This window comes from Dendropsophus ebraccatus, chromosome 6, assembly GCF_027789765.1.
Source record: "Dendropsophus ebraccatus isolate aDenEbr1 chromosome 6, aDenEbr1.pat, whole genome shotgun sequence".
Lineage (NCBI taxonomy): Eukaryota > Metazoa > Chordata > Amphibia > Anura > Hylidae > Dendropsophus > Dendropsophus ebraccatus.
In genome coordinates, this window is record NC_091459.1 from 115,964,982 (window position 1) to 116,109,160 (window position 144,179).

General features: G+C 43.8%; 2 protein-coding genes and 1 long non-coding RNA gene across 4 annotated transcripts in view; all 3 read left to right on the top strand.

The window, feature by feature from the left end:
* Nucleotides 1-21,984: 21,984 nt before the first annotated feature.
* On the top strand, nt 21,985-36,965 carry LOC138795026 (uncharacterized). Its single transcript, XR_011363556.1, has 3 exons — nt 21,985-22,074; nt 27,818-28,676; nt 35,713-36,965. It is a non-coding gene; the product is annotated as an uncharacterized lncRNA (long non-coding RNA).
* An 840-nt stretch (nt 36,966-37,805) lies between these two features.
* Nucleotides 37,806-102,291, top strand: TAF1B (TATA-box binding protein associated factor, RNA polymerase I subunit B). Its single transcript, XM_069973972.1, has 15 exons — nt 37,806-37,961; nt 43,859-43,957; nt 50,908-50,998; nt 52,116-52,213; nt 52,367-52,459; nt 52,544-52,688; nt 54,689-54,860; nt 56,187-56,286; nt 73,869-74,016; nt 81,366-81,543; nt 83,149-83,192; nt 84,290-84,380; nt 85,507-85,577; nt 87,168-87,393; nt 101,613-102,291. The coding sequence occupies exons 1-15, from the start codon at nt 37,944-37,946 to the stop codon at nt 101,806-101,808; spliced, it is 1,770 nt and encodes a 589-aa protein (XP_069830073.1). The 5' UTR covers nt 37,806-37,943; the 3' UTR covers nt 101,809-102,291.
* A 39,609-nt stretch (nt 102,292-141,900) lies between these two features.
* GRHL1 (grainyhead like transcription factor 1) overlaps nt 141,901-144,179 on the top strand; it is a 25,446-nt gene continuing 23,167 nt past the window's right edge. For both annotated transcript variants that reach the window (XM_069975721.1, XM_069975722.1), the window contains exon 1: nt 141,901-142,035. In XM_069975721.1, coding sequence (XP_069831822.1) covers nt 142,016-142,035 — 20 coding nt within the window. In that variant the 5' untranslated portion in view covers nt 141,901-142,015. The remainder of the gene's footprint in view (nt 142,036-144,179) is intronic.

Sequence of the window (144,179 nt, forward strand, 5' to 3'; positions counted from 1 at the left end):
CTCTGGCCAGGATTCCATAGACTTCAATACGATCGGCTAATTCATTAAATAACGGTCGTGGTTGCAAAACTGCAGCTAGGGCTGTTGTTTAATGAATTTTCACATTGTGTGAACATAGCCTAAATATGATCATAATGTGCAGCCTACATCTCCTAACATGATCTTACTCCTGCAGTCTGGATGTTGTAGTGTCACAAGGGATAGAGAGACATCTTATATCTTTTATAAATGATTTTCTTAGTACTGAAGGACAAGAAATAAGGTGAATGCAGAAGTTCTTCAGCCTGTCTTTGTATCTGAGAATGTCATCTCCGCAATGTAGTATTTTAACAGGCTCCCCGTAAAGCTTAGCGGGAGTCTTTGAGAGTTCCTCCTTCTGTACATCAATAATTTTCTCTCCTGCGTTATCTGACATTGAAGTGTGAGATTAAGATGAAAAGCAAATAATAATCACAATTTATAAGAGAACTATTGTTAGAAGTCTCTCAGTGGCGGCCAGGGCATTCAGCCTGGACATCTACAACACACAACTTTGATCATTCTCCGCTCTAAGTTTGCTTGAAGAATCTTTTCAAATATTTTCCAGAGAGATACAGGATAAGAGGACGGGGCACAATACCTGCTGGGTGAGCCGGCGGCACCTTATAAAGGGAAGTAACAAATAAGAAGAAGAGGGAAAGATTAAAGAATCTAAAGATAATTAACGAAAAATGAGATTAATTGTATTTTATTAGAATATAAAGGGCAATTAAACTCCTTATCCATCTGCCAGCCATCTACATAACTGCACAAAGGAATATCTATGACCAATGAGGAATTCCTTATATCCTTAGAATAGGATAATGCTATGTGCAAATAGGGTGGATTTTGCCATTGTTCCTTTTACAAATGATTATAATCTGAAAAAGGTTTTATATTCATTGTATGTATATACATTGTGTGAACGCTCTAATATATGCGGTCATTCACCCCAAGGAGATTCAAAGCACTATCTTAGAGACTGTGTAACAAGTGTTAGATAATTGCCAAATCCCTGTGTGACAATTATAGAGCCCTATTGCATGGGCCGTTATTATTCTCAACAAGATCCAATCGCGTGGATCAGTACTTGCTTAGAGAATCTGTTATGTGGCTCCACTATTGTGTGGGCACATTCATTGCATAGCTCCTATTACACAGGGCAATATACTGTATGACCGATAAACAAGAATTTTTTTTACCAAAACAAATCACATTTGTTGGCTGACTGCTCTCTACTACACAGGGCGCTATTAGGCTCTTTGGCTGATAATCGCCCCATGTAAAAGAGGCTATAGGGTGGTTTGGGCAGAGGCACCATTGGAAACTTGTGGACTTCATACAGCAAAATGATCGGTGCCCATCATACAACTATCACTCACTTGACATGTGTCAATCAACACTGAAAACTTTGTTGGGTCTAGTCAGCCATCTACTGGGTATAGAGACCTCCAGAGTCTTAAGGTCTCATTACACAAAGCGATTATCGGAAATATTTGGTCGAATATCGGCCATTACAGTCGGTAATAGAAGGCAACGATCAGCTGACAAAAATCTTGTTGGCTGATTGTTGTCTGTCGTTGTCTTTCAACATGTTGAAAGACAATTGACTAAGGTAGCAACGTTCTGCTGCCGTCGCTCCATTTTTGATCATGAGGAAGAGGAGGATCAGACATATGGTGGCTAAGCAGAGCATTCCCATGTATGTGGAGTTTGGTGAAACAGACAAATGGCCATTTGGTTTACAAATATTGTATGTATGATTACCACAATCCTTTAGTTCGATAGATTTTGCATTTGGACAGGGGTCATTGGCCACCGCTTCTTAAAATAGAGTTAAGAGTTCAAAAGGTGAGACTGGATATGCTATAAATGATAGGAATACCCAACATTACTGGTTCTGTAAGGCTTGTGCTATCAAAGCATATAGACGTTAGTCTTACATATCACATAATTGTAAAATTTATTTTAAAGGATGACGTTAATTGTCCTGAATATTTCCCAACAGTGAACTTCGGCCATTGGAGCCATTAGAAGATGCAATGTAAAAAGCAATGATCTCATCCTGCGCTCTTTGACCCCCTTCAGCATTATGTAGCTGTCCAGGAATTGCAAACATTTACACAGGCTGGTGTCATGAGGGTCTCACTATTGTGGAAATGCAATGACTAAGGACCTGGAATGTTTGTAGACTGCAATTACTGCTCTTCCTCTGAACTGAAGAGTCGCAGTTCACTACATTAGCACTGATGGGTCATTGATATCTGCTCTAATGTACAGTCATCGCCATTCACATTGGTATATAAGGATAAACAGACAATGAAGGATCAGATCCAGAAAACAAGAGGAGGAAATGTGTGGTCTTTTGTAAAATTAGCTACCTCAGTGATCAGCTCTCTGGTTGCCTGGTCTTGACTCTTGAACCCCGAAAGAACAGCTGTCTGGCTGCCTGGTCCAGATCCCTAAATCCCCAGTGATCATCTGTCTCATCTGGATCCCTGAACCCCCAGTGATCATCTGTCTTGTCCGAATCCCTGGACCCCCAGTGATCATCTGTCTCGTACAGATCCCTGGACCCCCAGTGATCATCTGTCTTGTCCGGATCCCTGGACCCCCAGTGATCATCTGTCTCGTACAGATCCCTGGACCCCCAGTGATCATCTGTCTCGTACAGATCCCTGGACCCCCAGTGATCATCTGTCTCGTCCAGATCCCTGGACCCCCAGTGATCATCTGTCTCGTCCAGATCCCTGGACCCCCAGTGATCATCTGTCTCGTCCGGATCCCTGGACCCCCAGTGATCATCTGTCTCGTCCGGATCCCTGGACCCCTTGTGATCATCTGTCTTGTTTGGATCCCTGAACCCCCAGTGATCAGCTGTCTGGTCTGGTCCCTATAACTCCCAGTGATCATCTGTCTCCTCCGGATCCCTGGGCCCCCAGTGATCATCTGTCTCTTCCAGATCCTTGGACCCCCAGTGATCAGCTGTTTGGTCTAGTCCCTATAACTCCCAGTGATTAGATATCTGGTCTGGATCCTGGAACACCCAGCAATTAACCTTAAGTCTCATGTTTGGAACCCTCCCTTTAAGGATGAAGCTGCCCTTGAGATCATGTGTTTCTATACAACACCCAGCACCTATTCCAATTAATTGCAACCATATAATTAAAGGTAAACAGCAGATTAGAAGTATCTACTAACTATTGCCCCCAGTGCACCAATCTGCCCCGGCCAGCCTAATAAATATCAGCAGAGTGTGCCTGTCAGGGCGGACTGGTGCACAGGGGGTGGGACTACCAGTGCACCAAAGTGACTTATTAGCATAAGAATTAAACTCCTAATATCATGGAAACGATCCTGGTGAAGGTATGAAACTGTCATCTTCAGCGCCCCGAGTGCTATAGGGACAGAATAGCAGGTTAGATACACGTACTTCACCACCTAAATATATCCTAATGTAAAATTAAAATAAACAGACACCAGACGAAAACCAGTCAAACTCCATTGAAGTCAATAGGATCCATTGGTGTCTTTTGTGCAACAGACTATCTGGCCCTGTTTTTTAATCTTGAACACAATCTGTGTTGGAGGCCCTGAACTGTGTTCCCAGTACAAATGTGAATTTTAGTAGATTTTTATTTTTTTTTATCGTTGGGCCATTCTTAGGACATATCATTATTATTTGATTGGTGCGGGTCCAACACCGAAACAGATAGATAACTCAATAGCTCCATAGCTTGAATAGTGGCCACACTGGGTTACTACAGCAGTCTTATGCCATCTGTCAGCAGTTTTATGTCACTTGAACTGCTGTAACCATGATATAATAGAGACATTTATAAACCTGTATGATACTAATAATACAGTTTACACCATAAAGCACAAGTTTCAGCAAAGTGTATGGCAGTCTTAGATCTAATCCTACCCAGCTTCCTTAGATTAACATGGTGGATTACCATAGGTCAGAAAAACAGGGCTGCAGAATCAGCCTGGTCTGCACAGTACAATGAGGACTAAACAGGAAAAAACCTTTTGTTCACCTCAAGAGTGACATACTGTAGGTTGGGAACTTCCACTATTGCACAACTAGACAAGCTAGAAATGACGGTGTAACATTATCTTTACTCTTCCAACCTACAGTGTAGCCGGGACGATAACCTTCACTAATGTCACCGGAGAACCGTCTAGAAAAAGCACAACCAGAATACAGTATATTGCTGCAAATTCTGAATCATAAATCCAAAATCATTGTAATGTCTCCAAGAACAAGACTACAAGTAAGGCTGGGTTCACAATGCGTTTTTGCAATCCGTTTTTCTCCTCCGTTTTTTGAAGAAAAAAAAAACGGATGAAAAACGGATTGCAAAAATGGATGCATTTGTGAGCATCCGTTTTGATCCGTTTTTCCATTGACTTCCATTATAAAAAAACGGATCAAAACAGATCCATTTTTTTTTGACGGACACAAAAACGTTGCTAACACTATTTTTTTTCTCCGTTAAAGAAAAACGTTCTCCGTTAAACGTATGCTAAAAACGCAGTGTGAACCCAGCCTAATAGACATCCATGACATCTGCAGAGTATACAGAAGTTCCATAGTAATAATATGTAGTTTATGGTAAACTAAAAAGCTGAAAACTATTATTATACAGAGATTGCTGCTCACAATATAATACAATTACTTCTGTAGAGCGAACATATAATATGTGTAGCCTGTGCAGCTGCCCTGGGGGGCTGTTGGTAAGGGACCCATACAAGTATATTACAATACTTCTTACTGCCTATTAGATTGCATATAAGAGACTGCACTAATTATTATGGGGCCTTATTGATGGATCTCAGGCCACTAAAGAAGCCAATGCAGCGGTAAGGGCCACAGTGTGGTGATCAACTATAAGCATTTAGCGCCTTGGGAATTAGCAAGGGGCCTACAAAATCTTATATTCTCTGCTATCTGCGGCTGCCTCTGCAAAAGCTGACCTGATATCTACTGGCATTATAAGAGCAATGAATATTTGTTATAATGTTTTCCCAAAGAAATGCGAGCAGGCTTATATCATGGTAAACCGTCCATGGGAGGAGGCTAACGTCCCCTCCCCATCCACCCCCACCCATAAGGTGAGAAGAGGTTGTGGCACATACGCCACGGAGCAGTTCTTCACAGTTCTTCTCTGCCCTTTTCAGGGCAGCACTTTTATGACTACTACTCTGACCTGTGTGACACCTCTGCTCCTGTCAGTGCTGCTGCACAGAACTCTACATACTGCTGAGCAGTGGAGCTCAGTTTAAGCAGGTCAGGCATAAGTTGTCATTCTTAAAGTGTCACTGTTGTTTAATTTTTGTTTGCAGAGATCAATAGTACAGGCGACTTTGTAAACTTTGTAATTGGGTTTATTAGCGAAAAATTAATTTTTATCATGAAAAAGCAGTTTGAAGCTCTCCCCCCTGTCTTCGTGGTTGTCTATGGAGAGGGGAGGGGTGGAGGGAGATAAGGCACCAAAACAGGACAACAAAGAGTTCATTTACAGCTACATCACCGGGCTATCTCCCCTGAAGTCAGCACTGACCTCTCTGACCCCTGATTAGCTACTTTCACACAGCTCCCACTGCGCAATCCTTTGTTCTCTGCTCTCTGCTGGCAACTAATCTCCCTCCTCCCCTCTCCCCTCTCCATAGGTTACACAGGGCTCGGCTGATGTAAACAAGACGTGATTTCCTGATAATAGACAGTGGATGAGAGAGAGGAGGAGGGGGGGACCTGGGGAAAGTCTTTTTAAATGCAGTTAATGGCATATTTGCCTATTAAACCCAATTACAACGTTTCATAAAATCGCCTGGACTATTGATTTCTGGGGGGAAAAAAAACACACAACTGTGACTCTTGGCCCCTCCAATGTAGGCCTGGTGGCAGGTGTGACCCTTATGCCACTGAATATGATAAAATAGGGTTCTTTGGGGCCAAGAGCATTTCTTTCTCATAGAATTACACATTGTTTAATAAAACCCCATCACCATTAAAACAAAGAAATCCCTAAAACCACACATTAAAACCCACAATGTTTACGCTGACGAACGTGTCATGAGAACCCGGGGTTTGGACGCACATGTGTGAATGAGACATCAGCAAGAACCTTGGTGAATACAAGCTAAATCTGGAGATTAGGTGATCATAATTAGAAGATATCAGAGCAATGAAAAGAGTCTTTGTCACTGTATGAGAAAATACGATTACGCATTGTATAAAAGAAAATACAGCAAACTAATGAACCTAGAATTGTTCATGTTTCTTTTTAATAGAGCTACTAGAGAACATAAAAGTATAAGAAAAAGGAGCCTAATAAGGCCACGCTCTTATAATGTACTGCTTTTATAGAAAAATGTGGAATAACATTTCCATTAACATTCCTATTGATTGGAATAAGGTTCCTCGGAAGGTGACTGGGTTGACATTAGCTGACATTAGTAAACATCTGTCCCTCTGGATTTCTGTGGGGGGTTTTTGTGGCCAGGATGGGCCCAATCTGTTATTCTAGTCAGTAAGAAATAACAAACCTCGACAGGGGCCTCATTGCAAAGAAAAAAATAAGATAAGATCCTTTTAGGCTTTTCAGTCCCTTCAAGCAGAAAAACAACTCCATTGTAAGGTCCCCTACTTTACAAAAAAAGGTAATGGAAAGTTCTTAAAAAAGTTAAAAAAAAAAAAAACATTTAAAGTAAAAAAAATATTCTGATTTATTAATTAAAAAATATAAATGCTTAAAAAAAATGATAAAGGGTAAAACTTTCAAATATCATGTTATTTTTCCCAAACGGATGGTCCTGGCCTTTCCCCGTATAAACAAGCTTTGACTTTGATCTAATGTAAATTGGCTGGATGATCTTACCGTTGGACAAGCATGGCAGCAAATAGCAATAAACTACTCTTTCTTCAAGGGCCAAATATGGCACCAACCCCACCAAATCATAAGCCAAACAGCAATACCATGTCCATGACGTAAAATAGCCAGGATAGATTGGCCCTGGTGTGGGTTGCCGCTGCCCAGAAGAGGCACCAAGGGTACAGGGCCAGGGTCATGGCGGCTTACAGATGTAGTCAGAGAAAGGCAAATTGGTCAGGATGGGCAGCACAGGTTCAAAGTAAACAGCCTTAAAGTGACCCTGTCCCCCCCTTTTTGCATTCTGACTCCTCTACACAGGTGTAATGGGTAAATTTTGCAGTTTTCATACCTTATTTTATATCATACGTCATGGCGCTTGTTCAGGTAAAAAGTGATCTTTTATCATCTGCTGATTGTGCTAAGTGGGCGGGGCTTCACGGCAACAGTGCCACTTAGCCCCTTCCACAAGCCCCCATTGGCCCCGGCCCTCCATAATGTCATTGGTACATAGGCCCAGCCCCCTCGACGCCCTAGACCTTCAGGCCAGCCTGTTCCAATGACCAGCGAGGGGGCGGGGCCCATGACGTCATGGAGGAGCAGGGCCAATGGCGGTGCTGTGGGTGGGGCTAAGTGGCGCTGTTGTCATGAAGCCCCGCCCACTTAGCACAATCTGCAGATAGGTGTGAAAACTGCTACATTTACCTTTTATACCTGTTGTGGACATGTCATTGGTAAAGTGCTCGAGGGGATGTACATCTCACCCAGGTTGATACATAGTGTGAGATGGTGAGTCCAGGAGGCATCTGTGCTCAGCAGTGTTATGCTGCTGAGCTATTATTTATTATTGCCGGGCCTGGACTTACATGGAATGGCAGGTAGGTTTTGGTAGTGGGACTTGCCATTCCCTCCCCCTCGATCCAGTGTGGGTTTTGGGATCAGGTGAGCTCTGATCCCAATCAGCCTGAGAAGGCAAAAGGTGTGCTCAGTGTACAGGTCTCTCTCTCTCAGCCAGGAGTGAACAGCCTGCATGCTGTTTGGTGAGAGCTGGGAAGACAGCCGCTGCTGGGGCCTGTTCACACCCCGAAATTCTGCCGACTGAAGTGTCAGAGAGGTAACCTGCTTTTGTTAGTTAGCGCCCAGACGGGCAAGACCTTTTGTTTTTGTTCTTAAAGCACAGTGTTGCTATATTTCTGTTATGGACTGTTTATGCTGAAAATAAACGCCAAGCTGTTGTTTTACAAGTCCAAGTCTGCTGTGAACTGTGTCCAAACACACCATCCCCCGGGAAGATCCTTACAATTGGTGCTGCGGAGCGGGCAAAACAGTTGCTAGGGGCAACGGTGTGCATCAACTTGGCTACAGCTGCGTATGTCCTGGGTGAAGGCTGCTGCTTCACTCCAAAAACAGTCAAGCAACATGGAGGAAATGATGAAGCAGCTAATGCAAGTGAGTCTGCAACAGCAACAGGCGTTGGTCGCACAACAACAGGCTCAGGCAGCCGCTAAGCAGGATCAGGAGGCTGCTAACCTGCGCCATGAGCAGGCTAATCGGCAGCAACAACAGGCTCAGGCAGATGCTAATCTGCGCCATGAACAGGCTCTGGCAGATGCTAATCTGCGCCACGAACAAGCGATGGCTCAACAACAGAGACTTATTGAGCACCTAATAGCAAAGCAAGAGGCGTCTGCAGGTGCTAATCCCCAGCTGGTGGCAGCAGCCGCGCCAGAGACTTTGTCTGTAAGAAGAGCTGTGCAGCGTGCGCTGCAAAAGATGACTGCTGATGACGATGTTGAGGCCTATTTAACTGTCTTTGAGCGTGTGGCTGAGCGAGAAAAGTTACCCTCCACTGAGTGGGCAGAGGTCATTGCTCCCTATTTAACAGGCGAACCTCAAAAGGCCTACTATGACCTCAGTGAGCAAGAGGTCAAGGACTATCCTCGGCTAAGAGCAGAGATACTCGCCCGACTAGGAGTTACGGCTGCTGTCCGTGCCCGGAGGGTCCGTAACTGGAGCTACAGTCTGGACAAGTCAGCGAGGTCCCAGATGTACGACCTGATCCATCTGGCAAGAAAGTGGTTGGAGCCAGACACCTCTACTCCTGCCCAGATCCTAGAGAGGGTCGTGATGGATCGCTACCTCCGCGCACTTCCGGCTGATCTGCAACGCTTGGTGGGACAAGGTGACCCTAAGAGTGCCGACGAACTTGTCAACCTTGTGGAGAGGTTCCAGGCGACCGAGGACTACCTCCGTGATGTTCCTGCAGCACCGTCACCTCCCCGGAGTGCCAGACCTGTGCCGTCAGCTGGTAAGAGACTTCCATCTATTGGGGGAGTGTGGAGGGGTGCTGATAGAGGGAAGAGCGCTCAGGAGGCGTCTCAGGGGCAAAAGACTGGTGGTGGTCCCCGGTGGCTAAGTGGCCCTAAAAAGGACTCCCTGCCAAGGAGACCAGGCCCTATCCAGTGCTGGAGATGCCATGAGACGGGACATATGTCTGCCCATTGCCCTCTTACCACTGAGCCCATGGAGTGTGACGCTAGCCGGCGTCAGTCGCTATTTGCGGAGCCGTCTTTTGTTGCAGTCACTGGACTAGAGACTGAACCACAAGTCTGCAACATTACTGTAAATGACTTTCCTGTTAAGGCGTTGCTGGACTCAGGAAGCCTTGTCACCCTGGTGCATGCCAGCCTGGTGGCTGGGGACTTTGTGCCAGCAAGACATATGAGTGTGGTATGCATACATGGTGATACAAAGGTTTACCCTATAGTACGGGCTAATGTCGGGACTGAACTAGGCGCTGTACAATATGAAGTGGGTGTGGTTAAAAATCTTATGCATAATGTGATATTGGGGCGTGATTTTCCTTTGTTCTGGGCTCTATGGGGAAAACAACAATCCCCTGAAAGGAGTGAGGAGACCCCTAAGTCTATTGCATTACCCACGGTAAATGATAAAAATGTACAGGATGAAAATGATGCTTTTCCTTTGCAGGTCCTGGCAGGTGAGGAAGAGGCTCCTCCCACTGACCAGAATGTTCCCGACTTAGAGGTGTCTAGAGATAATTTTGGTACTGCACAATTACAGGACCCCACTCTCAAAAATGCGAGAGAGCAGGTCACTGTTATGAATGGGGTACCTCAGGAACCAGAAGCTGAGAAAAAATTTCCACATTTTTCTATGACTAATGATCTCTTCTATAGAGTCACTAAGATTAATGATGAGGTGGTGGAACAGCTTCTGGTGCCTAAGTCGTACCGGCGTCAGGTACTCGACATGGCCCATAATCATGTCCTTGGGGGCCACTTGGGGACAGATAAAACACAGGAGAGAGTCCTCCAGAGGTTTTATTGGCCTGCGATTTATGCTGACATAAAAAAATACTGTGAGTCGTGCCCCACATGTCAGCTTAGCGCTCCAGTGTCGCATTTTCGCAGTCCTTTGGTCCCACTCCCCATCATAGAGGTACCTTTTGACCGGATCGCAATGGACTTGGTGGGTCCCATTGTCAAGTCGGCTAGGGGACACCAGTACATTCTAGTTGTGTTGGACTACGCGACCCGCTATCCTGAGGCTGTACCCCTAAGAAACACTACCTCTAAAACAATTGCACGGGAATTGTTTTATATGTTTTCCAGGGTGGGGATCCCCAAAGAAATCTTGACTGACCAAGGTACCCCATTTGTGTCAAAGGTAATGAAAGAGCTATGCAAACTGTTTAAAATCTCACACCTACGTACCTCTGTATATCATCCACAGACAGACGGGTTAGTGGAGAGGTTTAATAAAACCCTGAAACATATGTTAAAAAAAGTGGTGGAAAAGGATGGTCGTGATTGGGATCACTTACTACCTTACCTGATGTTTTCTATTAGGGAAGTACCCCAAGCGTCCACAGGGTTCTCTCCCTTCGAATTAGTCTATGGTCGTCACCCTAGGGGTTTGTTGGATATAGCGAAAGAGACATGGGAAAGTGAGTTCACCCCATACAAGAGTGTTATAGAGCATGTAGCACAAATGCAGGACCGTATAGCCACTGTAATGCCCCTAGTAAAGGAACACCTCCAGAGGGCGCAAGAGGGCCAAAGCAGAATTTACAATCGTTCTGCAAGAATCAGGACATTTGGCCCAGGTGACCGGGTACTCATACTTGTTCCCACGGTAGAAAGCAAATTCTTAGCAAAGTGGCAGGGTCCCTATGAAATTGTAGAGAAGATCAGTGAGGTCAACTACAAGGTACACCAACCAGGTAGAAGGAAGCCTTTCCAAGTTTATCACATAAACTTGATCAAGCCCTGGAAAGACAGGGAATCCTTGGTGGCGACAAAGCCTGTTGGTCATCTGTCACCACCAATCCCTCCGGTCAGGATTGGTGACACCCTATCAGTATCCCAGAAGCAGGAAGCTAAGGAGTTCCTGCAGAGAAATAAAGACAAGTTTTCTGACCTACCAGGGCGTACGCATCTCATTAGTCATCATATTGAAACTGAGCCTAGAAGCAGAGTAAACCTGAAGCCCTATAGGATACCAGAAGCACGGAGGGAGGCGGTATCATCCGAGGTAAAACGTATGCTTGACCTAGGAGTCATTGAGGTGTCTCAGAGCGAGTGGTCCAGCCCGATTGTGTTAATCCCAAAGCCCAATGGAACTTGGAGGTTCTGTAATGATTTTAGAAAGTTAAATGAGATCTCCAAGTTCGATGCCTACCCCATGCCCAGGGTGGATAAGTTGATAGAAAGAATGGGTAATGCCAGGTACATAACTACCCTCGATCTCACTAAGGGCTACTGGCAGATCCCACTCACTCCTAAGGCTAGAGAGAAGACTGCATTCTCCACCCCTGATGGGCTCTTTCAATACGTAGTGATGCCATTCGGGTTACATGGAGCCCCTGCCACTTTTCAGAGGTTGATGGACTTGATTCTGCGACCACATCGTGATTACTCCGCTGCCTACCTCGATGATGTGGTCATTTTTAGTCCGGATTGGGAAAGTCACCTCTGTAAGGTCAAGGCGGTGTTAGATGCCATAAGTGATGCGGGGTTAACCATCAATGCAGAGAAGTGTGCACTAGCCTTAGAGGAGGCCAAATACCTGGGCTACATTATTGGGAGGGGGTTAGTGAAACCACAACTAAATAAAATTGAGGCAATACAGAATTGGCCTCAACCCCTCACAAAGAAACAGGTCAGAGCTTTCCTGGGTATTATGGGCTATTACCGAAGGTTTGTGCCGAATTTTGCTTCAGTTGCAGCCCCGCTAACTGACCTGACAAAGGGAGGTAAGTCCGCAATGGTGACATGGACTCCAGAGGCTGAGAAGGCTTTTCAAAGCCTTAAGTCTGCCTTGTGCCAACAGCCTGTGCTAGTTACCCCTGACTTTAGGCGAGAGTTTCTAATACAGACAGACGCCTCTAACACAGGGTTAGGTGCCGTCCTCTCACAGGTCGTGAATGGCGAGGAGCACCCGGTGATGTACTTAAGCAGGAAACTATCCCCGGCCGAGAAAAACTACGCCATAGTTGAGCGAGAATGTCTGGCAGTGAAGTGGGCCCTAGAATCCCTGAAGTACTACTTACTAGGCAGGAGGTTTAAGTTAGTGACAGACCATGCCCCCCTAACATGGATGAAATTAAACAAGGAGAAAAATGCGAGGGTGACTAGGTGGTTTCTTTCCCTCCAAAACTTTAATTTCATGGTGGAACACCGGCCAGGGAAATTACAGGCAAATGCTGACGCCCTATCTAGGGTACACTGTCTGTGGGGACAAAATGCTCAGCCCTCCGGTCTGAAGAAGAGGGGGGGGATATGTGGACATGTCATTGGTAAAGTGCTCGAGGGGATGTACATCTCACCCAGGTTGATACATAGTGTGAGATGGTGAGTCCAGGAGGCATCTGTGCTCAGCAGTGTTATGCTGCTGAGCTATTATTTATTATTGCCGGGCCTGGACTTACATGGAATGGCAGGTAGGTTTTGGTAGTGGGACTTGCCATTCCCTCCCCCTCGATCCAGTGTGGGTTTTGGGATCAGGTGAGCTCTGATCCCAATCAGCCTGAGAAGGCAAAAGGTGTGCTCAGTGTACAGGTCTCTCTCTCTCAGCCAGGAGTGAACAGCCTGCATGCTGTTTGGTGAGAGCTGGGAAGACAGCCGCTGCTGGGGCCTGTTCACACCCCGAAATTCTGCCGACTGAAGTGTCAGAGAGGTAACCTGCTTTTGTTAGTTAGCGCCCAGACGGGCAAGACCTTTTGTTTTTGTTCTTAAAGCACAGTGTTGCTATATTTCTGTTATGGACTGTTTATGCTGAAAATAAACGCCAAGCTGTTGTTTTACAAGTCCAAGTCTGCTGTGAACTGTGTCCAAACACACCATCCCCCGGGAAGATCCTTACACTGTGTAAAGAAGTTGTAATGCAAAAAGGAGGTGACAGTGCCACTTTAAGAAACCAACTACTGTAGTTGTGGTAGCTGCTCGACCGGTGACGTGCTAAGGTGTTACTGGTGATGCCACTACTTTTGTGGTTGGTCTCAGTATTTTCGTGACGCCAGTGCTTGTCCAGCACACAGGTGTGATGTTGGTACCTGCTTTGTATTGTGGCTGGCTGTGTACCCCAAATGGTCTATGACCTGCGGCGTTGTGATGGGTCCCTTGGGCTCTTGTCACGGTAGTCCTGAGTGGCAATTGACCCAGACAGGAAAGATTGCCAGGAAACAGGCTGAGGTTGTTGGTTAGCATGGCCTGCTCCATACTATAGGAAATCATACCCAATAACACCCACTATGTACCCCATCAGCTCTAGCCAAGGATTTGTACCCCAAACCAATATATTTGTAAGGATTTTTTAAAAGGGGGTTTCTCATAAGATGTGAGGCCATATGGACTTCATGGAGGGCCACTCTGGTGGAGCCAGCATGTCCATACATCATTTATATAACTGGCCAGCATGTTATACTGTGTGTATATAACCCCTTTAATTGTGATCTATTTAGCCTTGGCTGGGGTCCTAGAGCTCCGGGGCCCAGAGCAGCCGCTTTATTGTATCAATAACATCCTAAGTTGTGTTAACGTAAAAGTGTAAAGCAGGAAATGACTCAGTTACGCGTCTGTCTGGCTGTCATCGCTCTATCACATTGCTGTGAGGTCGGTGAAGCCTCTGTCTATAGTGATGATGTGATATATGATAATATAGACTCTCATCACTTCTTCTATGCGGCACCTTTCTATGGTTGTCAGATACACAGTCAGAGCCCCAGGACCATCTCTGTTACAGCAGAATCCTAAGGCCAGGTAATAGAATGCAGTGAGATGGCACAGAGCGGGAGAGAGATCTCGCCTGCAGCTAAGAACTGAGCCAAAGACGTCTACATTTATCAGATTGCACATGCAAATCACCAACCACCACAAAGACGGATAGCACCAAGGGATGGAGGAACGGGCACGCCTGTAACACTTTGTACTTTTTTTCTCAGATCTGTGGTACATATGAGATATGACATAATTTATTGTATATTTCCTGTGATTTTCTGCAATATATGTACTTAGTCATCAAGAACATTATAGATGACATGGCTTAATAATTAAAGGGGCTGTCTCATGGAGACAGCTATAGAATAGATGCATGAGGATGTGATACACCCAATACCCCCTCTATATACAGTAGCTCTTGATCTGGCAAACGCAGCCATCCATACACAGAGCTCCATGTATATCCCCCAGTAAAATCAGCTGTTTGCAGTATTATGAAAAGCTAAACCCACTGTATGTGCTAAGTAAACCTTGGCCTTTGGAGCTGAATTTAACTTGCAGACCTCCTAAGTCTGTGATTGGGCCTAAATCCTACTTAGTATTTTGGGGATTTTTTCCCCCAAAAAGACCAAAAATAGCTAAAAATACAGCTGAAAAAATGGTCCAAAAAGGAAAAAACAGCTAAAACTTTTTGTGAGCTAAACCAAGCTGTTTCCAAAAGAACCTACTAAGGGAACATTTACATATGGATACCATGATCAGATGAGTGGACTTCCAAAGTTCACACCTAGGTTGCTATGTCCTCTCTATACGCCCTAATAAAATCATATAAGCTGTCACTTTCCTATTAAGATGATGTCCAGAAATACATAAATGAAGGAGACAGTCTATGCAGATGTGACGCTAGTTGTGAGGTATGGATACACCAACATTACACAGCTAAAGGCCCTTTTTCACGGGATGATCCGAGGAACGCTTGGTACCAATAATCAGCCTGTGTGAAAGGACCAATAATCAGCTGATGAGCGAGATCAATCATCAGGGGACTGGATCTTTTCAGCAGCCATTTTACTTATTGCTGTCGGACGCCTCTCAGCCTTTAGGCTGAGCAAACAGGCAGATGGCAGTCCAATATGAGTCCTGATCGGCTCCATCAACTGATCCCCTAGATTTTTTATTGGCTGATAAGAGCCAGATACATGTTCTTTTCTTCTAATCTGTCTTTATTGTTCAGATTTTTTGTCATTTCTTATGTGGCTTTCCATCTTGCCTGAGCTTTAACAGAATTTAGTGATATACTTTACGGCAAGTCCCGTGGACACGGGCAACAATAGGCAGGGCGTGTCCCATTGACATGAATAGGAAATCACTGAGCATACTCTGCGACCATTAAATAGATTATTTTATGGGGAGGGGGAGGCTGAGCTGTGAGCTTCATCTACTGGTGTCACCTTTCGCTGTCATGCTGTACAGATCACTTACCTTACCATCACAGCTTAGTATAAAGGCCATCTTGCAGTTTTCAGGATTAATTTTTAATATCGATAGTAAGATAGAAAAATAGAAACGGCAGCTGGAATTCAATGCTGAAACGTTGGGATTGCCTGACATTTTGTCATATTATTCCTTTAGTAGGCAAAAAACAGTAGCGATCTCAGGTTCCTTTCACATTGCGTTCAGTGGTCATATCTCCTGGCATATGTGCTGAATCTACAGGCATGGCATATATACTATCAGAGGCTACCGTTTAGTGACTAGGAACACTCATTGGAAACGCTCACATAAAGTGATGTGATCATAGGCTAACACAGACAGAGCTAAGTAGGGCCTCCCAGCATTTTATACTTTGGGATAAAAGCCGAGACCTTGGATGGAGTCGACAGCAGAGAGTTGTGACTGCCACCTAGCGCACATTGTAAGATAATGGTATTCTTCACTGCCTGAAATTACATGGCAGATCTTCACTTCTTTAAATGAAGACAAACAAGTTTTGCAGGCATGATCACAGGGTGAGTTTCACTCTTGATTTTATCCATTCTGAACAACTGATGCAACACCCAGAAACACAATGTGCTCTACTTTAGGGATATTGAGATACAATTGAGTCTTATGGGCCCCCTGGACAAGTTCCACCACCAATCCCTCTTCCCCTCCTCTATTGGTTAATGTGCAGGTCCCAGTGGTGTTCTGAGGGTCAAAGACGAACAAACCTTGAGCACACTTGGATTCGTCTGAACCCGAATGTGCATCATTTGATTACCGGTGGCTGCAGAAGTCAGATGCTGCCATAAGGCTACCTGGAAAACGTGTCTGTGTCATAGAGGGGCAGGGGGGTCCTCCCATTGGGGGGGAAGCCTGCCTCCAGTACTCCAGACCCGGCCGATGACCAGGAATAGACCAGTGCTGTGCGCGGAAATCAGCCATGGTTCAAAAAAAGGACAGCTGCACCAGCACCCCCGTATCGGTGCAGGTCTATTGATGTATGAATCTTAAAGCGATGTACCTGCTGGTACATTTGCTTTAAGTATATTGGTCTGGCCCTAGAAAACCATTTAAATTTGTCATGTGGCTCCATGGGAAAATTAAATGCCCACCCCTGGTCTATACAGATTAGAGTGCCACCCACCTAAAAAAAACAAACTTCAATAATAGTTATAAAACAACTAAAACTAGGATTTTTTTAAGCTACATGGTGAACACCATAAAAATAAAACATTACCAGAATTGCTGTTTTCTGCTTATTCTTTATGAAGTACAGAACCATATATTCTCCAACTATAACATGATAACATCAACTCATTCTGCAAAACACAAGCAATCACACTGCTCCACTGACGGAACAGTAAAAAAATGTAATGGCTCCCCATGGATTCCCATTTTGTAATGGAAGAGTTCTCTCGTTACTGTTTTTTATTGAGGAGATTTGGATGGTGTATGGAGACTAAAAGGCAAAGCTCCATGGGAAAAAGTATGCAAATTAGGTCAAAACCATTTTTTTTTTTAAACTGTCTCTCCAGTGTCACCTGTAGGCAACTACCCAATAATTCTGGCTTGTTGCGGCAGAGAGGGAGCAGGAATGATGAGTATAGGTATAGCAGTATGTTTCAGTTCCTGTGCTACACCTCTGATAAACAAAAAAAATTCAATTATCAAAAAAAAAAAAACGTGACAGCTTTTATACCAATTTTCCACTATTATTTTACATCTGACACCCGGAGTAAGCGAGTACAGAATGGTTTCTGACTATTTTCTCAGAGTTTACCTAGTAATGAGTCAGATGTTTAAACAACCCGCAGTCATCGCTATTCCTGACAACTCGCACTAATCTTATTTGGAGGCGTTTTAATGCAATTTGCAGGACACGATGTCATAGCCGCTTAACGCACGACCATTTTTCCAAATTGATCAGTTTGAAAAATTGTTGGCAATGACCTGATGAGCGTTTCCATCGTCACGGGGCTCGCTGCGTCACTGTTGCCTAGCAACGGCTCACGGTTTAAGAAACTACGGCCATTACAGATCGCACTGCGTCGTAGTCATCTATATTCTTATCATTGATCTATCTCTGCAATTACACTGGTCAAACATCATTACCATCAAGTGAATTGTGACTATTGTCAAGGGCGTCTTCCTATATAGTGGTGGTTCATAGTGGTTACTGCTTGTGGACAAAGCCCAGCCTATATTTGATGATTTTGTCAGTAATTTAACAATTTTGCACACAAAGTAGTGTCTGTATAGAATACCCATCATACCCTGACTCTATCGGCATAGGTTGTATAGGGCCAGGCTGTGGCCTCACCACAATGACAAAGAAAATTACATAGAAATGACCTAGGGCTGAGCGTCTTATTTTTCCAACATTATAGGGGTTATCCAATACTACAAAAACATGGCCACTTTCTTTCAGAGACAACACGACTCTTGTCTCTAGTTCAGGTGCGGTTTGCAATTAAGCTCCATTTACTTCAATGGAACTGAGCAGCAAAACCCCGCCCAAGCTGGAGACAAGAGTGGGGCTGTCTCTGGAAGAAAGTGGCCATGTTTTGTAGCTGGATAACCCCTTTAACACTATGTAATTGCTACTTTCTGATATGTTTTACATAGCAAAATAAAGCTGTTAACATGGTAAAACTTGCCTTAGGAGCTAAAGAGTTTCCAAAAAGTGCATAGATATTGATGTACAGTACAGACCAAAGTTTGGACACACCTTCTCATTCAAAGAGTATTCTGTATATTCATGACTATGAAAATTGTAGATTCACACTGAAGGCATCAAAACTATGAATGAACACACGTGGAATTATATACTTAACAAAAAAGTGTGAAACAACTGACAATATGTCTTATATTCTAGGTTCTTCAAAGTAGCCGCCCTTTGCTTTGATTCCTGCTTTGCACACTCTTGGCATTCTCTTGATGAGCTTCAAGCGGGAGTCACCAGAAATGGTTGTCACTTCCCAGGTGTGCCCTGCCCTTTTGCGTTTAGTTGGACCATCATTTATTTTTCAACAGGACAATGACCCCATACACACCTCCAGGCTGTGTAAGGGCTATTTAACCAAGAAGGGGAATGATGGGGTGCTACGAGATGGTTTGAGGTGAGCTGGACTGCAGAGTGAAGGCAAAAGGGCCAACAAGTGGTAAGCATCTCTGGCAACTCCTTCAAGACTGTTGGAAGACCATTTCTGGTGATGACCTCTTGAAGCTCATCAATAGAATGCCAAGAGTGTGCAAAGCAGGAATCACAGCAAAAGGCGGCTACTTTGAAGAACCTAGAGTATAAGACATATTTTCAGATGTTTCACACTTTTTTGTTAAGTATATAATTCCACATGTGTTAATTCATAGTTTTGATGCCTTCAGTGTGAATCTACAATTTTCATAGTCATGGAAATACAGAAAACTCTTTGAATGAGAAGGTGGGTCTCCAAACTTTTGGTCTGTATTGTACATATAGAAGGATGGAAAGAAGGAGAGAGAGAGATCGATTTTACAGTATTATGTCGGCAGCCATCTGGCCCATACACACAATGAACAATTTTCAGACCCCTATCCTTTGTATTGGACATGTTAGTAAGCATGCTCTGTGAACCCTGTGACCGGTGCAGTTGTCATTCCACAGGAGAGATGGGGGGGGGGGGGGGGGGGGGGCTGAGCTGCAGTTGTCTTGTTTATCTTCTGGTGTCTTCTATAATAATGTACAGACCACTTTCCAGCAGCCTCCTCCTTATTATGACAGACAGAAGAGGAAGTCTCAGCTTAATGTTGGGCCTAGTGGCCAGACTGAAAACTTAAAGCGTAACTGTCATTTCAGGGTCATTTTTTTTAAAACATTAAATATCAACAGTTAAAGCGATTTTAACCCCTTAAGGTCAAAGCCAATTTTCGTTTTTGCGCTTTTGCTTATTCCATTTTAAGTTTAAAAGTCAACAGCGCTTGCATTTTTTCACCTAGAGACGTATATGAGCGCTTATTTTTTGCTAAACCAATTGTACTTTGTAATGACAGGCATTATTTTTCCATAACATATGCTGCGAAACCGGAAAAAAATCATTTGCGCTGTCAAATTGAAAAAAAAAACTAATTTGTTTTGATTTCGGGGAGTTTTGCATTTACACCGTTCGTCCCATGGTAAAACTGACTTGTTATGCATGTTCCTCAAGTCGTTACGATTACTATGATATATAACATGTATAACTTTTATTGTATCTGATGGCCTGTAAAAAATTCAAACCGTTGTTAACAAATATACGTTCCTTAAAATCGCTCCATTCCCAGGCTTATAGCGCTTTTATCCTTTGTTCTATGGGGCTGTGTGAGGTGTCATTTTTTGCGCCATGATGCGTTCTTTCTATCGGTACCTTTTTTCTGGATTTGATGCGACCAAAAATGCGCAATTTTGCACTTTGGAATTTTTTTGCGCTGACGCCGTTTACCGTGCGAGATCAGGAATGTGATTAATTAATAGTTCGGGTGATTACGTGTGCGGCGATACTAAATATGTTTATTTCTTTGTTTATTTATTAATTTATATTTATAAAATGGGAAAAGGGGGGTGATTTGGACTTTTATTAGGGGAGGGGATTTTTTATTAATAAAAACACTTTTTTACTTTTTTTTTTTACATGGACTAGAAGCCCCCCTGGGGGACTTGTATATAGACAGCACTGATCTCTCATAGAGATCAATGCTGTGTATATACACAGCAAAGATCCATCAGATCGGTCATAGATTGCTATGGCCTGCTGCAGGCCATAGCAATCTATTGCCGAGCCGGGATCAGCGTCATTCCGACGCTGAGGCCCGGCACGGGCAGAAGAACGGATCTCCCCCCCGCGATCGCATCGCGGGGGGGAGATCCGACCCACTAGACACCAGGGATAGTGTGCATAAAGCACTTCAATGCAGCTGTCAGGTTTGACAGCTGCATTGAAGTGCTTAATTAGCCGGCGCGGCAACGGGACCCGCGCCGGCTAACAGAGGCACTGCCCGGCTGCACGTGTCAGCCGGGATCAGCGCCGTTCAGAGCGGGGTCCCGGCGGGACCCCGCTCTGAACACCCCCCGCGGCACCATGACATATCAGATACGTCATGGGTCGCTAAGGGGTTAAGAAACTCTGTAATAGGTTTTATAAACCAAAAGAGTTTCCTTCTGTACTGAAAAAGCAATCTCCCAGCCTCCCCCCTCACTTCAGAAGAAGCAGGATTTCTGTGTCCATTATGTGGCTATGGAGAGGGGAGGGGCTGTTAGGAGTGACTGAGCACGGAGCAGTCTTGCAAAGCACAACACCCTGCAATCTTCTCTCAGTAAGTTCATAGATAAGAACTGACCTTTCTGACCCCAGAATCCTGCGTTTTAGGTGCCCAGAGAGTCTACAAACAGCTGACCTTCATGTCACCTCTTCCTGCTCCCTCATCTCCCTCAGCCCCTCCCCCCTCCATAAGGATAGAATGGGAGAGCAGAGCCCGTCTTCACTGGCTTCTCTGTAATGAAGACGTGTTTGCCTGATAATGCACAGATAAGAAGTCAGGGGGGGGGGGGGCTGGGAAATTGCTTCTTGAGTACAGAAGGAGGCTTTTTTGGCTGATAAAACCTATTACAGAGTTTCTTAAAATCGCTTATACTACTGATTTCTGCAATAAAAAAAATATATGACAGTTATGCTTTAAGATTTTTTATTTATAATATAGATAGTAAAATAGATTATTAGAAAAAAACATTTTCAGATCAATTAAAAATGTTTAGTTTTAGAAAGTTATACAGATGTGTGATATATTTCTATTAAAAAAAATATCAAGTCTTCCCATATCAGCTGCTGTATGCCCTGCAAGAAGTGGCATATTCTTTCCACAGTGCCTTCTGCTGCCACCTTTGTCCGAGACTGGAACTGTCCACAGAAGAAGAGGTTTTCTATGGGGATTTACTACAGCTCCAGTTCCTGACATGGACAGAGGTGGCAGCAGAGAGCACTGTGTCAGACTGAAAAGAATTCACCACTTCCTGCAGGACATACAGCAGTTGATAAGTACTGGAAGACTGGAGATTTTTAAATAGAAGTAATTTACAAATCAATATAACTTTCTGACACTAGTTGATTTGAAGAAAAAAAAATCACCGGAGTACCTCTTTAAAGGGTTCAGCCATTGTTACGTGAATGTTACATTCATAGAAGTGTTCTATAACTACACGGGAATGTAGTGTGAGTGTCGGCAGGCTTATTTAGTGCCTGTGTCTATACCGCACTTCTAGAACAGTCTGGCAGAAGAGCCGTGTTCTGGGGCACGGTTAACAATTAATCTCTGCAGGGAGTGGTGTTAGATTGTAAGTTTACTTTCTCTTTGTCAACAGGGTGTTACCACAACAGTCATCTGCGACACAATAAGCGGTTAATAGACACGCTATAGAAGAGACGCACACGCCCTGCGCTTGGCGGCAGGTAAAGGTTTAGCCTTTTCACCACTGCAGAACGTTTTATTATGTGTAAAGGAATACATCTTCCTATATGTGTATAGCATTATTTATCAGATTTCTACTCTGAAGACTCTGGGGGACATTTATGAAAGGTACGCCAGAGGTGTACGCTAGGAAGAAGGTGCAGATTCGTCCCTTCTCCCTGGCATTTGCCTCCCGTACGCCCGATGGGCGGGCTGGCGGAGCTTGGGGTGTGTGATAAGGCGGGGAGGAGGCGTGGCCTCCTCCCGCTCCTCATTTATCATGATTTACCACTGCTTGCAAATTTACGCATGACGGAAATCTACAGCTGCTGGAAGCAGGTGTAGATTTGGTACGCGAGGCGCAGATGCATGCACCTGGCTGGCCGGATTCACTAAGAGGCGTATGCCTCTTAGCGAATCCTGCCTGGAAAAAGGGGGCAGGGCTTAATACAAGACAGGAGTACCTATCTGTATGTATAAGCATGTATCTATGTCAGTAGGTAATAATGAATAATTATACAAATTAATCATTAGGATGGCAGCTGTTTTTCCTGTTTGTTTTATGTAAGGCTTATGCAATTTTAAGACATTGTTTTTCTTCTAAAGCCGTCAGCTTCGGAATGGTAAAGTCTCATCTCTCAAGAAAATGTTTTTCTTTTATCGCTGGATCATTTGTGTGACCTCTTCTTCCATCATTGTCAGTCGTACATCACTCATTACACAGGGAGATGTGCAACTAATGAACAATGGTTTTTAACCAGCTTGAAGGATGTGACCAGCCAACAAACTTGTTCATTGGCTGATTGCTGGGCTTATTCAGCCCATAGTCAGTTAATCTAATAGGGCCCTAACTTTTCTAAGTGAGTTAAACCTCACTGCTCCTGTAATATCTCTGCAAAAGCCCTAGGCTAAACTGTGCCACAAGAAAATACTATAGTTTGCAAAAATTACAAAGACCCCAGATCATTTAAATCATGCACGATGTCGGCTGATCGTTGTTTTTCAACGTCTTCCAACATGTTGAAAGAATAACGAATGTTGAAAGAATAACGACTATGATAGCAACGATCTGCTGCCCTTGCTCCTTGTGACAGCTTGCCCCGCCATCTTCTATGGACTCCCTGGACAATCTAAAGATCCCCCCTGCACTTACCCGATTGCTGTTGGCGCATGTAATAGCACTGCCAGCGAGCAGGGAACAAGGAGCAAGTGTGCTAAACTCCGGAGGTGTTAGGGCGGAGGGATGGCCGGCCACTTGCAAGATGGCGAGGTGTGACACCACTTCTGTGGTGGTTGGCCGAGATGTAGCCATACCCTGAGATGTTGTGGGGCACACAGGTATGGTGGCACACCTGCTTTAATTTTAAAGGGCCGGTTACACCTTGTTCCTCTGTTGTCACTGACCTGCGGGGTTGCTACGGGGTCCCTTGGGTTGTTATCACGGTGGGCCCAAGTGGTGTAGTGACCCTCCTGGACTATCGGTACCGCCACCCACAGGAAGGGGAAATGTCCCAAGAATGTAGTGTACACTGTGTTGGTGTGGGGCGAAGACTCACAGAGTCTCTTTATCATAAATAAGTTCTTGTTTAAGTTCTGGTGTACAGCAGAGCATACAGCTGTAACATGACAGGATATGTTTCTCTTGATAAAACACTTGATAATATACTCAGTAATACACTTGATAATACAGGATCCAGTTCTGTGATAGGAGTATAGGGGAGAATACAGTCGTGCTGACTGAGTAGCGTGCTGAAAGATACAAAGAGTCAGGGGAGCAGAGAGGAGGATGCTGTTAGAGTCCCAACCCCCAAGTAGTACTGTGCTCTGCCGGGATGTTGGAGGATGTGGTAGAAGAATACTTTAGAAGAAGAAGAGAATACTTGTGCCTGTGTTTTGAACTTTGGGTCTTTGCACCACCTTATGCCCACCAGTGTCGGGTGACCGGTTCTATGAGGGTTCCACAAGCTCCAGACCGTCACCTGGGATGAGCAGAATGCTGAGGGTTCTCTGCTGACAACCGCGCTGCGAGATAGAGTTCCTAGGCTCTTAGCAACTTTGCTCTATCTGGATCAGTTCCTAGCTTTTTGCTGTCTGTGGATACTGTCCTGCACTGTGACTCTCCTAGTCCACGGCGTGGGTTGAGATGATCTCTGACTTGTCCTCTCTTATAGGAGTTTAACACTGCATAGTGTTGTGTAGAGTAAACTGAGGAGAAACTGTTAGCTCTGTCTTGTCTTGCTTCCTACCCATACGGGGACCTGACTAAGACTAACCCTTTAGGGTGAGGGGACCTATCAGAAGGCCCAAAAGGACCACCGTAGGGAGAGCTCTAGCTTGTGTCCTTCCCCTACAACGTCCAACAGAAAAGACCAACACTTCTTGTCACCCATGTGACTTCCTATCTCCAGCGTATCTAAGGGGCGCTGTGAGTGGGTGAAGAGTGCGTAAGAAGAAGTAAAGTGAGAGATCATAGGACAGAAGAAGAGACTCCTATAGGTTCACAGATTCATGTAACACACAAACAATAACCCTCTCCGTACTTCAGCTGTGCAGCATCTGTGTACATACATCTGTAATAGCGACTGGTGTATCCTTGGAGGAGTTTCAGTCTGCATTAGGGCCTGTCCTTTTTTTTTTTGCAGTACGGATCACGGCCCTGTACACAACTATGGATGTGTGAATGGGGCAATTGAAATACACTGATCCTAATTTCTGTCCGCAAATACGGACAGAATTGTAGACGTGTGAATAGGGCCTTAGAGAGAATGATTCCTTTAGGTATATTTAGAAATAATTAGGCATTTTTTGTCTGATATTATACAGTATATTGCAAACTTGGGGCTTGCATTAATATTAGTGAAGGATAACTATGATTTGATTTGGTCATAAACCAGCTTAGAAAATTGTTCATGATTAGAGATGAGTGAACCGGGTTCGAGTCGATCTGAACCCGAACTTTCGGTATTTGATTAGCTGGGGCTGCTGAACGTGGATAAAGCTTTAAGGTTGTCTGGAAAACGTGGATACAGCCAATGACTATATCCATGTTTTCCACATAGCCTTAGGGCTTTATCCAAGTTCAGCAGCCATCGCTAATCAAATGCCGAAAGTTCGAGTTCGGATCGACTCGAGCATGCTCCAGGTTCGCTCATCTCTATTCATGATAGAAAAGAGAAGGGCTGAGGACTAAGGGCAAGATTTATCAAACTGGTGTAAAGTAGAATTGTCTCAGTTGCCCCTAGCAACCAATCAGATTCCACCTTTCATTTTTCAAAGACTCTGTGAGGAATGAAAAGTGGAATCTAATTGGTTGCTAGGGGCAACTGAGCCAGTTTCACTTTACACCAGTCTGATAAATCTCCCTAAGTTAGTTTTTTTTTTTTGGTGGGGGAGGGGTTTGGGGTAAAACTTTAAATGGAACAGAGCATGCTACATTTCTGTAAACATACCGGAGAAGAGAAATTGAGCAAGATATGTAAAAATGTTTTACAGAAATGTAAGTAACATAAGTACAATATGTAATAATAAAAGTAGGTAATAGAACAATCTAGTTTTACGGAGAAGGCTTATGTGTTGATTCCTAATAATTGCATACAGTAAATGTTCTAGTTTCTCGGTAGACCAGTCTCCAGGCTCTATGAACCTGCTGCTAATAACTACTGGAGCTCTGTGCTATTACTTTCCCAGACTGGATTCTGTTCATTAAAAGTTTTCCCCTCACTGACCTCTACTGGTAAAACGCCCACGCACACAAAAAGCGCAAAACACTAATATGGAGCTTTTAAGTCAAACTTCCTTCTCAGACCTAACTTTTTCTTTTTCCTTTTCTTTAATCAAAAGTAAGGCTGTAACAGAGGCTGTATACAGGGGAAGCATAAACTCTTATTTTAAACAAGAGAAGATTTGAAGTTTGAACATTAAAGTTTAATACCTAATTTACCAAGCGTGCTGCTCCACTGGGATCTCAGGAGGTCTTCCTGCCTGTCACCTACAGATCATGACATCCTTACAATTGTCACACACTGATATCATAATGTATACGATGCATGGTGGCACCACCTCTGAACGAGAAGTTGGCAAGGAGACCACTAAGAAATCATGAGAATTATTGGAGGTACTTAGATATCGGTGGCCCTACATTTATTATTTGGGGAAAATGGCACAACACAAATCTGAGACATCCTGTTATTAAGGGGTATTCCTATCACCTAAACCTAAACTGGGCAGCAGTTAAAGAAGAACCAGGGCACCGGCCTCCCCATGCCGGTCTATTGATGTTAAAATCTTAAAGCGATGGACCAGGTGACAGCAGGACAGCCATACAGTGACCAGGTGACAGCAAAACAGCCATGTAGTGACCAGGTGACAGCAGGACATCCATATAGTGACCAAATGACGGCAGGACATGGTACACTCTGTTTGATCAAATAGTTTGCTAAGATCCTCACTTTTTAATATCTACAGAGCAGTTGTTTACCGTGTGTACGCTGGGAGGAGTATATATGGTAAGCCCTTGCACCTGTGGGTTGCTGTTGCACGTTCTGTTTTTTTGTTTTTTAGTGACAGCAGGACAGTCATGTAGTGACCAAGTGACAGCAGGACAGCCATATAGTGAGCAGGTGACAGCAGGACAGCCACATAGTGACCAGGTGGCAGCAGGACAGCCATACAGTGAGCAGGTGACAGCAGGACAGCCATATAGTGTCCAGCTGACAGCAGGACAGCCATACAGTGAGCAGGTGACAGCAGGACAGCCATATAGTGAGCAGGTGACAGCAGGACAGCCATATAGTGAGCAGGTGACAGCAGGACAGCCTTGTAGTGACCATGTGACAGCAGGACAGCCATATAGTGACCAGGTGACAGCAGGACATCCATATAGTGACCAGGTAATAGCGGGACAGCCATATAGTGACCAGGTGACAGCGGGACAGCCATATAGTGACCAGGTAATAGCAGGACAGCCATATAGTGACCAGATGACAACAGGACAGCCATGTAGTTACAAGGTGACAGCAGGACAGCCATATGGTGACCAGGTGACAGCAGGACAGCCATGTAATGAACAAGTGACAGCAAGACAGCCATAGTGACCAGGTGACAACAGGACAGTCATGTAGTGACCAGGTGACAGCAGGACAGCCATATAGTGACCAGGTGACAGCAGGACAGCCATTTAGTGACCAGGTGACAGCAGGACAGCCATATGGTGACCAGGTGACAGCAGGACAGCCATATAGTAACCAGGTGACAGCAGGACAGCCATGTAGTGACCAGGTGACAGGACAGCCATATAGTGACCAGGTAATAGCAGGACAGCCATGTAGTGACGTGACAGCAGGACAGCCATATGGTGACCAGGTGACAGCAGGACAGCCATATAGTGACCAGGTGACAGCAGGACAGCCATATAGTGACCAGGTGAGAGGACAGCCATATAGTGACCAGGTGAGAGGACAGCCATATAGTGACCAGGTAATAGCAGGACAGCCATGTAGTGACGTGACAGCAGGACAGCCATATAGTAACCAGGTGACAGTAATGTAGTGACTAGGTGACAGGACAGCCATATAGTGACCAGGTAATAGCAGGACAGCCATGTAGTGACGTGACAGCAGGATGGCCATATAGTGACCAGGTAATAGCGGGACCCCTAATTCACAATATGATCTGTATAGTGGACTCACAATAGCTGTGGGTTAAGGAATATGGTTCATCATAACTTCTTTGTTCTTTCCTTTCCAGAAACATCTGCATTGTGAAGGCCAAGAACCGCTGAATAACTTCTTCATAAGGAGCGTTAGCTCTGTAGGGTAGATGGCCACCTACCTGCACTCATCGCCCCCCTGCTATCCACACTGGGAGTTCTTTATGCATCTTCATATCCTTACACCTACTAGGTACTTCACCTTGGCAGATGATGTAGCTGAACACATCATAACAATTCTCATTTTCATCCATAGCCTTGCATAGCTAACTTCTAAAGGCAAGAACAGGCGTCTAGTTATTGCCTTGACCATTGCATCTTTTATAAGACACAACATTATCCATAAAACCAAAATGTACGTGCTCAACTACAAACAGCCTAAAAAGTACATAGTTATAAATATAAAAATATATATTAAAATGGTCCATTCTTGTGTTACAGCAGCTAAGGGGTTAAATTACAAGTAAGACAATCGGGCAAATTTGTGGTTCCATCTGATGAGGTCACAAGTGATGGTTCCCATGGAGATAAAGAACAGCGCTGATGCAATGTGGAGGGGGCGGATATTGAGTAGGAGGAATTGAACAACATTAAATCCATCTATCAGGGAGTTGTTATGTAGGAGTACGGTAACCTCCCACATCTGTCAGAAAGCCATGCTGAAGAAGTCATTCATCGCTCCGATCGCTTACACAACCGGCGCGCAAGATGGAATGGGTGTATACCACTTTAAGAAATAGACGTGACTTTGTCCACTAACTCTGATACTCTGATATACAATGCTATACAGCCCCAGAATCAATGCATTTCAAGACTGAAAAGCACCACGAAGATCTCAACTGACCAAAACTGTTGACATGGCTATATGTCATGTAAGAAGTTTCTTTTAGAAGACAGGTACACTTTAAGTATAATATATGGTAAAACCATATATTATATGTATATTATAAAATTATAAAAATGATATGTATAGTATGATATATGGTAAAACGGTCTCATGGCTTTCTCCAGGACTTCTCTTTAACAGGGTTGTTCACAAATATATATATTTTTTTTTTTTTCAAATCAACTGGTGACATAAAGTGGCAGAGATTTGTAATTTACTTCTATTGAAAAAAATTTAAAGTCTTCCAGTACTTATCAGCTGCTGTATGTTCTGCAGAAAGTGGTGTATCCTTTGAAGTCTGACACAGTGCTCTCTGCTGCCATCTCTGTCGATGTCAGGAACTGTCCAGAGCAGCAGCAAATCCCTATAGAAAACCTCTCCTGCTCTCCAGACTGGAAAGAATACCCACTTCCTGCAGGACATACAACAGCTGATAAGTACTGTAGAACTTGAGATTTTGTAATAGAAGTAAATTACAAATCTCTGGCACATTCTGGCTCCAGTTGATTTTAAAAAAATTTATATATATATATTTTTTTGGCGAACTACCCCTTTTAGTACACTATATATAGTAAAAGCATCTCATGACTTGTTCCAGGACTTCTTGCTTTTTACTTTAAAGGGGTGCTCCCGTCTGATCTTGTTATCACCTCTCCATAGTATAGGGGATAACAAGCTGATTATTGAGGGTCCAAACTGATTGAGGATGCAATTGCTCCAAATGAAATGACGCACCCAGTGTGTCTGTGTGGCCATCGTGGCTCGTGTTCTATTTGTTCTCTTTTATCCGCACTCTAAAGCGTTAGGTGGCCCTTATAAGAAATGAATGGAGCGCCGACTGCGTTGGCCTTGCAGTAAGTAATTTTAAGCCATTTTTTGAATAATTTTATCATTTAAAGGGGTAATTTCTCTCTCCGGCTTGCTGTAGGATATGGATTCTATAGTAAGCCTATGGAGCCCATCTCCTACAGTGAGCCAGGGAGAGAAGTGCTCAGCTCAGTGCTTCTTCCAGCAATCCATTCTTATAGTTTCAGGATACTATTACACGGAGCGATTTTTAACGATGAACGACTAACGAGAAACGATCGCAAACAAGATCGTTTATCGTTAACCTGAAATCGTTCACCATATTACACAGAGCGATAGTCGTTAGTTGCGATCATTACTACGATTGTTATTGTGATCGTTACTATGATCGTTTACTCCTTCTAATCCCAGCAAAACAATGAACAATGTGCAATTACACTGACGGAATGCGGAACTTGAGCGAATGAATGTGGAATTACAGCGAATGATAAGCGAACGATTAACGATAATTTTAGGTTCAGATCTAAATCAACGATCAACGACATACGAGCGATTTTTCGATTGTTGCCTGCAATTACACAGAACGATTATCGTTTAAACAGTAACGATTTAACGATTTTTCGCATGATAATCGTCCCGTGTAATAGGGTCCTTAGTTAATCTAGTAGCTCCAGCAGTAGTAAAAGGGCACATGAGCTCCATGTTTCACTATGCATAGCCAGATCCTTCGCAGAACAAATGCCACCAATGTCTCACACATCCCACTGACCTAAATGTTCTGTGCCTATTTGACTGGAAAAATACTACTGTGTGCAAATGTGATGAAAGCCTTGGCATAGATGTGACTAGTCTTTAAGGGAGGTCCCCTGCTTGGATCCTACCCTATGGGCCACGGTGAAGAAGCACTGCAAGGTGCATCTCCCACTGGGGAAGACTGATTGTGTCTATAGGTTACACAATGAACCCACAGCAGCTATAATGGCTCACTTATCTAAAAGATACCAATAAACCCTGACAAAACCATTGGGGTCCACCAGATTTACAATATATTTGATGACCCGGATATTCCTGCAGAACACAGAATTACTAATAGAAAAAAAGCATAATACAAAATGCAACGAATGCATATCTAGAAGACGCAATATAAGTTTTATCATCTTCTTGGTTTCTCACAGTGCATTTCATTAGCATTTACAGATAGCAGATTTATGCATTGCTTTTAACAACCTCTGAAGGGGAAATGTGTTAAGCTGCTTGCTTTTACTGAACCGGTTTGCTTAAAGGGATATGGCTACTGGGGCTTTTTTTCTCTCTTAATGGGAATCTGTCAGCACTATATCAAATATATATAAGAGCTCAATGTCAAGGAAGTGTTGCTAAGCTGCCACGTCTTCGTGTGGGAGGGAGGAGGCATGCATGCTGCAGCTCAGCACAGCCTCTATGACACTTAAGCTTGGGAAATACCCAATTTTATATATTTGCAACAGTCAGCTAAGAGACACATATCCTCAACTATATATGGATCCCATCTTTTGCTTTGATACAAATAAGACAGCGAGTCATGTATGTATTTTACTGAAAGTCTGAAATGCAATGTGGACAATGTGTGACGTTTAAGCGTCCATTCTTCTTGTTCAGTAAAAAACCTTCTGCCTGGCACGCTAAGAAATTAAAGGGACCCTTATACCTCAATGGGCAACGTATTGTGGATCTACACAACCCGCACAGAGCTGCAATACAAAGCACAGAGCAGTGCACAAGTCTTTATACTGGTAAATGTTGTTTGACCCCCCCCCAAACCGCTTGTACCGTCAGATAGCTGCTTTTAATCCAAGATCTGTCCTGGGATCCGTTCGGCAGGTGATGCAGTTATTGTCCTAAAAAAACTACTTTTACACTAGCTGCCCTGTGTCAAATTGCCGTGGCCTAGATTGTGTATGCATTAGGCTGGCACAATCTCTCTGTCCCTTCTCCCCGCCCTCCCCATCATTAGGAATGCCCCTGGCAGGTATTCTACTATTCATCACCTGTGTCAGCACGGCACATGGGCTGGATCGTTAAGGCACCTGTGCAATGTTTAGCATGTAGAAAATGTTCCAGTGGCATTCCTAATGATGAAGAAGGTGGGGAGGAGGGACGGAGGGGTGGTGCAAAGTTAGGGCACAGATACTCCCGTTGGGCACGGGGCTGCAAGTTTAAAAGTAGTTTTTTAGGACAATAACTGCATCACCGTCCGAATAGACCCCAGGACAGATCTTTGAATAAAAGCAGCTATCAGAAGGTACAAGCGGTTTGGGGGGGGGGGGGGGGTGTCAGATTGTGGGTACAGAGTCGCTTTAAAATGTCTTTACAATCGGGTATCCTGTTTGTTTTTAGTAGAATATATATAAGCTTAGACGGATGGCCGCCTATAAAGTATTTGACAGGTGTGGGATGGTCAGGATGAATAGTCAGCCACAGAAATCTGATTTTATCTCCAGGAAATAGCAGCCACAATTCTTCTCGGAATTGATTCCACACACCTACAGGCGGCCAAGAGAAATCTGTTTATTAGACAATATATTCAGGGTTACGGGACAATTATGTAGGAAGAGGAGTCAAGATGTGTTCTACATAAGATTCATTTTCAAAAATGTCACAAGCCGTAGTTTGTATGCAGCCAACAAGGAGCGCTATTAAACCTTTATTGCTCTATGATAAAAGACTATATATATATATATATATATATATATATATATATATATATATATATACATACATCACTACTTTTGCCACGATAGCAGTTATTCAAAGTTTAGTATCTAAAAGTCCCGACTTATCCCTATATCTTACGCTTCTTGGCTGGTGTTGCTCGGCCTTAGAAGGGCAGCCTCACACTGGACCCTGTCCCTAATCTACTGTTGTTCCCTAAACCTCCTACGCGTTTTGGCCACAAATTAATGGGCCACCTCAGGAGAGCTGAGCATCATGGGAAATGAGACAGAATTATGTACCACAATGAGTTTATTCACTTTACGACACTGACCCAAGTACCAAAAACAGAAAATGGCCTTGTCAGTACAGTAACCTATAACTGATGCTGGGAGTTCTAACGCCTGTTCCATAACTACAGACCATGCATAGAAGGTGTGAATGTGACCTTACTCTGTAATCTGGCTTGTGATCTGCAGTATGATCTTGCTATATTTCCTAGTCTATTAAGGGGAATATAATACCCAGTAGAGAACACCTAGGAGCATGGCTCTGTAAGGATCACGTATGTTCATTGTGTCTACCTGGGAACCCACCACTGATATTTTAAGCCAAACAATAGCCCTGGCAAATAGAAGTGTGACATTGATGGTGCACATAAGCAGTTTTTGCCAGGTGTAAGTAAATTTCCTTGTTTTTTGGTACTTGGGTCAGTGGCGTGAAGTGAATTAACTCATTGTGGTACATAATTCTGTCTCATTTCCCATGATGCTCAGCTCCCCTGAGGATGTCCATTAATTTTTGTTTGAAACACGTAGGGAGATCAGGGAATAACAGGGTGCAGTGTGGGGCTGCCATTGTAAGGCCGAGCAACACCAGCCAAGAAGGATAAGATATAGGGATAGAAGTTTAAGGACTTTTAGATCCCAAATTTTGAATCACTGGAATAAAGAGAAAAAAGGGATTTTTTTGTCTTTTATCATAGCGAAATAAAGGTTAAGTTTTAATAGTGTTCCATCTTGACTGCATACTAATATCGGCTAAGGAGTATATGTTTTTCTTTTTTGGTGACAGGATATCCCTGTAGGGAGATTGCACACATCATAGTTTCACATAAGATAATTACAAATAAGACTGGTGACCTGGTCTGCTTGCCACAACCCCATGTCTTATATCAGGAGAACATTCACTGGGGCAGAGAAGGGAAGGATGTGTCAGTCAGTGTGGTATAGGAAACCAGAGACCCAGGGGGACTATGTGGGATAACTACCATCGCTGGTGACCAGCTTTTCAGCCTCCATGACACTGATGTAAGGCATTAGAGAACCCCTCAAGACCTTTAACAGGCCTACTAGTACTTCTTGATTGACTGCTTGCTTCTTAGGTTCAAAAATAAAGTATAATAGAAGAAATACAGTATTTTTAACCATAATGTGATTTGGTATTGAGCTTAATGGAGCTCTGTTAGACAGTACTCTGATGCCCCCTGCAGGGAGTAAAGGTAACTGCATCAGCAGAGGAAAATCTCAAAAATCAAAAATGCACAGTATCAAAGTGCTGGTGCTTATAGCAAATGGTACAATGGATTAGCTGTATATATAAATAAATAAATACATCTTAAACAGAAGTTCAGGCAATGTCTTCTTATACAGCACAAGGTGTGAAGTTACAATAGCTGAATTAGATGATAATTAGGCCACAGTTTACTTTAGTAGTTGCTATTCAAAGGAGAATTATGGGCAAATGTAAAAAAAAAAAAAAAACATAGCGGACAGGGGGTGGTGGGAACATAATAAAGAAGTTATACTAACCCATCCCGGTTCCCCCGCAGCACAGCACCACTGCTCACTGTCACCCTCTGATCTCCTGAGTCTCCCAGGTTCCCGTTTTGTGACGACCCAGCAGGAACTGCCTGCTCATTTCTGAGCCAGGTTGTGACATCACAGGACTGGATGATACAAGAGACCGTCAGGTTACAGTGAGTGGTGGCACTGTGCTGCAGGGGCACCAGGATGGGTAAGTATCATTATTATGTTCCCTCCACCCCTTCCCTCCCTGTTTTTTTTTATTTACTTTAAGCTATTTTACCAGGTAAAGCCTCTAAACTTTTGAGCATTTTAGTGTTGCCAGTGGTGATGTATATCGGTTTTGTGTTGCTAGCAGAGATGTGAATATACCGTGTACATATTGGGAGGAATTTATCAAGCCTGGCGTACTCACACACTGGTCTTACATGAAGCCCAATCCCATGCCGGATTTACTGAGAGTAAAATTTTGCCATGATTTACGCCTGCTAGCAGGATTCTTGGTGATTTCAGAACTGGTGAAGCAATGCTAGATACTTCTTTCTTTTCTGTCAGTGTGCCCCTGCAAGTCACTTTACAAAAGGTTCCTCAGTCACAAGACAAATTTACACTTTAGTAGAAAGGGTATAGGTTACTGCACTTATATCATCAAGCAGAATCCCAGGCAGATGGAGTGGTGTGAAACACATCGGCATTGGTCTCTGAGCAGGAGAAACGTGTTCTGTAGTGTGAAGAAAGTCACTTCTCCGTGTGGCGTCTAATGACTTTTAGGAACGCCTTAATAGAGATGACCACAACTTAAGTCCGATCATTCGCCATTTAAATACAGGTGGCTAAAGAAGATGAATTCAGCCCTAGGGAGTCTGGAAAAACATGGATACAGCCTAGGGCTGCATCCATCTTCTTCAGCCACCGGTAATCAAATGGCAAACAATCCGACTCAAGCATGCTTGAATTGCGCTCATTTCTACTCCTTGCCTATAATGATTTCCTCAGGCCTCACCGGGAATTTACTGCTTTGGACTATTCATAGAGATATATCACCATTTTTAAAATTCCTAAAACCTCTCTATTGTTGGAAGAATCTACAGAATCAGTACAGGTCCTATTCAGCTTCTTCTCTAGTGCTCTCCCATCTAAGCCTGAAAAGACGGAGTGCAGATGCAGCGGTCGCCAGAAGGTTGGGATGTTTTAGAGACGTCTCACACGTTGTCAGCTTACGTGCATAAGCCATGGGGGTCAGGAACAGAAACCATCAGGACATGGCACATTTCCACAGCAATTCAAACTTCTAGCATCCACTGCATGTTCACGCAATCTCATTCCCTTGCATGAGTGAAGGGGTGGTGACCTGAAATTGCAGTGTAGCCCCAGTGATATCCTTTGTCCTCAAAACACGTTGCATGTAAATAAAAGCTTAAATTTGAATCTACACCAGTGCTGGAAGTTCTTTCCATTCAGATCAAGCACAGGATGTGGTGTCCCACCACGGGTGTTCTTTTCTTCTGTGCACCAGTCGCAAAAACTTCTTACACCTGGTTAAGTGGTGATAAAGTAGTATTCTCTGGTTTCACCACTAGGTGTCAGCATTACGTGTTACTATGTATTGCACACCTGAAGTTAGGTGTGCTTTTGCTACACTATAGGAGATGCTCTCTAATTCTGACCTCTCTCTTCTTTTATTTTACCTACAACGTTCCTGTAACCCATGCACCTACTCCTGTGACCACCACTGCCTCGTCAGCCACGTGGGAAACGTGCATTTGCTGGAAAAAAAAGTGGATCCAGACGACTACTACCGGCGCAACCTAGGAAGAAAGCACCTGTTGTTTACCAAGTTATTGCACTATGAACAATCTAACCAAAGTTATTTATAATATTTTATATCTATTTTATCTTGTTCTATTATAACCCATGCTCTGCCATAACCTTTCGTGCAAACCTTTTCCTCCAGGTCTTACGCCGTGGACGGCTTTTTTCAAGTGAGGGAGCATGTGGTGTTTCACCACGGGTGTTCTTTTCACAAAAAACTTCTTACTCCAGGTTAAGTGGTGATGAAGGTAGTATTTTCTAGTTTCACTACTAGGTGTCCGTATTGCGTGTTACTATGTAACACTGCTGAAGTTAGGAATGGGTTACTGTTTTATGTGTACCATATGCTTTTGCTACCCTATAGGAGATGCTCTCTAATTCTGACCTCTCTCTTCTTTTCTTTCCCTTGCACACATTCCTTTCCACCACTCACAGGGTAGATAACACATCCCCTGTAGGAAGTTACTTGGTGGGAGGAGGTGTAGCGTCAATTCTTACCCAGATTCTGCTGTAGCCAATCAAGGGCCTGGGTCCGCCAGTACCCTTGTCCGGAAATCAGTCTACTTAGGGAGTTGGTGGAGTTAACACACGTGTGGTCAGATGCAACTACAGACAACCAATTCTTTCAGTATTCGTACTATATCTACTATGCAGTGCTAAACACTACAAAGGGAGAAGAGTCTGGAACCATCCTAGCCCACACTGTAAACCAGTCTAAAAAGTGCAGGGCACTAGCCAGAAACATAAGAGGCACTAGCCTGGATAGAACAAAGCTACCAGAAGGTCTATGTATCCTATTTCTCAGTGCAGGTAACTGGGACGCCCCCGGTAACTTAGCTTTACCCAGGTAACCAATGCTGGGACTTGTGTCAACCTAGGAGAACGAGTCACTCAACACTGTAGGCCAGAAGGTGGTAAGACTAGAGTCTACACACAGGTACAAGTAAACTTCTCACTCTCAAGTATTCTCTCAACTTCCGGCAGAGTACATTGCTACATTGGGTTAGGACTCTCTTGACAAAATTCCTCTCCTCTACGCTACTTTACGTTCAACTCTTCAAGCACCGCTACAACTACCTCTACTCTACTTCTTTAAGCATCTCCACAGCCCAAACAAGTTCAATCACTAAATTCTGTGTAAAGATTTATCTACTGCTGCCAAGGTGTATTGTATTATTAAGAGACTGTGCAGTAAAGCAGTACTACCTTTCTATCACTGGGACTCAGTTATCCTTTCCTCCGCATCAACACCTATGCACAGTAGCTTTACACCTTGGTTTATTTTTTCCCTTTCTGTGTGGGGTGGTACCGATAGTCCGGGTGGGTCCATTGCCACTCAGGACTAACGTGACAAGAGCCCAAGGGACTCATCCTAACGCGGCAGGTCACCGACCATTTGGGGAACACAGCAAGCCACAATACAAAGCAGGTACCAACATCACACCTGTGTGCTGGACTAGCACTGGCGTCATGACAATCACCATCTCTGGCTGAGCTGTCACAACACCTTTACCTCTACCTGAGCTAGCCCACCACACGGGGAACACGAACGGTGTTCCAGAAGGGGTGTTTGCGCCAAACTAATCCCACCAACTTTTTCCCTATACCGCTACTGTGATAATCTTTCTGTATAATAGGGCCCTGACAAAAACCTAAAGGTTTAGTGTATGTAAACAGGGGCCGTGTTGTAATAATGACACTGTGATTAATTTATACAAATTGCCTCAAATATGGTTTATACGAATTATCAATATGGTTTCTGTGATCAATATCCTATTCTGTGGCCATAGACTACATCATAGACCCTGATACTACCTGATCCCCAGCCATAGGCTGTCAGGGTATGATGGGGGTTGTGGCTGTGCAATAGCTAGGCAGCTGGGGAAATACTAATATACAGGCTGTCAGGGTATGATGGCAGCTAGGGAGTCTCAGGTTAGGGTACACTGCTATATAGCAAGAATTACTATGACCCGCACCGACCACCGTACTCCAGCGTCACATGTCTATAGCTGCCGGGCGGAAGTGACGCGTAACTGAGGGCGACCACTGTGGAAGACACATGGCCGCTGAGCCCGCAGTTCGGTGATGCATATAGCAGACAGTACGCGCATATTCACAGGATAACGTTTCAGGAGTAGGCAGTTAAAGCCGCGGTGTACCATGGATGACGAGGACACGGTGAGTTCGGAGCAGTGACGTCATAGACGCGCGCCATGTCTTATGTCACGTGTTCGCATTGTTGCCGTGCAACTGTGTAGTTCACCACTACGGTAGCGACACATGTCAGTGCCAAGTAGTATCTGCAATTAGTTCTGGAGGGAGGAGTCCAGCTGCTTGTTTCTTGTATTAGCGCAGCTGTCATAGTCTGTAATAGTGGCTACACCCCCATTAACAGTATGAGGATAGAGTACTTCCACATGCAGGTTTAGAGTAACCCTATAAACAGTATGAGGGTAAAGCACCCCCACATACTGGGCTAGAGTCCCCCCTTTAACAGTATGAGGGTAGAGTACCTCCACATACTGGTCATATAACCAATGTCATCAAGGTGCCTTATATAGACTCGTATAGGAAGTATAAGAAGGTCTTCTAAAATAGGATTAAAACCAAATTGTGACCACCTCTTAAACATAAAAAACCTATAGTAAAATCAAGATAACTCACCCATGGCAGTGTGTTGACATTAACCCCTACGCACGTTTCGAGTGGCTACGCTTCCTACATACTGGTGTAGAGACCCCCTATAAACAGTATGAGGATAGAGTACCTCCACATACTGGTCTAGAGTAACCCTATAAACAGTATGAGTGTAAAGCACCCCCACATACTGGTCTAGAGTTCCTCCATATACAGTATGAGGGTAAAGCACCACCACATACTGGTCTAGAGTTCCTCCATATACAGTATGAGGGTAAAGCACCCCCACATACTGGTTTAGAGCCCCTCCTTTATAAAGAGTGTGAGCATAGTGTCCCAATAAAGAATGTAATGTATAGAGTATCTCTATAAACTGTGAATTGTAACACCTCCCCATGTAGATTGTGAAGGGTAGATGTCCCTGTATTGGTCTGGTGATTCCAACATGTCTGTCTAAGGACACACCTCCCAACTATTTGGACGTCCAAAGAGGGACACTTGTGGTTTAGTTTGGGAACTTTTTACAAACACTTCTATACTTTTTTTATTCAAGGATGCATCCACATATACAGGGTCTGCTGCAGATTGCTGCAATCACACATACAGGATCTGCTGCAGATTGCTGCAATCACATATACAGGATCTGCTGCAGATTGATGCAATCACACATCCAGGATCTGTTGCAGATTGATGCAATTACACATGCAGGATCTGCTGCAGATTGATGCGATCACACATGCAGGATCTGCTGCAGATTGATGTGATCACACATCCAGGATCTGCTGCAGATTGATGCGATCACACATACAGGATCTGCTGCAGATTGATGCAATTACACATGCAGGATCTGCTGCAGATTGATGCGATCACACATGCAGGATCTGTTGCAGATTGATGCAATTACACATGCAGGATCTGCTGCAGATTGATGCGATCACACATGCAGGATCTGCTGCAGATTGATGTGATCACACATCCAGGATCTGCTGCAGATTGATGCGATCACACATACAGGATCTGCTGCAGATTGATGCAATCACACATCCAGGATCTGCTGCAGATTGATGCGATCACACATCCAGGATCTGCTGCAGATTGATGCAATCACACATCCAGGATCTGCTGCAGATTGATGCAATCACACATCCAGGATCTGCTGCAGATTGATGCAATCACACACCCAGGATCTGCTGCAGATTGATGCAATCACACATAAAGGATCTGCTGCAAATTGATGCAATCACACATCCAGGATCTGCTGCAGATTAATGCAATCACACATACAGGATCTGCTGCAGACTGATGCTGCCACACATACAGGATCTGCTGCAGATTAATGCAATCACACATACAGGATCTGCTGCAGATTGATGCAATCACACATACAGGATTTGCTGCACATTGATGCAATAACACATACAGGATCTGCCGCAGATTGATGCAATCACACATACAGGATCTGCCGCAGATTGATGCAATCACACATCCAGAATCTGCCGCAGATTGATGCAATCACACATACAGGATCTGCCGCAGATTGATGCAATCACACATCCAGAATCTGCCGCAGATTGATGCAATCACACATACAGGATCTGCCGCAGATTAATGCAATCACACATACAGGATCTGCTGCAGAATGATGCCACAGATTCGTAACGGATCCGTAACACCTACTCTCTGTTATACAGTAAGAAACCAGACACTTTCTAGAGCAACATAGAAAGTTTATTAATGCCAATCTAATTTCTAGGTCAAAAAGAGGGACATGTAAGGTGCAAAGAGGGACGTGGGTCAAAAGTAGGGACTGTCCCTCCAAAAGCGGGACACTTGGGAGGTATGCTAAGGTGGTCAGCATATGTGCATTGTCAAGCGACTCCTACTTCACCCTAAACTTTCGTATGCTCTGAAATACAACTCAGTTCATCCTGTGTTAGGCCACGTTCACATGGTGTAAGACACCGGCCGTTCTGTGACCCGGAAAACATAAAGGGAGGACCTGTACTTCTCTTTCCTGTTGGATCCACTTTGGGTGTTGGCACAAAAACTACAGTGTCAGTTTTCCAAAACTACGTAATTCCAGCATTAAGTAGATGGACTATCAGCTCATTGAGAAACAGATTACATGCTGCCAGCACATATCTAAGGAGAAGGGAGGAGTGAGAAGAGAGATGAGATAGGGAGTGAGTTCAGAGAGCAAAGGCAGGGAGAAAGATTGACTGCAAAACTACCACAAAAGCTACAGATGCTATTACAAAGAGCAATAATCTGCTAATTCTGGCAGATACCGCTCTGTGTAATAAAGACAATCATCAACCAATGAGACGATCATTGGCTGATCATTGTCTTTTAGAACGTTTAAAGACTACTTGTAATAGTGCTGCGCGACTGATGACTGTAGAAAAAATAATGAACATGATACTTAACTCTCCACGCTCTCCCAGTATCCTCCCGATCACAGCAGCCGCAAATGAAGCTTCTGAAACTGTCTCTGAAGTGACAGGCCACTCAGCCAATCACTGGCCGTGGTGCTGTCCAAGCCAGCAGCCTGTCACTGCACAGACTGGTTCAGAAGCCTCAACGATGGCTGCAGAGAACAGGCAGGAGGACACCAGGGAGTATGGAGAGGTAAGTATATACTTTATTACTTTCTATATAAACAAGGGGTGCTCCCTTACTGCGCTAATCGGGCTGTGTAAGGGTGCGTTTACACAGACAGATTTATCTGACAGATTCTTGAAGCCAAAGCCAGGAATGGATTTGAAAAGAGGATAGATACCTGACTTTCCTTTATGACCTGTTACCTGTTTATAGTATGTTCCTGGCTTTGGCTTCAAAGATCTGTCAGATAAATCTCTCTGTGTAAACGCACCATAATACGGACCTTAGTGTAAGAAATGCAACTCACCTCATGGCTTGATTGACAGCTTAGACTGTTCACTATTGCTCTATAATGTCATTGATGTTGTTATTTCTTTGGTATGTATGGTGACATAGAAATGCAGGATCCCCTCTTCTGTGTGTGTAATGTATGGGTGATAGTTGTCAGCCTCCACCCATTAGGAACAGCTGAAAGTTAGACATGAATCTTGCAGAGGGGAAAACTGTTGAAAAAATATCATGTACAAGTTATATAATGGGCAGAAATGGTGCTCATCCTCATGTACACATATATGATGTCTTATTCTTCAGATTGGGCATGCAGAAATACAGGTAAGTACTGGGTGGTTACAGAAGGACGTGTGCGATTTGAACAATAATCGTTTAGTGTAATAGCAGACAACGATTAAACATTTAATAGATTTTGGGCCTATTTTTATCGTTGATCGTTCGCATGTAATAAGATGTCAATCGCAGTAGTGGCGAATGCAGTGGCGACAACAAGACTAACGCAATAAAGATCATAAGTACTAGTGACTGCCTATCCGCTCTCTCTAACACTATGACCTCTCTGTTTCTCAAACTTAATCTCTCTAAAACTGAACTTCTTGTATTTCCTCCCTCTAACAAACCTAAACCCGACATCTCCCTCTCAGTCTGTGGTACTAGCATCACTCCTGTGCATCAGGCTCGATGTCTGGGGGTTTTGTTGGACTCCAATCTATCCTTTACTCCCTATATCCAAGCTCTTACACGCTCCTGTCATCTCCATCTCAAAAACATCTCCAGAATCCGCCCATTTCTCACCACTGACACTGCTCAGACTCGCCCTGTCGCCCTGATCCACTCCCGTCTTGACTACTGTAACTCCCTACTAATCGGTCTTCCTCTGTCTAAGCTCTCCCCTCTCCAGTCTATCCTGAATGCAGCAGCCAGACTCATCTTCCTCTCCAGCCGCTATACCGATGTCTCTCCTCTGTGCCAGTCACTGCACTGGTTACCCATCAAATCCAGAATCCACTTCAAGCTCCTCACCCTCACCCATAAAGCTCTCCACAACTCTGCCCCTCCATACATCTCCTCCCTCATCTCCACCTACCATCCTTCCCGTGCTCTGCGCTCTGCAAATGATCTAACCTTAACATCTTCCATAATCAGAACCTCTCATTCCCGCCTCCAAGACTTCTCTCGTGCTGCACCAATTTTCTGGAACTCCCTACCCAAACACATCAGACTAATACCCAATACCCACAGTTTCAAGCGTGCCCTGAAGACTCATCTCTTCAGGCTCGCTTATAACGTTCCCTAAACTGTTTCCCCCTTCTGTTTCCCTTGCTCTATTTCTCTGACTGTTCCTGCACTTTATATGTTTACCTGCATCAGACATTGGCGTTGTTACTGGCTCATCCTGTAATTCTAATTATGTACAATGGCTGGACCATGGACAAATAAAGCACTTATGCCTGGTGTCTATGAAAATTAGTCTGTAAGCTCCAACGAGCAGGTCTCGTCTATACTCTGTATTTTGTATTTTTTGTTATTTTTATTAACTATGTACTTATTTATTCCAATTTAACTGCGTATTATGTACCTCTGTACTGTATGCATAGAAAAAAAAGTGCTGCGGAATCTGTTGGCGCTATACAAATAAATTTTTTATTATTATTATAAGTAACGATCATCGTTCCGTGTAATTGGGTGAACGATTTCAGATCTTGCGTCATAGTGGTCGTTTGAGTTTGTTTATCGTTAATCGTTGATTGTCAAAAAATCGCTTTGTGTAATAGTGGACCTGAGCATTAGATTCACTGGGGGTCCTATGATTTTCTTCATCATCCTGATACCTCACAGTGAACCAGGGCCTCTCCACACCCAATCTAAAGAATAGTTAGGATCTCTGCCTTCCAGAAACTCTCTACAACCTCTGTATACTTTGAATAAACTCCTCAACACTCTGCATGGTTCCTAAGTAGTGTTGAGCAGAGTTAATTTTCCAAACCCGAACACTCGGGTACGCGTTGGCGGCATCTAACTTCTCCAGATGCCTGGATTCAAACGGGTTTGGAGAACATTGCCAAACCTGAATAGTCCAGCAACTCCGCTCAACACTAGTCCTAATTGTTATGTGTCAGTGAGTGTCTCCTTTCCTGGTGCACTGGGCTCCGCTATGGATACACTGTATACTTATTATGATATTATCTTCAATGTCCCATTACATTGATATTACCAGTTAATCATTTTGTTTTCCTTGGCAGAGCCTGGTGTATATTGCATACTCTATTATATTTCTGATACTATCCTGATAGGAATTTCCACTTTACTTTTAGTAAAGTGACTGAATGTTAACCCCTTGTGCTAGGCTGGCTTTACATGATCACATAGGGTTTTAGTATTAGCTATTGTTCCCTTTTGTTTCAAATTGTGAGTGGAAACCAAATGCCACTGTCGCGTCGGTGGGTCTGTCAGGTATCCTATGCTACTGATGTGATACAAAATGACAAACCTTCCTGTGTCATAAGAAATACAGTGTCATAACATATATCTTATCTCTTTCTTAGAGCTCTTATAAGGAACCATGCCCTCAGTGTTCAGAAGTGAACTGGGGGATCAGCGATGAATGTAAATACTACTGTAAAAGTTGCCATACCGTCATAGAGGTAAGTACTGCATATGTATTATGACTCAGACCCTTAAAGGGGACTATCCAGAATGGCCACTTTCTTTCAGAGACATCATCACTCTTGTCTCCAGTTCAGGTGTGGTTTGTAATTAAAGGAGAACTTCGACAAAATTTTCCAGGAACAAGGGGCAGGGAGGAACATAATAAATAAGCGCTGTTTACCTCACCCAGTGCCTCTGCAACACTGTGTCACAAATTCCTAGACGCGTGCCAAAACAAACTTTTCTCCCAGTAGTGACTAGCTCACCACTCGAGAGAAAAATACTTGTCCCGGTCGATGGATTCCTTGCCCAGCCAATTAGTGACTGCTGCAGCGTCCGCCCCAGTCACTGACTGGCTGAGCGGGCAATCCATCATCCGAGTCGGGACATTGCTGCAGAAAAGGATCTAGGAGCCAGATTGGATTCCCAGAGCGGTAAGGCAGCGATGCGGAGGCACAGGGAGATGTAAGTAGTGCTTATTTATTATCTTCCTCCCTGCCCCTTACTGCTAGAAAATTATCATATTCTCTGGACTTCTCCTTTAGGGCGGGTTCAGACTACGGAATTCTCACTGATAATTTCCGCCGAATTCCGTTGCCTGTACGCGCTCACGGCCGCACGCCTTTCTGCCGGCTCTATAGACACCATTGTATGGGCCAGCTGATTCTGCTATCCGCCGAAAGAATTGACGTGTCAATTCTTTTGGCGGAATGTGGAATCTGCTCGTGCATACAATGGTGTCTATGGCACGGGCAGAGAGGCGCGCGACTGTGAGCACGTACAGGCAACGGAATTCGGCGGAACCCACCCTTAAGCTCCATTCATTTCAACTGAACTGAATTGCAAAACCCCACCCAAACTATAGATGAGGGGTGCTGTCTTTGGAAGAAACTGGCCATGTTTTTCTAACTACACTTTAGCTCCAAGTCTAAATATGTATATGCTCGGAATATGACTTCAAACATAGTCACTTGCTGACTATGCATAGGCTAAGGACCAGTGCCTGTCTATGCACAGATATATCCGTATCACATTGTGATAGGTTGTCAACATACATATATAATGCAAATCATGCTGTGAAATCGCCCTCAGAGACAACCACAATGGTTACTGTTAGGGGTTTTGTGGTTGAATTCACAGGGTCCAGTTTTTACTGTCAGGAAGTCCTGATCTGGAGGCTTCAGGTAACAATCAGGATTTTCTGTCAGTAATCAGTATTTACTGAAAACAAATATATTGTAGCATGCGTAATTCTGGACTGTCCCATATACTTCTAGAGGGACTAATTCTGGACAAAACCAGGACAGGTTGTATAATTTCCTGACCTGTTTTCCGAGAAATCCTGATAGATTTTCCTAAAGTGTAAAGGGGCCTGAATAGGGGCCAATGGCTGGGTTCTGAGTAAATACAGAAAAAATACACCTATAAATTGCATTTTCATGATTGTGTAGTGTATGCAGTGCACTGATAGCAGTTAGGCTTGGTGCTATTCTGATTTTAGTGTTGAAAAGTTAGTGACCATTTATAAATCAATAGTACAAGCAACAATACAGGAATCTGTTATAAATCTTATCAGTGCAAAATTCTTCTTTCCCTGAGACTCATTTCCCAAACTCTTATTTTGAGATAGATCAGGTTACAGCTGTCCATAGAAGTCTATAGAGAAGGGAGGGAGGAGTGCCCACACTGACTTATTGTAAGTAACATAGTAACATAATAAACAAGGCTGAAAGAAGACAAGAGTCCATCAGGTTCAACCTAGGGAAACCCTACTGCGTTAATCCAGGGGAAGGCAAAACCCCCCACGAGGCAGACAACAACCGTCCCACCACAGGGAGAAAACCGACTCCAATGGCAACCAGAACAATCCCCAGACCAACACATCACCGGAAATCTAATGCCCATAACTTGTAATATTATATTTTTCAAGAAAAGCATCCAGGACTCCCTTGAACTTATTTAATGAATCGGCCATGACAACATCATGTGGCAGAGAGTTCCACAGTCTTACTGCTCGTACAGTAAAGAACCCGTGTCGATGCTGATGGTGAAATCTTCTTCTTTCCTCTAGACGTAGAGGATGCCCCCTTGTCATGGTTACAGTCCTAGGAGTAAAAACATCACTACACAGATCTCTGTACTGTCCATTCATATATTTGTACATTGTGATCAGATCGCCCCTAAGACGTCTTTTTTCTAGTGTAAATAACCAAAAGCTTGATAACCTGTCCTGGTACTGTAACACACCCATTCCCTTAATGACCTTTGTCGCCCTCCTCTGCACCCGCTCTAGTTCAGCTGTGTCGTTATATACCTTATCTTATATTCTTCTGTCTATAGTTGCTTAATGCTTCCCCACTACCTTCTTGTTTTAGAAGTCTGAATGCTTGTTTCTTATCATTTATTGCACCCCTTACAGCTGAAGTTAACCACATTGGATTTCTCCTATTTCTACTACTTTTATTCCCATATGGTATGTGTCGTTCACACGATTTACCCAGGATGCTCTTAAATATGTCCCATTTCTCTTGTGTACTTTTATTTCTGAAGGCATTGTCCCAGTCTATGTTCCCAAGGTCCTCTCTGAAATTTAATGTTTTTGTAGCCCCTCTACTAATCATTTTATTTAAGGATAATTGAAAACTTACTATGTTATGGTCACTATTACCTAGGTGACCCCTCACCTCTATTTTTGATATTCTGTCTGGCCTATTGGTTAAGATTAGGTCCAGGAGTGCCCCCCCTCTTGTTGGTTCCTGTACTAGTTGGGAAAGGTTTCTGCTTCCCAGTTTATATTTGGGTAGTTAAAGTCCCCCATAATAATGACTTCCCCCTGCTTCGCTGCCGTATCTATTTGTCTTATAAGAAGATTTTCTGATTCTTCCACTATACTTTGAGGTTTATAACTCACTCCTATAAGAATTTTATTATTCCTCGTCCCTCCCCTTATTTCTACCCAAAGAGATTCCACATTATCATCACTTATATCCTCCTGCAGAATGGGCTTAACCTCTTAAGGACATAGGACGTACCGGTACGTCCTATGTCCTCACTTGCACTTCAAAGCGGGGCCGCGCGGCGGCCCCGCTTTGAAGTGCCGCGATCCCGGGTGCCGCGAGTAGCCCGGGACCGCTGCTATTAGCGGGCACGGTCTGATCGCCGTGCCCGCTAATTAGCTAATCGGAGGCAGCTGTCAAAGTTGACAGCTGCCTCCGATTACCGGAGGCAACGTTTCCCTGGTGTCTAGTGGGAGCGATCTCCGTTACTGATGCCGGCCGGGGACGCGTCCAAGATGGCGCCGTCCTCGGCTCGGCACTCGTTCGTTTTCGGCTGCAGCAGCCGAAAGCAAACGAGTGCCGATCTCATGGATCTCTGCAGCATATCTATGCTGCAGAGATCTCAATGAGAGATCACAGTGTATATACTAGAAGTCCCCTAGGGGGGCTTCTAGTATATGTGTAAAAAAAAAAAGTGTTGTTAATAGTAAAAAGCCCCCTCTCCTAATAAAAGTCTGAATCACCCCCCTTTTCCCAGGTTTTAAATAAAAGTAAACAAATAAATAAATAAATAAACATGTTTGCTATCGCCGCGTGCGTAATCGCCCGAACTATTAATTAATCACATTCCTGATCTCGTACGGTAAACGGCGTCAGCGCAAAAAAATCCCAAAGTGCAAAATTGCGCATTTTTGGTCGCATCAAATCCAGAAAAAATTTAATAAAAAGCGATCAAAAAGACGTATATGGGCAATCAAGGTACCGATAGAAAGATCACATCATGGCGCAAAAAATGACACCTCGCACAGCCCCATAGACCAAAGGATAAAAGCGCTATAAGCCTGGGAATAGAGCGATTTTAAGGAACGTATATTGGTTAACAACGGTTTGAATTTTTTACAGGCCATCAGATACAATATAAGTTATACATGTTATATATCGTTTTAATCGTAACGACTTGAGGAACATGCATAACAAGTCAGTTTTACCCCAGGGTGAATGGCGTAAAAACACATTTCCCCCAAATAAAAGAAATGTGTTTTTTTTTTTCAATTTCACCACACTTTGAATTTTTTTCTGGTTTCGCAGTGTACTTTATGCAAAAATTCAGCCTGTAATTGCAAAGTACAATTAGTGACGCAAAAAATAAGGGGTCATGTGGGTTTCTAGGTGGAAAAATGCAAGTGCTATGACCTTTTAAACACAAGGAGGAAAAACCGAAAACGTAAAAACGAAAATGGGCCATGTCCTTAAAGGGTTAAAGAGAACCAATCATGGACGAAAGTTAAAAAAATTTTATTCCCTAATTAGATGCAAATCATAATTTTATTGACATTTGCAAATATAATTAATTATTTTTATTGTCACGTTTTTGAATTATTCCCTTTTTACTTTCCTGTCTCGAGCCGGCTCTTTTCAAAAGAGCCGGCGCGAGACAGGAAACTCCCATCATGCAGAGTGGCAGGAAAGGTTCCCTATACAGCGCAAGATCGCTGTGTATTATCTAAAGTTCCTGTTCTCTAATCTATTTATGAAGATACAAACTGCCTCTGCAGTCTGTATCTTTATACTTTACCTAATCCTCTTCTTCGGTGCAGCAAGGCCGGCGCCGCCATCTTGATTACGTCACTTGCGTTCCAGCGGTGGAACGCAAGGCCCATAATCAAGATGTTGGCGCCCTGCCTTGCAGCACTGAAGCAGAGGATAGGTAAAGTATAAAGCTACAGACTGCAAATGCAGTCTGTATCCTCATGAAGTCTATCTATGAAGATACAGACTGCTTTGCAGTCTGTATCTTTATACTTTACCAGATCCTCTGTTCCCTGGCTGTTCCGGCGGCGCCGCCATCTTGATGACGTCACGCTGGAACACACAGCTGGAACACAAGTGACGTCATCAAGATGGCGGCGCCCACCGGAACAGCCAGGGCACAGAGGATCAGGTAAAGTATAAAGATACAGACTGCAAATGCAGTCTGTATCTTCATGAATAGACTTAGGGAGAGATGTACTTTCATAATAGGGACAGTTATATTTAGGTGATTGGTTCTCTTTAAGGCAGGATTTAACATATAGGCAGACCCCTCCCCCTTTCTTATTTTTACGGTCATTTCTGAATAGACTATAACCCTGGATATTAACGGCCCAGTCATAACTCTCATCCAGCCATGTTTCGCTTATCCCCACTATATCATATTTCTCTTCCACCATTATGAGCTCTAATTCTTCAGCTTTATTAGTGAGGCTTCGAGCATTTGTATACATGCATTTAATATGTTTGTCCATATTCCCTTTCCTCTTGTCACTAGTGACTGTTCTATCCCCTCCCGCCGCTCCACCCCCAGATCCATAATCTAGGCCTAGCTCTCCATCTACTCTCCTTCACTTGCTGTATTGTAGTTGCCCTCCTCCCGGTCCCTAGTTTGAACACTCCTCCAACCTCTTAGCCATCCTCTCCCCCAACACGGCTGCACCCTCCCCATTGAGATGCAGCCCGTCCCTACTGTAGTGCCTGTAACTGACCGAGAAGTCTGCCCAGTTCTCCATGAACCCAAACCCCTCTATCCTACACCAGCTCTTGAGCCACTTATTTACCTCCCTAATCTCCCGCTGTCTCTCAGGTGTGGCTCGTGGTACAGGTAATATTTCGGAGAATATCACCTTGGAGGTCCTAGTTTTAAGACCTGAAATCGTTTTTAAGGACCCGCCACCTACCTCTAACTTTAGCATTGGTGCCAATGTGCACCATGACTGCTGGGTCATCGCCAGCCCCTCCCAGTAATCTGTCAGCCCGATCCGCGATGTGACGAACTCGAGCGCCAGGAAGGCTACACACTGTTTGACGATCCCGGTCTTTGTGACAGATTGCCCTGTCTGGCCCCCTAATAATTGAGTCCCCCACTACCAGTACCTGCCTGGCGTGCCCTGAACTCCTATTTCCCACCTTACTGGAGCAGACACCCCCCTGGCTTTCAGAGGCAGTGTCCTGCTGCAGCAATGCCACCTCTGAATCAACATCCCCCTCATCCGCCAATTTAGCAAACTTGTTGGGGTGTGCCAGATCAGGACTAGCCTCCCTTGCACTCTTCCCTCTACCCCGTTTTATAACTGTTACCCAACTAGCTACCTCTTCCTCCTGCACCTCCATGCTATCACTCTCTTCCCCATCTACCCCTTGGAGCGCATGCTCAGTGAGCAGCAGACCCCTTTCCAGTTTGCCAATGCATCTCAATCTTTGCAGCTGCTCATTTAGATCCAGGATCTGGGCTTCCAAACCAGCAACATGCACACATCTCCCACAATGGTATGCACCCTCGATCGGTTGATCAAGGATTGCATTAATTGCACAAGATGTACATTGAACCGCATTGTCAAACATGGAGCTCATTTTTATGGTGATATAAAGTATAAAGAAAAAAAAAAAACAACAATAGCAACAAACAATTTGTTCAAAGCAAGCAAATAAACAATTTGTTTTCCTCTAAAACTCCTCGAAGTCCCACACTTGAGACAAAAACACACTTCAGATCAAAAACTCGCATGCTCCAAAACTCGCTCACAATAGCAATATAAAAGAACTTAGGTTGCAGAGAGAGCTGCTTCTGGCTCCTGTGTTGGAAGTGTTATATCTTACTTCAGTGCTGTCTTCCCAGATTACATTGCTCAGTACTGCTTCATGATGTTCTTCATGCTGCTGCTGCTGCTTCTGTGTGCTGTAGAGACATAGGGGATCCCCTATTTTGTGTGTGTGCTCGTGCGCAGTGTTTGGGAGACATCATAGCAGCTAGTCTGCACCCATAACCTAAACAACTGAAAATGACTGGGGAAGCCTACAGATGGGATATCTGGTAAAATTGCCATATACAATTTATATAATGATCAGAACTAGTGTTCATGACATCTTATCTTGAAAGGTTACTTAAAACTACTTGTATGCTTTAATACTTGCAGAAAACCAAGGAAGTTCAAGATTTCTTTGCCATCCAAAATACAAAAGTCCAGAGTATTTCCAGGGGATTAAGGAAAAAGAAAGCTGGGGCTGGTAAGTATTGTTTTTTGATTTGTATAGAACTTGTTTCCATCACTTTTAAAGTGACTGACATTCATATAGTCATAAAACCAGAAGAATTGTCTTAGCAAATTCTGTATCTGTGCGAATGCTTGGCCACATACATATATCCCACATACATATATCCTCCCCCAAGCATCAGCCACATATCGATATCGCCCTGTGTAATAGGGCCAGTGGTCAGCCTATACATGAGTAAACACTCACTTTCTTCAGCTTATCCCGTAATTTTAACCTGATAAAAAAAAAAACCATTGTTCTTCTGAAATGCATCTCCCTGTGTAATGGGTGATAGGTACCCAATGAATGTTGGAAGCAGGGGTCCACATGACTGATGAGCAATCGCTCGTGGGGCCCTCCCTTGTAATAGGCATATTAAACAAACAATGGTCTATGAGATCAATTCTTCTTTATACAATAGGTTGGGCCATGTAATAGGGCCTTTACTGTGCCCATACACAGCCTAGACCCAAAAGATTGTCAATTTAGAACTGTAGGACTCTTTTGCTCCTAGTGTTTTGCTATCTTCATACAAATAGGTGAGTGAATTTTTTAAATGTCAGTGTCCCATGTGCTATTTGATTAAATACTAATTTTATATAGTGCCAACAAGTTCTGCAGCACTTTACAGCTGTGTTATTGATCTGTCTTCTTGGTATCAAGTTTTTAAAGCAAATGTACCATGAGTACCAAAAGATAGAACAGGGGGGTGGGGAAGCTGGTGCCGCAGTCTTTTTTTTTTTTAACCACATCGCGATTCCTGCATACGTTGCCGCTCTATTCCCAGGCACCAGCTGGGGCACTGGAGGCAGACCGGCCCGACCCCAGTGGGAGGAAACCCCTGCCCCTCTATGATGTGGCTCCATTGATTCTATCGCCTCCAGTGCTTCGCCCCTGGCCAGTGCCTGGGAATGGACCGTCGCTGTGCGCGGAAACAGGGCCACGGTTAAAAAAAAAAAGGACCGCAGCTTCCCCACGCCACTGCTGTTCTATCCATGTGAAAATCTCTTAAAGCGAATGTACTCATGGTACCTTCGCTTTAAGGACAAGTTTCTGTATATTTGCAGTAACACTCTTTTCCTTTGTGTAGAGGTGGGCTGGGACTGGTACGTCTGTGAAGGTTTCCAGTTTGTTTTGCTCAAGCAAGCCGAAGCGCTTGAAGCTTTGGGAATCAGTCCTGACATTAAGGTAATTCCCAGACTCCACAGCTTTGTACCTTTTTTTTTTTCTCCATATGTCCGTAGGTTACTACATACACTAGTTGCACTATTCTCCCCTTTTCCTTGAGATAAATAGATAAAGAGAGATAAAATTTTTATTTTTATTCTTTGTACGCAACAGGATCATGTTATGTGTAATCTGTGGAGGCTTTACCTTCAGAAAACAAAACAGGCGTACTGCAAAAGACCTGTGATTCAGAGACCCATGCAGGTGGTAAGTACAGCTGACCTCTGACCTCATGAATATAATGATATATCATTATAGCCACTTACTAATAATCCTTTTTTTCCCCCATAGGTTATTGACAGCAGTGGGGGCTCCTCAGAACTGGACAGCGAGTCTGATGCGTATGACACCCAGGCCACCTCTGAGTCCGATATGGAAGCACCTTCTGTGAGCAGCGCTGGTCTTCCTTCCTCAGGAGAATGCACACAGACTTCAGGTATATTTCCAGTTTTTATGGACTGGTCTACATAAAAAAATAAATAAATAAATAAATAAAATTATATATAATTTTTTTTATTGCCTTTATAGTCCCACTTATATTTCCACACTGATAAAGGCTATAGTCCTAGATAGTATAGACCAGGGGTACTCAACAACTTTTAGTGAAGGTCCACTTACCGGGGTCTATTGTCAGGTGAAGGTCCAAGCTGAACATCAATAGGAAACGTGTTTTGTTAACTTTTCACAAACATTATTGAACTTTTTACATACACTTGCTTATTAGCGGGAAAACTGGCATTTTTTTCTTTTTCACCAGCCCTTTGAAATTAGGTACAAAGGGGGTGATTGCCCCAGTAATATATAGCCCCCTGTGCACTCTCCCCCAGTAGTATATAGCCCCCCAGTGCGCTCTCCCCCTGTAGTATATAACCCCCTGTGCGCTCTCCCCCTGTAGTATATAGCCCCCTGTGTGCTCTCCCCCTGTAGTATATAGCCCCCCTGAGCGCTCTCCCCCTGTAGCATATACCCCCTGTGTGCTCTCCCCCTGTAGTATAAAGCCCCCCTGTAGTATATAGCCCCCTGTGCGCTCTCCCACTGTAGTATATAGCCCCCCTGAGCGCTCTCCCCCTGTAGCATATACCCCCTGTGTGCTCTCCCCCTGTAGTATAAAGCCCCCCTGTAGTATATAGCCCCCCTGTGCGCTCTCCCCCTGTAGTATATAGCCCCCCTTGCGCTCTCCCAATGTAGTATATAACCCCCCCTGTGCGCTCTCCCACTGTAGTATATAGCCCCCCCTGTGCGCTCTCCCACTGTAGTATATAGCCCCCCCGTGTGCTCTCCCCCTGTAGTATATAGCCCCCCGTGTGCTCACCCCTGTAGTATATAGCCCCCCCGAGCGCTCTCCCACTGTAGTATATAGCCCCCCCGAGCGCTCTCCCACTGTAGTATATAGCCCCCCCGAGCGCTCTCCCCCTGTAGTATATAGCCCCCCCGTGAGCTCTCCCCCTGTAGTATATAGGCCCCCATGCGCTCTTCCCCTTCCATACAGCATGTGACATTAAAAAAACAAACACTTATACTCACCCTGGTCTGGCGTCTCCTCTTCTCTTCCCTCTTGTGGCTGCACTGCAGCGGTCACAAGAGGCCGCTCTACCCTTGTCCTGGCGACGGCACAGTAACGTCATTCGAGGGCCGACACCAAAAGGGGAGTGCGGCCTCTTGTGACCGCTGTGGCCACAAGAGAGACTGACAGGGAGGGAGCCAATGACAGGGAGGGAGCGCTCGTTAGAAACGCTCATAATTACTGTGCAGGGAGCAGCGCCGCAGCAGGGTTCGGGACAGCTGGGCTCCTCGGTCCGGGTTAGGACCGCGGTCCACCAGTTGAGGGCCCCTTGTATAGACTATAGTTTTGTGACACTTTTTAGTACTCACTGGGACCTCAAGTGATGTTGAGATTGCAGAGTACAGCGCTCGCTTATCTCCGGTGTTCCCATAGACAATAATCCATGTACATATGCGAGTGCTGCTACATTCCATTAAGGGACTTGGGAACTTATTTTTGAAAGTGAGTATCTCGTGGTTGGACACTTCTCACATAGACGCTGATCAGACATGAGCTGGAACATCCCTTTAATTTGCCTTCAAACATAATTGGATATATGGCTGACAGTTATTTCTTCCAACTTCCTCATACACATAAACATTTAGGATGAGTGTTCCTGCATTCTCTGTGGGGAGGGAAAGGATAAGCCACAGCCAGACTACTCTGGTGGTGGTTTAGTTCTCTCTGAACAAAGGGGTTGTGCAGAGATTTTCTATCTTACCCGATCCCTATCTCCTTCTACATCATCTGTTGGGAGAGCGAAATAAACTTTATACTGACAGCCGAATTTGCGCAGCGGGATAGAAGTATAAGGTGTGTGAGGACCTTTACATTTAGCATATTCTTATTTTGGAGGCTTTACTGTTATTGATTTGTATCTTATTTGTCTTCAGATGCAGAAAGTGTAATCTCTGCAGTTTCTGTCCAGTCGGGGTCTGTAGATGGCGGTTCATACCTAAAGAAAAAAACCTGGGAGAGAAAGATGTCTATGCCAATGACCCTTGCGTTCTGCTACCTCTCATTACTGTGGGTTAGGGCATCAATCACACTTTCTGACCTCCTAAGGTAAGCGGCAAAACCGATTTTTGTTCAGTTTATTTTCTTATTTACATAAGTCTGAAAATATTTTGCCTGTGGCTTTGTTATTCTACACAACATATCATGTCACATCATTAGGGGTATTCTCATTTTTAGAACTTTCAGATTGGCACCGCTCAGCATCGCTGTGTCTCCCTCTGGGATTACACGTACCTCGTGTGTATGACCTCAGAAGGAGACACAGAAGCAGTCAGACCCCCCAGTGATCAGCTTATTATGCCCTTTGCTATGGATAAGAGATAACAAGCTGAGATGGGAATACACCTTCAGTTCTTCAGATGTAAAATGATTAAATGGGTTTTCCAATTGCTAAAAAGAGTTTTTGATTCCTCTTGAAACCTAATGTTAATCAACTTTGTAAATCGCTTACTATTGTGGAATTGGTCATGTTGTGCCATTTTCCCAGTGATGTCAGTCTCCATTCTTTATGGTCTTTCATTCATGGCATCGGGCGTGCATCACAGTGCAGTGTACTGGGTATACATCCCCTATTACATGAAGAGATGTGCGGCCAATGGCTGATGATTTTTCAGCTGACAAATGAATTTAAAGGGGTTGGCCACTTTATAGTAAAATTGTTCAGTATTAGTAAGTCTACTCACTGTACATACTGTCAGCAGCTCCCTGTGTACCTCATAGAGCTAAACTTTGATTCCTCTCCTTCAGGCTGTGCTGCTCTGCTCTATGGTGAATCTCTCCATAAGATGGCTGACATGGAGGAGCATGTGACCATGCCCCGCCCCCTGTGTCCTCGATAGGAATCAGCCATCTTATGGACAGAATCACTACAGAGCAGGGCAGCACAGTCTGGAGGAGGGAAGTCTGATTTTAGCTCTATGAGGTACACAGGGAGCTTCTGTCAGTATATACAGTGAACTATTTTACCATAAAGTGGCCAACCCCTTCAAAAATTTCTAAATGTTTGGTGCAGTGTTAGAATAGCTGTCTTTGTGCTGTGCCATGAATGAGAAATAAAGTTCCCATTGTGTTCGGGAAGCTATGTATGTAATGCTTGGATGTACTGGGTCCCCTAGAGATGCACGTTACATCTGGGCCCCAAATAGAATATTCAATTTTTTTCTGTTTTTAGAACAGAAAACAAAAACATTTTAAATCCCAGTTTCTATTTATTCAGATCAAATGGCTGTAGAGATACCTGTAACATGTACACAAAATAAGCAGCCTATGTATAGCATTGTGGAGTGTATAAAGGTTTGAGCGCCATAGTGTCTGTCATAATTCAGTGATGTTAAGACCATATTATGGATTTACATGTTATCATTAATTGGACAGGTTGGTTTTCTACCATCACATCCCATACTACAATCCTCAACAGTACTTTCCAGAGAAAATGAAACTGTATGGACGGGATATAAATATCTTTGAGATCCAGGTATGTGGCGTCAACCTTTAAATTATTTATGGGCTCTGATCGACCACTAAGGATTCTGTTTATGGAGTATATGGCCCTTTGATACCGCTTTGGCTTAAATGTACTATACTTAGCTCAGCCATCAGCCACATTTTTAAGTATTTTCTTATTCTAGAATGGATCTAAAATAAAAAGAATCAACTGTGCCAATGGCCTATTTATTAGTGTCTGTAGTTCCGATGCAAACCTATGAAAAACAACTACAAATACGTAATGTGTGAAGCCGGATCCAGCAGCAGTGTTACATCACTTTGTCTGCCTCTTCCTATTTTCGACCTACACACAACTGGATGTTCAGAGCATGCGTCAGGCACGTCTCCTAGCATAGTAGATTAAAAAAAAAAAGCCTAAAACATGAAACCTAACTATATTGACTTTTATAACAGGAAACTCAACTGATCCAGATAATACTATTAGAAATACTGCTATGAATAATGTTGCTCCTGTCAGCAACTTTTTGGTGAATTCTAATATTTTATGAGAGTAGATCTCTGTTGATTTGTCTTTTACATGAGTGACAAGCACTTTATGGAATATTCTTCTCTTTTATCCTAATGCTGTTTTATTTTATTCATTGACTGCACACATTTCTTGGAGGAACGCAAATGTCAGATATAGAAGTTAAAGTGGACCTGTCCTTATAACTTTCAAAGTCTAAATCAACAGTAGATGTGATATACAGCAAGTTTGCAATATACATTCATTATTTTTGCTGTTGTTATTATGCTGTAAAACAAAGCTGTACTTACCAGAAATCCAGGTCCAGTCTCCTGAAGGCAGATTTTCTGACTTGTGCTGGTTGAAAAAAAAAAAACAGACTAAACACAGGGATTCCGGCCAGTCACGGCTCAATGTGTCCATCAGCCACATGACTGCCTTCTCTCTGTTTTCTGACTGTTTTCTGTATTTTGAGAAAGAAAAGAGTAAGAAAACAGGAAGTGCCGTGTTCTCCTTGATAACTAAAAGATAAATAATGAATGTAAATTGCAAACTTGCTTTATATCACATCTACTGCTGATTTAGATTTTGAAAGTTATAACGACAGTGACACTTTAGGGGCCAATCAGTTTTCAATTCTTGGTTGTGTAAAAGAGCTGATCAGGGCTGGACTCTCCTCCCTTGATTGAGGGATGGAAGCAAAAAAAAAAACAGGAAAGCGTATAGGCAATTCCGGAAGACTTGGAAATATTGGAAAGGATAATTGTGCGGAGTGAAGTTTTTTTTTTTATTTTTGATATGTTCTCCCAGGCCGTGACATAGAGTATAGTGGGAGTGTTATGGATTCACCTCGAGTGCTGTCATACTGTCATATTGACTGTCTGTTCCAAATTAGAAAGTTTATAGTGCGCACTGAGAATCAAACACCCTGACACAGTAATGATTAGGGTATATTCACACGAACGGTCTCGCAGCGAGATTCTCGCTGCAAGTCCGGCAGGTCCTGGCAGTTCCCACAAACTATATACTCGCTGCGGTCTCGCTGCCTTAACCCCTTCTGCTCCCGGCCGGCTCCCCCGCTGTAAGCATACATTACCTCTCCTCGCTGCACAGGTCCGGCGTCCTGCTCTCCCATCTGGCCAATCAGTGGCTGAGGCTGGGCAACACACTGATTGGCCGGGCGGAAGAGCAGGACGCCGGACCCGTGCAGCGAGGAGAGGTAATGTATGCTTACAGCGAGGGAGCCGGCCGGGAGCAGAAGGGGTTAAGGGCGGCAGAATTACATAGTCGCTGCGGTTGTTCAGACCGCAGCGAGTATATAGTTTGTGGGAACTGCCAGGACCTGCCGGACTCGCAGCGAGAATCTCGCTGCGAGACCGTTCGTGTGAATATACCCTTAAGGTGGATCTCCTTTATTCAAAGATGGCAGCCAATTTATATAGTAATTATAATATATATTTTTTCACTTTAATTTGTACCTACAAAACATCTTTAAGATTAGTATAGTTAAATTGCACAGTTTACTTCACATATACGTCACATCTCTAATCAAATATAACACATATACTAGTAATATAAATGAGCTGTTCAATTAATACTGATATATTTGCTCTGTGTACAGTAGCTCTGAAGTGCCTTGTGAGTTGCAGCTGAATTGGACCTATGTTCTAATGGTCCTAAAGATCCTTTGTATACAGACCTGAGGTAGTCTATATGTATACACATCCCACAGATCGCTTCCAGACACAGTTTTGTCTGTACTATTTGTTTCATGGTTAAAGGGGTACTCCAGCGAAAAGCTTTTTCCCAGTAATTAAAACACAATGCAAAGTTATATAACTGTGTAATATGCTTCAATCACCTATCTGCCCCCCCTTCCCTATTTTCTTCTCCCTCAATCCCCCACAAGGAAGTGAAGTAAAGTAAACTCATTCTTACCCAATGACTGTTGACCCCAGGCTATGCTGTGAAGCCATTTTGTGACAATGACATCATCAAGAGGGAGGCGGGTCTAAGCCCTGTTTATCCAGCCTCCCTTTGTCAGATGACTCAGGTTGCTTAGCTCTGATTGGCTGAACAAGATGTAAGCCATCTAACAGTTTTACAGAGTCAGTTAGACAGGAGACAAAGTGAGACAATCATGGGAAAGCCCAAACCAGGAAGTAAAGAAAAAAAAAAGCCACCAACTGGAGTTTCAGGGACCTGCAAACAGCGGGAAAGACAGACTCCGGAGGATGGTAAATGTAAAAACTATGTTTATGATTGTTGTTTTTTTTTTTTTGTTTTTTTAATCAGTACTGGAGTACCCCTTTTAATAAGGTTTAAAAAAAAAAAAAGAGTCCGTCCAGTTCACCCTACAGAAACCGTAGTGTACAAAAACTGAAAGATTTGCGAACAATTACTAAACGATTAACCATGATTTTATGGTCAGCTCAAAAGATGTGATTGGCGACATACTGACGCGTTTTTGTTAGTTGTTTGATCGTTGCCTGCATATACACACCAAGATTATTGATTAAATTTGAACGATATAACGATTTTTTCGGCTGATAATCTTTCTGTGTAATATGGCCCTTACAGGCCTCTCTTTTGATTTGCAGTTACTTTTCGTGCGGAATTAAAAAGCATAAGACACAAACTGACCCATTTTGACCCATTAAACCTGTGAATACAGCACAAGCCCAGTCCTGTAGCAGCCTTATATGTCCTCTCCGCCAACATGAAAAGGACTTTTCATCTCCCCTCTGTAGTACCACTTCTCTGTACACACCCGCAGACTGGGGCTATTGCTTTTAACTTCCCCGAGGTCCCTCGCTTCTCTTTGGAGATTATTTGGCTTACATAAAACCTGGCGCTTTTATCCACACGTCTGATGTGCCTATATTTCTTTGGAGAAAGCAACGATTCTAGAAAGCATTCTGGTTTAGATTGTGAGCTGATGACATGCTGCTGTCATGGTATTGGTGCAACAGAACACACCTATGGGACTACTGTCTCATAGTCCTGGTATAGGACCGAAATGTGTGGGACAACTATCACAATTTGTGCGGAAAAGAAAACACAAACCAGACCACAAACCTTTATGAAATCCCCTTGAAATTGGTTGCACTCCCTCCCCCCCAAAAAAACAAACAAACAAACAAACAAACAAACAAACATCTATTGGTTGTGGACACCCCATAGATAATGAATTGAGCTCTACCTGATTGGACAATTTTACCATTATTTAGCCCATTAACACCTATTCTGTTTTGGATGGAGATGTGCAACAAATGTGTGTATGTATGTATATATATATATATATATATATATATATATATATATATATATATTCGATACTCTGGTGTTCCCAGGTTTTTGCCCACCCGGTGTACAATCTCCACTGTCTCCATGTCTCCATGTCTCCTGGTTCAGTTGATGAAAGGCTTAGAGATTGTGAAGCTATTCTTGAGTATGATCTAAGTGAAGTACAGATTTTAAAGGGCAATAAATCTGTGAAAAGAACCTTTTGAAGCCTTTCATGACAAATAAAAGTATATCCAGGTATTAAGCAACAAAAAGCCAATATAACCTCCTGAGCTATTTCCTACCTAATGGATGATAAATAAAGAGGAGCTGCTAACAAAAGAAACCTTTATGCCAGCCGATTCATCAACCAAAAACAGATGGTTGTAGACCTATATCTATGAAAGTGGATTTTGGTTGCAAATGCATTGTGTAACTTCGGACTTTGGATCTCATTGCAGGTGTGTGCATAGACAGCACAGCTCTGTTAAAGGGGTTAATAAGAACAGAGGATGTCCCCTATACTTAGAATCGGGATAACTAGCTTATCATAGGGGTCCAGCTGGCGGGGTCCATGCTGAACACAAGAATGGAGTTCAGTTGTCCCCCTAGTGAATAAACTGACATCATGCATGCTCGGCCTCTGATCTGTTCACTATAACTATGTGCACTGTCACTTAACCCTGTGGACAGTTGACCTTCTTTCATGTGATTTGAGGGGTATCACCCACTCATCAGCTAGTTTACCCTGTTGTGGGAACAGGGAGCAACCTTTATTACTCTAGATACCAGTGTCAATCGTGCCAGCAGTTAGACAGTCAGTGCACCCATAACATTTTCTCCCCGCCCCACAATCGGATAAAGTCCTCCATGACCGCCATAAAAAGACCACTGGAGTTTCACAGATATATATTGTATTGCATTGATCGGTAAGGGGACTAAAAACGTAAAAAAAAAAAATTATTAAAAAAAAAAAAAAAACATTTTCTCTGTGCATGTATAAATGTCTAGAATAATAAAATGTTTTTGATCCTTTGTGATGAATGTAGTATAATGCGGGGAGATCCCTCCTATGGCTGTTGGGCCCTGTTACATGGAGAAATAACGGCCGAATCAGGCTGATTCTGGCAATTATTGCTTTGTGTAGTAAATACAACGATCAGCCGAAGAAAATCATTGATTGCTGACGGCACATCGCTACGTGTAATAGTGATTCGCGTTTGTGCAGCCCTTGCATTTTACACTAAATGCAAGGGCGGAACGGGACATTGCTTACGATATCTGTGCAGCCCTTGCTGCCCAATAATCTGCCAGTGTAAAAGCTCTGTAAACAAGCGCCGATCTAGCAGATTGGCGCTCGTTTACTATTTACTCAAAAACCAACTCTGTCTCTAAATCGGATTCTTATTTTCATCAATATTTCCTCTTTACAATACGTCAACTTCAAGACCTGACTGATCCCTGGCTGCCTATATATCCCAACCCTGACAGACGCCATTGTCACCATATAATCCATGTTATGGCTGATGGGTATATAGTGCATTCGTTTGGCTTTGTTTGCTGACTAAGTGCACCGTCCATGTTGGTGCCATGGTTATGAACTCTTATCTGTGTGTGCTTTACCATAGTTCTTCCCAGCGGTCCGGGCAGATCGTGTCCCTGCTTATAAAGACGGCACTAAGCTATAAGATTATTATCCTTGTTAAATATTTACACCGGTATAAACAGAGGAATGCTTGAGAAAACATGCCAGGATGTTTGATGAAATGATACGCCAGCATAAAAGGATACCTGAAAGCCGTCCATATTCCTGAATCCCTGTCATTTGCACAGTAACCGGACACCCGTGCCCTGTGCCCACGTCCAGACACCGCAGCTCACATGACATTAGACCTCATGTTTGTTCTCCAGCTGTGGGAAATGTGTGTGACCAGGGATCTGTCAGCATCGGGAACACGGCCGCTGTTTGCTGGCCAACATATCGCCTCTAAATGAGTGATCCCGCCTACTCCATGTTTTAATGTATTTGCCTTTAAAACAAAGGATCAGGCGTATTATTTTTCTTCAAGTGAAAGTGGGAATTTCTTCAGTGTATGAGGCTCTTCTGGAATTATTGAGAAAGTTGAATACTCTTAAAGGGGCATTGTCGCTTCAAGAAACTTTTTACATGTTAAAAGTTTTAATCAGTTAGTGCACAGACCCCCACTGATCCCTAGATAAAGAAAGTCTATGGGACCCTCTTCTATATAGGAACATCACGTCTGACCCCTATCTCCACTGACGTCTCTGTCGGTGGAGTGTTGGGAGAGCCCCATACACTTTATATTGCACTGTGGTAGTATAAAGTGTTTCTGGACAAAACGGACTGATCTGTGGGGTCTTGACACACTGCATTCACGCCAGTGTGTAGTGCGGCACCAATCAGCTGATCGGCATGGGTTCTGGGTGTCTGCACCTAACCCATCACTGAATGATGAGATATCCTGTGTACGGTCCATTTTGCCTGGAAAACCTCTTTAAGGGATCAGGGACGCTGCAAAATCCTGTACAAAGATTCTTAACAGTTCCCCTGATATGGTACTGTACAGGCCCTGTCTGCTGCTGGTATGTACAGATATATTCCCCTAGGATCAGTGTATCCTTGTCCTATATATTCTGCATCCAGTGGAACTTACCACCAACCTAGTATATCAGTTTTGTCTGCGTTTCTTTATAGTGTCGCTGTTATTTGAAAAAACATTTGATGTGTCACAAAGACATTTCAAAAGTTTTAATAGTTTTGGGTGTTCTGACCCCCACTGACCTCTAAGCTAAGCTGGGAGAAGCATGCAGCTGAATGCTTCTCTCTTTGGTTTGCTACAGGAGGTTGATTCTGTAGTAAGCCTATTACTATGCCATGTGGGCAGTTTCTGTCTGCACAGCACTTAGGAACCAGAAAGAAGGGACTGCTGCAGGGACTGGACACTCGGGAGAACTGCAGCGGCAGGGGATCTGTCTGGGTAAGTATACTTTATTATTCTTAGGGCCCTATTCCACCGGACGATTATCGTTCAGATTATCATTAAATTGTTCGAATCTAAACGATAATCGTTCGGTTGAAATGCAGTTAACGATTAACGACCGAACGAGAAATCGTTGATTGCTTTATAAGACCTGGACCTATTTTTATCATTGCTCGTTTGCAAATCGTTCGCATTGAATAAGACGTCTTTCGGTCGTTCGCAGTAGATACGAACGTTATAGCGAAGAAATGGCAAAGAAAATACGATTGCAAATACGATCATAAGTAACGATTATCGTTCCATGGAAATGAGTGAATGTTTTCAGGTCTTTCAAAATAGCGGTCGATTGAGATTGAGAGGCAACAGTCCTTGGGAAATGGTCAGCAGAAAAAGAGCCTATGTCAATGGCTGGATGAAAAGGATATTCACTTACATGCTATATGTCCCTGCCAATAAGAGGCCAGCTACAGTAATAGAGGTATATAATGGAATTTCAATATAAACTATTTATGTAGCTCCTTTTTAGATTGTACACTGAACAGTTTTGTTCATTATATTACCGTTTACCCGCAATATCACCCAAATGATCTATAAATCTAACGTATCTAAAAAATCTGTTCACTTCTTATCTGCCAACCTGCAGTATAATCAGCAGAAGAGAAGTGGTGTGAAGGCCGGACAGTGTATCACCAGGGATGTCATCCAGGAGAATGCACCACTAGGAGGCCTCAGCTGTACTTTCTATCCATTGCTTGTACACATGGGTGGATAGCTGTCACTGAACAACCTGTATGATTTGTGGCTGAGGACATAAATTACATTAGTCCTCCCACACAGGAGTCGTAGAAACTTTTCCCTGAGCAAAAATACTTTCTGTACCTATGAATTGTTTGGTCCTATTCGATTATTAGTTGTTTGGTGGTACGTGTTGCCAACCGCATTCAGGTTTGTTTTTTAAGGTCAGCCCCCATGTAGACCCAGCCTTTAGATTATAGGATTGCCTTCTTTTTCCTGCAATAATCCTGTACCAGGAATTTGTAGGGGTGAGGTTTTGGCTGAAATAAGCCTTTCTCCAGGCCCGAGGTTTCTTAATTCTACACAGATATTGAGTGAATAAAGAGCTTTTGCAGACTTAGGGCTCTATTCCACCGGACAATTATCGTTCAGATTATTGTTTAATTGTTCGAATCTAAACGATAATCGTTCGGTTAAAATGCAGTTAACGATTAACGACCGAACGAGAAATCGTTGATCACTTTATAAGACCTGGACCTATTTTTATCGTTGCTCGTTCGCAAAACGTTCGCATTGAATAAGACGTCGTTCGGTCGTTCGCAGTAGATACGAACACAATAGCGAAGAAATAGCGAAGAAAAACGATCGCAAATACGATCATAACTAACGATTATTGTTCCATGGAAATGAGTGAACGTTTTCAGGTCTTTCGCAATAGCAGTCGTTTGAGATCGTTAACGATTATGCGAACGATAATCGTCCGGTGAAATAGGGCCCTTAGGACCTTCCACAGGGAGGTGGGTATAAGAGCGACTGCAAAGTGTTTGTGTGACTTCCTCTGAAGGACACAGTGCATGCAGACATTACAAAAAATTTTTACAGGATTGTGGTTCAAACTTTTTATGGAAATAATTTTTATCGTTTTATAACAAGTAAGGGCCCTATTACACGGAGCGATAATCAGCCAAATCTGGCCGATTATCGTTCAGTATAATAGAGACCTAAAATCATCAGCCACCAACTATGCATCACTATGTGTTTTACGTGCAAACTGCAGTAGGAGCCCTGAAGCGTGGATGGGTAATGTATACTGTTTGGGCAAGGACTGCAAGGACATCAGTAACGATGTCCATGCAGCCCTTGCTAAACGATTATCAGGCTGTTTAATAGGCCCAGTAAACAAGCTCCAATCTAGCAGATCGGGGCTCGTTTACAGTATTCATTGGGCCCCCATAGGACCCTAACACGAATAAAGAGTTACAAACAGCATCAACGTGTCAGTGTAAATATGACAGTATACAATAAACATAAAGACATGAGATAGGTCGGATATTGGTAAATAACAACACACAGATACACGCGGTTAACCAAAAGAGATAAGTGTATGGTGGTTTAAGCTAAACATATCACATGGATTCATCTATATAGGGGAGATATGTTCTATAAGGCAGTGGCCATCCTAATCATCCTTCTGAAATCTGCTATTTATCCATGGGGACCAAGTTAGAACAAAGGACTTAGTGGTACCCAGGCCATAGGAGATATATTTTTCTGTAAGATAAATGTTTACCAGCATAGGTAGGATGCTAGAGAAAGTAGGATGCTCAAGTTGTTTCCATTGTTTTGCAATAAGTAGATCCGGGCAGCCCATAGAAGATACCGGCAGTCTGCTGCCGCTGCTCCTATTGCACAGGGCGATGGCAGCAGACCACTGCTTTCGTGATCGTTGATTTTTTAACATGTTAAAAGACGACAATCAGCGGACATTGTGCATGTCGCCTGATTGTTGTCTTCTATGACACGAGACGATTGGCCGATATCGACCGAATACGGCCAATAATCGTTTTTTGTAATAGGGGCTTTAGTATTTAGTAGCTCTTTCAGAAACTGTGCGATTGGAGACCAGTAGCCAGTGATCCTCGGGCATTTCCAGAGAATGTGAAGCAACAAGCCAGTACTGCAGTTCCGCCAGCATAAAGGGGTTGTGAGAGAGGTATATTTTTGAGTTTTGCAGTGTATAGTCTCGTATAGAGTAGTCTCGTTTTTAATGCTGGTTTCACACATGGTAGTTTTTCATATAAGTGCTGCAATGGCCAAAACCAGAAGTGGGTTTAAAGTAATGGGTAAAATAAAGTAAGCCCTTGTATGCCTCCTACCTGCCCGATCCACTCCTGGCTTTGGCTCAAAAACTACTGTAGGAGTTTTTCCAAAAGTTCTGTTGAAATGAATGGAGCTTAATTGCAAACCGCATCTGAACTGGAGACGAGTTGTGTTGTCTCTAAAAGAAAGTGGCCATGTTTTTGAAGCACTGGATAACCCCTTTAAAGGATTTGCTCCTAATGTGTTAGGACAATTACAAGACACTTTCAGTTTAACGGACCATAATTCAGTGGTGCTACACAATATCAGGCAGGGTTTTAGTATTATCACTGGTTGGTTTACTTTATGGTTGGGATCTGTACGTACATGAACATAGAACAGTCATATTGGTGGGTCTGGATTTTCCAGTTCTTTCATGAACGACTTATTCTTGGACAGTTCATTGAACCATCAACACAGTCATTATTTTCCCAGAAGAGAACAGTCTGGTTTTACACATATTGTGAGCCAGACTTGTGGAACCAGCAGAGGTAGTTCTATCTGTAGTTGATATGGCATACACCCCTGGGCGATGAAAATATAATACCTGAGGAAAATGAATATAGGCTTATAAAAACATGGCAGCTTTCTTCCAGAAACAGCACCTCTCCTGTCTTTTAGTTAGGGTGTGGGTTTCGCAGCTCATTTCCATTGGAAATAAATGGAGCTGAATTGTAATTCTGCACACAGGGGTGGTGATGTGTTTTTTCTAATCCTGGATACCCTCTTGAATGAAAGCTTATCTTCACTTTCCTGCTGCTTAAACAACAAGTCATTGGGGTGGCTAATGGAGATCTGTCAGTTAAGGCTGGTGCGGTGACAAGAAGCTGCCAAGGCCTGCCACCAAGACTTTTGGTTCAAGCTGTTTTAAAGGGGAGTCTAACCTGCTGACAGCTCCCTTGTGGGCACGGGGCGCTGAAGATAAAGGTATTTCTCTTACTTTTAGCCTCAGAGCCGTTCCTGTGCTGTTGTGCCTGGTAAGCCGTTAGAAGTACTGGTGGCGTGGCTACCGCCCCTCCGAGCTTCGATTTGGCTGGCCTCCTCCATTGAAAATCATTGGTGGGGGGGCATGTTCAGCCAGTAGGTGGAGGTGGTTTACAGTCCCATTGCAGTTTTGGGGCACCTTGTAGAAGCCTGTATTTCTTGTCATTAAATGCACTGTTCTCCAGCAACTTGGTTGTTGCCAGAACTTTATCTTAAGGGTGCATTCACACCTACCGGATCAGCTGCGGATCCAGTGCCATTCATTCCTATAGAGCACATACTTGCAGCGGGATTGACATTCCGCTGTGAGTATGCGCTTTAACCCCCTGCCGCCTGCAGCCCCGCCGCCCGCCGCCGAGAGCATACATTTCCTGCTCTGGCGACGTGGCTGCATGTCAGGCTCCCGGTTCTGGTCCACAGCGGATCTCGCGTGAAATCTGCTGCACTTTGTTACAGCACAGTATACATTGTACTCTCTGTAGTGGTGTCTGTTGGGGCAGCATGTTATGATTTTATATCTACAATGTAACGTGCAGTTTTTTTATCAGAAAAACAAAGATCAGATCTTTATTAAATATATCAGACCCTTGAAGGAGGCTTTTTTTTTTTTTGAAGGCTTGTCCATCAGATCAGTGGAGGTCTGACATCCATCACCCTGCCCACGGCTCTTATTGCAGCTTAGCTCTTATTCACTTCAATGGGAACTGCGCGGCAGTAACCCAGCATGGGCATGACACAATGTTTCAGCAACGGAATCCTCCACTGCACAACTGGGTCCAAGGGGCGCAGGTCCAGGTAAAAACAGCAGGGCAAAATAGTGGTCAGACACTTGAGAAAGGGATCGGTGCGTTGTGACGTTTTTTAATAAATTTTTAGTACTTTATTTTGCCTTGCTTTTTTTTACCTGGACCTGCACCCGTTGGACCCAGTTGTAGAGTGGAGGATTCTGTGGCTGTTACTCTCCCGTTGTGGTTGCCTGGGAGGGGCTGCGGTTCATATACCTGTTGTGGTCGAGTGTTGTACCTTGTATTGGCACAACACCATCAGGTGAGAATCTCCTTTTTGTCTTTTTCCTGATGCCCTTCTGTCTGATTTCTACACTATAGAGCGATGTTCATTTTTTATATTACTACACAATGTTTGCCACCGCCTGTACTGTATATGGGCACCATGGCTCTCCAGCAGGGGTATTAGGTGTTGGATCCCCAGCAATCACATTTGATGACCATCAATGAAAAGAAGTCCCAGAAAACCATTTGTCTTTATAGCATCCAGCACAATACTAAAGGTTGCACTGTCTAACAAGACTTAGTAAGTATTTGGAATGTTTTTGAGACATGTTAAAAATGTAGAATAGCCTGTTTTTCTATTATTGTGATTGCAGTGATCTCTGCGGTATTCATTGTACCTTTAATTCCTTTCTCTAAAGACCAGCCCAGTTCTTAGGTGTTTTCCATTAAGACGTTCATCAGTTGCTAAGATGATTTCCTTTCTTGGTTTGACTCGCTAAGCACATAGGAATAACAGCAAGCAGCGGTTATTGTGTAGGGATCTTTCTATGTTTGTTTCATATCCGTAGTAGGGATCAGTGCTGGACTGTAAGATGGGTATGCTGCTTAGACCATTTTATGGCTGCCGTGGGCACTAGGGGCCCTCATCCCTGTAAGAAGGTACTGAGTAACTCCACCCACTGGACTCCTAAGCTCAGATAAATAAATGACAACTGGGTGTATTTAAAGGTTACTTTTTAAATCAGTAAGTTTGCTTTAGTGGTGACTGCTGCCTGCAGTCGTGCTTAGTGTCTTCTAGTCAGAGTTTTGGCTCACTCGGCTAGAGAATATAATCTGCCGGCAGTCACCAGCTGGCATCTCTCCCTTGACATAGATACACATGAGTTTCTGTGCCACGTTGTGAACATGCCCTTGGAAAGCCCACTGTCAGCATGGGCGAGGCTCTCGCTTTTCCATAGTAGCAGGAAGTAGGTGTTTGGAAAGCTCATTGTCCTCAGCTTTTACTTGGGAGTAATCTCTTGTGAAACAGAAACTCTAGCTTGTCCTTACCTGTCCTAGGTATGACCTAATCGAGAACACAAAACCCGGCTATATTTTGTGAGATTTCTATAAAAGATTTTTTCCCAGCATTCCAAGGGCTGTTTTCTACTTTCAACTCAACTCCCCTCTAAGTAAGAAAGGGGGGGGGGGGGCGTTATGTATAAAGAACATAGTAAAGTTTACTGTATAGTCCCACCAGCTTATTTATCTACAATCAATAAGATTGTCTGTTTGCTCTTCTTAAAGGGGAGGACAAAAAGCTTAAGAGTTTTTGTTCTTTCAATTAGAAAGCAGAAGTTGTTCATTGAAAAGTCTGACAATTCCCTGTAGATATTATGCAACCTGCTCAGATTGTCTCCTTGGGTCAAAGCAGCTGCAATGTGGAAGAGATGAATCAGACACAATACAGTACAGGAGATCCGATGTTATAAAAGGGGACGTCCATTTGATTAATTCTGATTCTAGTCTTACGCTTCCCATTCAGCTTGTAAGACTTGGTTCACACACTGTTGTCTGGGACTTATTTTGAGACATAAAAAGCTAAAAAGCAGCATTTATCTATCCTTTTCAATTGTATTGAATTCAATGGGAAAATGAATAGCAGTCCATGTGTGGTTAAATTATATGCCTTTAATTACTACTGATGGAAAAATAAGTGCAAGAGATTGCTTTGGTACCATTTTCATAAAAAATAAAAATCAGTTTTAGAAATGTATTTTTGGTAGTTTACATAAAAAAATGTTAATTTGCAAATTGCATAATAAAAAATTTGCTGATGGACAAAAAAAAAAGTCTGTCTCTAAAAATGTTGTAAATGTCAGGAAAAAAACCCCACCTCGATAGCATGTCATCCATATTGACAGACCGTGCATGGACGTATGAATTCCCCCCTAAAAATGAGTCTCAAAATACTTAGTATGCACATAACTTAACAGTATATTCATGTAATCCGCAGCATGTAAGCAGCAAGTGTCGCTGCATTAAAGGGGTTATCCTGTGAAAATCTTTTCCTTTCAAATCAAGTCTTCAAATCCCAAGTCTTCCCATACTTATCAGCTGCTGTATGTCCTGCAGGAATAGTTGTTTTCTTTTCAGTCTGACGCAGTGCTCTCTGCTATCATCTCTCTATATATAACTTTTTGAAACCAGTTGATTTAAAAAAAATAAATCACTGGATAACCCCTTTAATGTGTCAGATAAATCTCTGTGTAAAAGCACCATAAGTTACAAAACCTACATCCAAACTGGAGACAGAGTGGCGCTGTCTCTGGAACAAAGTGGCCATATTTTTGTATTGCTGGATAACCCCCTTTAAATCTTTACTCAGTGCAACTTCTAATATTGCTTTGTAATATAACTGTATTTAAAAGTACGGTGTGTGTGTGTGTGTGTGTGTGTGTGTGTGTGTGTGTGTGTGTGTGTGTGTGTGTGTGTGGTTTTTTTTGCGTATTAGAAAGTTTTATTAATTTTCAGTTCTACAGAAAAAGAAAAGGAAAAAACAGTGGACAACATGTCCATATAATTGGCACAAATGACACAGAGTAACTAAGAGACATCTTTTATATACTAATTGCGTTTGAATCCACACCGATAAAAGAGAAAGTAAAATAGTACCGTAAGGAGCCATCCTAGTGGGGCCCCTAAGGGCGACATTTACACTATATAGTATACACTACTCCAAATCATTCGGAAACAGAAATGAAGTTATTTACAAAAGGGGCGCTCTCTGTATCACAGCAGAAAGGACTGCACCATCATGGACCTCAATGGAGAAGAAAAAGAAACTCACTGAGACTCTTCAATGATGAGGAAACAAGAACTTTAAAAAGAATAGTAGAAAGAAAACATGGAGAGGGAATATGTTGAGAGACATTAGAGATTAGAGCACTGTTGCACAGGGCACTGTTAAACTTTATGGAGGAGGGGAGAGAGCAACATGGTGGCATCCAGTGTATAGGCTGTGGATGGCAGGAAAAGGCCAGGTGGTGATACACCCAGGGGGGAAAACATTGCGTTTCTATAAGAATCTGAGGATTTAAAAAGCAGCCACTAACTTCATGTAGCAGTGTATTTTTTTCACCGCCTCCGGGGTAATGGAGATAGGATCCTCCATATGGTGAATGTGGGTGACTTCTGCAGTCCTCCAAGGTGGGAGGGTCAGGGGATCTCCACTGTCGGGGCACAGCTGCTTTTATACCCAAAGAAGATGGTGCACAAGTGATATATATATATTTCTATAAGCAGGACTAAGCCTTTTGGAATAAAAAAAAAAAAAAAAAAAAAGAGTACTGCTTCTGGGGTATTGCAATAAAAACGTTTGATGTCTTTGGCACAATTTTTTTTTTTTTTTTGTGACAGGTATGCTTTAATATAAAAAATAAAAAAAAAGACTATGGCGGTGCGTAGGGCCCAAAACTTTTGTACCTTGGGAGCCATATAAAACTCAAAAATGGAGGATAGACATTAGGGGGGGATTTACGAAGGGTACGCCAGGCAGAAGGTGTAGATTCGCCCCCTTCTCACGTACGTCCCACTCGCTGGAAGCAGGTGCAGATTTGGTACAAGAGGCATACACCTCTTAGTGAATCCTGCCACGAAAAAGGGGACGGGGCCTAATATTTGTACGCCGGTCTACATAAATCCCCCCCTAAAGGTTTACAACTTATCCCCTGGTCATAGGATAAGGGGAGAAGTGTATGATGACAGTAGGTCCGACTGCTGCGACACCTCCCCTTCCCTTAGGATAATCCCCCAGTGCCCCCTGCTGAAGCGGAGAAGCATTAGTACATGCACTGCACCACTGTTCCCTTCTGTTGTCTGTGAGCGGACAGAGATCTCCCAGTACAGCCCTGATATATATTTGCTTGTTAAATGTAGCACACTGTTATTATACCATTTACACGCTACCTGTTTTCAGGTTAGGAGTTGTCTGTAATATTTTCAGTGTTGCAACCTGCAGTCTTGCGATGGTCACGTTCCAATACAATGTGATACAGAGACCATTTTACAAGGATTTCCTGACGGCCCATTCACTTCTATTGGAGTGTGACTCAAATGGGAAGAAATTGGGCAACGTGAATTCGGCCACCTGCCAATCATGTCATGTGACTTTGATATTTGTACAGAAGTTCTGTTTGCGCAATTGTGTGGCTAGGAAGCTGATTGTCCATCGAGTGCATCAGGTCTATTGGCTCCACCTGGTTGTTGACCTGCCCTCTCACTGCAGTGGTTTACATTGTTTCCAGTGGACCCATTAGTCGTAACTATCCGCCAATACTGGCAGACAGTCTCTCTAGTAAATGCAGCACAGCAGATATTTTGTTATTAACTGTACCCATCATTGAAAAGCTGCGGATTATACGGCGTGGATGGAGATTATACATATCAGCACTAGGTGTAACTTGTTTTCTGAGCTCCTAACATGACAGATACCTGAATCTGTGTTTTATAAGTTTCTTCTTAGAATAAGAACTGATTTGTCTTGAGAGTATTTCCCTAGAATAACATCATTGTAATCTGCAGCCTCTATGGCTCTTCTGGCTATTCTTCTCCTAGCATGGACATAGTGTGAAGCAAACATACTCATAGGCGTTACTGACTAAGTGCCCTATTACACGGGACGATTATCGTGCGAAAAATCGTTAAATCGTCCGAATGTAAGCAATAATCATTCTGTGTAATTGCAGGGAACGATCAAAAAATCGTTCATATGTCATTGATCGTTTATTTAGATCTGAACCTAAAATTATCGTTAATTGTTCGCTAATCGTTCGCTGTAATTCCACGTGCATTCGCTTAAGTTCCGCGTTTTTTCACTAATCGTTCAGTGTAATAGCACATTGTCCATTGTTTTTCTGGGATCAGAAGGAATAAACGATCATAGTAACGATCATAACAATTATCGTTCTGTGTAATATGGCGAACGACTTCAGGTTAACGATAAACAATCTAGTTTGCGATCGTTTATCGTTAGTCGTTAATCGTTAAAAATCGCTCAGTGTAATATGACCCTAAGGTTAGGTAATCCCTGTTTCCTATCTGGCGCCTCATAGGCTGAAATGGGGCATAGTATTGACCATGGCACGCCAAAGTTGCTCTTTGACATAGTTGCATAGGATGAAAAAGTGCTGCATGCAACATTTTTTTGTTCTGGCACAACCATGCTAGATGGAAACCATGGGATGGATAGATAGATGGGACCCACCACAGGCACACATATTAGGGCCCTATTACACGAGATGATTATTGTGCGAAAAATCGTTATATCGTTTGAATTTAAACGATAATCATTCTGTGTAATTGCAGGAAACAATTGTAAAATCGTTTGTATGTCGTTAATCGTTGATTTAGATCTGAACCTAAAATTATTGTTAATCGTTTGCTAATCGTTCACTGTAATTCCACATTCATTCGCTCAAGTTTCGCATTTGTTCACTAATCGTTCAGTGTAATTGCACATTGTTCATTATTTTGCTGGCATCAGAAGGAATAATCGATCATAGTAACGATAGCAATAAAAATCATAACTAACAACCATCGTTCTGTGTAATATGGTGAACGATTTCAGGTTAACAATAAACCATCTCGTTTGCAATAGTTTATCGTTAGTTGTTAATCAATAAAAATCGCTCCGTGTAATAGGACCCTTAGGCTTTTACACAATCTGTTTGCTCAGGTCCTGGACATCCAGGAAACTAGATCACGTGCAATGTATATCAAAGGAGGATACTGATGGTTTGTCTCCATACCCCTCCATGCACCACCACATTCTACATTCAGATAGAAGCGACAGGCCTTGCGAACAAGGGATTGTGGCTTCACCCAGTGTAAAAACAGCTGACAACTGGGTGTAAATTATATGTAACATAGATTTATGTTATTTTGAATTCTTTGATTCTTTTCTTTGCAGAACTTTCCAGAGCACCACAAGATCCTGGAGCTTTCCAAAGAGCTGGGGACCTTATTGGCTTTAGCTCCGTTTCCTCCTATCACAGAGACCTGCTACTACCATCCTAATGTTCTCTGTATGAAGTATCTGATGGAGGTTAATCTACCAGGTATCGGTTACTTTGTTTTCAAATGTTTTGTTTTCTAACTTAAAACATGACCTCCACTTCATATGTGACATAGTTGACATTTAGGAGTCTGGGAAAGCTAGGTGACAACTGTCGTTTGTTTTTTGTGTTTTTTTTTTTTTTTTTTTGCCAAAATCGATAGCCTAGGCGATTTTGAGAAACTTTCTAATTGGGTTTATTAGGCAAATATGCCATTATATGCATGCAAAAAGACATTTTCCCCAGGTCCCCCTCTCCCTCCTCTCTCTCATTCACTGTTCATTATCAGGAAATCTCGACTCTTTTACATCAGTTGAGCCCTGTGTAACCTATGGAGAGGGGAGGGGGGAGGAGGGAGATTAGTCGCCAGCAGAGAGCAGAGAACAAAGAATTGCACACCAGGACCTGTGTGAAAGCTGGTATTCAGAGGTCAGAGAGGTCAGTGCTGACTGTCAGAGTAGAGAGCCCGGTGATGTAGCTGTAAATTAACTCTTTGTTGTTCTGTTTTGGTGCCTCATCTCCCTCCACCCCTCCCCTCTCCATAAGAGAACCATGAAGACAAGGGGGAGAGCTTCAAACTGCATTTTCATGATAAAAATTCATTTTTCGGCTAATAAACCCAATTACAAAGTTTCTTCAAATGTCCTGTACTATGGATTTCTGCAAAAAAAAATTTAAACGACAGTGACACTTTAAAGAAGAGAATATTATGTATTATTAGTATTAGGGAGAAATGCTCTTAAATATATCTCCATGTGACCCGTAGACGATGCAGGGTTTAGGGGTATATACGGCAATCATGGTTACATCTACACCTGTATACGTAACCCTAAAGGTGGCCATACACCTTCAATAAATGACAGCCAAATGATCGTCCAGCCGTCAGTTCTCTCTCCAGTACACAGAAAGTATCGGATGTATGGGGACCATAAGAGAGGTTTCTTTTTAGCATATTACAGGAGCATTTGACTGCAGGTTTAATGAAGCAGCCACAAGGATTTATTTTCCTAACTATTATTTATACAAGTATTAGTGTAATTATGGCTACACACACTCGATCAGAGAAAATCCAATCCTTGCGTGGTAGAATAGTAAATAAAGAATGAAGCATAAGCCTAAAAAGTTATGTTTTATTGGATATACTTTAAAAATACGTGATAAACCAAAAACAATTATTTACAATATTTTACAACAATCACCAGAAATATCCAGCGATGGGTTTTATAGCATTCTTCACATGCATTATGTACTGATACTGCTCCCTTACATTACATAGTGTCCACATGCCCAGATCTACCTGGTGGGACATCATCCTAATGGTCGCCTGAACGATGGCACAGTGAGTACAGTACGATGCAGCACTTACGCTTCGTCACATACATCCTAATCATTGGTGTTTTAAACATGCCATATGTTGTGTGATGTGATGTGGTTTTCTTTAATACACATAAACTTCACAACCTTTAACCTTACTGCCCCTGATGACGTAACCGACATTGGTACTGAAACGCTTTGGTAAAGGTGGTTCTATACTCTCCTTGAATTAGTCTTAACTGGAGCATTATGTTTTTTGACTATTAGGCTGGGTTCACACTGCGTTTTTAGTATACGTTTAGCGGATCCGTTTTTTTTAACGGACAAAAAAAAAGTGTCAGCAACGTTTTTGTGTCCGTCAAAAAAAAAAACGGATCCCTTTTGATCCGTTTTTTTTATAATGGAAGTCAATGGAAAAATGGATCAAAACGGATGCACACAAATGCATCCACTTTTGCAATCCGTTTTTTTTTCTTCAAAAAACGGATGAAAAGAACGGATTGCAAAAACGCAGTGTGAACCCAGCCTTAGGAGTATTTCTTTGTATTGGCATAATTTGGCTGTCGTGTTTAAATATTGGAATTGAGATCTGTGGACATATACAGACTGTTCCTATACATGACAAGACAGACTGACCATAGCTGGATATTTCTGGAGATTGTTGTAAAATATTGTAAATAATTGTTTTTGCATTATCACATATTTTTAATGTATATCCAATAAAACATAACTTTCTAGGCTTATCCTTCATTCTTTATTTACTATTTATTATTTATTTAATAATTGTTCTTTTACCATATATAAAAGATAATCCATCCAAAATACTCTTACCCCAAACCCCACCCCTCACTTTCCCATCTGCCAAGGAGAGAAAAACAAATAAATAAGTAGCCCTTTCTAACACAATTTTCCCAGTTAACTATACTAGGAATTTAGGGGGCCATCCATGTCCTACCTACTAACAGCCTGGCATAAAATTGCATCCAAAGAACCTTCCTTTTTTCTCTTTAGAAGCCCTTTGTGGTGTCCCCCAGTATCCCTCACTTGGTGTTAAACAGCAGTTTCTACTTAATCAGAGATTTTATTAAATACCTGTAACCAGAATTCTTTCAAGTCTTCACAAAACCAGATCGTATGAGCGAATCCTGCCTCTCTTACGCCACATCCTGGATATTTATCCTCTTCCCATTTTTTTAATTTTAAACAAAAAAAAAGCTTGGACTGTAATACAACTAATGCGGAATATTGGAGTGGATTATCCAGTGATCCCCTGCAGAAGACACCTTCATCATATAACCCACCACTGTAGCCCATTGGTTTTCATCTATTTTAATGTGGTTTTTACATTTTAATTTACTTTTAATTCCAATATCTTGATCTTCCATGAAATGCATATAGATTATTGAAATACATCTGCCAAGTAGTTGTTGAGCAAAATCTAACATTCCCGCCACTCTCATCACGCTCTTTAATAATTTCCACGTCCTTACCAAGGATCTCACCATTACCCATTCTTTCCAATCACCCTCCTCCAATCTTCCTGATTCCAGCAACTGGAATATATCCATTGACCCATGATCTATACTAGATGATCGAACAGTGCTTATGCTCAGGTTTGTACGAACTCGAACCATCTGTATTTGACTCCCGCAGTCTTCCCGTTCCGTTGGGAAGGTGGAGACAGCCTGAGTCCCGCCTGGAAAACAGGAATACAACCTATGGCCCAGACTGTATTCCTGTTTTCCAGGTGGGACTCGGACTGTCTCCACCTTCCCTACGGAACAGGAAGACGAATACCGATGGTTCGAGTTCGTACGAACCTGAACATCAGCGCTGTGTGATCATCTCTAATCTATACTACTACTCAGCACCTTATAGAGGTCATTTTGTTTCCAATTGATAAACCAAAAACTACTTGGTAAATAATTATTCATATCTGGAACCCCCAATCCTCATAGCTGGAACGCATAATCCTTCCAATTTCACTCCTTTGTCCCCCCCCCCCCCCACATTAATGCATTTAGCGCAACATTCATTTATTTTTAAATACTCTCCTTTAATCCAAATAGGTGCAGCACTAAACAAGTACAACAATTTGGGCAAGCAGACAGTTTTTGTTGTTATCCTATCCACCTTTGATATCAATAATTTTTGCCAAATTTCTATTCTTTTCTCCATGGGTAACGGTTACGTTATTGTTCAGGTCATTAAATTGCTCAATGCTCCTTGAAACTTGGTAACAAAAGTCTTCCCCCTCTCACAGACTACATAAGGGAGGAAATGACAAGGCATGGTCTAGGTACATTAATACAGATTTGGACCAATTTATTTTCCCACTTCTTGCACCATCATCATAATTCTTGGAATGGCTATACTCAGGTTCTTCAAATATAGAAGCCGGCCATCAGCTTAAAGATATCCTCTCCCCACCACCCTTCAACCTGGGGATCTGCCAAAGCTTCTATTTCAAGGGCGAAGAGTAGAGGGGAGAGGAGACAACCCTGCCTTGTGCCACGACTTCTACTGTTCAGATTGACCATGACCAAGACATTATCATAAAGCCACAGAGATTTATGCTGCTGTAAATTCAGGTTATCTAAGTGTACCTAAACTTTTCTACAATTTATGACATATCAAGTTGTGATCAGTGGGGGTCCTGCTGCTGACCCCCACCTATTGCTAGAGTGGGGGGAGTATTAGTATTCACCTTTTCAATAGGCAGTGTCACTGTCAGGGTCCATTGGCAAGGGAAATACTTACGCCCAATTTTGTAGAGGGACACTATAATGTAGACATTTAAAGGAAAAATTCTCCAAAAATTTTAGTTCATGCAGAAAATGCATGTAGTATTTAAGGTAACATGGCAAAACTGTAAAAAAAAAAATCTTTAAAGTGACTCTGTACCCACTTTCCCCCCTCCCCAACTACTTATACCTACTTGTAGCTCATATAAAATCCATTCTTCTAGTATGTTTGTGGACGCTGGTAGAGTTTTCATTCGGGTGAAAAAAGAAGTTTACTTGTGGAGATGTTGTGTCTAAGAGGCGGGGCCGAGAGCCTTCGTGCCCATGTGAAGCGCCGCCTCTGTGGTCCCGGTCTGCGTCTCCCCCTCCTCTCGTTCCGCCCTTTGTCTGCCCTCACTAGTGAAGTTGCTTTCTTGCGCCTGCGCCGTGAAAACCCCCGGCGCCGTTTCCGTGATGTGAGAGGTCAGCGCCCCCTCGTTGCTTATGCTGTTTATGTCCCTTCTATCCTCAGCGTCCCAGCGCATGCGCAGTAGAGCGACGTAGCGCACGTATCCTGCGCGGGATACGTGCGCTACGGCGCTCTACTGTGAATGCGCTGCGACGCTGAGGATAGAAAGGACGTAAACAGCGTAAGCGGGGGGCGTGGTGGACAAAGACTGACATGGGAGGCGGGACAGGAACATGGGGAGGCGGATTACAAACACATTGGAGGTGGGCCACGCAGAAGCGCGTTGCCCACACAGGGTGTGGACACTGGGCGTGGACCTCTCACGTCACGGAAACGGCGCCAGGGGTCTCGACGCACGGCGCAGGCGCAAGAAAACAACTTCAGTAGTGAGGGCGGACAAAGGGCAGAACGAGAGGAAGGAGAGACGCAGACCGGGACCTCAGAGGCGGCGCTTCACCTGGGCATGAAGGCTCTCGGCCCCGCCTCTTAGACACAAGTAAACTTCTTTTTTCACCCGAACGAAAACTCTACCAGCGTCCACAAACATACTAGAAGAATGGACTTCACATGAGCTACAAGTAGGTATAAGTAGTTGGAGAGGGGGGAAAGTGGGTACAGAGTCGCTTTAAAGCAAAAGGTCCATGGCGATAAAAAAATGTTCAGTACGCCAGGAGGTGATGGAAACATAATAAAGAACCTATACTCACCGGCCCCCGTGCCCTCACAGCGCCACGTCCCACGTCAGTGACTGGAGTGTGACACTGATTGGCTGAGCATACTATCTCCCACCGACAATGACATCCGGCGGGATCCAGGAGCCCGGTGATGTGGCGCTGCGAGGACATGGGGATCGGTAAGTACTGGACTCTGTTTGCTGGACTTTTCCTTTAATACACTTGCAAGCAGAGCATTACTGGGGTAGGTGTAGGCCTGAATCCCCCATTATGTAATATTGCACAACATCCCATTTTTTAGAACCTAATTACATGTGATATTTGCCCTGCACCCAAGAACTGCACAGCAAAAGCCATTACTTTTTTCTGCAAGTTTAGGTGAGCTCATTGGAATTCATGTAGACTATAAAACCCATGGCACAACCACTACATGTGAATGCTCCCTAAAGGGGTTAGTCACTCCAGTTCAACTTCATTGCAAAGACTTTTTGCATGGTTTTCCGCATAGAGATCTATGGGAACTTCCGTCCTCCAAGCCCTTCAGGCAGGTCGGTTCTTCCCTCCGGCAAGGAATGGTTTGTGGTATTTCCTGTTTTTAGCACCTACTACTCAGTGCCAGTGAGAATGCATATTGCTGAGTGTGGAGATGTCTAGTAGAGACATAGTGGAGTATCTTGTTAGACTGGAAAGGTAAGAACTGAAGAGATTTTTCTTACTGTAAGGAGGCGATAAGTGATAGCCTGCATGCTCTGCTTGTGTACACCACACATAGGTCAGCTCGTGTCCCTAGGCTCCTTATATGACAAACAGGTTACCCAGCCTCTGACGTGTCGTAAATTATCACCTTGGTTCATTACCCCGAAGTGGCTAGCGTTCAATGGGGTTTCCATGGGTGTCTGACAAGTGTTGGCAACAAGACTGTTTCCTTGGAGAGCATATTAGCTTTGATACAAAAGTTTTTTTTTTTTTTAAAGATTAAATGTATTACATAGTGATTCAAAGAACTGATCTTTATTGCCTGTCTTCTAAGGTTCTGCCAGTCTGGTTTGGATCTGCCGAGCCTGCAGCACGCAACATGCATACGCATACAGCCATACAGTCTAGATTTTTCAGGACCCCCTAGGGCCGCATTCAACTTCTCCAGCCGCTGAGAGTCAAATGACGAGTGTTGAGGTTTGGATTCACCCGAATGTTCGGCAGGTTTACTCATCACTATTCCTTACATTCTGCCGTCTCCCCACATCTGCTTTGTGGTGAAGATCGGTATAATCTGAGACAGTGTGCTGCCTGACAATCCAATTGGAAAGGCTATGGTAGTTGGGTAGCTTATCCCTAGAACCAGACTGTCCAATATGACTGACAATTTGGAGAGAAGAGAAAGGCAAAATGGTATAGTTAGTAGTGAGTCCATACCATGTTTCCTCTTGGATTGTGGTAGTAATCATCAACTTACTTTAGTCAGGCTGGCACATCCTCCCTTCACGTGAAGAATACCCCCACTGCAGGCTCCAGTGCCAGTCTGGAGATTATATGTAGACCCTTTGGCATCCAGATTAGTTGCTGACATTGACCCCCTATACATAACAAGACATGTAAGTTTTTGATGGTCCAAATTAGAGTTACCCAGGGTTAGAAAAAAAAAATGCAGCTACTTTCTTGCAAAAACAGCGCCACTTCTGTCCTCAGGTTGTGTGGGTTATTACAATTGAGCTCCACTCACTTAAACAAAACTAAGCTGCAAAACCCACACCCAAACCGAGGACAAGAGTGGTGCTGTTTCTGGGAGAAAGTGGCCATATTTTTCTAATCCTGAAAACCCCCCTTTAAAATTTTAAATTCTGCCAAATTTGCACAATGGGCAATCTTCATAAATCTCCTCTCTCATGAGTCATGTCGCCAAGAACCTGGGGGAATCTGGGTCCTTATATACTAACAACAGGAGCAGCCCTGACACAATTGCCCTTGTAGAAGTACATGAATCCCCCAGTGCACACAGTCTAATCCCCCAGTGGAAATTACCAGACATTCTTGTTCCTGCAGTAAAACCTCAGGCAATATTAAAAACCAGAGGCTGTTCCTTAGTAATTAATGTACTGTGTATATGTGTATATATATATATATATATATATATATATATATATATATCTTCATATTTTTATTTCCATTGATCAGATGAGCTTCATAATTGGACGTGCTGCGTGGCAAACAAGGCCGGGCTGGACGATGTCGCAGTTTTAACTTATCATCCGAGATTAAAAGGAAAAAGACTGATCCCATATGACATACAAGCTGTGGCCATAATAGTTGTCACTCTCAAGTTCATATTTGTCCTGGATGATGACTTTGAATGGTAAGCCACAAACGCATCTCCGTGTTGGGAAAACTCAGCTTAAAGGAGTCGTCTGGGTGAGAAAGCCTATTTCTATAAGTGCATCTTGTATTCGTAGAGGGCAGATATTAAGTAGATGACGTGGATCTTCTGTACAGGGAGCGTGTCTGGAGGACCCAGCATGCCTTTCAGTTACAAGAATAGTCCATTGTATGAAATGGGTACCATGAAATACTTCATTTCCCCTGTGGTGGTGCTGCAGGGAAACTGAACGCTTGCTTCCTGTGCAGATTACAGCTGGTTGCTGATGGTGCCTGCAGCAGGATTCTATAGGTGTCTATATAACATGCTTATAAATTCTGTGATTTCTTCTACCTGTGCTGTTGCTGCAGTTCCTCTTCTTTTCTAGAGATAGTGTATTGGAATACCCAGCTTGTTGCAAATAAAAAGCTATCAAGTCATTTGTGCCTCAAGCCTTGGTATCATTACAAATGAGAATGGGAAGTCTAGTTGTCAAGGCAAATGTATGACACTTGAATCTTCTACTAGACTACTGTGCCCCCCTCTCCCTAGGCCGCATCTCCCCCTCGGAGCTTTTATCTGTCAAACAGTTGTTAAAGGGTACCTATTTCAGAAGCTGTATAAATACCTGCAGCAACTCTCTTGTCTCCAGTTTGGGTGCAGGTTTTGCAACTCTGTTCCATTGAAGTGAATGGAGCTTAATTTTTTTCATGTATTTCTAACGCTGGATTACTCTTAATAATGTGATTTTAGAGCCATCAGTGCTTTTGTTATTCCTCTAAGACTCCCCTCCATGGTACACAGCTGTATCTTATTCTCCAAATTTCAGAGGGGCTGGGCTGTTTGCCAGTAGTACACATACCTGGACATCCTTTCCCTTCTCTGGCCAATTACAGCACATTGTATCTGCTATACCATGAGGCGTTTGCTACAGTACCTGTAATAGATGATATGTGAAAAGAGATAGGGTTATTGACGCACTAGGTTGCAATGTGAGCCAGATGAAAGAAACAGCTGCAGGATACAAGGAAAAGGATTACTCTAAGCAGGGATTAGGGTTTAGGGCTAAGAGGGATTGGGTTTTGGACATTATTCTGCAGCACAGGGCGCATAAAGTAGTAGATACATTGGTATTTACACAAGGGACAGCTGACCAGAAGGTCAAAGATTAGAAGGAGGTTTTGATATACCTTTTGAGGAACATGGTGGATTATCTTCAGAAGGCAGACAGACTCAGCTTGCAGCTACAAAGCCTAGACTTTCTTGGACTCTGGTACTGCTTAAAGCACATGCTAAGCCCCACCCACACTTTCTGTGATTTATCCTGATCTAGCTGTTACTATGGACAGGTTTCCCCTGACAACAAGCAGTGGACAGCAGATTACAGAGAAGAAAGACAACTAGTGGCCATGATTTCAGGGGTAAAAAGTCATGCAATTGAGGAAAGTTGTTTGAAATGACAGTGTCCAATTCTCCAGAGATCCTCATGTTACACTTATAGATTTTGCTACTGATTTTGCTACTGAGATCAACAGCAAAACTTTCTACCCTGTGTGACCTTATCGAGTTCTCTGTTTCCTCTAATCTAATTTTCATGTTTTCCAGGCAGTTAGCAAAATATGCGGAAAAAAAAAATCAAGAAGGAAATGGTAAGAATCTGAGACCTGAGTGGATATATTCTGTCTGCATTGATCATGGGGTCCAGCTAGAAGTTCTGATCATTGACAATGGTGCTAACTGTGGTTAAATTCTAACTGGTTAAACTTTTGTGAAGCCGCCAGGATGTAGTATATGCCAGATAGTTTCATTCTTAGGATTAGGAACACACACACACTTGGGTTACTACTACACATAGTGTCACATAATGCTGCAAAAAGAGTGGGCGACCACACAATGCATATTTCTAAGCAGGAATTTCTACCCTTTCTGATCTCCATATACTCTTTAATAGGTCATATTAACTGGGATTGTCTATATTACAGGTGTCAAAATTGTGGCACCTCCAGCTGTTGGAAAACTACAATTCCCATCTTGCCTGGACAGCCAAAGCTAAAGTTTGGGCTGTCCAGGCATGATGGGAATTGTAGTTTTCCAACAGCTGGAGAGCTGCAAATTTGACACCCTTGGTCTAAATGTTTCCGACATGCAGATATAGATGACCACATGAACTGTCAGCTGGGGTATATACTAACTAGAGATTAGCAGAATGCTGGTGGGAGCAAAGCGCTTTGCTTTGTTACTACTGTAAATTCTCTCATCAGGCTGTAGGCTTTGAAGTCTTCGATGCTCCATGCCGCTCCTTCCTAGGTGCTGGGAAAAGATGGATCCAGTCCTGGGAAATTGGGAGAAGTTATCCAGGACTGGATCCTTTCCCAGCACCCAGGGAGGAGTGGCATGGAGCGGAGCACACTTCAAAGCCCGCAGCCTGATGAGCGGAATACAGATTGGAACGAAGCGCTTCATGGTGTCATCTATATCTGCGTGTGGGAAACATTCAGATCATATAGAACCATATTCTACAATCCACGGTCTCTGCTGTCATGAAACTACTAGCCTTTGTTTGGTTCAGTTGGTGAGTATCACACGTACCAGGCCTGTACATGAGTCATATGTACAGTAGACGCATTGGAGGCCATTGTCTCTGGATTACACGGAGAGTATTTACCTTGCTCTCTGTGAGGTCTCTCTGTCCTGTATAGAGAATACATGGAGTCTGTATTAATGCCCCCCTGCATACTCATTTCAGGTATCACAATATTTGATTTCCAAAAGTGGTACATGACCATGAAGCCGTGTATGGATGAAGCTAACCTGAAACTAGAGGAAGAAAAGGCCAGGTGTGTAGGATTTCTTTGCCGTGGGTGGAACACAAAGTACAATGACCAGTCAATTATACAGTTTATTTCCTTGTACGTATAGAGCATCATCATATTCCGCTGCGCTCTACACTTATTATGACCATTCTCATCAGTCCCTAGTGGAACCTGTATCTAGTTCTATTTTACCCAGTATAATAGCCTAAATGGCTATGTTCACACATAGGGGGAGATTTATCAAACATGGTGTAAAGTGAAACTGGCTCAGTTGCCCCTAGCAACCAATCAGATTCCACCTTTCATTCCTCACAGGCTCTTTGGAAAATGAAAGGTGGAATCTGATTGGTTGCAACTGAGCCAGTTTTACTTTACACCTTGTTTGATAAATCTCCCCCATAAGGTTTTGCTCCCTGGCATTGAAACTAGCACCCCCTGGACATGTGAAGGACTGGGGCTATGTTGCGATTTTGTCAAGAAACCAAAGTGTTGGAGCCTAGGTCTGCTGTGCCTCCAACACCTCTGCACTTCAACGTCACACAGTCTCCCTACTTGATTGACCCACAGCGTCTGTAATGGCTATTGTGGCACAAGTGTGCCTGACATTATGTGGAATAGCCTTATAGACTCACCACACATGTACCGAAATAAATGTTTCCACTGCACAGTCGGCTGTGTGGCAAACGCAGGGGAGAGAAGCGTTCCAGGTCAAGTGCACAGTGGATCCCAGGCCCCGCCTCTTTGACACTTTGGGCCCTAATAAAAGTTGATACTTCACACATTTACAGCTCAGACGGCATATATCAAAGTATCGTACATATAAAGTTACTAAATGCTATTTAACTGTGGTAAAACTGCCTTTCTCATAAGCTAAACAGCACGTACTGATCTAGAAATGAGCATTTGGAATACAATGATTGAAGCAAATCCCTTGTACAGAAAGAGAATTGTATCCATCATGGCTGAATAGCATGGCCTCCAGACTGAGGAGCGCTGATTTGCATACGTTTCTCCATGGACTATTCCCTGAAAATAAGACTCCATACACCAGCTGGGTCTCTCCACAGTATATGCTGCTTATTTCAGAACCCCCTGACTATGACTATTTACATGGGTCACTTCAGTTTGCCTGTGTTTTCCTTCTCCTCAGGTTTTCTTGGGAGAGTGACAGAATTATGGCTTACACTCGAAAAGAAAAAGCAAGGCTTCTGAAAAGGAAGCGTAAGTACAGATTGTTTATAGTCAATAAGGTTTATGAAGGGTAAAGCTAATACGAAGCACACTACTCGCTCTGGGCTGCATAAACATTTACTATTATAGGGTATATGCTGTTGTGTTCTTTTGTTCTGGTGGATTCTGATGGGGACGGTGAGAAGAGTTTCCAGAATAATATTCTGACAATTGTGTCAATAATAAAAGTCTTATTTTTGGATGTGCGGCACCTGGGATTTTTAAGTTCTGTTGGTGCTATCGGTGTCTATGGCACTGTGTCAGTTGCTGTGGCTCTGCCCCATTTATATGAATGAAGATTAGCTGTAGTATTGGTTTGGGCTTTTTGTAGGCCACTTGTACACTGTACTAATTATGGGGGGATCTTGGGGTGCTACCAACTACGTACATTGGGGTCCTATAAAAAAAAGTTAACTTTTTCAGTAGCAGTCAATGGCAGGTGGATACATGGACTTGCAGGAACTGGTAGCATATAGCCTAGATGTGATCTGAACTGACAGAACCACAGGCTGTATGCACAAAACCATGTTTCTTCTATGAAACATGGTCCATGTGTTGGCTGTATTTAGCAGACTGAACACATCCCTAAGAATGTGACTTACTTCCTCCATAGTGAAATGTAATATAGTACATTAATACAGTAATACCACCAGAGCAGAGCACTACCCTACCGAACTGACAAAGCTGTCTTTTTAGTAGGGTAGTGCTCTAGCCATTCGGGAGCTCACTGTATGATAATTCAGTATGATCCCTCTCATTCAGTCTGGGTCTCACATGCAACCTAATGTGTTCATGCAGCCTTAGGCCATGTTCACACGGCGTATAACACCGGCCAGGTCACAGAACGGCCGGTGTCAGAGAAGATCATCCCGGCCGGTACTGCAGTATGATCTTCAGATAATCTTTATTTCTGTTGAATTTGTCATGTGGGCGCACCCACGTGCGCCCACATCCCAATTCACCTTTGCACACAATGGAACATGCGGCCAGAGCTGCACTCTCCATTGTGTTAACTGACATGCCTGTGCGGCCGCTATTTAATGAATGTCAGTTTTTCGTTCGGCCGGTTGGAATCCTGGCCGGAGCGTATACTGTGTGTCTGGATTCCATTCATTCATTTACAATATGTCTTCTGCATAAATCATGACCTTTGTTGCAAATTGCAAGAACGGCCATGATTTATGCAAAAGATTTGCTGTGTGAACATAACCTTACATTGCCCTCCTACTGCTCCAATAGTACAAATCCCAGCAAGCCCTTTCCACGTCCACCATATAAGGATATATGTGGACTTTGCAACAGCTGCAGATTGGGGAACACAATTCTTAATAATGAAACAGCGCCACTCTTGTTTATGGACAGTGGCTGCTACTACAGCGCTGTGGGTAGACTTGTTTTTGTCTCTTGTATACAGTGATCAGTTCCAATGTTTGTTTTTGGTTTGCAAGTAATTTTTCACACATCCTGACCTTATATTAGGACATAGAGATAACTGTCACCTAAGCAAAACAAGAACGTGGGTACCTGTAATAATTTAGCCTGCCTTCTCATGAATAGCATCTTTTGTTTGTGTCCACACAGGGATGGCAAATAACCTGCAGAATCGGTTTGGCAGGCTGGCTGGTGCTGCACCTGATGCTGGGAATCAGCGCCCATCGAGTTTCTTATTCAACTGGGAAGAGCCGAACACAGGCAAGATCTGTTTTCACGGCCACAGCCTGGAGGGAGTTGCGCAAAAAAGCAAGAAACAGTCCTTGAGCCCGGGGAAGAATTACTGGTTGAACACCTTGAAAAAATGCAGCAGCACGTAAGACATTAATAGAATGAATACCTAGTAATTGTTATATTTGGCAGATAGTAATTCAGAAAACAACTGAAGGAATTGGCATTGGTACCTAGAGAATGAATGGTTCATCTGTGTTTTTATTTGGATTCGGCTGTAGGACTATAAGTCTCAGTGAGATATGTCATCATTGGACAGAGAGCTGAAACACCTAAACTAGACAGAAAGTTACATATCACCTAAGGGTGGACAATTTTTCATCGATAAATGATCTCAAACAACCGCTATGACAAACGATTTTTAATCGTTCACCCTATTACATAGGTAGATGATCGTTACTTACGTCCGTTCTTACGTTTGTCTTTTCCTGGCTAATAGACCAGGGAACGACCAAACAACATGTTATTACAACGAACGATGTACGAACAATTTGAGAACGATCAACAATGAAATTAGGTCCAGATTCTATCAAACAATCAACTATTTCTCATTGGTCGTTTAATTGTTGCTTGCTATTACACAAAACGACTATTGTTTAAATACGACGATAATTGTCTTGTGTAATGTGGCCCTAAGCCCTCTGTAATCTAAAATCTCATAACAACAGGATAGTGCGAGTGTAGTTACTCTTTGGTAGTGGCCCTTTACTAGTGGGCATGTAATAGATGCCAGCTTCTCTTTGAATCTTAAACTGGCTATCCATTTCACTGGCTGCTTGGAAAGCATGGATACAGCCATAGGCTGTATCCTTGTTGTTTCAGGACTTCCTTGGGTGCATCCAACTTCTTCAGTCACTGGTAATCAAATGCAGACTGTTCAGGTTCGGATCGGGCGGATTAACTTTACCTCAGGCCCTGGGCTGTTCACCAATCCTCGGCCCCCCATCCCACTGTAACTATGGCAGCACTAGCCTGGCATTCATAGCACAGGATATATAATGTCATGATGTCCTGATTTGTGCAAAATTGCCGTACAAAAACAGTGATTTTTTGTAAATCATGGCAGAACTGTAGCCAGGAGACAATACACCACTGAAAGTAGAAGTCTGTTTGGGTGGTCATGGGGCCCCCCGGGAGCTCAGAGCCCCGGGCTACCACCCAAAACTGACCTATTATAATCCGCTACTGGTTCGGATGAACCTGAAGCGGGCTCGGGATTCGCTCATCTTTGGTCACTACCTTTTACTACTTTTATAACAAATTTTGCATAAACAGTAGAAGCGAATATAACAAGTTTTGTAATATATATCTTAGCAGAAAAAAATGCCTCTCCACTTACCAGGCTGCTTTCTTCTCCTCAACTCATCATTCACCCAGGAAAAATAAAATACCAATAGTGTGTCTTGAGAGACTAAACATATCAGATGACTGAGAGACAGGGTTCAGCTGAGGAGTAGTTATCTGCAAAGATAGACATGGAGACTATGCAGAAAGTTCTAGTAAGTGTAATATCTCCTTAGTGCTGGATTCCTGGCTTACACTGCTCGGTACTGCTCTATAATGTCATCCATGCTCCTACTTCTTATTAAGGTGTGCAATAGAGATGTTGGGGACAGGATCTCAGTGTGTGTGTAGTATATAAGAGACATCATAGCAGCTAGTCTACACCCACTAGCTCAGGAATACTCCTCAAAACCCTAAACTAAAGTCATCTGTAAGCGGGATAAAAGATGCTGATTCCAAATCTGTAATTTGTAGCTTTCTCCTCCTTTGTACTTCCCCGTTGTAACCATACAAACTGGCCATGTTGATGCATAGAGAGGAGAGGACTACTTACCTCAGGAATATAATGGAGAGGACCACTTACACACCTTCATTTGTGGGATTATAGCAAAGGAATGCAAGAAAAATAAAAAATTACAGAAATATGAGATGAGATGTATACTCTACTAACATATAATCTACTGATAACTGCACTGCTAGTACATTCGCTTTTAAGTTTGCACATGAATCCAATGGCGTTGGTGCAAGGAAGCCAGTGCCGCTTTCCTTTTTTTTTAACTGCGGCCTGATTCTCACGTACGGCGCCATTCTATTCCCAGGCACCGGCCGGAGGTGAAGCACTAAAGGTGGGCCGGCCCGCCCCCAGTGTGAGGATTCTAATAGAGCTGCGTCATAGAGGGGCGGGGGGTTCCTTCCACTGGGGGTGGGGCCTGCCTGCCTCCAGGAAACCCCTGTCCCTCTATTATGCAGCTCCATTGATTCTAATAAAGCAGCGCCATAGAGGGGCGGGGGTTTCCTCCCACCAGGGGCAGGGCCTGCCTGCCTTCAGGAAACCCCTGTCCCTTTATTATACAGTTTCATTGATTCTAATAGAGCCACGTCATAGAGGGGCAGGGGTTTCCTCCCACCAGGGGCGGGCCGGCCCGCTTCCAGTGCTTTACCCCTGGCCGGTGCCTTGGAATAAAAAAGCGTCATATGCGGGAACCGGTCTGCGGTTCAAAAAAAGGACCGTGGCACCGGATTCCCCGTACCAGCACCATTCTATCCATGTAAGAAACTTAAAGCTAATGTACTAATAAATTACTGTAGATTTGCTTTAAGTTTAGCGGGTGTTTTGGAGTCCCTTTAAACTTGCTTTACACATTCACAATTACCCAAGACTTTAGCAATGCTGCACTTTATTAATAGCAATAAAAGCAGTAACGTGATTGCAGATAGGATTCTTATCACCGTTCCCCTCTTATGTTACACTCGCCTCCACCATTATCCAGAGACATGTGCAACGTATCATTACCGGGAATGAGTTTGTTTGCTGCCATTGTCGTGATTTAATGCATCAATTCTTCAAGAAAATGAAGATATTCATGCGTCCCCGCTGTTCTCAGGCTCCAGCGTGAAGGGGACTTTGGTCATGTATTGTACTCCAGAGCAGCTCCTTTCTGGGGCATCATTTTCACCCTTCCTGACACGAAACACCCCTGTGTATAGGTTACATTACAGTTTGAGCCCTATCTAAGAATGGCATTGAATTGCGGGATTAAAACGAGAATGCAGAGGCCTGGGTGCTGCCTGTCACAATGGACGCCCAGACACTGTTACAGGCTGCAGATTAATTTCCATCTTCAGGACAAGCCACAGACCAGATTATTTATTTTTTTTCTTACCTTTTCACAAAGGCAAAGTTTATGCCGTGTAAACGGGTAGCTAAGTTATGAAGAATAAACAAAGCCTCAGCCTCCGATGGTCGCCAAGACAAATAAGGAAAATAAAAAAAAGTATCAGTATTCCAGATTTTTTTTTTTTTCTGCTGCTTGTCATTTATGCTTAAAATATATACAGGGCTCCTTTTTTCCTGCTAACAAAAGGTGTTGTGTTCAGGTCGTGCACTTGTTCTCAGTTCCTGGCCCTCTAACAGACTTTTCACGCCCATTCCTGTTGGATTTGCAGGTAAGCTCAGTGTCAGGTGTATATGGATTATGGCGCGAGCCTTGAGAACAGCGAGGGATTTTTTTCTTTTTCTTTCTGCTTTGTATATTAATGCAAGAGCGAGACTGGAGCTTTGTGACACAAAATGCATTGTTTTTATATTATCACACATGCAGTAGTTTGTCTTTTCTTTAGTTATATTACATTGTTTAAGGTTCACACGAGCATCTTTTTATGAAACTAAAGGCCCTATTCCGCGAAACGATTAATCGTCCATATTTGGCCGATAATCATCCCGTTGAATAGAAGGCAACGATCAGCCGTCATCGTTCATGTCGGCTGATCGTTGCAGTCATTTGTTCAACATGTTGAAAAACAAACGACTCATATAGCAGCGATCTGCTGCCGTCGCTCCGTGGAATAGGATCGGCGGCAGCAGACCGCTGCTGTATGGTATGGGCTGCTTGGACGATCAGCGAACACCCGGGCAGCCCCCCCGCACCTCCCTGCTGATAGCGCTCGTTTGCTCCTCATAGTTGCCCCGTGGAATAGGGGCTTAAGTGATGGTGGTATTCAGGGAACTCAGGAGTAGTCACAATAGATGCAGTACAGTGGGTGTCGGGCCTATCCTGATTCTATCCTGATTCAGCAGAAAATTGCAGCAAGGGTCAGTACAGGAAAAGAGAATAAAGTCTTCTGGCTCTTAAAGGGGTTATCCAGCGAAAATCTTTTTCTTTCAGATTAACTGGTTTTGGAAAGTTATATAGATTTGTAATTTACTTCTATTTAAAAAAATCTCACGGGCTATTACACGTGCTGGCAGCGAGCGGGTAAGTGCCGGGGAAGCCCATTAAAAATAGCGGCAATCTGCTGCCGCCGCTCCTGTTCCATGCAGCGACGGCAGCATATTGCTGCTATCCTGGTTATTACCGTTTTAATATGTTGAAAGGCAACAATTAGCCGACATCAAAACGATTATTGGCAGTAACGGTTGGTATCGGCCGAATACGGCCAGTAATCAATGGGGGTCTCATTGAACAAAGTAGGGGGGAAAAAAAGAATAAAATCTGTCGTTCAATGGTTGAACAGTTGTATATGTGTTGAGCAAAGGTGGCTTGAAATGCTGATTCAGCTTTTTTGACTTTTGGTGCATCTATGGCTTGAAATGTTGTGCTGAAGACTAGTTTGACTGGACAGTTCACAACTTTAGACGGCCGAACAATAAGGTTTATCTCAGGACACTTTTTCTTCCACACTTGTTCAAACAACTTGTACTTTATATAGAATAAACCGGTTACCTGGAAATGTAGCCTAAACCAGACCTTCTGGACCCATGACCGATGGGTTATTATGACTGGAAGTCCTAAAAATTTCATGTTACAGTACTATTGATAATCCCATTGAGCTTTTAGTGCAGTACAGGGCAAAGAATTCTCCATGAAGTATAAAATGCTCCCACCAACAATGTTATATCCTTAATGGAAAAATAAATGACGTGGCAAAAATGAACAAAAATATAGCACACCTACAGTAAGTGAATTTTGTGCTAGTCCTGCAATTTCGGAAGCCTCTCAAGAATGTATGGCTAGTATAAACCGGCATATGCTCGCTGACTGATTTTGACATAAAAAATGTCAAGAAAGACATATGTTCTTCAAATAGGACTTGAACTGTGTCCATCATTGCATCCTATAGGAATACACTGTGGGACAGATTGGGCATTGGTCATGCTGGCTGATGTGGCGCAGTGACATTGAATGCTAGAAGCGCTGAGCTGATCGCTGTGCCCGGTTTCTGCTTGTCTGTAAGGTTGGAATTTTTGGGTGGTTGGCAACCCTGGGCCCCGCACCCTATGAGATGGTCTAACGTAAGCGCCTGGCTACCTAAACATATGACACTTCTCCACAATAACACTTATTTATTATGTCTATGTTACTCTTATTAGAGGTATACGCAGACTGTAGTTGCTCTTTTAGCTACTCCTTGTCTACAGTCTATTGACTGTAGGCTGTTATTGTTTCAGCAATGTGTTTCGAGCTTTACCGGTTTGTCTAAATTCTTCAGAGAGGTCATCACAGTTAGTCACTAGACAATACATGAGCAGCTACCTTTGCAAACCTTCATGTGTAATTCCCGCACTTATTTTTATGGTTTGTTAATCCCACTATAAGGGTAGCATGGTGTGTGCGTGGGTAGTGCTGTTTTCTTGTAGGGCTGGGAACCCAACTTTAAATCCAAAAAGGGGTAATCTCTGCATAGAGGTTATATATGAAGTGCAGTGAGAACAGGCATCCCAAACGGATCTCGTATAAACATTGATTTTAGGCAAAAAAAATAAAAGATTTTGCTGGAGATTTATCTAACGTGGAAAATTAAACTGGCTCAGTTTCCCCTAGCAACCAATCAGATTCCACCTCTTATTCCTCACAGATTCTTTAAAAAAATGAAAGGTGGAATCTGATTGGTTGCTAGGGGCAACTGAGCCAGTTTCACTTTACACCATGTTTGATAAATCTTCCCCTTTATTTTTAAAGGTGGTGTGGTTATAAGTATCAGCTTAAAGGGAACTTTGTAACTTGGAGTATTTACTATTAAAGTGTTTTTTTAAACAATTTATTTTTCCTTTTTTTTTTTTTTTTAACTCTCTCCTTCTCTAATAGGGAATGGAGAGGCACCAAACTTTGTTACATACAACATTACAAACTATAAAAAGGATCGAGAGGGAAAAGGAAGGGGGAATCCAAATGATGCTGCTATAAGTCCCTTAATAGATTAGTGTCCCAGGATGTAATTAGAGTCCATCAGAGCCAACTGTCCCACACAGTTTGGAAAAGGTCAGTCAGGATGAACGGAGTATAGAAGGAACAGCTTAATATCAAACAGAGCATTCCAGGGATCATTCCAGGATCTTTGTAATGTTCTTAGCAAAGTGTTCTAGTGGGAAATGTGTATGGAGTGGGGAGAGGTACATGCAGATCAAACACCATCCACTTATGCTGAAGAAAATATGGGCAAGTAAAGATGGTTAATTAGGGGGCCGCCAACTAGAGTGTACAGCAGGAACAGGAAGTCTGATACAGTATGTACATTAGACAGTAAGCGAATCAATTAAAATAATACAATTTGCATCAAAGGCAAGAAAATACACTGCTCAATTCCATGATGACAAGGCCTCGGTGATTATATCAGATTTATTGTATTTGTATACCATAGCACCACTTGTAACACATAACTATGCTCTAGTTTGTGAATCATTATAACGTCCGAGCGGCTTAGATTGGCAACGTCCTATTAAGGCGATAACCACAGTACAACTGAAATAAAACTGAAAGATAAAACCTATCTTGGTACATGCACCAGCAGGTCACTGATGCAATCCCGTCCTTATAAAGGAGATCCGGTTAATCCTGGTCATTACTCATCGGCTGTGTGTAGATGTAACCCACCAGCTACTGCCAAGTATGTAGGCTCTACAATTCTACAGACTCGCTTATTAATAGTTACTAGCTTTTCTTTCCCATGTTTTTTCTCCTTTGTGTGTCATTACACATCTACCGTGACACCGCTGGTTGGAGAAGTGTAAACACAGGGTTGTGTTACAGCGGCTTTGTTGTGCAGGTAAATTCTTCTGCATGAGCAAAAACCTTCGAGCACTTGGTGAAAGCCGATGCCTATAAGGATCCAGTCATGTGTATGGTGCACACCCACTGCTCTCTGACAGTTTAATCTCTACCGGTATAAGAGATCCTGGCTTTGCAGAAGAAGCATAACAAGGGGTTGTCTCAGGCAAACCAAATTTTCTCCATCATTGCTGGGTGGTGTGAAAATAATTAAGCTATACTCACCCCTCCCAATCCCTTGCAGTTGCTGTGCCGATTCTCTTGGTCCTCTGCTGGTGTCCGTTACTTCTAGGGTTCTGTGACATCCTGACCTCGCAGAAACTGACCTGCTAAGTCAGTCACTGGCCACCTTAGCCAGACAAAGGGGGGGGGGGGCAAAACATCACAGGAACCAGGAGGAAACGCAGACCAGCAGGGGGATAGGGAGAGGGGAGTATAACTTTTTTTTTTTTTTTTTACAAAAGGATAGGTGACTTGTGGGACTCCTATGATGTATTGTAGCACATACTTTTACTAGGAAGGCTTCGTTCACACTGCGTTGTTTTTTTTTATGTTTTTTTCATTTAAAAAAAAAATGGATGCATTTGTGTGCATCCATTTTGATTTGTTTTTCATTGACTTTCATCTTAAAAAAAAGAATGTTTTTTCTTTAACGGCCACAAGATCGACTACGTTTTTGTGTATGTTAAAAAAACGGATCCGTTTTAAACCTTTTTTTTTTTTTTTATAGTGGGAGTCAATGGAAAATAGGATCAAAATGGATGCATGCAAATGCATCAGTTTTTTTTAATCCGTTTTAATCCAGTTTTAATCCAAAAACGAATAAAGAAAAAAAACAGATTGCAAAAACGCAGTGTGAACCCATCCTTAGGGTATATGCACACTACGGAATTAAGCGAGGAATTTCAAGTGGAGTCTGCGCAAAACTCTGCCTGTCCTATTGACTCTTGCAATCCGCGAACCACCTAAAGAATTGACATGTCATTTCTTTGGGCGACTCATGGGTTGCACTTGAGAGATCACATGACTCCGCTTAAATTTCTCGCTCAATTCCGTAGTGTGCATATACCCTTACACGAGTTATGCTTTTCTAAAGGCTTTGTTATCATGCTAGCTTTTGCCGTTACAGGTTTATTATGGTTCGTCTCGAGATGTATATTCGGTGTATACATCTTATTCCAAGAACTATTGTGTGAGATTGTTAACTGAAATAGATGGTGGAAATATTTGCACCTATAGGAAAATATCTGAATGTGCGTCAAAGTTCTGTGTTTCTGAAGAGTTTAATTATATGTATAATGTTATGCAAATCTCGCCTGCACTGCCTGAGGGGGAAGCACACTGTCTATTTTAGTGTACACAATACAGTTATATTTACTATTGTATTAGGAAAATTAGTACTTTTCCTTCCCCAATGACCTTGGGCATTTTTTATTTTTTACTGAAATTTAACTTCAATCAGAGAAGATTATTTTGATTTAGGGTTTTTACTTCGGATAGGCCATGAGTATATACACAGTCAGTGTCCGACTCCCAAGACACTCACTCTTGTAACTATACCTGGTTTTGCAGCTCGAAGGACTCCCACTGATCATATATTGATGTCCAAATCTAAGCATAGACTAGAAGTATAAAATCATAAACAACCTCTTTAATATGTACATATGTGGACAAATAAGAGCCTTTTCTACAGGGCAATTGCTCATTCTGAACGTATATGCTTTTTCTTTTTATATTACAGGTTTTTAACTATAATTTTTCAGCTGTACATTTCCCCCTCTAATAGGGGATTTGTAGGCTACAAATTATGGAAGCAAAGAGCTGCATGGGTGATCCAGCGATCATTGGTGCAGCCCTGCCACATGATGATGTTGAGCTTTGTAATAGGCTCAGGGCCGTTTTCACGAGTAGGCACCTATGGTCCGGTGCCTGGGGCAGCACCAGGGAGCAGGGGGAAGGAAACAACCTTTTTTTTTTTTTTTTTAGTCTCCCACCTTCTGTTCAAACTTGACAGTAAATCTGGTGTCTTTTCGATAGGGGGTGGTGTTTAGAAGTCACAAAGTGGCAGTTTTGGTCAGGTCTGGCAGTGTTATCCAGTCACAGTATGGCGGTATTGGTCAGGTCTGGTGTGACTGTTATCCAGTCACAGTATGGTGGTATTGGTCAGGTCTGGTATGGCAGTGTTATCCAGTCACAGTATGGTGGTATTGGTCAGGTCTGGTGTGGCGGTGATATCCAGTCATAGTATGGCGGTATTGGTCAGGTCTGGTATGGCGGTGTTATTATTGGTCATACGCCTATTGGTTACCGTATGAGGGTCTGGTTTCGGCTGCATTTCGTGACATACAGTAAATGTGGGAACGCGGCCTAAGACTGTTTAGATATTAATATGATGTTCAGAAGCTAGAAAATCCTGATGCTAATTGGTGAGTGAAGATGGGGCGTCTTCAGATTTAGCGCTTAGGGCAGCAGCAGCTGGTAAGTACGGCCCTGAATAGGCTCCTTAAATCTACATGAGATTTTATTTACTGTGCACATTGGACCTTGGGCCTAAAGTCTTTTGATTAATCCAGAATAGCCTAGACCAATGGTCTTTAAAGGGGTACTCTGGCGGGGGGGCATTTTTTTTCCTGGGACCTGCATCGCGGCGCTCCGGTCCGCGATGCCCGGCCTCTTCCTGGTGTCTGACACGGGCCCAAGACGTCGGGATCCATTTCAAGTCCGCTCAGATCCCGCCTCTGTCACTGACTGGCTGAGCGGACCTGAGACGTATCTTTTTCCTCAGCCACCTCATCCCCGGTCCCAGGAAAAAAATGCCCCCCCCCCCCGGAGTACCCCTTTAACTATGGGGTGTCCTCCTGTTGCAAAACTAGAACTCCTGTAGTCTCTCATCTTTTAGGCCTTATTACCACATTCTGTAGATTTGTTCATAATTGCCGATCCGCAATTATGGACAAATTTAGGACCCATTGATTTCTATTGGGCTATTTACAATATCCCTAGTTTTACGGATCCGCAATCTGTTTTGTAAAAAAAAATAGAACACGTCCTAGGACGGGCAGTAATTGTGGACCAATTAGACAATAGTCTATTGCAGGGGTCCCCAAACTTTTCACACAGGGGGCCAGTTCACTGACCCTAAGACCGTCGGAGGGCCGGACTATAAAAAAAAAAATATAATCAAATGCAACCCCCCCCCCCCCCCCCAAAAAAAAAAGTAAAAGCATCCCTCTTTCTTTCCACCCCTCACCCAGCCCCCACTCAACCCCTCAACCAGCCACCCCTCAATCCCCCTTCATCCCCTCAACCAGCCCCCTTACTCCTCCTTCACACCGTCAACCAGCCCCTTCCCCCTCCTTCCCACTTTCAACTCCCCCCTCACTCCCCCTTCCCATGCTCTATCAGCCTCCCCACACACACACACACTTTACCTTCACCCCCTCAACCAGCACTCCAGGCCCCCCTGCAGGAATACTCACCACATCGGCTGCTATCTGTCTGTTTAATGTATCTGTTTTTAAATGGTTACTTTTACTTTGAATGTACACAAAGTGGTCATCTATGTTTTTGTGTACGCTAAAAAATCCATTTTGTGTACGCTAAAAAATCCATTTTGATCCATGTTTCTTTCTTTCTTCTTTTTTCATAAAACATATACGTTAAACAGACTGCAAAAACGCAGTGTGAACCCAGCCTTACATCCATAATGTCTGCAAAAAATACGAATCGTCTTTCTATTTTTTGTGGATTTGCAAAAATACAGAATGCCAATGCACTACAGAATAATTTTTTTTGCGGATTGCAGACACACTGTCCTGAAAAATTACTAAATGTGTGAAGGAGTCCTTAGCCAGTGTGGAGACGGAGCAAAAAGCCACATTTCCATGGACATCCCATTGTGTTTAGCAGAAAATGTAATGCTTCATTTCTCCTGTGGTGGTGCTGCAGGGAAACTGCTACCAGTTCCTCTACAGATCACTGATCAGCTGATCACTGGGAGTCCCATCAAGCAAAACACCCAGATATCCACTTATTTTTAGGGTAACCATTTTCAAACTGTTGTCTATGGTATCTGTAGATCCTGGCTATGTTAATCATTCTATCATCTCCTGACAGCTTGGAGGGGAAAGCACAAGGATTTTTTTTTTCTTGTTGTGTGTTACAGGTTGCTCCTAATTTAACAAAATTTTCTGAAGAGCAAAAAGATAACCTTGGAAAATGCTACATTATTTACAGGATATCTATCCTAAGCTGGAAACTCCTGGGGCCCTATTATACGGGACGATTATCCTGCGAAAATCGTTATATCGTTCGGATTTAAACGATAATCGTTCTGTGGAATTGCAGGCAACGATCGAAAAATCGTCCGTATGTCGTCAATCGTTGATTTTGATCTAAATCTAAAATTATCGTTAAATGTTTGCTAATCTTATGCTGTAATTCCACATTCGTTCGCTCAAGTTCCGCATTTGTTCACTAATCGTTCAGGAGTAAACGATCATAGTAACGATCGCAATAACGACCATCGTTCTGTGTAATATGGTGAACGATTTCAGGTTAACGATAAACAATCTCGTTTGCGATTGTTAGTCGTTAATCGTTAAAAATCACTCCATGTAATAGGACCCTTAACGTCAGGGCATTTGCAGGAGGTCTTGTGCATTGTCCAGCACGCTGGATATAGTCCATAGTATTTTTTCCTGGAATAGTTGGTGCTCTCAAACACGGAACTGCCTCCCTGTGTAATGCTTTATGGTTACACAACATTCGTACAGTCATTAGGGGTCATGGGCTGCCTATAGTTAGTTACGTGACAGTTGCTTTTGTCATCTGTCTTGCTCTCGAATAGATGGATCAAAGACATTGAGGATTGGTTTAGTTGCTATGGGACCTGTGTTAGTAAATATCCCACGCTGAGCCGCTTGTATGTCACATAAAGGTGAGAGAGACAGCTGAATTGTCAGGTAGAGCTTGTATGGAGCCGGCTATAATATCACTATGTCCCGCTCTCAAGGAACCTCATCTCCATCTCAATGGGTTATAGGTATCACTTCGCCAGGGCTAACTGCTATAACCACACAGAGTAAAGAATAGCCATTCACATTCAATGACTGACACACAGCAGACGTGCCCAGTACCTGTCTACCCCATAAATAAGTCTGATGTCTTTTGGACATGAAGTTATGTCTGCTATAAGTGGCGTAGATTTGTGCCAATCATTTTTATATATTGGCAGTGGTTGCACCATCACTTTAACCTTGTTCACATTTCTGGTCGGTTTTCTTTGCATGTGCTAAAGTTCGTGACTTTTCAGGCCACAATAATGGTTATTGCTGTTGTCAAATCAATCTTTGTCATTTCAAATAAATCGATGGAATATGTTAATTTTTTTTTCCCAAAATCACTACCTGTAAAGGCATCCTTAGCGAAAGAGGGTGGGAGCTTTTAAAGGGTTTTTGGGAGGGTTTGGGATAGGTCATCAATATCTGATTGGTGGGGATCTAATAACTGTTTGCTAGAACCACGGCACCTATATACATGGTGAATCTGACATCTCCATATTGGCCACTGCAGCTTAGGACCCATTCACTTAAATGTCACTGTTGTATTTTTTATTTTAGCAGAAATCATTAGTCCAGGCGAGTTTAAGAAACTTTGTAATTGGGTTTATTAGGCAAATATGCCATTATCTGCATTCAAGAAGCCTTTCCCCAGGTCCCCCCCCCCTCCCTCCTCTTTTCCATTTACTAGAAAATATCAGGAAATTGTGACTTGTTGCATCAGACACAACCCTGTCTGCTCTATAGAGAGGGGAGGGGGGAAGAGGGAGGAGGGAGTTAGTTGGCAGCAGAAAGCAGAGAATAAAGGATTACACAGCACAGAGGTGGGTGACAGTGGTATTCAGAGGTCTGAGATGTCAGAGGAGATAGCCGGGTGATTAACTGTAGATTAACTCTTTGTTGTCCTGTTTTGGTGCCTCATCTCTCTCCACCCCTCCCCTCTCCATAAGCAAGCCATGAAGACAGGGGGGAGAGCTTCAAACTGTTTTTTCATGATTAAAAATGCATTTTTCGCCTAATAAATTCAATTACAAAGTTTTTTAAAATCGCCTCTACTATTGATTTCTGAAAAAGAAAATTAAACGATAGTGACACTTTAAGTAGTGAGCTGCAGCAACCAAGCATGGCGGGTACACAGTGTCTCTTTTTACTGTGCGAGCAGTGGGGGTGTCAGGTTTTGGACCTGGACTGATCTGATATGGTCAATCTATCCCAAGCATAAGCTATCGGTTAAAAAAAAAATATGTTGTTATATTATTTTAATGTGTCCTTCCAGTCTTTTTTTTCCCCAGAAATGAAATGATCATGCAGCACTGTGCTCAATAGTCATTTCTCTAATGTAAATGTATTTGGAATCTTGTGCCGGAATAGACTCTGGGATGCCCATTCTCCCCACTGTGAAACTTTATGAGAGGAAGCTTCCCGTGCTTATCTCCAGTGACTTACATAGGCTTACATTCTTCTGGGTCCCTCACTGGAAATGGGAGCTATGGAGACAAAGCAGGAAGCTCTTTCTCATAAGGTTCTCCACTGTATGTGACAAGAAGGACGGGCACTCGGGAGCCTATTATGTTGCCAAATTCTAATGGTGCGTGTACTCAGAGAGATTTATCTGACAGATTTTGGAAGCCAAAGCCAGCACTGGATTTGAAAAGAGGAGAAATCTCAGTATTTTCTTTGACCTGCTCCCTGTTTATAGTCTGTTCCTGGCTTTGGCTTTCAAAATCTGTCAGATAAATCTCTCCCGCTGGGGGCGGGGCGGCCCACCTCCATTGCTTTAGCCCGGGCCGGTGGCCAGTAATAGACTGTTGAAAGACAATGACAGACATCGTGCAGCCAACGTCGTTCATGTCGGCTGATCGTTGTCTTCTATTATACAAGACGATTATCGGCGTAATGGGCGATATCAGCCAAATACATCCGATAATTGTTTTGTGTAATAGGGGCTTAAGGCTAGAGAGAAGCTAATAGTAGGGTTTATCAATGAGGTTACTGATAGAAAACATAAAATATTATCTGTCTCAACCGCCAAGCCTCCAAAAATATTCACATACAGCACGCCTGATAGATATTAGGAGCTCATTCTGTAAGCTGCCCTTGTGTGTAAATGACAGGTCCATGACAGGCTGATCTTCAGGGTGACACAAACTTCTCATTCTTTATAACCAGTTTTTCTTCATTTCATCTTTTCACAGTTTTTGTAAACACTGGAAACTATACGACGAGTCTCTGTTCCCGAGCAGCTATCGTTTTGTCATCTCTCTCTTCTCCACGGTCTTGAGAGTGGAGCCCAGTTTAATCCACTATGAAGTATCCTTGGTGGAGGGAAAAATTGTAAGCGGGATGCCTACAACGAAGCCTACGAAAAAACTCAGGAAAAAGCGTATTTGAAGTGAAGAGATCATTGCGCATAGGTTTCTGTAAATAAATAAAGTTTTCAATGTTGTAATAAGATGTTACGTTATGTTGTCATCCATTGATCTATCATACCAAGGAGGGACAGCGCTGACAACTTTTTACTATACTCATCAGTTTCATGATGATCTGACATTACTAGTTGAATTCTCTGCTACAAATCTTGGACACGTACCATAGAGCAGTCCATGTGGCTACTATGCAGCCATTATTGGCCAAAACACATGGCTTCTTCAATGTAAGAAATTCAAGGGGGGATATTTATGAAATGTCCGCCCAAGGCGTACGCCAGGGAAAAGGCGCAGATTCACCCCTTCTCCCTGGCGTACAGAGGCTTGACCCCCGCTTACCCGATGGGCGTGCAAGGGGAGCTCAGGAGGGCAGGGCAAAGAGGGGAGGAGGCATGGCCTCCTCCTGCGCTGCATTTATCATGATTTATGCCTGCTCGCAGGAGTAAATGATGGTCCAAATGTACACCTGGAAGCAGGTGTAGATCTGGTGTATCGGGCGCAGGTTCGGGTGCCCGGCTGACCAGATTTACTAAGAGGCGTGCGCCTCTTAGTGAATAAGGTGGGGGAAAGGGGGTGGGGCATAAATTAAGAGCACGACTGCGAGTATGCCAGTCCTCATAAATCCCCTTAGATTACCCAAGATTTGTGAAAATGGGGTAAATTTACACCATAGGGGGAGATTTATCAAACATGGTGTAAAGTGAAACTGGCTCAGTTGCCCCTAGCAACCAATCAGATTCCACCTTTCATTTTCCAAAGAGTCTGTGAGGAATAAAAGGTGGAATCTGATTGGTTGCTAGGGGCAACTGAGCCAGTTTCACTTTACACCATGTTTGATAAATCTCCCCCATATCTTTTTGTGGGGGTACACCAATGCTAAGCAGTAATAGGGCCTCATGTTCGTCCCTGCTACACATCCATATTTTCTATAAATTATGTGCAGAGCATACAGAGTGTCCCTCAGCACAGACCTCGGCTTCCTAGACCTCCAATGCATGCTAAAAATGCATAGAATGGAGACAGTAAAATAACAGTGTTACAGTCCATCCTGACACATTACATCTGCTACTTACATATTACCATTTTGGTCATAAAAATGTGGTTTCTTTGGATTGTTTCACACTTGCATGTGACTGATCAAAACACATGACAAGCAGCTTGAAATCGTATTTTAAATCAGTTTTCCATTAAAGACAATGGAGGGGTAATTTTCAATCAGTTGTTTTTTCTGCATTAGTTTGTCAATAGATTTTTTTCATTCTTCGTTTACAATATACTGTATAAGGCTTTGTTCACATTTGCACTGGAGGCCACAGAATATGTTCATTTAACCAGACAAAATATGCAGCAAATCCATTATTTTTGCCAGGTTAAAAGCCCGTACAAAAACAGATACTGACTAGAAACCAAATGGACCCCATTAAAGTCACTGAGGGCAGCTGAGATCCATTGGTGTCTAGTGTGCAGCAGACCCATCCGGCATCAAACTGAATCGGACGCTAAGAATGAAGCCTTCTACGTTAATGTGAAACCCGCCTAGTATTATCCAGTATGTCTTATATTGGTTTTAAAAAATTAAAGAAAAAGATTCATCTGTCCTCAATATACTGAAAATGTATAGACTGCATTATGAATTTTATAGAATGGTAACAATCCAGCTGTCAGTTTAATCATACATATCCATTTAAGTCAGGCATGTCCAAACTTTTTTCGAAGAGTGCCAAATTTGATGAAGTGAACATGTGCGAGAGCCGACCATTTTGCTTGACATTCTTTGGACCATTAAAATGAATGCAAATAAACTTTTTCTTACAAAGTTTATTGAAAACGGCATACTTTTTATACTTAAAAAATCCCGGGGCACACCACCAACCAAAATGGCACAAAATGACACTAAAACAGTACATATCATATATATAGTTAATAATATAGATTCTAAATGTATTTATACTCACTCAGTGTGAAACCTGGCCCTGTTTCGATAAACACAAAAGGGATATCCCTGTTTCTCTCGCCCATCCCCATGTTTTTCTCCCCCCTGTTTCTCCCCCATTCCCATGTTTTTCTCCCCCTGCTTCTCCCCATCCCCATGTTTCTCTCCCCCCTACTTCTCCCCCATCCCCATGTTTCTCTTCCCCCCTGCTTCTCCCCATCCCCATGTTTCTCTCCCCCCTGCTTCTCCCCCATCCCCATGTTTCTCTCCCCCCTGCTTCTTCCCCATCCCCATGTTTCTCTCCCCCCCCTGTTTCTCCCCCATCCCCATGTTTCTCTCCCCCATCCCCATGTTTCTCTCCCCCTGCTTCTCCCCCATCCCCATGTTTCTCTCCCCCCTGTTTCTCCCCCATCCCCATGTTTCTCTCCCCCCTGCTTCTCCCCCATCCCCATGTTTCTCTCCCCCATCCCCATGTTTCTCTCCCCCCTGTTTCTCTCTCCCATCCCCATGTTTCTCTCCCCCCTGTTTCTCTCCCCCATCCCCATGTTTCGCTCCCCCGTTTCTCTCCCCCATCCCCATGTTTCGCTCTCCCCTGTTTCTCTTCCCCATCCCCATGTTTCTCTCCCCCCTGTTTCTCTTTCCCATCCCCATGTTTCTCTCCCCCCTGCTTCTCCCCCATCCCCATGTTTCTCTCCCCCCTGCTTCTCTCCTGTTTCTCCCCCATCCCTGCTCACCTTCCTTGAGATGCTCGCCGCGGGCGCCGTCCCCCTCACCTACTGGCCCGGACGTGCTCCTCCAATCAGGGGAGACCGGGAGCGTGGTGCGTGGCGCACCACGCTCCTGGTCTCCCCCGATTGGAGGAGCACGTCCGGGCCAGTAGGTGAGGGGGGACGGCGCCCGCGGCACACTGGTTGAAAAAACACTGCTCTAGTGCACGGGAAAGGAAAGCCGAAATCTCGGACATCGCGAGATTTCGGCTTTCCTTTTCTGTGCACTAGAGAGGCGTGGCGCAAGGTATCTGTTGCTGCCGGATACCTGGGGGGCCGTAAAAGTTCGGAACGCGGGCCGCAAATGGCCCGCCGGCCGGACTTTGGACATGCCTGATTTAAGTGATCACTGGGGGTCTTTGCACCCAGTCCCTTCCCAATAAGATCTCCTGATGTGTATTTTTAAAGCTTTAGGTGCCCTTTAAGAATCTCTTCTTCCTACAGTTAGCTGAATGCCATAACCTGCAGGCTGTAGTAGGAAGTATTTTAAGAAAATGTATTTCCTTGAAGTAGGTATTTTTTCTGATTTCTACCCTGTTTTTTTAATGTTTATTTTACCTTGGAGTCATAAGCCCGTTGTTATAAGTGACTTTTCAGGTTCCTTGGTGTGTTCATGAGGAGCAGCACTATATGCCATCTTCCAGCAAATTTCTGCTCTGCAGGTTGTCTTTTAGCTTTCTCTGTCTACCCCTTCTCCTACTATCCAGCATGTGTGTTCTCGCACTCTCTCTTGCCCCCGCCAAACCCAAACGCTCAGCATTTAATGCATCCAACTCTAGTCAACGGGAGTCAAATGTTGAGCATTTTGAGCAAAAATGAATGTATTTTGGCAAGTTTGCTCAACACTACATGTAGTCAGATCCCTGAACTTCTAGACGTTGTAACCGGTAAATAAATCATTGCTAAGCTGCTTTTTCAGTGTGGATGACAATTTAGCAGGAAGAGGGGAGAGAGAAGATGTTTGAAAGCATTTTTGTCTGATAAGATATATTTAAAACGCTTCTTACATTTGCTTGTACTAGTAACCTATGCAGTTTTTTCAAACCAACAGTGCCTATTTAAATAAGTGTCTAACATGTTGTCTTATATAAACATTTTTCATAGCTAATAAAAGTCTATTTATCTAGTTATAATCATTGCAAAGCATAATATAAGTTATAATATTCTTTTAAGTTTGGTGCATTTCTCATTCTGTGGGTAACTCAGGTTCACAACCTAAAGGGCTAATCCAATTATATTAGGCTATGTCCTATCCACACAATTGGGTATAACAAGCTGATTGTGGGGGTCTCACTGCCGGAACCCCCCATCCCAAGAACAGAGACATACAGGAATTGTCCCTGGAATGAATGAAAAGCACTGTGTATGCATGGCCACTGCTCCATTCATTCATATTGGACTGCCGAAAATTTCCAAGCACCGAACTGGAATGTTCAGTGGCCCAATATAAACAAGCCATATGGAAACACTCTCAAAAGTCTCGTGTTCCTTTTTACAATGCAAAACTTCAGGTGGAAAAAACTGCGTCATGTGTACTGCCAAGTTGTTTTCCATTGAAATCGATTGGAGGTGGTTTACAGGCAGAAAAGAGGCTGATAATGGATGCGGCTCTTTTTCTTTGGAACCACTAAACATTTTGTGGTTTACTCCATTCGTTCCGGGGACAATGATGTCCCAACAGTCAGACCCCCACCAATCATCTTCTTTTCCACTATCCTGTAGTTTGGGAATGACTTAATGAGACCCCCTTTAATGGTCTGTTATTCTCAATAAGAGAACGTGAAGGGGAGCAGTGTTACATCTAGACTACACTTTTATTCTCAGGGTCAATGGGGATTCCAAAGGTCGATACACCACCGATCACAATGATGCCATGAGCTCACAACCTGCTACAGAAATAAACTATTAAAGTGTCACTGTTAAGAAACTTTGTAATTGGGTTTATTAGGTAAATATGCCATTATCTGCATTCAAAAAGACTTTCCCCAGGTCCCCCTCCCTCCTCTCATTCACTGCTCATTTACAGGAAATCTCGTCTTTTTTACATCAGTTGAGCCCTGTGTAACCTATGGAGAGGGGAGGGGGGAGGGAGATTAGTTGCCAGCAGAGAACAAAGGATTACACAGCGGGACCTGTGTGAAAGCCGTATTTAGAGGTCAGAGAGGTCAGTGCTGACTTCAGAGTAGATAGCCCGGTGATGTAGCTGTAGAGTTAATTTACTCTTTGTTGTCCTGTTTTGGTGCCTCATCTCCCTCAACCCCTCCCCTCTCCATGAGAGAACCATAAAGACAGGGGGGAGAGCTTCAAACTTCTTTTTCATGATAAAAAAAATGCATTTTCTGGCTAATAAACCCAATCACAAAGTTTCTTAAAATCGCCTGTACTATTGATTTCAGCAAAAAAAAAAAAATGTAAACGACAGTGACACTTTAAGTAATGCAGGGCTCCAGACTAAAAAATTTACCTAGGAGCCATTGGCTCCTAACCTGAAAAATTTAGGCGCCAAATAGAATATTTGGTTGCCAACATTTTAAACCATGTAAAATTAATGTTATGTTACATGGGACTTACTGTGTGCAGAGGCCACGGCAGCCTCCTCCTCCTTTAGATCCTTTCTTTTCTTAGTTTGAAAATGTTCAACATGGAAACTTGCAACTTGACAACCATATACAGTCTGACTCAGTACTTCAGCTTCACTTGGCTAGCCTTTTAATGAGGCTTACTCTTCTGAACTTGAACTTAAAGGGAACCTGTCACCCCCGGTGACGGGGTGACAGGCTCCCAACCCCCCTATACTCACCTCATCGCGCCGGGTCCCGCTTCTGAAGATGGTCTGGTCACGGAGATCTCAGCCGCTGCAGCCCGGCTTGCACACTGAGAGATGAGTCCAACGCTCATAGAGAATGATGGGAGAGTCCAGCGCTCCGTCATTCTCTATGAGTGTTGGACTCATCTCTCAGTGTGCGCGCCGGGCTGCAGCGGCTGAGATCTCCGTGACCTGACCACCTCCAGAAGCGGGACCCGGCGCGATGAGGTGAGTATAGGGGGCTCTAACGGTGGGTTGGGAGCCTGTCACCCCGTCACCGGGGGTGACAGGTTCCCTTTAAAAGCTTGCAACAGTCTATACATACTGAGCTAGACTTATGACTGCAGCCATAGTGACCCCCCACAAGATGTGTATATAGATAGATATATCTCTCACCTAGTGACTAATGCAAGTGACCCCCTACAATACAGACACCTGAGGGGCCCTGATAATAATAATTGTGCATATATCTATCTCCCAGTGTCTGCAGCCAGTTTGCCCTACACTTATAGATGGCCCCCTCCCCTTATAGATGACCCCCTCCTTTTATAGATGACCCCCTCTACCCCCATTATAGATGCCCCCTCCTCCCCCCATTATAGATGCCCCCTCTTCCCCCCATTATAGATGCCCCCTCTTCTCCCCCCCTTATAGATACCCCCTCCCCTTATAGATGACCCCCTCTACCCCCATTATAGATGCCCCCTCATCCCCCCATTATAGATGCCCCCTCCTCCCCCCCATTATAGATGCCCCCTCCTCCCCCCATTATAGATGCCCCCTCCTCCCCCCCATTATAGATGCCCTCTTCTCCCCCCCTTATAGATACCCCCTCCCCTTATAGCTAGCCCCCTCTCCCCCCCCTTGAAGATGACCCCTCTTCTCCCCCCATTATAGATGCCCCCCCTTCTCTTCCCCCCATTATAGATGGCACTCTCTTCTCCCCCCATTATAGATGCCCCCCCTTCTCTTCCCCCCATTATAGATGGCACTCTCTTCTCCCCCCATTATAGATGCCCCACTTCTCTTCCCCCCATTATAGATGCCCCCCCCCTTTCCTCTATGCTAAGCAGTATTTAAAAAAAACAAACACACAAACTCACCTGACAACCCGCTCCCCCGGCGATCCTCTTCTTCTTCGGACGCTGTCCCCGGCTGATGCGCGGCTGCCGGGGGTGTCCCGTCCTATCCCCGGCAGCGCGGCGCATCAGTGAGCTCCCTGTACGCCGGGGCTGTGACTTCTGACACAGGAAGCGTCTCTGACGCGCGCTTCCTGTGCCGGAAGTCAGGGCCCCAGGCAGCTCACTGATGCGCCGCGCTGCCGGGGATAGGACGGGACACCCCCGGCAGCCGCGCATCAGCCGGGGATACTTAAAGAGACAGCGCGCCGCCGCTGGGGCCAGTCGCAAATGGCGCCCAGATTAATAAATCTGGGCGCCATTTGCAAAATATCAGTCGCATTGGCGACCATTTTGGTCGCCATCTGGAGCCCTGTAATGGTAATGCCCTTTTTTCAATGTATTCAGACACTTCCAGGAACAATAACAGAGGACCCACACAATACAGAATTAACATTAGCCCAGGGTTCCTAGAATACAGACCACTAAGTGTAGCCCCTCTGGAATGACGTGTAAATCCTCATAGAACAAAATGCCCCTTATCCTGTATATTCCATGAAACTAAGCCGTGTTCCCCCCAGGTGTGCAGAGCGGACACTGTCATCATGATCTAATCTGGGAATATGTTACTGGGTTGTATGAACCCACATGAAATCTGATCTCCACTATTACAGTACATTGGAAATCACCAACAGTTATGCAAATTAATGAAGTCTGGAGCATTCCCTACCTGTAGTCAGACGTGTCACTATACATTCAGGCTCTTAGACTACACTGGATGTTAAATTAAAGCCCTGATGAGCTCTGTTGCCTGAATTTGGATGTAGAAGCAAGAAAGGCAAATTTCCTACATTGACGCCATCTATAGGGGGTGCAGGGGGCTAATGCATCAAAAGACATCCTCTTGCCATTAAAAGAAGACTAAGACCGTAAATTACATATATTTTGACAGGTTGAGCAGCCGCAGAGAATTTCATTGCCCTTAAAAGAGAAGTCTGGCGAAATTTTTTATTAAAGTATTGTATTGCCCCCCAAAAGTTATACAAATCACTAATATACACTTATTATGGGAAATGCACTTAAAGGGTTTTTTTCCCTGCACTTACTACTGCATCAAGGCCTCACTTCCTGGATAACGTGGTGATGTCACTTCCTGGATAACATGGTGATGTCACGACCCGACTCCCAAAGCTGTGCGGGCTGTGGCTGCTGGAGAGGATGATGGCAGAGGGATGCTCAGTGTCCCTCCAGTGCCCTGTGTCCCTCAGTGTCCCCCTGCCATCATCTTCTCCAGCAGCCACAGCCCACACAGCTCTGGGAGTCGGGTTGTGACATCACCAAGTTATCCAGGAAGTGAAGCCTTTATGCAGTAGAAAGTGCAGGGAAAAAAGCACTTTATAAGCATTTCCAGTAATACGTGTATATTGGTGATTTGTATAACTTTTGGGGGGCAATACAATACTGTAATAAAAATTTTCGCCAGACTTCTCCTTTAACCCCTTAGTGACTGCCATGCTGCCTTTTCACGGCGGCCACTAATGGGCTATATTCCGATGCGTACGCCTTTTAACGGCGGGCGCATCGGAATAAACTACCGCCCGGCGGCGGCAGCAGGACGGGGGTTCAGCGGTCAGTGTGACCGCTGACACCCTCCTGTAACTGCCCGTAGCGGAGGATTCTCCGCTACGGGCAGTTTAACCCGTTAAATGCTGCTGTCGAACCATGACAGCGGCATCTAACGGGTCCCGGTGGATCCCGGACAGCGCCGTGGGTCACTTACGCGATCGCGATGTCTCGCGGCGCCGTCCGGGGTCCCAATGTCTCCATGGTGATCTGGGGTCCTAATGAAGGTCCCCGGGGTCACCATGGAGATGCCTCATGCTGACAGGGGTGGCCGTGGCTATTGCCTGTCAGCATGAGGCATGATACAATACATTGCAGTACATCAGGTACTGCAATGTATTGTATCAGTGATCAAAGTATTTTACACTAGTGTACAGTAATGTACACTAGTGTAAAAGTAAAAAAAAGTGAAAAAAAGTGGCCACCAAACACAAAACAGCCCCCCCAATAATAGATGCATTACATTCCCTATACCCAATAAAACAAGACATAAAAGTGATCAAAAACACAAATCTTATACATATTTGGTATCGCCACGTCCGTAACGACCCAATCTATAAAACTTTATCAATAATTATATCGCACGACACACGCTGTAAAATTAAAAAAAAAAAAAAACAGTACCAGAATAGCTGTAATTTATCAATCCACTTTAGAAAATACGTCATAAAGGAGACCAAAAAGTCATATACATAAACTTGGTATCAATAGAAACTACAGATCTTCCCGCAAAAAATAAGCCCAAAACCAGCTCTGTCGCGCAAAAGATGAGAACGCTATGGATCTTGCAATGCGGCAACAGTTTTTGTGGGTTTTTGCTAGGAAGATAGTTTCTATTGCTCCAAAGTGATAATAGTTAACTAAACCTACACAAATGTGGTATCGCCGTAACCGTAGTGACCCAGAGAATACATGTATTATGTTATTAGTGACCGCCGATACGGATTTTTACGGCGATCACTAATGGGCTCTATTCTGCTGCCATCAGCTCTTTATGGCGATGGTGCAGAATAGTGCAGAATAGTGCAGCGGCGCCGGTAATGCCCGCAGCCTCCTCCTCTCAGCTATCGGAGGTAGCTGAGGGGTTGGGGCAGAGTGTGGGCTCAGTCCCGGCAAGTCCCCTCACCGGCGATCGCCGTTATTACCAGTATAACGGCGGCCACCGGTAACAGACATTGCCAGCACAGCTGAACGCTTTCATCTCTTCTCACCGTGAATCCACAGTGAGAGGAGATGAAAACATGTCCCCCCCCTGTCCCCAGAATTAACCCTAGTGACCTGGTCACTGACCCTCCCCTCCCAGGGCGGCCATCTGATCCAAGATGGCCGCCGCCATCTCTGTTAACAGACTCTGTTCACAGTGATGGATTCCTAAAAATGATCAAAGCTTCATTCTCTCCACCACCGGAGGTGGCGGAGAGCATTGGGCAATGATCGTGACCACCCGGTGTGGTCCCAGTACAAGTGATCAGCGGTATATACTATATACCACTGATCGCTTGTTCCAAATGGTGCCGGCACTATTTTACGCCTGTCACCAAAGTCAAGTGCCCTGGATTACCCGTAACCACCCTGGATTGCCCGCCACCACCCCAGATTGCCCGTAACCACCCCAGATTGCCTGTAACCACCCTATATTGCCTGTAATCTCCCCAGATTGTCCATAATCTCCCCAGATTGCCCGTATCCACCCCAGATAGCCCATAACCATCCTAGACAGCCCATAACCATCCCAGACAGCCCATAACCACCCCAGATTGCCCATCACCACCCCAGATTGCCAGTCACCACCCCAGATTGCCCGTCACTACCCCAGATTGCCTGTCATTACCCCAGATTGCCTTATCCCCCCCAGATAGCCCATAACCATTCCAGACAGCCCGTAACCACCACAGATTGCCCGTAACCACCCCAGATTGCCACAGACTGCCTGTAACCACCCCAGATTGCTCGCAACCAGCCCAGATTGCCCGTCACCACCCCAGATTGCCCGTTGCAACCCCAGATAGTCAGTGAACACCACCAGATTGCCCGTCACCACCCCAGATAGCCAGTGAACACCCCCAGATTGCCCATCACCACCCCAGATAGCCAGTAACCACCCCTAGATAGCCAGTAAACACCCGAAGATTGCCCATAACCCCCCCATATAGCCAGTAAACACCCCATAACCACCCCATACAGCCAGTAAACACCCCCAGATTGCCCGTAACCACCCCAGATTGACCGTAACCACCACAGATTGACACAGACTGCTCGTAACCACCCCAGATTGCCCATAACCCAACCAGATTGCCTGTTGCCACCTCAGATAGCCAGTATACACCCCGCGATTGTCCATTACCACCCCAGATAACCAGTAAACACCCACATATTGCCTGTAACTAAAATGACACTCCTTCTCTTCTGAGCCCTGCTGTGTGCCCATACAGTGGTTTATGCCCACATATGGGGTACCATTGTACTCAGGAGAACCTCTGTTACAAATTTTGGGGTGCTTTTTCTCCCCTGTTCCTAGTGAAATTGAGAAATTTCAAACCAAACAAACATGTTATTGAAAAAATGGGGCGACTTTTGGGGGGGTTCTATTCCGCTGACACTACAGGGGCTCTGCAAACGCACCTGGCGCTCAGAAACTTCTTCAGCAAAATCTGAACTGGAAATGCTAATAGGCACTCCTTCCCTTCTGAGCCCCACTGTGTGCCCATACAGTGGTTTAGGCCCACATATGGGGTACCATTGTACTCAGGAGAACCTGCGTTACAAAATTTGGGGTGCATTTTCTCTCATGTTTATTATGAAAATGAGATACTTTAATCTTAACAAATATATTATTGGAAAATTTCTATTTTCCATTTTTTTCCGGCCTAATTGTGAATACTTTCCTCCAGCCCCTGTAGGGTTAAAATGCTCATTATACCCCTAGATTAATTCTTTAAGGTGTCTAGTTTCCAAAATGGGGTCACTTATGGGGGTTTCCAGTATACAAGCCTCCTAAATCAACTTAAAAAAAGAACTGGTCCCTAAAAAAATCAGTTTTGGAAATTTCATGAAAATTTGACAATTTGCTGATACATTTCTAAGCCCCGTAACACCCTAAAAAAGTAAAATATGTTTACGAAATGAAGCCAGAATAAAGAGGACATATTGATAATGTGACTTACTAACTAATTTATGTCATGTGCCTTTTTTTTTTTAGAAGCAAAGAATTTCAAAGTTCGTAAAGTGCAAAATTTTCAAATTTTTCATTATATTTTGATGTTTTTCACAAAAACACACAAGACAGTGACCAAATTTTGCCACTAACATAAAGTACCATATGTTACGAAAAAACAATCTCAGAATCGCTAGCATACGTTAAAGCATCACTGAGCTATAAGCGCATAAAGTGAGACAGGTCAGATTTTGAAAAATGAGCCTGGTCATTAAGGCCCAAACAGGCTTGGTCCCTAAGGGGTTAAGTTACCAATCACTATTACAATCACTAATACAATACTGAATATTCTAGCAAAGAGTCTCAAAACAGTAAGGGTACTATTACACATGGTGGATTACCGGCCATTCCAGCTGATAATCGTTTCATATAATAGGTCATGTTTTAAATCAACAATCAGCCGATATGCACAATGACCTAAAATCCTGATAACAATAATACTGATTAAAGCATTGCCTAAAATCCCAGTAACAATAGCAACGGTCAGCTTAGCGGGGAGGAGCAACAGCAGCAGACTGTCATTATCTCCTATGGGCTGTTTGGACTATGTAAAGATCACCCGGGCACTCCCTCCTGCAGCTCCCCACTGCCCCCCCACTCCTCCCTGCTTGCTGTCGGTGCATGTAATAGCGCGGATAGTGAGCAGGGAACAAGGAGCAAGCGAGCACTGATCTGACAGGACAGCGCTCGCTTGCTCTGAAACATCGAGCCGTCTGATACGGCCCTAAGGCATCATTTACATTGCAAAATTCACTGATTTACACCTATACCCTGTCCAAATTATCCTCTTTTACTATATAAGTAAAAGACTTTACTAAACTTTCTAAAGCGTTTCCATGTGACTTTTTCATGTTAAAATCAGTCTCTAACGCCACATGAATTCCACAAACGTGTCTGAAAATTTGTTAGTTCACTTTTTTTTTTTTCGAGTTAAAAATAGACATTTAACACATTACATATGATAAAGGTTAGGGTGACATTATCAACAGCATGTGATGTGTTAAATGTCAAGTTCAAGTTTGCAACATCTGTATACATAGATCAGTCATAATGCTAAACCCACTAACAGGTGAAGGGAATAACATTGATTGACGGCGGGATTCCGTAGTGGGGACATACCCTTACACAGAGCGACATGCAGCAGACCACTGCTATTGTCATCTTATATTTAGAACATGCTAGAAGACAACAATCGCTGATCATTGTCTTTCCACCGGTAATCAGTCGAGCATGGACGATATTCACTTCGTCTAATAGGACCCCAAAGGGGGTGACTATCACTATAAAGTGTCTGTTCACACATTTCTGCAGGAGAAGTCCAAGCTGACCCTTTCTGCCATGGATCTGCATCTCAATGAGTCTCGTTATCATATAATGGTTTAATCCTTAGCAGTTGCACCAAAAATCCACATGGGAATTTTCCATTGTGTGTGAACAAGGTTCTGGATATTCTATTCGTTTGCATAGGATACAGATAGTTGTTGACTAGAGATGAGCACAACTCGATCATGCTCATCTCTATTGTTGACTTAGAAACCACACCGAAATTCATGTTAAATTTGACAGGTGTGAATTGGACCTTATGTAATTTGTTAGACCCAAATCTTAAAGGGAACCTGTCATCACTTTCTTGCTGCCTAGACCACAAGTCATTTGGGTGGCCCCCTTAGTGTCTCCCTGCCCCACTGGCTTTAGATAGATCTCTCTCTATACCCAAAACAGGGAGAAATTTATCAAACAAGAAATGGGGCTAAGCTGCAATACCACAAACCCCCTGTGGACAAGTGTGGCGCTAGTTTTGAAAGAGCAGCTAGATTTTTGTAATTGTGGACAATCCCAAGCTGTTATATCAGCAATATTAGTTGTCGTTGATGATAATGTTTGAATTTAGAGGAGTTTTCCTCAAGATAAGTAATCTAACCAGCAGGTTTCTATAGACAAGTGAATGTGGGGCACATAGGCCTATAGCCTGCATTGGAGGGAGTTGCCTGTAATTGGCATTGTCCCACGTCCCGCACACACCTTCCTCCATCATCATCCTCATTACATGTTGATTATTAAACACTGGGTGTTTTTCTTTCTCCTCTGACCTGGGAGATGAGACGTTAATGAAGGACAGCCACCAGCCAGAAAGGTGCGGCCGCTGTCTCTAAGCAGCCAGCAGTGCAGGATTACCCTGGGGCAAGGGTGTCCCCTGTAACCCACACAGCTGGAACAGGTTCCCATTAATTACAGTAATAATCCATCATGTAACAGCTCTGTGCGGGGGGGACGGGGACGCAGCAAATCACTGGGATGTCAGTGCAACGAAATGCACAACATTTGCATTCAATGTGCACTGGCATCTATATGAGAGATGTGGAGACGGCTCAGAAACTACCTGTCATTCGTGGTAACTCTCACCATATAGATGTCTCAATATCATTAAAAAAGTGAATGCACTATACATTACAGTGATATTAGCACATAATAGGGGTCAGTATCAGTGAGTGGTCCTCTGTGGACATCATTACCATATGTATAGCATCTATCTATTATCCTTTACCTCCCCTTCTCTCTTACCTTTCTCTCCCTCTCTCTCATTATCTATCTATCTATCTATCTATCTATCTATCTATCTATCTATCTATCTATCTATCTATCTATCTATCTATCTATCTATCTCCTATTATCTATCTATCTCCTATTTATCTATCTATCTATCTATCTATCTCCTATCTATCTATCTATCTATCTATCTATCTATCTGTCTGTCTGTCTGTCTGTCTGTCTATCTATCTATCCATCATCTATCTATCTATCTATCTATCTATCTATCTATTATCTATCTATCTATCTATCTATCTATCTATCTAAAGGAGAGACAGGAGCCGCACTTCTTAATAGATGTAGCGGGTGCTGCAGGATGTAAGTCCCTTGGCGAGGGGTACCCAGATACAATACGAAAGTCCCAAGCACTCCAGCATAGGTGAAAAAAGTAGTGGTTTATTGCAAGGTGCAAAAAATACAAAGATGCAACGTTTCAGCTCTCTCTCAGAACCATTGGAACGGTTCTGAGAGAGAACTGAAACGTTGCATCTTTGTATTTTTTGCACCTTGCAATAAACCACTACTTTTTTCACCTATGCTGGAGTGCTTGGGACTTTCGTATTCTATCTATCTATTTATCTATCTATCCCCGTCATCTCGCGAGATTTGCATATACTCGCACATGCGCACATTCACTGACTCAGTTGCGTCCATCTTGGCAATCTGCGTTCCACTTGTAGGCTTTCCCACGGAGGTGTGCTCTTTGTGATCACAGTGCAACTTTCCCACTGTCCATTGGTTGGCGTCCGGCGCTCATCAGGTGCTCCTATTGTTACTATTAACTTCAATTGAGATTATATGTATATATTTTCACTAATATACTAACACTTTTATATATATTTTTTCACTGTTTTATGGGATTATATATCCCTCGTAACCTGTTAATTTCACATTTTATTCACGGTTGTGATTCACTATGCATTTGAGATTTTTGTATTTAATTGATTGATCACTATGTTAATTAATGTTGTGCATATATACCCTGTGTATACACTGTGGGGGAGATTTATCAAAGGGTGTAAAATTTAGACTGGTGCAAACTACCCACAGCAACCTATCACAGCTCAGCTTTAGGCAGTGCTGAAAGGAAAGCTGAGCTGTGATTGGTTGCTGTGGGCAGTTGGCACCAGTCTAAATTTTACACCCTTTGATAAATCTCCCCCTGTGTGTTCACCTTGACTTGAAAAAAGTCCATATTGTTTGGACAGAAACGTCGCTATTCCTGTTTTGAGCAAATAAAACTTTAACCACTTCATCCACGGACGTGCCGCTTAAATTTTTGGACTCTGTACAGTTATACCTTGGATCAAGTTCCTTTTAGCCATTGTGCTGTGGATTTTTTGTTTTCTATCTATCTATCTATCTATCAATCAATCAATCATCTATCTATCTATCTCCTATCTATCTATCTATCTATCTAGTCCAAGAATCCCGCAGCACAACCAAATATAGTGGCAAACCAAAAAGGTTTTTTATTCCATATTCAGAGGAGAATTCATATGCAACGTTTCAATCTCATCACAAGATCTTTCTCAAGCATGCTTGAGAGATTGAAACGTTGCATGTGAATTCTCCACTGAATAGGGAATAAAACACCTTTTTGATTTGCCTCTATATTTGGTTGTGCTGCATGATTCTTGGACTATTTAAAGGGGAGACGTGAATTCGGTCTCCAGCCGCTGGCACCTGCGACACTGTTGAAGCAGAGTGCTCTCCATTGTGAAAGTATCTATCTAATCTATCTAATATATCTATCTATCTATCTATCTATAACAAGCTTCCACAATGGAGTGCACTCTGTAAGGCTTAAGTTCGGGTGCCAGCGGCTGGAGACCGAATCCACGTCTCCCCACTAGATACACCAAGAAATCCGCAGCACAACCTTCTTGTGAAAAAACTTCCAAGTGTTTTATTCCATATCAAGCAGAAAATACATCTTGGTTTATCATCTATCTATCTATCTATCTAGACTCATTCAAAGAAACGTGCGGCACTCGGGACAAGATGAATGCTGGGTGCCAGCGGTAACACCCTGGTCCAAGGGTGTGTGTAGACAGCAGAAAAGATAAAACTGCAGCACACCAGTCTTGCGGTGAAAAAATCGTGGATAGTTTATTCCATAAAGAAAAAAACACTCAGAACAGTGGTAGCGACGTTTCAGTCCTTCAATGTGGACTTTTCTCAAGCTCAGTCTATCTATCTATCTATCTATCTATCATCTATCTATCTATCTATCTATCTAGTCCAACTGTATATTTAGCGGCACTATCTATCTATCTATCCAATCAGAAAAAGCTGCAACACTCACGATTAAGTGAAAATTCAGACAGTGCTTTATTCCATATACAAATACAATCACAATGTTTCAGCCCCACATGGAGCATTTCTCAAGTTCATATAACATGCCAGCAGTTTATACAACTATAGGTATCACTTGACTTAGAAATCAATGATTTATATCTATAGGAGATGCAAAGGTAGCAGTTGCACCTGGTTTCGGGTGTAGGTGGCCACATATGAATCCATCAGTATTATACATAGCACATGGTAAATGGAGGCCCTGTTACAGATTTTGCATTGGAGCCTCAATTTATGGCTAATTATATAGTCAGCATTAGGACCAGGCAGCTGCCTAGCAAGAAGCTCCACTATGGACAGGTGACAACCCCAGATGTAATAAATTCTATTTCAAGGCATGACTGGCAGTAAGCAGGTTCCTGTACTGAGATGTGGGACAGAATTTACATCATTATAATCTCTTTTAAGTATCATGGTAAAAACATTACCAGACAACACCTGAGCGGGGCGTGGTGCCCCGGAGAGCCGCTGACTGATGTGGGAAATTTGTCATAAACTGATCCTCTATGTAGATAGAGATGTGGACGTGCCCATATAAAAAGGAAAAAAACTTGTCATTTACTTTAGGATATATAGCATTCTCTTAATGGAGAGCTTAGGTCCCCATCAATGCCTCTAGTAGGACCCTCTAGGTGATGGATGCCGCCGGATGGCATACATTGGCAACTTTGATTTTCCAGAAACAAATGATCTTTTTTTTCTATTGTTTGACAGGTTTTAACAAAGATGTAACACTGCAACCTAGAAGATTGTCGGCTAAAAAAGATCACACCAGCCATATAGTCTTTCTTTATATTTAAGCTTTAATTACCCCATTTTTCGAGGTGTGATCTCACTAGATTGCTCTACTGCTGGATGACAATCTCCCTCTACCTACTGGTTATATCTGTATACAGCCCAGCATATGGTTAGCTTACCCCTAAATCAAGGTCCCTAAATCCTTCTCTTCTGAAGTCTTCTCTAACACAGAACTGCTGATATGATACTTGGACAGAGGATTACTTCCACCCCCAGGACAGTATTCTTCAACTGGAAAAAAATTAAACTGCAATTTCCATTGTTTTAACTACCTACCTAGTAAAGCTAAGGGCGCCTTTCGATGGACAGACCCATGTGCTTTATGAGCGCTGATCTAGCAGATTGACCCTTGTTGCATTAGTGTTTTACATGGCTCAGATTTTCTTCCATGTCACTTACAAACATATTAAAGTTAAAAGAACCCTAAACAGACCCTTGTGGTCACCGCTAGGTCTTAGCTGCTAACAATAGTTGTGGGAAAGACCATACTAGTACGAGTTACCAAAGGTCAAGAGATGGGCAATCCTATAGGAGTGTAGCTATAGAAGGTGCAGAGGCAATTGCCTAGGAAAACCCATTTTCAATTCGCACATAAAAAGATACTAGTATTATAAGTAGAAATATAGAAGATTTTCAACAGATAAAGACAGTAGTGGTCCTGTTACAGATTTAGAATTAGAGCCTAGTATCCTCACTTTATGGCTTTAACAACTATGTAGATCCATTGAGTTGCCTAGCAACAAGCTCCAATGCCGGCAGGTGACAACGCCAAATCCATCCATGACTAATAAAAACTATTTCAAGGTATCACCGGCAGTAAGCAGGTCCCGGTATTGAGAGGTGATGAAGTATTAATAGCATTACCAGCCAACACCTGAGTGGGGCGTGGTGCCCGGGAGGGCGGCTGATTGATGTGGGAAATGTCATAAATTGAACCTCCATGTAAATTGAGACGTGGACCTGCCCAAATAAAGAAGCAAGAGGACATTTACATATAAGATTCTGCCAATACCATATCTCTGTATGCTTTATACATCATATGGAGGCATATAGAATTCTCTTCTATCTAACCTCCCAAGCTTCATATTTATGGAAGTATTCTCCACTATCCATACATATGGCACCTAATGGAGTCTATGCAGCCCATTGAGGCCCTGCAGTATGACTCTGTACTAGGGAGCGGTACAGCATCCATGCGCTGCCATAGTGACTTTGTGTACCATGCAGTATGGCTCTGTACTAAGGAGTAATTTCACAAAAAAGTAGTGCAAAAAAGAGGGGACTCACTGTTAAAAAATTTTCTTCAAAACTTTTAAATCTTCATGCAGGGACGCCAGAATCCTAGATTATTGCAGAATATGTGACAGCTGTTTCGCGCGGTAGTCGCACTTCTACTGACATAGTCCATTTCTGCAAGACCCTAGATATAAAATCCTACGTATTTACATAAAGCAGTAAAAAAACTGGTATCTTATAAAGACAGACCCTATTTTAACAGAATGCTTAAAAGATAAACCCGGTATCTCCTTCAGATGCGGTAGCTGCTCGTGGTGCAGGTTCCTTCTCCGTGTTGGGGCGCTTTGATGTCAAAGACATGATTAGCTGTCATTCAACATATGTTGTATATGCTATGTTATGTTCTTGTAGCGCTTTCTTCATTGGAAAGACGAATTGTCCCATAAATAAAAGATTCAGAGAACACAAAAGGTCAGTAAGAACTGGGAATGGAGTGGCCCATTTAATTCAACACGTAAGAGAGAAGCATAATGGTGACACAAATGTAATGAAATTTATGGGCCTTAAACGCATTAGATAGTTCAGCGATAGAGACAATAATAAGATGTTATTGTAAGAAAAAGCTAAGATCATATTTGCCATGAGTGTGCAGGGCCCAGTTGGACTGAATGACAGGATAGGATAGAATTTGTTCCAACTCTTCATTCATAAGTCTACTAATCGCCATGCATTAGTTACTTAATGTCTGATGCTTGTTTTTAATAACGATGTTTGCTATTTTGTTATTGTTACAATATCTGTTCTACGCATGTTCGGGAAGGATTTTATATCTAGGGTCTTGTGGATACGGACTACGTCAGTAGAAGCGCGACTACCGTGTGAAACAGCTGTTACGTATTCTGCAATCAGCTAAAATTCTGGTGTACCCGCGTGCTGCATTCACTTGCACTACTTTTTTGTGAATCTACTTTTGCCACTGTTGTTTCAATAGAATGGGCACCCTGTATTGATCAAATGTTGGTTGTTACTTCTTGCCTTCCACAACTAAAATAAATTTTTTCAGTAGTGCCAATCGCTGTTCCTTATCCACCTAACACTAGGGAGCAGTACAGTCTTCATGCACTGGCATAGTGACTGTGTGCCCTGCAGTATGGCTCTGTACTAGGGAGTGGTATAGCCTTCATGCACTGGCATAGTGACTGTGTGCCCTGCAGTATGGCTCTGTATTAGGGAGTGGTACAGCCTTCATGCACTGGCATAGTGACTATGTGCCCTGCAGTATGGCTCTGTACTAGGGAGTGGTATAGCCTCCATGCGCTGGCATAGTGACTATATACCCTGCACTATGGCTCTGTACTAGGGAGCGGTATAGCCTCCATGCACTGGCATAGTGACTTTGTGTGCCCTGCAGTATGGCTATGTACTAGGGAGTGGTATAGCCTCCATGCACTGGCATAGTGACTGTGTGCCCTGCAGTATGGCTCTGTACTAGGCAGCGGTATAGCCTTCATGCACTGGCATAGTGACTATATACCCTGCACTATGGCTCTGTACTAGGGAGCGGTATAGCCTTCATGCACTGGCATAGTGACTGTATACCCTGCACTATGGCTCTGTACTAGGGAGTGGTATAGCCTCCATGCACTGGCATAGTGACTGTGTGCCCTGCAGTATGGCTCTGTAGTAGGTAGCGGTATATTCTCAATGTTATACAGGCTTCCTGCACATACCTCTGCTGGATATCCTGAATAATTATATATGATGCGTCTCTTCTTTATCTTTTCAGTGCATTTTCAGGTATTTGCTGTTATAATGGCTGTCAGCACATTAGGAGCAGACGGGTGTTCTCACTCCTCATGCTGTGCAGAGACGACATGCAAAGGATTTCACAGTCAGCTTTCTGGTTAGCCTCAATTAAAGCCATTAATGAGCTTAGAAAGCTCCATGATCCCTGTAAACACCGAGACAAATTAGATCCGCCGCCCAGCATCCACCATGGAGACTAATGATAAGATATAGTATGGAAACACACCGAGCCGCTCTGGATTCTACCCTAATACAGTGCTAGGATATTCCTGCCCCTCTCACACCCACATAGTTTGTCCTCAATTAGTGATTAACAATTGTGGACAGATTGAAGACCCATTGATTTCTATGGGTCCACACACATCTGTAGTTGGGGTCTGTGCAAATGCGAACACATCTGTAATCCTGATCTGCAATTACGGAGAACATTACAGATGTGTGAATATTTGCATTTAGGCCATGCCTACGAGGCAGAAGGGGTACCACTTACATCAGCGGTGCAGTACCTCCCCCCAGTGAGTACAGAGGGGGGATCAGAATCTACTAAAATTTATCTAGGTACATATCCAAATACCTAGATACCTATATGGGGCTGATATAAAAGAGGGACAATGGAAGAAAATCCTGCAAATGACGTCCACATTGTCTGTAGGAGAGCAACTTGTTGCACCATGTCTTCCGTACACCACAGTTTTTATTCCACATTAATATACGGGATACACCTCTGTGTTCAAGATGTCTCATACATGAGGGGGGACTCCTACCATGTTTTGGCGCTGTCCCAAGCAATTCCGCTATTGATATACTGATTGATTGACTGATTGATACTGATTGATACTGATATACATTATGTATTCTCATTGGTGCTTTGTGTAAGTGTAAGCTGCTTTGTGTACTGTGTAATGATTACACACAAAGCACCTGTACTGTGTACTGTTTTTACATTATTAACCTTTTTTACACCAGCAGGCTGTCTCTTGCCTGTCCGCCTCCTAGGCTTCTGTCCTCTGGCAATGGCTGCGTCCACCCACTGATGGCGTCAGCAAGCGCCGGACACACGTAATGCGCTGCTATGGACTGTGGAGCATTACCCCAGCTTCGCCCACCCCTTAGGTCCCATACTGATGATGCAATCATGTCTGCGCATGAACACAGGCATTCGGTTTGAAACGTGCATCCATAACGGCGTGCTTTCCAGCTGAATAACGCCCGCCGGGGTCGCGACTCACAGGTTGGGAATCGCTGTACTAGGGTATGTAGATGACTTAGCCCTGGAGGATGAGAGGGTATACCCTCTCTGATTTTTGCTTGTATTAAAAAGTAATTTTCTTTCTGAAAATTTTTTTAAAAAAACGTGCATCCTGTCCACATGGGCCAATATTTCATCACCTAAGGAATATAATAGAGAAAAGAGAAGCAGGGCTGCTGTCAGAGGTGTGTGGTCGCATGACAGCAATAGGGTAGGGTGTGTGTTCAGCATGGACCAATCAGGAAGTGAGAATCACAGAACTGTGCAGGAGGACAGTGACAGAAACTTTTCTAAACAGCAGTGTGAATGACTGAGTGTAAGTGCATGCACATTATAGCAGCAGTGTGTATAGCTGAGTGTAAGTGCAGGCACATTATAACAGCAGTGTGTATAGCTGAGTTTAAGTGCAGACACATTATAACAGCAGTGTGTATAGCTGAGTTTAAGTGCAGACACATTATAACAGCAGTGTGTATAGCTAAGTTTAAGTGCAGGCACATTATAACAGCAGTGTGTATAGCTGAGGGTCAGTGCAGGCACATTATAACAGCAGTGTGTATAGCTGAGTGTCAGTGCAGGCACATTATAGCAGCAGTGTGTATAGCTGAGTGTCAGTGCAGGCACATTATAGCAGCAGTGTGTATAGCTGAGTGTCAGTGCAGGCACATTATAGCAGGAATGGAGGGGATGGGAAACAAAAGAGCTGACAGAGCCTGTAGGGAGTATGAAGGAATGAGCAGGGCAGATGTGGGCACAGTATAGCAGCACTCACTGTCTGGGGGAGAGAGGGGTTACAGCTATGAAGAGATTACCCCCACAGTCCTGTCCAATAATGCAAGCCCCGGCTTGAAGTTGATCTGCCATGATTTGGAAGGTGAGAGAGACTTCCTGGGAACAGTGCTGTAGACCCCGCTATGCAGACCATGCCCCTCCGCCACTCTCTCTCCCACCCAGTACAGGAAGCTCTTAAACCAAAGCAATGCTCTTAATCCAAGTTACAATTTTGAAAAACTGTGAGCTCTTCTTGCCAAATGCTCTCAATCCAAGTTACTTTTTAAACCAAGGTACCACTGTACTAGATTCTTGTTTCTAAAAGAGATAATGAACAGTGATTTCACAGTAAAGAGAACATATACACAGTGACATCACAGTACAGGGATAAGGGCCCTGTTCCACCGAACAATTATCGTTCAGATTATCGTTAAATCGTTTGAATCTAAACGATAATTGTTCGGTTGAAATGCAGTTAACGATTAACGACCGAACGAGAAATCGTTGATAGCTTTATAAGACCTAGACCTATTTTTATCGTTGCTCGTTCGCAAATCGTTCGCATTGAATAAGACGTTGTTCGGTCGTTCGCAGTAGATACGAACGCAATAGCGAAGAAATAGCGAAGAAAAACTATCGCAATTACTATCATAAGTAACGATTATCGTTCCATGGAAATGAGTGAACGTTTTCAGGTCTTTCGCAATAGCGGTCGTTTGAGATCGTTAATCGTTAACGATTATGCAAACGATAATCGTCCGGTGGAATAGGGCCCTTATAAATAGAGATGAGCGGATTTACAGTTTAAACGAAGCACAGTGCTTTAATAGCTTGTCGGCTTGTCAGCCTGGTGCTTTTAAACTCCGTGCCACTCTGCTCCGGATGCCAGGAAAAGCTGGATTCAGTCCTGGGAAACTGGGAGAAGTTTTGCAGGACTGGATCTAGCTTTTCCTAGAGCCAGCTGACAAGCCGACTGTGGAGCTAATAAAACTTTGTATAGTATAGCTGTAAATTCTCTCATCTCTAATAATGAATACTGTGATGTGACAGCACTGGGCTATTATACATAGTAATGTCACACTGCAGAGATACTAAGCACAATGATGTGACAGAATAGGGATAATAAATATGGTTGCAACAATACAGTAATGTCTCAGCACCTGGGCAATAAACAGTGATGTCACAATACAGATATAATAACTAAGCACAGCGCTGTCACTGCAAAGGAGTAATAAAATAAGCAATGTCTCAGAAGTAGAATAATAAAGAACAATGATGTGATAGATTACAGGTACGACTGCGACCTATGCAAGAAAATCATGCAGATTCGGATGTGAATCTTGGAGTGGCTTTTGTCCATTTGAATACAATGGATGCCCTAACTAAAGGCTATATATACAGTATATATATATATATATATATATATATATATATATTTTACAGGTCGATATTGGCCTGATTTTATATATTAGCAAGACTTGTGTAATAGAGCCTATCACTTCGCTGGTGTGACTAAATAGTCACCTTCCAGCTTCTTCCATCAAACACACAAAGCGGATGTTGTGTACAGTCAACCTCAACATTAAAGTGACAACTTGTTATTGCTCAGTCTTATCTCTTATTTTCCCCTCATTCTATCTTTTCTAGAAATCTTATTTACATCTCAGACTAAAGCACAAGATGTTGATGAAGAAAACACATGGCGTGACCGCTGCTGTGTACGGGATGAGATTGCGCTTTATAATAGGCGACGTGCCTCTTCCAAAAACACAACATATATAGCAAACATTGGGGAGGATTTACTAAACAAAATCCACAAGAATTCTATACCAGTTTAGTAAAATTTATTCCATGGATAATTTTTTTCCTAATTTTTCTAAAAAAATTAATTACATAGTATTTTGTGTTTCTCACAAAATAAGGCAGTGCGTTATATTAATCTTTGCTCCAAGAGTTGCAGTAAATCTTATTTTTAGGGGAAGAATTCACATGTGACATGCACAGCAGTGACAGAGTGTACAATATGTTGGCTTTCGGCCACCAGGGGGAGCTCACCACAGTACACTTGTACAGCACAGCAGGGACAGCTTACGGTATGGCGGCAGGCGATGTTATAATAGCACACTATGTGCAGCTCTACATCTACCGGTAGGGAACAACGGGGATTGCGGCAGGTGACGGGCCTCTTGATGCCTTGCCTGCACGTTTACAAATGACGGCAGTGGAAGGGAACATCGAGGTTGGCGGCAGGTGACGGTCTTCATATCCTGCATGCAGCTGCTCTGAAACGGACAAGGAAGTTAGGGGACAACTTTGGCAGGCTAAAAAAAAAATCACAATTCTGTGCCTTGGTGTTCTCTTTGGCGGGCTTGCTTCCAAACAAAAACTTGATACTTGGGGGGAGTACTTATATTCAGCAAAACCTCTACTAGGTCCTTTTTTTGGGGAACCAGGATATTGTTATTGTACACTTGGTGTTCGAAATTTACCCGTAAGCTATATTTCTTAAAAGTGGTGTCCAATATGGGTAAGATTTCACTTTCTTTTACTGTGCCCATTAACCCTTACACATGGGCAGTATATTTAAAGAGGAATTGTGTCACATCGGTAGGGAAACAGCAAGCCTTGTACTGAACCCAGCCCACTGTCCCTGCCTACTTGGCACTTTATCCTAGTGGCAGCCCCCAACTGGAAGATGTTCCCTACACATACTAGATGCAGGGCCCGTCAGGCAATAAACCAATTTTTGTCAAATTAGTCAGCAAATGTGTTTATTTAATGAATAAACTGAAGACGGTCAACAAGCTTCTGATAACAGATATTTTCAATGGAATCTTATAAGAAGGAAACAGTATTGGTTTGGGTGCCGTCTGGCTGCATTGCCAACTATTACTGGGAATCCTAAGTATTAATACAAGCCCTAAATAAACACATCCATGATAGGATCTGTCAACAGGCAGCCTGCTTGTTAATGGTTTCCATGTCTTAAAGAATAATTTTTTTTTCCGAAAGTAAAATAACAGGAAGAAAAAAAATATATAAGGCTATAAGATATCAGATAATAAAAAATAAAGGAGGAGCTTCCGTTTTATTATGATAGAAATTCTTAGCCTCTAGTCTGAAGGCGTAGAAATAAAATAATGCAAACATTACAAAGCCATGCCGAACCTGTGCCAGGTGCACTGATCCCCAGCCATGACGATGCAACGTGTATACAGTAGTAGTGACCTTTTAATTTCTCTTTCTGTTTATACATTACTTTGTGTGAGTCTTTTGTAGGCCTCGCCAGTTGTCTACAAAATGCTCCCAGTTGTATCTGTTTCTTAGTTAAGATTATTATTATTACATTCAGAATGTAGCAATTTGCAACCTTTGGATATAAACAACAACATTCTCATTCACTGACAGCAAGTAGAGATCTTGAAAATGGTGCGATATTGAAACATAGTATAGTAGGTCTAAGCTCTGGTCTGTAGGAATCACTCAGATTGTGAGAATGATGTCTATCTAGCTCCTATATAAACCTATATATTTCTTTTAGGAGACTGGTATAGGATGCTGTAGGATCAGACTACAGAGAGTTTATTTGTAGTCTGTTACTATAGAGACACATATTTGTGCATTGCAGCTGTAGACACAAAATGGTAAGAAGTGTTTGTGATTGAAATTGGTCCAAGTACAAGGGGACATAATCCGAGGTTAGTTAGGGGGGAAGATCAGAAACAATTCAAGAAAATATTACTTTACAGAAAGGGTAGTAGATGCCTGGAACAAACTTCCAGCAGATGTGGTTGGTAAATCTACAATAGCTGAATATAAACCTGCCTGGGGTAAACATATATCTAGGGCAGACTAGATGGACCAAGTGGTCTATCTGTGCAGACTATCTTTTATGTGACAGACAATAGGGCAGCTTATTTTTTGCTTTGGGTCCGTACTTTATACATAGCATCACTTTATGATCAATGATGATCTTATCTCTTGGACCCTACAAATTGTGAGAATGAAGTTGACACAGTGCTGTTTTTTTGGTGTCTATCTAACTTCTATACAGACCTATATGTTTCCACTGGAGAACAAGTAAAAGATCAGACTACACAGAGTTTGTGTGTAGTCTGTTACCATGGAAACATAGTTGTAGACATGAAAACAATAGACCCAAGGTTTATTATTATTGTAATTGGTGCAAGCTGTTACCTACATAGAATATGGCAGCTTATATTGTGCTATAGGTCTCTTTTTATTTTGTACATGGCAATCAAATAACACAGGATAAAATTCTTTCAGTCAGGTTTATCATGAGACAGGTAATGTTAATGCATAGTTGCTTAGTTTAGGTGTATTTCACATTCTGGTTTGTCCACCGAAACCCCTGACTTGTTGAATAGCATGATACGTTCATTCATTTGTATACAGACTATGAAGATTGTGGAGGCATCAACAGCAATTACAGACTCTACAACAATTAAACATTTGACAGATTCAATTGTGAATCAATCAACATTAACCTTAATTATAATACTGTCATTACGTAATACGTGGAGCATGAAGTCAGACGTGAAAAACTGGCTCTTATTATAGGAGCCTGACAAATGCAATGACTAAATAGAACCTGTCTGCTCTATTGTCACCGCCGCATTGTCACTGATCCAGCCATCAGCGTGAAGAAGGCGTCAGCTTACCTCCATCTCTATGTGACCTTCTGCGTTTCTGCGTTCTTTGCTCAGCTTCTATATATGATGGACATCACAAAGTACACTGACAGATCTGGGCTGCGCTATATCCTGATATACAGTATATGCATTGGATCTTTATAGACACAACTTGCAGTACAGTTGTGGTAGAGGATCCTTCAGAATCTTAGAGGTGTGGCTCAATAAAACCTTGGACCAGATCCTAAAGCTATACTTGTGCCATAACCGGCGCCAGCAGCAGCTAAAGGTCTGGGTAAAAGTGCTCTACATTTGTCATGGTTGGACCCTACAGCCTATAAAGGAAGCAGAGCTTTTTAGGATGATATGTAAGTCCTGGATAAACTTGCTCCACACTTGTCATGTTTGAAGACCCGCTGTGTCACACAACCCACATATACACCTAAAAGCAGCCCCCAATGGTGCTCACCATCTTACTTCTTATAAAGAGAAGCTCACTGTGTATGATGATGTCATAATGCACCACATCTCTATATCTCCCATAAAGATCTGGGTAAATGTGCTCTACTCTTGTCATAGTTAGATGAGAGACCCAATGTCCAAGTCCCTAAAGGCCCTGAGCAATTATTGGCCGTACTCGGCGGATTATCGGCCATTACAGACGATAATCATTTGATGTAATCTATCTCCTATGGAATTTCCGGATGATCTAAAAATCGTCTGGGGAACCCCCCCTCAGCTCCCTGGACCCAACCCCCCCTTCTCCGCCCACTCTGACCTGATCACTGTTAGCGTGTGTAACACTGGCATGAGGAGCAAGTGAACGCTGATCTGACAGGACAGGTCAATGCTCGCTTGCTCCTCACCATTGCCCCGTGTAATAGGGTTAACTTGGGGCCACCAACTTACAGCCACTAAGTCATCACTTACTACATCCCTATATGTCCTATAAACATTGGGTGGCCATGCTCTACACATGAAATGGTTGAATAGGAAACCCATTGTGTCATCCAAGCCACATATACACCTAAAGTCCGACATAATCTGTGGCCGCAACCTTTAAGAAGATGCACCAGCATATAGGATGATGTCATATTTTTAGGACCTGTATACAGAATTAAAATTAAGTCATTGGGGGAGATTTATCAAACATGTAAAGTGAAACTGGCTCAGTTGCCCCTAGCAACCAATCAGATTCCACTTTTCATTTTCCAAAAAGCCTGTGAGGAATGAAAGGTGGAATCTGATTGGTTGCTAGGGGCAACTGAGCCAGTTTCACTTTACACCATGGTTGATAAATCTCTACCAATGTTCATATCATATGATTATGTCATTGGTCTCTATTACATGCCGCATAATAAACCTGATCTACATATGGGGTAGGTAGGGAACTCACTGCGACTGCAGCACCACCACAGTACCAATGAGGTATTACACGTTTTCCTTTGATATCAAAACGCTGTGTATAGCATAAAAAGGCCGGGAGCAAGAAACACCCTCTTCATTCAAAGGATGAGGTTCCAGAATGGAGGACCCCAATTATTAACTCAAAAAATCCCTAATAGAGAGAGAGAAAATAGCTTAAAGTGTTTGTGGGAATGAACATGCAGCTACTAGCCAATGTCTGGTTGTCTGGTTCTACCAGTTAGCAGTCTGATCCCGAGTTACACGTCCTGTTTTACTTGAAAGGCTGAAATGTAAGATTTGGATCCAAAGTGGATTGTCTGTCTTGTGAACTTTATACGACCTTGTATAAACCGGAATGACTTCTTATGCCACGACTGCTGCCAGTTCACTCAGACGGAATTATTATTATTATTAGTAGACGTCGTATTAATGTGTTTTTTTATTAGAGCACTTTATAAGGAGGGAATGCCAAGTACGTAAGACGAAAGATGGTACAAGTGATTTATGGGCACAATGTGCCCAAACTGGGAAACATAAGAAGATAGGGTCTTGGTTTCTAAAGATGGTTATAAAATATTCATCATAAATCGCTAGTGTAGGGAGAAGCTCTCAGCTAAGCGCTTCTCTCAATACTAGATAGTCTGATACAATAGAAAGAATCATAAGGGTCAGTGTTGCAAAGAATAAGAAAAAGAATGGTAGGAGACTTGAGGGGTGGGGGACACACCAGGGCATATATCAACCTGTAGCTTTTCTGTAAGCATCAGAAGATTTGAAGGCAAGCCAGTGATACCACATGGCAGAGTATTTTTTACTGCTTCTAGGAAGATAGATAGGAGTTCTTCCATATGATGGATATGAGTAATTTCTATAAACCAGTCATCTAAGGTGGAGGCGTCTGAAGATCTTGATGGCTCCATAACCTTTATATAGAATCCATCTCCTTCAGTCCTGCATCAGTCAGTGATTGGCTGAGCAGGCTGTCACTGCGGAGATGGGTCCATCTCAGAGGTAGCGGTGGGAGCGTTTAGCAGGGGACCCTGGAGGAGTGTGGTTAGGTAAGAATAGGATGTCTATTCATTTCTATGCAGCCCCAGCACTACAGCAAAAAATTTAAATGGCCAGAGTACCCCTTTAAGGTGTGTAATACACACTGGATGAAATCGACCAAAACCGATGACTATCTAATGTGTATGGAGGTGTGCCATGTTTCTGACATTCTTGATTTAGGGGGAAGAAGAGTCAGGAATGTTGGATTTCACCGTGCCTGGTCCTATGTTCGGGATCACGGCAACAATAATGGAAGGATATTATCCACAGGTACAATCCATCATTTGTGCGACTGTTCATTCCCAATGGAAAGGATCCTTTCAATAAGCACTGATCATCTCTTACATAGTTGCTCAACATTGGTATTGGGCATTTGTTTCCCCATATGCATTAGTCAAAAGTCGGACATGTTGGATTTACACAATTTTCTAGGAAATGCAACCTAGAATGGTGGCGCAGCACTGGGAAATATTGTGGACATGAGTAGCAGGAAGGGGTAATAGTAGTACAGTAAGCCATTGGCAAAGTGATAAATGCAGTGGATGGGGGTAAAGGGTGACCGCATAGACTATTTAAGCATTTACCGTTCACTATAATTTAGAGGGATTAAGCATAGATGGCACTTGGCTCCCCTATTCTTGGCATTAGATATTTTGAAACATAAAGTTGACATGGCTGGGGGTTCTATCAGGGAAGCTGCCTAAGAGAAAATGTTTTAAATGACTAAAACCTTTAAGAAGTCCCTAGTTAACCTGGGTTTATGTAGTTGTGTTTCATACAAATCTAATGCTTTGGAATGAGAAGATGTTTGGTAGATGTTAGAGCGGGATGAGGTGTCAGTAATACCCTTCGCCCCATCTTTTCTAAGTTCATTAAGTCATGTGACTATACCAGGGCCGTCTTAACAGCATTATGGGCCCCTGGGCAGAGGTGCGAATTGGCCCCCCCAACCGCCACCATCAAATCCCCCACATCTTTGCATATAGTGCCCCCCATAGTAGCCAATCCCCCCATATAGTGCCCCCCATAGTAGCCAGTGCCCACATAGTTGCCAGTGCCCCCCATAGTAGCCAATCCCCCCATAGTAGCCAATCCCCCCATATAGTGCCCCCCATAGTAGCCAGTGCCCACATAGTAGCCAGTGCCCCCCATAGTAGCCAGTGCCCCCATAGTAGTCAGTGCCCCCATAGTAGCCAGTGCCCCCCATAGTAGCCAGTGCCCCCTATAGTAGCCAGTGCCCCCATAGTAGCCAGTGCCCCCCATAGTAGCCAGTGCTCCCCATAGTAGCCAGTGCCCCCCTATAGTAGCCAGTGCTCCCCATAGTAGCCAGTGCCCCCCATAGTAGCCAGTGCCCCCCATAGTAGCCAGTGCTCCCCATAGTAGCCAGTGCACCCATAGTAGCCAGTGCCCCCCATAGTAGCCAGTGCTCCCCATAGTAGCCAGTGCCCCATAGTAGCCAGTGCCCCCCATAGTAGCCAGTGCTCCCCATAGTAGCCAGTGCCCCCATAGTAGCCAGTGCTCCCCATAGTAGCCAGTGCCCCCCATAGTAGCCAGTGCCCCCCATAGTAGTCAATGCCCCCCATAGTAGCCAGTGCTCCCCATAGTAGCCAGTGCCCCCCATAGTAGCCAGTGCCCCCCAAAACAACAAACCAGTTACTCACCTGTCCGGCGGACCCAGCAGCTGATGTCTCCCGTCAGCGCGCCACTCCCGTCATCCTCCGGCACAGGCAGCGGGGTACAGAGAGACTGCCTGTGCGGGAAGTGTCCGGCTGCATGACACATCCAGGACACAGGCAGCGTCTCTGTACCCCGCTGCCTGTGCCGGAGGATGACGGGAGTGGCGCGCTGACGGGAGACATCAGCTGCTGGGGCCGCCGGACGGGTGAGTTCCTGGACCGCCCGCCCCTTCTATCGCCGCTTAGTTGAGCCGATCAGAAGCCCAGGAAAGTGCTGCTCATTGCACTTTCCTGGGCTTCTGATCGGCTCAGCTGAGAAGCGATAGAAGGGGCGGGCGGAGGGGGCCGCTCAGGGCCGCTCACTATGCATATGCTTAGTGAGCGGCAATACAGGGGGCGGGCAGGACGGCTTCCTTGCGGTGCTCAGCCCTGCTTGGAAGCCGTTTTCGCTTTATAGGACACACTTAGTTTTATAAGTGCGTCTTATAAAGCTAAAAATACAGGTCACAGAGGGCAGGGGCCCCCCAGGAAGCAAGGGCCCCTGGGCAGCCGCCTACCCTGCCCAATGGATAAGACGGCCCTGGACTATACCTGTGCATCAAAACGTGGGGTTGCTGGGGTGGAGCAGTCTGATTACCTCTATAGTAACTGATCCCTATACCCCCAATGTCCAAGATCAACTGAAGACCAACTTCATGGGCACTTATGTCTACAGGTTATGTCTGGTATTGCAGCTTATTCCGATTCAAGGGCAACAAGAGGCCCAAGGGTAAAGCTGTTTCTGGAAAAAATAGACTCTTGTGCCTCCTTTTCTTATATATATCCTGTCCGGAGTGCAGTATATATAAGGAGTCTGAGGAGCTAACAATGGGACATAGATACATATTATTCATGGTTATAAATGATTTTACCTCAGAAAGTTTACCTCCAGTTTTATGCAAAATAGATAACACACTGTGAGTTCTGCAACAAGACAAACTTACCTCAGCTACATCTGTACCCATGGTTTCTACCAAAACTGACCTGCAAAATGCAACTGGCTGGATACACGGTGCTGTTAGATGGCCGCACCAGTTAAAGACTGTCACCAAAACAAACCACCTTGCCCTGAGGGGATGCCTGTGGCCCTCACACAGTGGTGACCTCATAAATCTGTATGGGTTACTAATACTGTACACAGACACAATGCTCGCTGGAGCCAGCAGGGATTTGAGGCAGCTAACAACATGTCCCGTTCCCTCTGGGCTGTGATAAGGCATTGGTTAAGCACAGACGGGTGTCTGTCAAGGTGGGTTGTAAAATCTTAGAATATGCAAAAACTTGCAATTAGATCTGTAGGAATGTAGAAATGATGTGACAGTGAACTAGAGCTCAGGCTGTGCTGGAAGAACCTGCTGACAAGCTCATGTACATTGGGCCTGCCTGACAGCCCCCTTCAGTGTCACCAATGGGGGGGACATAGTGGATTATATCACATGCATATATATGTACAAATTAACATGTTTTACCTGCCTTAGTAGTATGCATGCACAGCTCTGGTGTAGCTATAGGTGTCAGAGTAGTCGCTATTGTGACTGGGACCTGAAGCCCCTTGTCCCACCTATCCCAGATCCACAAGTGGCACTGCTACCAATGGGCATTGGGAGCAAGCAATCCAGATCTCTTGGCAAGACCACTTTAAACTGTACCAGTCCACAGGATGCAGATAGAGTTAGACCTGTAGGCAGAGCAGGGCGCTGTTGTCTAATAGGACACAGGGCACTTTAGGCCTGCACTCTGCAGGATACCAGGACCACCCGCATTGCATGTCAGTGTCCTGGCATCACTACATTGTACTTTTTGGGCTGTGGTGCAGAATTCATGGCTCACAAAAGTCTCTGCTGATCATGGGTTCAGGGAGGGTGAGGTGAGGATAGGGCTATGTTCTCACCTTTTTTTCCTCTCCATTTTTTAAAAGAAAAAAATGACGTCCATCTTTTAGCTGTTTGGCCCCCTGTACAATGACGGCTGTTGGTCCATTATTCTAGTTTGGGTTTACTAATCAGCCGTTGGGCCAGTTCACACTGGGTAAACACGGCGTAATTCGCCGGAATTCCGCCGCGCTCAGTGTGCTGCTTTAAGCGAATGGGAGAGCGCGTGCTCGTCCGCTTCCTCTACTCTCCACTCAAAGAACTAACATGTTAGTTCTTTGAGCGGAGAGTGGCGGCAGTGGATAAGCGCGTGCCCTCTCATTCACTCAAAGCAGGACACTGAGCGCGGCGGGATTCCGCGGCGGAGAGCTCTACCCCGGAATTACGCCGTGTTTACTCTGGCCCTTTGGGTGTGTCTTTAATTGAAAAGTCCGTTGAATTATAATTGTAAAAACGGTGAAAAAAAGAAAAGCTGTATGTGAACAAGTAAAAAATGATGTCCGTTGTTTGCAAAAAGACGTCCGGAAAAAATTGTCATGATTATTTTGACGTCCGCGCAGACAACGTCCATCATTTTATACACTGTGTGCATTGGACATCCGCCATTCCATTGACTTTGATGCATTGCATTGAAGTTAATTAAATTGCAGCAATAACGGACGTCTTTTAAATTACAAAAAGCGGACATTGTTTCTCTTTTTTGGACGTTGTGTGAACATATCCTAACTATTATTGTGTGGTATGCTATTACCGACAGGGGCACAAGAGAAGCACTGACTGTATGGGGGTATCAGCAGAATCTGGAGCTGTGAAAATGTGAGGAACTAAAGATGACAAAGCAGACCCACTCATATGAGTCAAATTGGTGAGTTTGCCACTATATGGTCACTGTATGGGGGTAACATGGGGGGGGGGGTAATATTGGTCATTGTATAGGGGCTCTTATTCAGTAACAGTATAGTAACATCATTCAGTGATGTGTGGTGGTAATGGTATAAGGACTAAAATAGCACAATGACAAAAATAAATAGGGGTGCTACTGAGTACCCCGTGGTAAATCAGCAACAACCTGACGCTAGATGTCCTAGTAATGGCCGATGTGGCTCTAGGACACCGGTGTGCAGAACTAAAGTCTATGGCTGTGCCCGCAAGTCTCCCAAAGCCACATCAGCCATTACTAGGACATCTAGCATCAAGTATACTGTATATACCGGCCAATTCACACTATTCACCCACTCCTGACAAAGCCGCAGCTTAGCAGCGATATATATGGGGTTGCTTCAAACTTGGCTGCTACTCAGGGACGTGGGGGGGAATTATCAAACATGGTGTAAAGTGAAACTGGCTCAGTTGCCCCTAGCAACCAATCAGATTCCACCTTTCATTTTTCACAGACTACTTGGAAAATGAAAGATGGAATCTGATTGGTTGCTAGGGGCAACTGAGTTTCACTTTACACCATGTTTGATAAATCTCGACCTTGGTGTCTAAGGTCTTATTTGATATTTCATGTATTATCCTTATTGCTGCTTTAGTTGCATCATGTATTGTATATTATTGACTTGATATAGTGCCTCTCGCCTTCTTGAGTGTTATAATGGTCATTGTTATATTAGGGCCTTATATAGCGGTGGTAATATGTTTTTGCATAGTCCTTTTTGTTCAGTAACAGTATGGAGATAATATTTATTCACCAAATGACGGTAACGTCCGTCTCTGGTATACTGATATCATTTGGTAACTGTATATTTGTATGTACACTATATGGTGGGCTTATTTGTGTACATTATGTAGCATCGCAGTGGTTTTATTTGGTCCTGGAATAGTAGCATTATTTGATAACCATATATTTGTATGTACACTGTGGTAGCAGCATTATTTATTATGTACAGTATATGGCGGCATTATTTATATGTAATAGGCTCATGTGCATTAGGCCTTTCTGCACTTGTGTGATGTATACACTGTTGTGTACAGGAAGAGATTTAGGTTTTATCCTGAACTTTGAGCCGTTACCTATGCCTCTGTCATGTTCTTGGTTCATCTCTCAGTGGCCATCCCTTTGGGAGATGTAACAGCGGCATTACTGAATTATTATCCAGTAATTGAAATAAGTTAGAAAATGGACAGAATATTGTATGCACTGACAGAAGAAGATGAGTCAAGGAATTAAATTTACTTAAAGGGAACCTGTTATCACTTTCATGCTGCCCGAATCCTGAGCCATCAGGGCGCTCCCTGGCAGCTTCTCCGGCCTTGATTGAGGCAGTTTAAGGATAAGGATAAAAGTGTCAATCAAGGCTAGTAGGATGGGGAGAAGCCATCGGGGACCATCCTGGTGTTTCATAGTTCAGGCAGCATAAAAAAAGATGCCAGGTTCCCTTTAAGAATATACTTGCTAAAGGGGCAGTGTATTACTATAGCAGCTGACCTTATAGTACACCAGTAATACCTGTAATTACACAGAATGATTATCGTTTAAATTTAAACGATTTTTCGCACGATGATCGGGCTGTGTAATAGGGCCCTTACAGGAGCTATCCTGCATCCTTCAGCCCTTGGAGTAGCACATACTATTGTCTACATTATGGTAAGGCTGCTTTGTTATACCATGTTAAGGCCCTATTCCACAGGCCGACTCACAGAAGCAAACGAGCGCTATTAGTGCCATAGCATAGCATAGCCCATAGCATACAGCAGCGTCTGCTGCCGCTGCACCTATTCCACGGAATGACGGCAGCAGATCGTTGCTGTATGAGTTGTTTGTCTTCCAACATGTTTGAAAGACAAACGACGCAATAATCAGCGGGCTGATCGTTGCCTTCTATTCCACAGGACGATTATCGTCCATAACGGCCGATTTTTGTTCCGTGGAATAGGGCCTTAAGTTGTTATTTTGCACTTGGCACTTTATATGATGTGTTTTTTCTAAAGGCTGTATTACAAGGGCCCGATGTTGCAGAGGAAGCGAGTGCCGACCTGTCAGCTCAGTGCTCGCTACCCCCTTGTTCCCCACTTGCTGCCTGTGCTATTAGGGTGGTATTACACGGGCGGATGGGGGCCCGATAATACCTGTAAACGAGCAGCGATCTGCTAGATCGTTGCTCGTTTACTTGGCCTATTACACGGCCCGATAATCGTTAAACAAGGGCTGCAGGGACATCGTTACCGATGTCCTTGCAGCCTCTGTTTAAACTGTATACATACCTAATCCATGGTCCAGGGTTCCTCTTCTTCTTAACTTCTCCCCAGGTCCGCGCACTTCAGCTTCACAGCGGCTTGTCTCTGCTGACAGGCCGCTCGGCCAATCACTGGCTGCGGCAGTTCCGGCCTGTGATTGGCCGAGGGGCATGTCAGCTGACACAGGCCGTTGAGAAGCCTGAGCGCACGGGACCCGGTAAGAAGCTCTGAGGAAGAGGAACCCTGGACCATGGATTAGGTATGTATTCTTCTTTGCTAATCGTCAGCGCCGGCCGCGCACCGCTATTACACGTAGTGGTGCGCGGTCGGCGCCCGACGATTATAGGTCTGAACTTATATCAACGATCAGCCGATGACAACGATCATCGGCTGATCGTTGTCTTTAGTACACGGAACGATAATCGTTCCGTGTAATAGTACCCTTACACTTACAGAGAGCGAGTTGGGTGGGGGGAGAGGTAACGGGAGGGTCGTCCATTCCTCGGCATTGTTCTGTTGCCACCGCTCCTGTAGCTCGGAACGCCACGCAGCAGACTGTGGCTGCACACATCGTTATCTTTTAATATGCTGAACCAACATCGTGCATGTCGGCTGATTGTGACCTTGCAATATGCTCTATTACACTAAACAATTATCGGCCTGAACAGATGGGAATCGGCCAAGTACGGCTGATAATCCTTTAGTATATCCTAAGTATAGCTGTGATTGGTTGCTATGGGCAACAAAGCGAATCTTAATTCAGAGCGACTTTGAGTTCCACAAATAAGTATATACCATACTGGGAGATTTATCAAACCTGGTGCAAATAAACAGTGGAGCAGTTGCCCATAGCAACCTATCAGATTCCAGCTTTTTGTGGAAATTAGAGGTGGCATCTGATTTGTTGCTACGTGTAACTGCTCCACTGTTCAATTGCACAAGGTTTGATAACTCTTTATACGTTTTATACCTGTTTACCACATGGGAGCCAAGCCTAAGGCAGGAAACACATGCCGTTTTTGCTTAAAGCGAATGTACCATCAGGTGCATCACTTTAAGTTTTTTACATCAATAGACCGGTGCTGGCACGGTGATGCCCGGGCACCAGCCCGGCCTGAAGCACATGTAGTCAGGCGCCCCCAGTGTCAGGAAACCCCCTCCCCTCTGTGATGTGGCTCCATTAGAATCAAATCTATCCCTTATTAGAAAGTGGGTTATTGGTTATGCAGGAGTCTTCGGAAAGTTGGGTGACACTGACGCTACTTTGTGAAGCCCCTGTCCTTTCCTCTCTTACATAGTAAAAAGATACAACGGTGACCCCTAATACCCTGATCATTTACCACTAAAAATACAAAGGCCCCCCCCTTTGGTTGAACCTATCTAGACCCTGCTCTATTGCAAGATGCGGCTCAGTGCCAGTCTTCCCCAGTGACTATACATTTCCCAATCTTACAGCTGTGCCCATGTGTCACATGTAGTTCCTGCATAGGTATGATATATTGTGTGATGGTGGTTATATCAGGTCTAGATGTCATTCAGTATGTGCCACTGCCTTAGTTCCTAAGCTGGCAGTGCCAGTGTATAGATGTTACCTATGTCCTGCCTCGTTCTATGTGCCAGTGTCCATTTCTTACAGTGACAAGTTCTCTCAGAGATAGGGTGCAACAGGATGAGGATGACTGTAATCAACTGTATCCAGCTGAGCTGTGGTGCCCTGGATGGCACTAAGACTGGCAGTACCTAGCTGGACTGTATATTCCTCAATGCCAGTGTACAGATCTGTCAGTGGAAATGCCCAAATTAGATGTTATGCCCCAAAGGTCCCCTCTAAATCTCATAGTGGGAGTACCCAGCAGATAAAAGACTTCCTAATGCCCATATGTCTCAGTGCCAGTGTAATGTTCAGTTCTCTGAGTGACAGATGGGATGTCATGCCCTGCGGGCCAGTGTCCCATTCTCTATGTGACAGATGAGAAGCAATGTCCTGAATTCCAGAGTCAAGTTCTCTCAGTGCCAGTGTCCAAATCTCTAGGTGCCAGTGCCAGGCAGAGGTATGGTTCTTTGAATGCCAGTGCCCAGGTATCTTAATGCCAGCATCCAGCTCAGACATGATGCCTTGAATGCCAGTGTCCAGATCTCTAAGGGCCAGCAATCAGCTGAGACATGATGCCCTGAATGCCAATGTCCTGTCCTCTCAATAAGAGTGCCCAGGGGAGATATAATTTCCTGGATGCCAGAGTCTGGGTCTCTAAGGGCCAGTGCCCAGCTGAGATATGATGCCCTGTATGCCAGTGTCCAGATCTCTAGGTGCACTGCTGAAATACCAGTGTCCAACTAAGATATGATGCCTTATATGCCATTGTCCAGGTATATTAGTGCCAGTGCCCAGCTGAGATATGATGCCCTGTATGCCAGTGACCATGTCTCTCAATGCCAGTGCCAGTATGATGCCCTGAAAGCCATTGTCCTTTTTTCTCAATAAAGGTGTCCATCTGAGATCCGATCTTCTCATTGCCAGCGTCTGGGTCTCCAGGTGCCAGTGCCCAGCTGAGATATGATGCCCTGTATGACAGTGCCCACATCTCTTAATGCCAGTATGATGCCCTGCCAGTGACCAGGTCTCTCAATGCCAGTGCCCAGCTGGAATATGATGGCCTGTATGCCGGTGCCCAGCTGGGATATGATGCCTGTATGCCGGTGCCCAGCTGGGATATGATGCCTGTATGCCGGTGCCCAGCTGGGATATGATGCCCTGTATGCCGGTGCCCAGCTGAGTAATGATGCTCTATATGCCGGTGCCCAGCTGGGATATGATGCCCTGTATGCCGGTGCCCAGCTGGGATATGATGCCCTGTATGCCGGTACCCAGCTGGGATATGATGCCCTGTATGCCGGTGCCCAGCTGGGATATGATGCCCTGTATGCCGGTACCCAGCTGGGATATGATGCCCTGTATGCCGGTGCCCAGCTGGGATATGATGCCTGTATGCCGGTGCCCAGCTGGGATATGATGCCCTGTATGCCGGTGCCCAGCTGGGATATGATGCCTGTATGCCGGTGCCCAGCTGGGATATGATGCCCTGTATGCCGGTGCCCAGCTGGGATATGATGCCTGTATGCCGGTGCCCAGCTGGGATATGATGCCCTGTATGCCGGTGCCCAGCTGGGATATGATGCCCTGTATGCCGGTGCCCAGCTGGGATATGATGCCCTGTATGCCGGTGCCCAGCTGGGATATGATGCCCTGTATGCCGGTGCCCAGCTGGGATATGATGCCCTGTATGCCGGTGCCCAGCTGGGATATGATGCCCTGTATGCCGGTGCCCAGCTGGGATATGATGCCTGTATGCCGGTGCCCAGCTGGGATATGATGCCTGTATGCCGGTGCCCAGCTGGGATATGATGCCCTGTATGCCGGTGCCCAGCTGGGATATGATGCCTGTATGCCGGTGCCCAGCTGGGATATGATGCCTGTATGCCGGTGCCCAGCTGGGATATGATGCCCTGTATGCCGGTGCCCAGCTGGGATATGATGCCCTGTATGCCGGTGCCCAGCTGGGATATGATGCCTGTATGCCGGTGCCCAGCTGAGAGGCGATGTCCTTGATGCTATAGTCCATGTATCGGTTCCGGTAACCGGTGAGCCATCATTTCGTGACTGCCGTCGCCCAGCAGAGATGCCCGGTGTGTCAGAACCGGTTCCGATGTGTCCGGTGAGCTGTCGGATCCCGGCTCTGCTCCATCTCTCTGACAGCGGCTCCAGGAAACACGATCCCCTTTGGAACGTTTGCGCCGTTCTACCTGTCCCGGCGACCAATCAGGGCGCAGCGCAGTGTCCCCGCCCCCAGCAGGGGGGAAGCCGCCAGCCAATCAGAAGTTTTGCAGTCAGTAAACCTCCCTCTCAATCACAGCCAAGCTCAAAAAGCGAGAAAAGCCGACTAAACCCGTTTGTGCGGCGCCCGGGCTCCCGTCCCCTGCGACAGATCTGTCCGAACTAGAAAGTCCAGTTCCACCGACACGGGCGACAGCATGACACAAGACTACGACAAGTAAGTGATCGGCGCGTACCGAGTGCTGTGCCAGCTGTGCGGGGCACTCACCCTCCGATACCGGCCCCGTGCCCGGACAGCTGCACCTGCCGCATCCTCCGATCCGCACTGACAGGCTGCTGCCCTATGGAGTCCCGCAGGTGCTGGGGCAGCAGATCTGTATACAGCAGGACTCTACAGTGCTGGATCAGCTGCTATCAGTCCCAGCTGCTATCAATACCTGCTGCTATCCCTGCATTCTGTGGACTAAGATCACACCTCTGCCTGGTGTCCCCCATGTTATCCTGCTGTGCCCCATGTTATCCTGCTGTGCCCCATACACCTATGCTGTGCCCCATACACCTATGCTGTGCCCCATACACCTATGCTGTGCCCCATACACCTATGCTGTGCCCCATACACCTATGCTGTGCCCCATACACCTATGCTGTGCCCCATACACCTATGCTGTGCCCCATACACCTATGCTGTGCCCCATACACCTATGCTGTGCCCCATACACCTATGCTGTGCCCCATACACCTATGCTGTGCCCCATGTTATCCTGCTGTGCCCCATACACCTATGCTGTGCCCCATACACCTATGCTGTGCCCCATACACCTATGCTGTGTTCCATGTTATCCTGCTGTGCCCCATACACCTATGCTGTGCCCCATGTTATCCTGCTGTGCCCCATACGCCTATGCTGTGCCCCATACGCCTATGCTGTGCCCCATACGCCTCTAATATTACCCACATTGCTTCATTTTTTTTCACTATAGATCTCTGCTGTTCTCCATAGATCTCTATTGTCCTACTATTCCCCATATATATCTCTGTGTCCCATAGATCTCTAATGTCTCCTATATTGTCCTACTATTCCTGCCCTCATAGTCTCCATTGTTGTGCTGCTGTGCCCCATAGATCTCTACTGTACCCCATACACCAGTGCTTCGGTGCCCCATAGATCTCTACTGTACCTCATACACCAGTGCTTCGGTGCCCCATAGATCTCTACTGTACCTCATACACCAGTGCTGCTGTGCCTCAGAAATCTCTCATCTGTATAGTGTAAGACCTGTGAATATATATCCTCCTGTAATATGTTGCAGTGATCTATAGGTAGAGGCAATATGTCTAAAGATCTAGGTATGGCCAGTAGTGGATTATAATAGGGGCGTTTCGGGCGGCAGCCCGGGGCCCTGAGCTCCTGGGGGGCCCATGACCACCCAAAAAGACTTATCCTTTCAGTGGTGTACTGTCTCCTGGCTACACTTCCGCCATGATTTGCAAAAGATCACCGTTTTTTTATGGCAATTTTGCACAAATCAGGACATCATGACATTATCTGTCCTGTACTATGAACGCCAGGCTAGTGCCGCCATAGTTACAGTGGGGTGGGGGGGCCCAGGCTTGGTGAACAGCCCGGGGCCTATGGTAACGTTAATCCGCCCCTGGGTATGGCCCATATATTTCAAACTGTACTGGAAGCAAACTCTTTTCTGACACTACACCCCACACACATACAGTATATACACACACACATTTGTCCTATATACATAGCCCTGTGTGCAACCTCTCTAGTATACTATGTGCACACTTTAGCTCCTGTCATATACCTGGCACCTGTAGTAAAGCAAAGATTACTGGTGAATTCCCTATAAAAGGAAACTCCTTTACAGCCTTTCTTCTTGTTGTACATTGGGATATCTCTGTGTTAAGGTCAATTCCCCTGCAGTCCTGTGTAAAACCCCATATAACCACCTGCTATATTGAGGTATAACAGGTTACATACTTCTGTGTGCTCACTTACATGACATGCGTGCTACATTGGTGATGTGTTACGTTGTGGTGACTCGGCTGCATGTCCCATATCTGTAGATCAGAGACGCAGGATCCCCTTCCCCTTGTGAAAGTGTCTTCAAGGTTGATACAGTTGGATGAAACCTGAGCCCTACAAGGCGTTGGTCATAGAAGAATAGTGGTGGAACAATTAGTGTCTGCCATCACTTCTTAGTCCCCCAAATCCGTAGAAACTGATACAAACGCAGACTCCAGAGGTGTCTCTTTATTTTATTCCGAACTAGTTCTACCTTCAATTGCGTTTTTGCTTCTTTCTAGTGAAGAATCTGATGGTGCGGAGGTGGCTCCTAGTTTTCCTAA

Excerpts from the sequence above, each read along its gene's own strand:
- TAF1B (XM_069973972.1), top strand. Across the intron at positions 50,999-52,115 it reads GAAAAAGAAAGCTGGGGCTG|AGGTGGGCTGGGACTGGTAC; the intron begins GTAAGTATTGTT and ends TCCTTTGTGTAG. Across the intron at positions 81,544-83,148 it reads CTGGATGATGACTTTGAATG|GCAGTTAGCAAAATATGCGG; the intron begins GTAAGCCACAAA and ends CATGTTTTCCAG.